General features: G+C 48.0%; 8 protein-coding genes and 1 long non-coding RNA gene across 21 annotated transcripts in view; 4 read left to right on the top strand and 5 right to left on the bottom strand.

Moving 5' to 3' along the window:
* Positions 1-13,882, top strand: part of LMO3 (LIM domain only 3) — a 16,908-nt gene extending 3,026 nt beyond the window's left edge. For 2 of the 4 annotated variants that reach the window (XM_053464933.1, XM_053464932.1), the window contains exons 2-4: positions 1,493-1,706; positions 10,920-11,045; positions 12,768-13,882. In XM_053464933.1, coding sequence (XP_053320908.1) covers positions 1,501-1,706; positions 10,920-11,045; positions 12,768-12,873 — 438 coding nt within the window. In that variant the 5' untranslated portion in view covers positions 1,493-1,500 and the 3' untranslated portion in view covers positions 12,874-13,882. Of the gene's footprint in view, positions 1-102; positions 267-738; positions 824-1,492; positions 1,707-10,919; positions 11,046-12,767 lie in introns of those variants that run through there. The other 2 variants (XM_053464931.1, XM_053464934.1) reach the window with 2 other exon arrangements.
* An 18,197-nt stretch (positions 13,883-32,079) lies between these two features.
* On the bottom strand, positions 32,080-37,645 carry MGST1 (microsomal glutathione S-transferase 1). Its single transcript, XM_053462091.1, has 4 exons — positions 37,549-37,645; positions 36,637-36,772; positions 34,107-34,201; positions 32,080-32,674 (listed from the first exon to the last, which is right to left on the bottom strand). Exons 2-4 carry the CDS (start codon positions 36,760-36,762, stop codon positions 32,428-32,430), a joined length of 468 nt encoding a protein of 155 aa, XP_053318066.1. The 5' UTR covers positions 36,763-36,772; positions 37,549-37,645; the 3' UTR covers positions 32,080-32,427.
* A 4,234-nt stretch (positions 37,646-41,879) lies between these two features.
* SLC15A5 (solute carrier family 15 member 5) lies at positions 41,880-48,202 on the top strand. Its single transcript, XM_053464549.1, has 9 exons — positions 41,880-42,369; positions 42,890-43,112; positions 44,340-44,509; positions 44,856-45,076; positions 45,478-45,664; positions 46,320-46,508; positions 47,112-47,243; positions 47,852-47,960; positions 48,055-48,202. The coding sequence occupies exons 1-9, from the start codon at positions 42,009-42,011 to the stop codon at positions 48,200-48,202; spliced, it is 1,740 nt and encodes a 579-aa protein (XP_053320524.1). The 5' UTR covers positions 41,880-42,008.
* Positions 48,203-54,007: 5,805 nt separating this feature from the next.
* DERA (deoxyribose-phosphate aldolase) lies at positions 54,008-62,647 on the bottom strand. Its single transcript, XM_053462364.1, has 9 exons — positions 62,505-62,647; positions 59,723-59,820; positions 59,126-59,273; positions 58,607-58,702; positions 58,246-58,380; positions 57,892-58,020; positions 55,650-55,762; positions 54,965-55,114; positions 54,008-54,289 (listed from the first exon to the last, which is right to left on the bottom strand). The coding sequence occupies exons 1-9, from the start codon at positions 62,533-62,535 to the stop codon at positions 54,233-54,235; spliced, it is 957 nt and encodes a 318-aa protein (XP_053318339.1). The 5' UTR covers positions 62,536-62,647; the 3' UTR covers positions 54,008-54,232.
* Positions 62,648-64,783: 2,136 nt separating this feature from the next.
* STRAP (serine/threonine kinase receptor associated protein) lies at positions 64,784-69,321 on the bottom strand. 2 transcript variants are annotated; one of them, XM_053462323.1, is made up of 10 exons: positions 69,219-69,321; positions 68,738-68,873; positions 68,405-68,540; positions 67,833-67,914; positions 67,512-67,584; positions 67,092-67,191; positions 66,783-66,920; positions 66,230-66,366; positions 65,875-66,024; positions 64,784-65,261 (listed from the first exon to the last, which is right to left on the bottom strand). In XM_053462323.1, the coding sequence occupies exons 2-10, from the start codon at positions 68,847-68,849 to the stop codon at positions 65,200-65,202; spliced, it is 990 nt and encodes a 329-aa protein (XP_053318298.1). In that variant the 5' UTR covers positions 68,850-68,873; positions 69,219-69,321; the 3' UTR covers positions 64,784-65,199. The 2 variants fall into 2 exon arrangements, with proteins under 2 accessions (XP_053318298.1, XP_053318299.1); XM_053462324.1 differs by having other exon boundaries at positions 69,210-69,282.
* On the top strand, positions 69,296-101,227 carry EPS8 (epidermal growth factor receptor pathway substrate 8). Of its 5 annotated transcripts, XM_053462318.1 has the most exons (23): positions 71,593-71,612; positions 71,732-71,765; positions 79,977-80,083; positions 81,422-81,494; positions 81,706-81,773; positions 82,537-82,604; positions 83,748-83,909; positions 84,355-84,504; positions 87,137-87,219; positions 87,629-87,765; positions 88,095-88,168; positions 88,685-88,805; positions 88,879-88,967; positions 89,538-89,612; positions 89,812-89,960; positions 90,246-90,429; positions 90,825-90,859; positions 95,138-95,249; positions 95,574-95,708; positions 98,614-98,821; positions 99,163-99,343; positions 99,724-99,853; positions 100,648-101,227. In XM_053462318.1, the coding sequence occupies exons 4-23, from the start codon at positions 81,433-81,435 to the stop codon at positions 100,762-100,764; spliced, it is 2,340 nt and encodes a 779-aa protein (XP_053318293.1). In that variant the 5' UTR covers positions 71,593-71,612; positions 71,732-71,765; positions 79,977-80,083; positions 81,422-81,432; the 3' UTR covers positions 100,765-101,227. The 5 variants fall into 5 exon arrangements, with proteins under 5 accessions (XP_053318295.1, XP_053318293.1, XP_053318296.1 ...); XM_053462320.1 differs by lacking the exons at positions 71,593-71,612; positions 71,732-71,765 and adding an exon at positions 69,296-69,310; XM_053462319.1 differs by lacking the exons at positions 71,593-71,612; positions 71,732-71,765 and adding an exon at positions 77,299-77,437.
* Positions 101,228-103,129: 1,902 nt separating this feature from the next.
* On the bottom strand, positions 103,130-126,656 carry PTPRO (protein tyrosine phosphatase receptor type O). 4 transcript variants are annotated; one of them, XM_053464371.1, is made up of 28 exons: positions 126,404-126,656; positions 123,282-123,555; positions 122,322-122,480; positions 121,933-122,085; positions 120,873-121,307; positions 120,184-120,345; positions 119,586-119,782; positions 118,686-118,806; positions 118,049-118,242; positions 116,463-116,574; positions 115,924-116,075; positions 115,169-115,289; positions 114,947-115,080; positions 114,254-114,386; positions 113,726-113,846; positions 112,452-112,520; positions 111,369-111,452; positions 110,959-111,021; positions 109,143-109,178; positions 108,400-108,481; positions 107,815-107,905; positions 107,373-107,449; positions 106,930-107,064; positions 106,470-106,592; positions 105,633-105,787; positions 105,020-105,155; positions 104,333-104,452; positions 103,130-103,372 (listed from the first exon to the last, which is right to left on the bottom strand). In XM_053464371.1, exons 1-27 carry the CDS (start codon positions 126,476-126,478, stop codon positions 104,348-104,350), a joined length of 3,699 nt encoding a protein of 1,232 aa, XP_053320346.1. In that variant the 5' UTR covers positions 126,479-126,656; the 3' UTR covers positions 103,130-103,372; positions 104,333-104,347. The 4 variants fall into 4 exon arrangements, with proteins under 4 accessions (XP_053320346.1, XP_053320347.1, XP_053320348.1 ...); XM_053464372.1 differs by lacking the exon at positions 110,959-111,021; XM_053464373.1 differs by lacking the exon at positions 111,369-111,452.
* Positions 126,657-128,989: 2,333 nt separating this feature from the next.
* On the top strand, positions 128,990-132,507 carry RERG (RAS like estrogen regulated growth inhibitor). 2 transcript variants are annotated; one of them, XM_053464167.1, is made up of 5 exons: positions 128,990-129,074; positions 130,072-130,191; positions 130,466-130,522; positions 130,875-130,948; positions 131,898-132,507. In XM_053464167.1, the coding sequence occupies exons 2-5, from the start codon at positions 130,131-130,133 to the stop codon at positions 132,303-132,305; spliced, it is 600 nt and encodes a 199-aa protein (XP_053320142.1). In that variant the 5' UTR covers positions 128,990-129,074; positions 130,072-130,130; the 3' UTR covers positions 132,306-132,507. The 2 variants fall into 2 exon arrangements, with proteins under 2 accessions (XP_053320142.1, XP_053320141.1); XM_053464166.1 differs by having other exon boundaries at positions 128,993-129,139.
* Positions 132,508-136,166: 3,659 nt separating this feature from the next.
* LOC128492530 (uncharacterized) overlaps positions 136,167-140,294 on the bottom strand; it is an 11,961-nt gene continuing 7,833 nt past the window's right edge. The window contains exons 2-3 of the long non-coding RNA XR_008354107.1: positions 136,596-136,686; positions 136,167-136,242 (exon numbers count right to left, since the gene is read on the bottom strand). This is a non-coding gene — a long non-coding RNA (uncharacterized LOC128492530). The remainder of the gene's footprint in view (positions 136,243-136,595; positions 136,687-140,294) is intronic.

Genomic DNA, 140,294 nt, shown 5'->3' with positions numbered 1-140,294 from the left:
TGCTGAACACTTTCCTCCAGACCATTGGCGAGCTGCAGGATTAGAGGATTACACTGGAGTTAGGGGGGCATGTGGCTTTGTCATTTGCCATCACTTGCAGACTGCCACATGCGCGGGTGACATTGTGCTCGGGCTGTCAGGGCAGACAAAAGGCGTCTTCTCCAGGGTGTGTTCAGCTGCCCCCTCGCCCCGGACTGGGACCTTCAGCTGCTGCTCAATGAGAGGCTCCTCTGGTCAACTCATGCACAAAAGGGAGAAAAGTTTCGGTAGGTGCCTGTCCCCCCGGGGTGCGACGTGACTGTGCCGCTTCCTGCTGCGCCCCCGAAGCCGCACGGAGCCGGGGCAGGTTGTCTTTGTTGTGTGTCTCATGTGGATTTTGATATTTTTGTTTTATTTTTGTGTTACAAGCTGCGTCAAAATTGAGCTCAGTCTTGCAAATCTCTGGTTGGCCTTTGGCGAGCTTCGGCACTTTGCTGCTATGGCAACTGTAATTAAACTGATAAGAGTGGAAAAATGTCAGTATCCGTGCAGCTGGAGACGGGGGGGAATTAAATCGCTTCCCAGCCCCATTGCTCAACGCAGGCGGGGGGGGTGGAGAGGAGTCGGGCAGCGCATTGTTCGGGGGCTGCAGCCTGCAGGGGATGCTCTGGGCCACTGAGCGCTGAGAACAGGCCCAGCGCCGAATGAGTGGGAGACGAGGCAAAGCCTTTTGTGTGTTGCCCCCTTTAAAATGAACGACAGCCTCGGCCAGATTGGACTAATCTGCCCCCGTCTCCCAACCGTGCAACCAAATCCACCGCGCAGGCTGCAGAACTCGGCTCAGGTAGGTTCCGGGGGGTTATGGCTATCCTACCGCCCGGCGATATTAATCAGAACCCCAAATGCCCTCTTAGCCAATGTTTAGTGCGTGTTTTCTGCCTCCAGTGCCTGCACTTTGCCCCCCTCGGGGCTGTTACTTTGTTGTGTTAAGTACCGGAGCCGGAGCGTGTGAATGAGAGGATAATGGAGCCGCTGAAGTGTAACGCTCGCTCCCCGTGCAATCGCCGGAGTTTAAACGCAGCGGCTCCGGCTGCCCGCACTCGGCCCATTGTTTACGTCTCATTTTAATTACGATTTCCCTTAAACTGCGAAGTAATTCTCTGGAAAATTGGGATCGGCGCACGAGGCGGCTTAATCCGCTCCCGGAACCCTGCGAGTATATGAGGAATTCGCTAATTCCGCCCCAAATTTTGGAAGCGTAACCTCAGCGAAAGACATTTTTAATGAATGTTTGAAAAGTCTGTTGTTTGAACCTGAATTTCCTCCGCAGTCTCTCTTCTCGGAAACTTCTTGGGGGGGGGGCGGTCCTTTATATGTATTTCTTTTTACAATTCTGTATTTCCCAATTTGTCATCGATTTGCCGGCTTCGTTCTGTCCGTTATTTGCAAGTGTGTTCCCCCCGCAGCGAGGGGCTGCGCAGGTAGTAATGCCCCCTCCGTGTCTTCCTCCCAGGCATACAAATGCTTTCAGTTCAGCCGGACACCAAGCCGAAGGGTTGTGCTGGCTGCAACCGGAAGATTAAGGACCGCTACCTGCTGAAGGCCCTGGATAAATACTGGCACGAGGACTGCCTGAAATGCGCCTGCTGTGACTGCCGGCTCGGGGAGGTGGGCTCCACGCTCTACACCAAAGCCAATCTCATCCTCTGCCGCCGGGACTACCTCAGGTATGTTTGTGATTTCTTACAAACCGGGAATGTGCTGACTCAGATGCAAGTCGATTGTTTTATGTTTAAATGGAACAGCCTCCCAGCAGAAGTGGTAGAGGGTAATACAGTGAGGGCATTAAACATGCATGGGATAGACATACGGCTCCTGAATCTAAGATGAGACCGACGACTGATTTAAGGTTTGAGTCTCTACAGCAGGAGAAACAGGCAACTAGACGGGGGCCGCCGGGGGCCGATCTGCTGGCAGGTTCTGGGTTTCTGTGTTTGAAGTTGTTGCGCAGTCCTATCACACCCTGGAGAAAGTGAGTGGTACATGCGCGGTGTCACCAGGGGGTAACCATGCCAGCTTGGCCATTCAGGGTTACTATCGGGAGACACAGACAGTGGACAGAGCATTTCTATAAAGTCCCGACGTATCCAATCGCATCCAATTATTGTCCAGTATTCAGGAAATGTGTGCCCTACGAGGGGTTAACCAGACAGTGCCACCTTTGCCCATGTTAAAGCCGGTATTGCGTGATCCAGACATGAGTGTTACACGCAGCAAAAGCCCGGAACCTGGCAGCAAATTCTATTCAAACAAGATAAGTTGGAATGATTTATTTCACCCCAATCACTGGTCGGGGGGGGGGGGTATAAATTCTTGTATTACTCTGGTCTGGTTTTGGAAGCTCTCCGTGTTATTGTGCCTCCAGATCCGAGTTACTCGGCTCGGCTCCCGTATGTCACGCCGGGGCCCCTAGGATATTTCAGCAGACAAATGGAGCTGGGGATTCCCAGGGGGTCGCTGCACGTTGGGGGGGCAGCATTTTCTCATCATGTGATGTCAGTAGAATGCATTCAGTGCAGGGGGGGGGCTGCTCGGGGGTCTCCGCTTCCCTGCTGTATGAGCGGACTGTTGAACGTGATATTTCCGCCCCTGAAGTTCTGTGTGAAGGAGCTACGCCGGGGGTAATAAAACTGCCTGTGAATGGAAAGATATAACGTAGCGGCCGAGGAGTGGGGAGGAATAACACTCACTGCCCTGGGTGGACGGAGTGTGCGGCATTCAGTTGGGTTATTTTCTGGTGCCATCTAGAGGGTACGAGCTGATAACGCCGGCCACAGACGACGCCACATTCCGGGCCCTGCGTCCGTACAGAGCGTCTGTGTGTTCAGCTATCTGTCCGTGTGTCTGTCTGTCCATCTCTGTCTGTCCGCGTGTCTGTCTGTCCATCTCTGTCTGTCCCCGTGTCTGTCTGTGTTTGTTTGAATATCCGCACATCTGTCTGTGTGTGTGTCCGTATGTCTGTTGGTTTCAGTTTTTATGTCTGTGTGTCTGTCTGTGTTGTTGGTTTCTGTGTGTCTGTCTCTGTTTTTATGTTGGCACATTTTTCTGCATCTGTCTGCCCGCGTGTCTGTGTTGGTTTCTGTTTGTATGTCTGTGTGTCTGTCTCTGTTTTTATGTCGGCACATTTGTCTGCCTGTCTGTCTGCCCGCGTGTCTGTGTTGGTTTCTGTCTGTGTGTCTCTGTTTTTCTGTTGGCACATTTGTCTGCGTGTCTGTGTTGGTTTCTGTGTGTCTGTCTGTGTGTCTGTCTCTGTTTTTATGTTTGCACATTTGTCTGCCTGTCTGCCCACGTCTGTGTTGGTTTCTGTTTGTATGTCTGTGTGTCTGTCTCTGTTTTTATGTTTGCACATTTGTCTGCGTGTCTGTTGGTTTCTGTTTGTCTGTCTGTCTCTGTTTTTCTTTTGGCACATTTGTCTGCGTGTCTGTGTTGGTTTCTGTGTGTCTGTCTCTGTTTTTATGTTTGCACATTTGTCTGCGTGTCTGTGTTGGTTTCTGTGTGTCTGTCTGTCTGTGAGTCTGTCTCTGTTTTTATGTCGGCACATTTGTCTGCGTGTCTGTGTTGGTTTCTGTGTGTCTGTGTGTCTGTCTCTGTTTTTATGTCGGCACATTTGTCTGCGTGTCTGTTGGTTTCTGTTTGTCTGTCTGTGTGTCTGTCTCAGTTTTTATGTCGGCACATTTGTCTGCGTGTCTGTTGGTTTCTGTTTGTATGTCTGTGTGTCTGTCTGCCCGCGTGTCGGTCCGTCCGTCCGTCCATGTGTTTGTCTGTGCCTGATAACACTCTGCTTATAGTTATTTTGAGGCATTCTCTCAGGCTGGGGGTATTACAGATGACACTCTGTATGAGGGTCTCGCGGTCAGCGTTATGCGGAGTGACGCGCCCCCCAGAGTGACGCGCCCCCCGAACCCCATCACACAAACTTACCTTCTTTTCTGCGGATTTCACAAACTCCGGGGCCGGCGAGAGAAACGCGTCGGGGTTTGATGCTCTATCCATTGCGGTGTTTCTGGTGAGTTATTGGGGTCACGCTCACAGGAGAGGTACTGCAGGGGAAGTAAGGGGTTAATAAAGTCATATTCAGTATTTCCACACAAATGATAAAGATGGCCACCGGGGGCCTAATGACCGGCATCTCGTGCTCCAGAATCGGCTCTGACTCCTCCCTCGCTTTGGCCCCTGACGCTGGAGATTCGGCGTGAGGCGGTCATGTGACCCTCACAGTATAGAATTCGATTTCTAGACTCGTTTGGTGACATGAAACACGCGTGTCGCCGGGAGCTTCTCCACTAAACACGGAGATCACACGGCACCGGGCGTATAATATCCCAGTCTTGGTCCAATTTGTGTGGCCGCCTATGGGGAATGGCCCCTGGGCCCCTGGCTTTTAGGGCCGTCCTTATTTTTGGTGGACCTCGCATCAGCCAACGAATGGTTAACCGTTCGAATGAAGTGATATTTACAGGCGGACGGATCGGGATCAGAGCGGATTGTGTAATAACTACGCGCACACCCGGCACACAGGCCAATTCCTGAGTTTGTTTCTGATAATCGGGGGTAGGGAACAGCGCAGACGATACAGGCAGCGCACGCACCACGTTATTTACATGAAATCATTAAATAATGGCAAATAAAACCCCCGACATGCAGAGCTGCTTATTCTGTGCCGGCTGCTGTCGGGGGAACCTTCGTTTTGGGGGCGGCTCATTGTTCGCAGAGACGCCCTGTTTTTGCTTGGTTGGGTATATTCGTTGGTTGCGACGTGAGTGTCCGTGGGTCCGAGTAGCGCTGGCGCTTGGCGGCGTCTGTCGCCTGATTATGCCGTTTCTCGGGTTTGTGTTTTTGGTGTTTGGATGCATTATTCACACGTTTTACGGGTAATTTGCTGAAATGTCACTTTCTCGTGAAATATCGCTCAGCCATTATCTGTGATAATGAGAAGCTTAATTGAATATCGTCGTCTCTCTATGAGCCCCGGGCGGTCGTTAATTCATTGGGTGAATGACCCTGTAACCCGTCGCTTTAATATTTCGGGTCCCGCATTATAACGAACCCCGAAATGATCAGGGAACCGCATATACCGCGTGAAATCTGCGCAGGCGCTCGCGCTGAGACGTCCATCACGGGGAAAATGGGGTCCTTATCTGCGCACGAATGTCATACTTTATAAGAAAATGCTTCATTAACCCTTCGAGGCTGATGGATGATGGGGCTCATACCTGGTCCATGAATCATTTAAAGCCTTCAGGGGGTGTTCTGGAATGTTCTGCTTCTAGAAGTTACTTTGTTACGTTGTGTATGGGTTTGTAGGACACGTTATTGAGATGCTCTCAAAGTGTTTTCGTGGTATCTATTCAGACTACGGCCTTTTGGTTGGGCTGGTGCAGCATTGGATAGTAGGAGTCGTGTTGGGTCCTGGGTGATGTGTGGGGTGGTGGGAGTCGTGTTGGGTCCTGGGTGATGTGGGGGGTAGTAGGAGCCGTGTTGGGTCCAGGGTGATGTGGGGGGTAGTAGGAGCCGTGTTGGGTCCAGGGTGATGTGTGGGGTAGTAGGAGCCGTGTTGGGTCCAGGGTGATGTGGGGAGTGGTGGGAGCCGTGTTGGGTCCAGGGTGATGTGGGGAGTGGTGGGAGCCGTGTTGGGTCCAGGGTGTTGGCTGGGTTGCTGGGTGATCTGTGGGCATGGCAGGAGCTGTGTTAGAGTTCTGGGTTATATATGAGGGTGGTAGAAACATTGGTGGGGTGATGGTGGATGGGAGACATAAGACAGGGGCCGCGGAGGGCGCAGTGTGCGAGGGGGGAGTGCAGAGAGTGAGGGCACAGTGCGTGAGGCAGGGAGCACAGAGGGCGAGGTGGAAGGCGCAGTGCGTGAGGCGGGGAGCGCAGAGGGCGAGGTGGAGGGCGCACTGTGTGTGGTGGGGAGCGCAGAGGGCGAGGTGGAGGGCGCAGTGCGTGGGGGTGCAAAGGGCGAGGTGGAGAGCACAGTGCGTAAGTCGGGGAGCGCAGAGGGTGAGGTGGAGGGCGCAGTGTGTGAGGTGGGGAGCGCAGAGGGCGAGGTGGGGAGTGCAGAGGGAGCACGGTGTGGCTGGCAGTTTGACTGATCTCTTGATCTTTGCGCCGCGCGGAGGGAAGGATAACGAATGGATTGGGTTACAGTTCATTACACGAGATTTCCGCATCCTGCGCTCAGCCGCCGCCGCCGACACTTCAGTAAAGTCTTCCCTTGTAAGGTTCTCCCTCCCAGGAAAAGGGGCGATAATTCATCATTAGGACTTCAGAGTCCAGGTGCAGATGAAAACTGATGGGGCCTCCAGCGAGGCTGCGAAACGCGTGGAGGAAGAAAATCTTCTGTGAAGTCCAATTCCCCGGCCGCGGCAGAGAATAATTAAGATAATATTGCTTTGCGGCTCCTTCTAATGATTAGAATCTATAAATCGGAGGGTAACAGATTGGGGGCCCCCGCTTTCGGCGTCTCCTTTTAGGCAGAAAGTCGCGCTGATCGGCAGCCTCGACACCCGCCAGAGGCCAGACCCGATCCAAGGACTCTGTTTAGTGCAACAAATCATTTGTCTGTTATTAACCCGGCGCTTGTAATTATGCAGATTGCCATAGATTTTCCTGGGCCCGGGAGTGAGATTGAGGGCTGCGCATGCCGTAGCAGGCAGCTCAGGGCCGGCCATGCATTACCCAACGTGCCACATTTATCATGTTGAGTGATGGCAGCCGAAGCAGGTCTCGGGTCTCACTGGTTAATGTAGTGGGTAATTAACTGTCATTTGCCTAGTAATAGGCTGATGATCAATGGTTTGTGTGGAAACAAATTCTAATCAGGTGGCTGATAGATGCTGGCGGACGGCGCGCTACAAACCGGGGGACGAGTTACGGGCGGCCATTTATTACGCTCTTCTCTCTGTTTATTTTTTCTTTTGCTGTTTTGTGGCAGCGGAGCACGAATGACGCCCCCAGAAGCCGTTATTAAATATCCCCATTACCTGGCTCGCCGTCCGCGGGGCGGAGCCTCGTGTCTTTTCCTGAATTCTTGACATTATTTGGCGTAAATGAATATTTATTTCTCTGACCCGTCTAGGTTCTAAATTTTCAGAAATTATCCACAATTTCGGGACAATTTCAGGACAAGCAACAAGATTTAAAGTATATAAATCTGGGGCGACTTAAAGGGTCCACGAGCCCCGTGTTCAGGGTGGGTTAAAGAGCCTTCGAGCCCCTGTCTCGGGTAACTTAAAGGGTCCATGAGCCCCTGTCTGGGGTGAGTGAAGTGGTCCATGAGCCCCCTCTGGCCCTTGGCTAACCCCCCTCCCCTTACAGCACGTCCTCCATATGAGTGCAGAACTGAACTTCCCAGGTTTGTCCTCCACATGTTAACATGTAACATACAGAGCGGGATCTTTTCATTGGCTCCTCCCCATGCGCCCAGGTACATTAATGACACAGTGCCAATACACCCATCCGTTCTGTGTGTGCAGCTAATTACATTGTTTTTATTATATTTATTGTATATTACTGTTTACACATGTGCTTTGCATGTAAATGTTATTCTATTATATAATATTTATTATGTGTATTATTTATTACTGTTTATGGGTGCTCTTTTGTATGTTATTCCATTATAAAATATTTATTATTTTTTATGTAAATGTTCTATTATATTATATTAGTTTTATTATATATTACTATTTACACATGTCCTGTATGTAAATGTTATTTCATTATATAATATTTGTTATGTGTATTGTATATTACTGTTTATGGGTGCTCTTTTGTATGTTATTCCATTATAAAATATTTATTATTTGTTATTCTATATTACTGTTTACAGGCGACCATTGTATGTAAGTGTTCTATTATATCATATTTATTACTTTTATTATATATAACTGTTTACAGGCAACCATTGTATGTAAATAATCTATTATATTCGTTTTATTATATAGCACTGTTTACACATGTCCTGTATGTAAATGTTATTCCATTATATAATATTTGTTATGTGTATTGTATATTACTGTTTATGGGTGCTCTTTTGTATGTTATTCCATTATAAAATATTTATTATTTGTTATTCTATATTACTGTTTACAGGCGACCATTGTATGTAAGTGTTCTATTATATCATATTTATTACTTTTATTATATATAACTGTTTACAGGCAACCATTGTATGTAAATAATCTATTATATTAGTTTTATTATATAGCACTGTTTACACATGTCCTGTATGTAAATGTTATTCCATTATATAATATTTAGTATGTGTATTATTTATTACTGTTTATGGGTGCTCTTTTGTATGTTGTTCCATTATAAAATATTTATTAGTTTTATTATATATTACTGTTTACACATGTCCTGTATGTAAATGTTCTATTATTATATTATATTTACTATATATTAATGTTTACACGTGTCTTGTATGTAAATGTTGTTCAATAATAGAATATTTATTATTTTAATTATACATTTTTGTGTACGAGTTTCCTTTGTATGTAAATGTTTCTGTTCTGTTATTATAATAATTATATTATATATTATATATTAGTTTTATGGGTGCTCTTTTTACATAGATGTTATATGTATTTATTGTGTTGTAATAATTACTTTTATTATATATTAGTTTTATGGGTGTTCTTTGTTCATAGATGTTTTTATATTATGTATTTATTGCATTATAATAATTACTTGTATTATATATTAGTTTTATGGGTGCTCTTTTTCCATAGATGTTGTTATATGTATTTATTGCGTTGCAATAATTATATTTATCAAATATTAGTTTTATGGGTATTCTATGTACATAGATTTTGTTATATTATGTACTCATTGCGTTATAATAATTACTTTTATTACATATTAGTTTTATGGGTGTTTGTACATAGGTGTTATTATATTATGTATTTATTGCATTATAATAATTATATTTATTATATATTAGTTTTATGGGTATTCTTTGTACATAGATTTTGTTATATTATGTACTTGTTGCGTTATAATAATTACTTTTATTACATATTAGTTTTATGGGTGTTTGTACATAGGTGTTATTATATTATGTATTTATTGCATTCTAATAATTATATTTATTATATATTAGTTTTATGGGTATTCTTTGTACATAGATGTTGTTATATTATGTACTTATTGCGTTATAATAATTACTTTTATTACATATTAGTTTTATGGGTGTTTGTACATAGGTGTTATTATATTATGTATTTATTGCATTATAATAATTATATTTATTATATATTAGTTTTATGGGTATTCTTTGTACATAGATGTTGTTATATTATGTACTTATTGCGTTATAATAATTACTTTTATTACATATTAGTTTTATGGGTGTTTGTACATAGGTGTTATTATATTATGTATTTATTGCATTATAATAATTATATTTATTATATATTAGTTTTATGGGTATTCTCTGTACATAGATGTTGTTATATTATGTACTTATTGCGTTATAATAATTACTTTTATTACATATTAGTTTTATGGGTGTTTGTACATAGGTGTTATTATATTATGTATTTATTGTGTTATAATAATTTATTATATATTAGTTTTATGGGTATTCTTTGTACATAGATATTATTATATTATGTATTTATTGTGTTATAATAATTAGATTTATTATATTTGTTTTATGGGTGTTTGTACATAGGTGTTATTGTGTATTTATTGCTTTATAATTATATTTATTATATATTAGTTTTATGGGTGTTCTTTTACATAGATGTTATTATATTATGTATTTATTGCGTTATATTTATTATTTATTGGTTTTATGAGTGTTCTTTGTACATAATTGTATCATTTTGTTTTTACGGCGCTCTCGTCCGGATCCAGCGGCCGTTGGTCTCTCTGTGTGGCCCGCGCCCTTTTTGATCCATCCGTTATAGATTATGGCCTCGTTAATGTTCTGTCTGAATAAAGTAATCAGAACTATGGCAGCGACTGGCGAGTGACGTCCGCCTGCGTGAGAAGATTGAAGTGTTTTCTTTTGAAAATGTTTTTTAATCAAGAGAAATCGTTTAGCTCTGGAGCACAAACCTGCGGAGCCTGGCGGCTCATACGTGATGCGATCCCGGGACACGGGGACATTCTCCGTCTCCTCTCAGTAATCTCTATAAATTGGCCGACGGCGAGATCAACAAAGACCCTGTTTGGTGTTTTTTATATATTTTTATAAGTGTTACTATAGGGTCTGGACACCATTACCTGTCTTGGTAGGTGAGATAGGACCATTGGTGGGATCCCTGTGGGTTTTCTATATAGCTTATATGGAATAAGCGAATGAGACATACCGGGATCATTACCCCCATTCCTCAGCGCCTCATAGGTGCTTTAAATTCATAAATGGATTTCACAGGAGGGACGTTTATTTTAATGGATGAGAAAAGTTACAACAAGAGACTGGAATCTAACACTAGAGGCTCGGAGACTGAGATGGAAGGAAGTTTTACTTTACTGAGAGGGTGGTACACAAGTGGAACAGCCTCCCAGCAGAAGTTGTAGAGGGTAATACAGTGAGGGAATTAAACATGCATGGGATAGACATACGGCTCCTGAATCTAAGACGAGACCAACGACTGATTAAGGTTTGAGTCTTTACAGCGGGAGAAACGGGCGACTAGACGGGGGCCGATTTGTCGGCAGGTTTTGAGTTTCTATGAGTCCTCCGCTGACCTTGGACCCGTTTCCAGGGGAAGTGATTGCAGGCTGTGATCCGTCGGTGATATCTGGACCTCTGAACCGCACAGGATCTCAATAATCCTTCATCTAATGATCTGTAGCCCAGGATGCGCCGCTTACGTCGTTCAGATCTTGCTTGTTGCCGATAACTTTGCTTTTTTCCTTTTATTCCGTAGGTTGTTCGGCGTGACGGGAAACTGCGCCGCGTGCAGCAAGCTCATTCCCGCCTTCGAAATGGTCATGCGCGCCAAGGACAATGTTTACCATCTGGATTGTTTTGCTTGTCAGCTTTGTAATCAAAGGTGAGGAGAATAAATCTTATTAAATCCGAAATATTCAGGGAAATCCATGGGCTTTAGGCAACGACTTGTTTTTGCGAAAGGCCGCTTTATTTGAAAGCACCCAGAAGCATTTAATCTTGGAGGGGATCCCGCGGAACTTTACTAAATGCTCTTTATTTTAATTTTATGCTGCCTTTCTGTAAAAAAGAAAATACGAAAAAAAATATAAAAAAAAAACAGAATTAAAAGTAAAATGAAAGCTTGGCTTCTGGTTTGTTTGACTCTTTTTAAACTCATTTCCATCCCTGGTGGATCTGATTCTCCTGCTCTCCAGGTGCGGAAGGTGACAATGGGACCTCTCGTCGGCCGTTAGAATTAGCTCAGAATTCTCATTGTTTAATGTTTTCCTTTTTCAGGGTAAATGTTTCTATAATATTTAGGATTCGGGAACTGCTTATGTTTCCCCTAAGGGTTTTTTTATATATATAACGTGTTTCTTTTTTATTAGTAATTGTTGAATAATACTTTTGGTTTTGCTAACATTAAATTTGCGAGTCTTGAATCCTCCCTGATTCTGGATGCTTTGCGTTGACGGCCAGCGTTCTCCGGAGCCCCAAGGTTTCAGATCGGAGGACAGCGAGATAATGGGGGGCTTCAGGAGCCCCACAAGACGTTCTGATGTTAAACAGGCAGATTTCCCTATAAGAGCCGAGCTCATTCCTTTCAATCCCTTCTCCTTTATGGCCGCATTTTCCTTCCTTCTGTTCTGCGAGCATACGGATGAATTTCCAAAGTTACCCAGTTGGAAAATAAATGGCTCCAGTGTTTGTGTGACGCAGCCGTCTTTACAAATGTAAATCACTCCAACTGCTACTCGTTTAAACCCGCGGCTGCACAAAGCATTAAAGGGCCGCCATTCCTTCCTATACGTTAAAAGGAGGCCCGGCGATCAGGGGCCACGTGGGTCATCCCGTGTAATTATCGGCTCTTAATAGGTCGACCCCGGCCGGCTCCACTATTTCAGGGTTAAATTGTTACAGTGAAACCCGTATCCCCCCATTTGCATAACCGGTGGGTTTAATCTGCCGTAAACAGCGCTATTTATTTGTGACCCTAATTGCGTCCGAAATGTCACCCGTTGGAAGTTCTGCTTGATGGACGATTTTAATCTCGTACCCACTTAACACGGACCCCTTGGCGGAGCAGACTGCTAATTAGCTGCCACTAACTAGTCTCATTATTCAGCGCGCCGTGAAGAGGTTCATTTGGGTTAGTCTTTTGAGTCTAATTGGAATACTTGTGGAAAATACTTTTCAATCTGCCTAATAGCTGTTGAATTTGCTATAAACAGAAGAATATGACCCCGCTGTGAGATCCATTATTACGGGAGCTTTACTCGTCTCCTCGTTCACTAATAGACCGAGGGGTCTAAGCCGGGGAGGAGGAGGATTCCCTTTCCCCCAGCGCCACCACAAGCTAAAGCCCAGAACTTTCTTCTGCATCTTCAATGTAGATAAATGAATTGCAGGCCAAAACCGCGAAAGAAAGAGCCCCATGAGGTTCACTTCCCAAATTGTCTCCCATTGAACCCTTTCGGTGATTGATGGCTTTGTTCCTAATATTATGGAGGGTGGGGGGAAGGGCCAGCTAATTCCGAAAGGGGGCTTTGTGGGTATTGAGAATTTACCAAATGGCTACATTTTAGCACTAAAATCCATGCGTTTTTTTTTTTAATTCTTGCAGGTTTTGCGTGGGAGATAAATTTTTTCTGAAAAACAACATGATTCTCTGCCAGACAGACTACGAAGAGGGTTTAATGAAAGAGGGATATGCCGCGCAGGTTCGCTGAGCCGACGGCTGGCTGGCTGGCTGGGAGAGCAGAAGCACTATGCCCTTTTATCTATTTTACTCAACATGTAAATAAGAGCCGAGGCCGGAATCTTCCGGATAGATTAATTCTAGGGAGACCCTCGGGCCACGTGGTGGACTTCATTGTAACTGTAACCTTGTAAGTTGCTGCAGAATTGAATGTTTCATAAAGATCTGTACAGACGGCGGATTTTTCTTTTTCCCTTTTTCCCCCCGTTTTCTCTCTTTTCTTTTTTTTCCGCTTGCTGCCCTTTTGATTTCTTCTGTCACTTGGCATGAGACTCCTGTATATATTGTACGGTAAATCCCGAAGCACAAATGGAATACAGTTTTATTGTGTTACCATTTGTCTTCTTCGATGATTTCTTTGTATCGTTGCATTTAGTACAATCAGTGTTTAAACATATTTCTGTATATTTCTGCTTCCTGTATTTTTCAGCGATTTGAAATATAAGCTGTAAGTTTCTAGTAAAAAGTATTAAATCGTATAACGTCGTTATACAGAGACAAATGGTGTCACATTTTAGCAGTTTCTTTGAAGCAGTTACTACGTATATTTTCATAGAAGGCCCCGCAATCTGTATTGCGCAGGTTTAGCCTCGGAGGCCGCTGTCATCTCCGGCTGTTTGGGGACCATCTATAGGAGGCACTTATAGAAAATGGGGAGCTGAGCAAAGAAATCTGAAGATTTTAACTAAAAGAGCGAGAAAAAAACCTACTGCAGAGGTAAAAACTTACTGAAATAGCCTTTCCCCCCCAAAAAAAACCTTTTTTATTCTGGAAGCCTCCCGAGCTGGTGTTTGTGCTCCTCGGCTAGGTGGGCTTCGGTGCCGGATTCCTGCCCTCCCTCAGATTATTATTTGGTTTATTTCCGATGCAGATTAAGGGGTTTAAATCTTAGAGATGCAGGCGAGTAAAGTAATAACGTGGCAAAAAGAGCTATTCGTATGTTCGCTTTTTACTTAATAAACTACAATTTGTAACAATGTGTTTTGTTTGCTTGGAAATGTCTGGAGTTGGTTAGGATTCTGTGAGAATATCTGCCCTCGGGATGGGGGTTTAATCTCAGCCCCCCGCGTCCGCCGCCAGCAGATTCCTAAATCGGGGGGACCGGGTGAAGCGTCAGCCGTTTGCACGATTAATCGCTGGGCTTTATCGCTGTCTGGTAACTTTTTGGGTGACGTTCTCTTTTTGCAACAATTCATACAATAATCTTAAAACATTCCGCCAGACGCTTTTACCTTCAGGTTCCTTCTTTCCACTTCTTTGTTCTTAATTTCACCGACAAAAAACCCAAGAATACTCTTATAAATAAGTTTGAAAAATGTGGAAATGGTGAAATCTGGCATCGGAATCGCCCACTTCTTCCCATCATTTATTAACGATTTATGATATCATTTTAACAATCGTTTACGTGCCCCAAAAATGGGTGGCCAATTTGGGGGCTTTATGTCCCTGCGGACAGAGCGGTAAAATCATTTAGCTGAATGTGTTTGGAAGGGAAGTATCGGTGCTCGCCCGATCTCGCAGATCTCGCTGGGTGAAGCCCCTAAACGGACGCAGAATAAAACGTGGAGTAACGCTGTACCGCGAGACGCCGGCTTTCATTGGCGAGTGATTCTTCGCGGAGTTAAATAGGTTCCATCGTAGAGTGAAGTCCAGCGGCTCTTCCCATCCGTTACATGGTCCAGATATTATTGGCAGCTAAACGGCGCGCTTTCTGTTAACGAGCGGCCCGTAGAGTAACAGAATGAAGCCTCGTTCCATGAAGCCTCCGCGCTGAGCTTGCGCTTTTACGAAACGCGGTATTTCCGTCATTTACACGCGGATCGGCCTGAGCGGCTTCTCGCTGCGCAGACCGTGTTTACATTCCATGGCGGCGATCTCTAGAGACGGCTCTTAATGTAATGGCCGAAAGCCAAAATCCTGAGTCCGAATCCTTAGCGGGTCCCGTCATATCCCTATCAATCCTGCGCAGGAGGGGAGCCCGCTAAAACCTTCGGAAAGGTTCAGATCAACGCAAAAGAAATTGCATTTTAAGACTCAGAAAGTCCCCGTAGCTCCGCGAGCGCAGAGACACATGTGGCGGAGGGAGATAAGGCGACGGACTCCGGAGAAAAGCTGGAAATGGCCGTCCGCTAAACAGGTGCTTTCTTACATTTAATAAGACATTGTGGTCATGCAGACGTTTGGGGTTGATTGAGCTCTCGGGAGGGCCCCGGCGGGTGTTTGGGGGACACGCGCTGTCCTGTGATATGTTGGAGAGCGTCTCTCTGCTTGTTATCTGTGTACATATTAAAGCGAGAGGCTGTCACGTGCAGATCCTGCGAGCCTGAAATTCCTGCGTCGCTTCGTACAGGTCTACCGGCGGCCCCCGGGGGCCACGCGCCTCCGAACTCTTATAATACAGAAGATCTCATTTAACAAACAACACTCTCAGCATCCAGGCCATTAACCCGTCGCAACCTGTCTCATGAACGTGCAGTCACCCCAAGAACCCCTCGATTTTCCTGCCCCACAGTTAGCTTTCTGCCCCAGATGAGGTCCATAGCTTTAGCACTGGGGGGACAGAGCGCCCCCATGCATATGAAGGGTGAATCAATAATGGATTCCTGGGTCTAGCCGAGATCCAGGAGATCCAAGAGAGCGCGTCGTGGTGACATTGCTGGAGGAGAAATATCTGCCGTAATCAGCGTGCCCCGCAGATCGCCCATTAACTCGACAGCACATAATAAAACCGCAATCAATTAATGAGTCGCTCGCAAATCACTTTGATTACAACAGAGCAGAAGAAACCAATAAAAGGGTCTCCATATCCGCTGCGTGTTCTGTGGTTTATCTGATGAGAACCTCCGGCGTGTGTTTAATAAATACGGGTAACAAATTAATGGGAATAAAACCAAATTAAATTATTTCTGGGATAATGCTGATAATGATAGTTTCCACTTGCCCCAGCGTATCCGTCTGTCCATCGTCCACCTGTCTAGGCTTGTACCGAGAGGCATATGGCCGGTGCGCTTGGCCGTTCGCTCACTGACATTATTCCATTAAATATTTGGAAGGTATCTGCCTGGCACTTCGTTCCATCGCGTTTCCTATAAGCAAAGCCGGATCTAGGAACCTGCCCAGCGTGGAGACACCATCGGGGTAAAACCTTTTAGGAAATGATTTTAACAATAATCCCCGGGCCAGGGTCTCTTTCCACTGGTCGCTACATTATATCCGGGGGAAACATTTTTTATAGAAATTAAAGTATTTTGATAAAGCCCTTTGTAAATCCCGTCTCTGTTCCTGAATCCGGATCATATATCCGCCGTTTGGCTGTGGAGGCTCTTGGGCAGATTTGGGCTAATTATTAGGAAACTGACGAGATTACCCTGTAAACTTTGGTCCCGGTTCCCGCTTGGTTCCAGTTCACGGGATCTGCTCCCATCACAAAACGTTCTCGCTAGAAATCGACTCAGAAGACAAGAATGGATGAGGAAATTCGCCCTTCTCCAGAAATTATTATTATTATAAGTTATTTATTTATTATGGAGACATCACCTGATCCAGATCACACCTTATGGAGACATCACCCGATCCAGATCACACCTTATGGAGACATCACCTGATTCAGATCACACCATATGGAGACATCACCAGATCCAGATCACACCTTATGGAGATTTCACCTGATCCAGATCACACCATATGGAGACATCACCAGATCCAGATCACACCTTATGGAGACATCACCTGATCCAGATCACACCTTATGGAGACATCACCTGATCCAGATCACACCTTATGGAGACATCACCAGATCCAGATCACACCTTATGGAGACATCACCTGATCCAGATCACACCATATGGAGACATCACCAGATCCAGATCACACCATATGGAGACATCACCAGATCCAGATCACACCTTATGGAGACATCACCTGATCCAGATCACACCTTATGGAGACATCACCTGATCCAGATCACACCTTATGGAGACATCACCAGATCCAGAAAAAATGGACTCAGGCCTCTCCAGCTCTCAATGTCTTTTGGGTCCCTCAACAGCCACCAGGGTCTGAAGATGGACAATGCGTGGCTGTTTCCCGAGGCCCGGCCGAGGCCCTGGCACAGGGACCACCAAGGAGGAATCTCTATTTTGGAGCTCTGTAGCAGTCTAATCTCCACATGCAGGGCCAAAAGACCGTTTCAGACAGCGGATGGAGAGGACATGGTGAAGAGGACATAGATGGTGCCGAGCGTTTCCTGCGTCTCGATGCGTTAATTCGCGGGAGGATTTTTTATTGTAATAGTTACATAGAAGTCGTCATTTCCACCCAGAAACCTGCACGATCCGTGCTGAAGAACAAAATAAGAATCAAATTAGTGAGCGATGTTGGTGAAATGCCACGGCAATAAGCGCCGGGTGTAATTAGAGCGGCTCCCATAGGTGGCTGCAGAACATCTGCCGGTTGCACGGAGCAGGTGTTAGCGATCACGCGCTCCGCAAATTTAGAAAGTAAACGGTAAGATGGCGGCGTCCAGGAGTGAGCCGGCTCTGCAGTCTTTACCGGTTCTCCTACTGAGATGTTCTGCCCGGTATCGCGTGCGGCCCAAAGAACCCTTAGGGTCTCGCCTACTAAACCTGCAGCTAATAATCGATAAAGCTCCAACATATGCCATTGCGATGGGTTATTATTTACACTGACAGCTGTTACCTTACAGGCCTACGGCCATCTGCTTTTCTGGACTAAGACAACCAGTGCGTCATGGGAATTGTAGTCCACAAAAACTCCTGGGGGCCTCGGCTCAGTGTGATAGGAGTGAAGAAAAAGAAGGGGATTAATGAAAAGGGATCAGGAGCCGCTTGGGGTTGAAGCATTCCTGTATGTTTATTTAAATGATAGAATAACACGTTATATATGCCTTTTATTGTCATATGCGTTACACCCCATACCCCCCCCCCCCGATGGCCCTGCAGAGACTTGCTGTGGATACTGACGGGGTAAAAATATAAATACATATTTGCTAATATTTAGCTTTTTTGTCTATTTGTGGTGATTTGCGTTTACACGGCTGCTGATTGCAGGCTTCGCAGCAGGAGACTGGGGGTTACCGAGTGGGGTCAGTATCGGTCTTACCCCCCGGCAACCTCCACTTGCCTCTGAGTGACGAAGCTGGTCTAACGAGGGCTTCCATTAGAGCGACGTCGGAGGATCCCGGGAAGTCGCAGCTGGGAATTTAGTCTATAAATAAAGTAATTAGAAGGTTCGACGCCCCTTAAGGAATTAAGTAATATAAAGTATAAAGTACTGGAAATTATTATTATTAGTTTAGTTTAATTATTATTTTGATTATTATTATTGGTTTGATTATTATTGTTATTATTATTTTATTTATATAGCACCAACAATTCCTGCAGCGCTTCTTTTAACGACAGACTAAGATGACCTAATATATTACCATTTAGCAAATACCCCAAATATCAAATACCCCAAGTCCACTGTTACCCCAAACAGGTATTTATCAGATTGTGGATAGTCTCCCGGACGGGCCGCGTTCTGTATCATTTAGCACGTTCTTTGTGATCCTGGAAGAATCCGAAGACAATTAGATTTACGTTAACCTCTCTAAAGGTGCGGAGACCTCTTCAATCTATGACTCTATTACCCGGGCCGCTCTAATCAGCCTCTCGGTCCGGAGTTTAGCGCTTTGGCAGCTTCGTCAGCGTCTGCTGAATGTCTGCTTAGGACTCGTTAGCACCGACAGCTCTGCAAATATTGACGAGGAGGACAAACGCTGGCGCTCTATTCCACGCGGCTTCATTATCTTCCTGCTCGGCTCGCGGCTCCCGGACCCGCGGCATTAGCGTCTTATCCCGATCCCTGGGCCGCCGGCAGCTGGGAACTTAAACAACGTGGATGATTGCAAGGAAAGTAAGTGGAGGCACAAGTATCAAGCATTAAAATAAAAAAGGAATGAAGCTGAAAAGGAAATGATTCATGGGACTGGTTCTAAATATTCTCTGATTGCTGCGTCCCCCCCGTCACACTCTTTAAAAATGTTTATTCTTCGCACAAAGAATGTTCTTTCTTCCCGGCAGAACCATCAGGAAAAGTCTAACGCAAAGTGATTAGTAAAATACACATTCAGAAGAGAACAAAAAGCCTCCAGTGGAACCTCCATCTCGCCTCTTTCTTCCAAAGGAAAACAAAGTAATCCCGCGTGTTCCAGGCGTGTTTCTGGCGTGTTCCGTGACTCCGCGGGTTCCAGGCTCACGCGACGTCACACACGGAATTCGAGCCACATGAGCCACAAACCTGACAAACCATAAACTGCGTCAAACATCACCTCTACCACAGACGCACGCGGCCTGCCGATCGTCCATAACTTCTGTGGGGTTACAAAAAATCATTCTTATTACAATCCGTTAAATACCCCTGCTAAATATTCTGCCCCTGCTTTATTATGGTGGGGCTTTGGCGTCACAAGTTGGTGTCGTTGCTGTCAGGACGGGCATTGAATTTGTGTCGCATTTTACTGCGCCTTCACTGGTTTTATTCTATTAGGTGAGAGATGCTGAAAGGGTTAAAGTGCCGCTAGCTGGAGATGCTGAAAGGGTTAAAGTGCCGCTAGCTGGAGATGCTGAAAGAGTTAATGTGCCGGCGGCGGAGGAGCGCTAGCTGGAGATGCTGAAAGGGTTAACTTGCTGTAGCTGGAGACAGCCGGGAGGATTTCCCCGGGGAGGATCTGATCTACGGCCAGTAAGCAAAGTCAAGCGGCTGTCAAACATTACCCCGGGGTGCTTCACCGCGTGGGGCAGAAGGGGCTCGGGGTCACCCCCACCCCATCACCCCAAGTGTAGGAGGGGGAAGTAAAACTCCCGCTGAGCGGTGCGATTTAACAATTCTCCAAAGTCAATAATCCGGAGATAAGCAGCGAATGACACGACTCGGCGTCACATCGATCCCCGCGTCAGACATGAATCTTCCCGCGAATGACCTCTGCTCCAGCCCGCCAGCCACCGAAGAACCGGGAGAGAGAGCGACCCGCGTTCCCCGGCTTCACCTACCGGCTGGGTCCTTATTACAAAGTCCTCGGAGACGCCTCAGCGCCGAGCGCCTCTCGCTTCGCTAAATTAAATCGATACTTTCCAAAAATAATTGGGGGAAACGCTGTGAAGTCGGCTGAGAGCTCCGGCCGGCCGTAAACATGGAAAAGTTATTTATTTAGAGCGCCTTCCTGGGGGTGACCCTGAAGGAGACATCCGTTCAAAGGTGTCTCTCGCTAACTCTGCTCAGAACGCTCCAATTACAAAGTCTGAAGCTTTCCGCTACGCTCCAAAATCAGGACTTTTCAAACTTTTTAACCCAACGAGAGCCGAGCCGCGTTCCGTGTGCAGTGCGTGTTCCGGTGCGTGGCCCCCCCCGCGGATTCCCATCGTCTTTCCACATAAATAATGCAGCGGCTCCTGGGGTGGAATAAGCACAAAGCGACACCAATGAATTGGCCAAAAATTCACTGTATTACAGCAGAGGGTATTCTCGGGGGAAAATCCCGGCGATGGTTTATCTCACCCAGCTTCATGCCGGCAGAACCTGTCACCTGTGGTCAAGAAAGGAGTTTAAGATTGAGACAGCAGCATTGTTGCTCGGAGCGGCACTTTCTATGATAATTTCCTCCGCGCGCCTTTAATGTTAATGCCACGAACGGCGTCCAAAGAATTTTAGGGTTATCAGGACTTTATTCAAATGTGGCGGTGTCTGCGAGGCCTCCGTTCAGATAGCGGCTCCGCGGCCGGCCCCGTGACGAATGCGCGCATCTCCTTAGTAAATAAAGGCGCCTTTAACCCCTGCCGCTCAGGACCAGCACAATACGTCTCGTAGGGTCCGGCCATCTGTGGAGAGAGCAGGAATTAGGCCGACGAAGTCACTTAGTGACTGAAATCCAGAAATTGTTTAAAGATCTCGCCCGAGTCGGCTCGGAGCAGCATGTGCCGATTTTGTACATTATGCTAATTTTAGCGAGACAAAAACTTAGCGGGTGTGAAACGTTAACACAAAATCCGCTCCTTCGGGATTTCGAGTCGCAGCCAGATGCTTCTCTAAGGTGTCATTAACTCCCGAGGAGCGGCGCTAAAGCACTCACTTTATTTCCTGCAAATGTAATCTTTATTATGTTCAAAAAGCTATATTATTCCACCCCAGCTGAAGATAGCAATTTATGAAGGGCCCGGACGTTTATAATTTGTTTTGATTTGCAAATGAAAGATAATGGCCTTGATTTTGTTGGATCCCGGAGGATTTCAGGGATTTTTTTTGTTGGTAAAGGTCATTGGGAGCGTTAATAAGATTTGCCGCTCGCCATTCACAGCCGTTAACTTTATACTTAATGGAAGGTGCTTATTGATTTATATGTTTACTTAGTGGCATTTGGGGAGGAAAAATCAAACCCTTTTCATTTTTTGTGCTTTCATTCTATTTTGTCTGATTTTTTTTTTTTTTACACATCAAGTAAAGGAACATCAGGGAAGATAAATGACTGCTTAGGCCTATAGCAGCCATACAGATTTGGTAAAATAACTTTACTCTTCCCCAAGAAGACACCAAACGCGGCTCGGCCGCAGCTTTACTGAACGCATTCCCCGCCAGGACAACCGACTGCCAGCTGACGGCTGATTTAGCAGATCAGGCCGTTACACCCAACGAATGCACCAAGAGCTTCGCACGAGTATCGGCCCACACCAGCTCCGGCTCTCCCAATTTCCGCGGTTCCGGATACCATATAGTCCTCTTAGGCGCTGGCGAGGTGACCACAAACCGCAGCTGTGACTAAACAGAATATTACGGCGTGTTAATCACCAGAGAAATTAAGGAATAAACCACTGCCAGACGACGACCGAGTTATCACGTCAGGCAGATACACCCATCGTATTCACCAAGAGCTTCATACCGGTTGAAATATTAGTCTTCTTAGCGATTCATTCCGGGTGGGAGGAGGGAAAGTTCCAGATCTTCTCCCTGCCCGATCCTGGTTGAGAAGGAAGTAAGAAAGAACTTACCTGACCAATGAATGAGAGCGACACAAGGCCTTCCTGCATTGGCCAGCAGTCATATCCCCCTTCGACATTGGTTCAGGGGGGCCCATTACTGTAATTAGCATATTAGGGTAGCGGACTCTCTGATTTGCATAAAGGGTCATATATAGGGTGACCACATGTCCGGGATTCCCCGCAATGGGACTTTAAGTCCCGGGTAACCTCAATGCATTGTCCCGAAATAGAAACGCCTTCTTTTTTTGACGCGGAGGAGAGAGAGGGGCGCCGAGCGATCGCTCATGAAGTTTTCAGCAACCGCTCGTCACCCCTCAGTCTCCTCCGCGAGGCATCTAGCTCGGTCGCGGTGCTGCCGTGTCATGCTGAGCACCGGAATATGACGTCATATTCCGGCGATCAGCAGTGAAGCAGAGCGCACTGCAGCAGAGCAGGGAGACGGAGGCGTCGCGCTCCCAGGGATGGACAAGATACCCAAACCTGAGGCTCCCAGCACCACCTACTGGGACCCCCACCAAACGCTCTCCCCCAGAGCATTCACACCCCCTAGATGCCGGGTAATCTACCCCCTGGCTGTGACAGCATAAATACCCCAACCTAACACAACAAACAGGGAGAGAGGAACAACACAGGGTAACCCCTTAAGGACAATGGGTTGTCTTTAAACCCATTAAAAACAATGCATTGAGAGCCTGTACATGTATGGGCTTTGTCATGAAGGGGGTAAGGTGACAACAAAATGCCCCTGTCACGTCCTACCCAGGCTGCAGAGCTGCATATCTCACTCTTGTTTCAGTTTCCCTGTTTTGCTTCAATCCATTCATGGATTTCCTTTTGCTCTGTTCTGATCTTCCATTCCTTGTTTCTGCTTCGGCTCTTTGCTTCAGCTCTGTTTCCTTTATAAGGTGCGCCCCACCCGTGTGTTCTGTTTGTCTCAGTCTGCAGTCTAAAGGTTTGTCTCAGTGCTATGTGTTTGGATTACATGTTTGGTTTGTTTCGTACCACTGTCAGCAGGGATTAGCGTTAGGACCCACCGTCATTGGAGTACTTTGGCGTAGTGGTGGGCTAAGCATACTATGGCCATAAGATGTGACGGAATCTCCAATAGTTATCATTCAGTCCTAGGCTAGTCTGTATTTATGTGTGTCAGTCTGATGTAAACCTGTATCCCCGGCAGCGGGGTGTCCTGTCTCGTATCCCCGGCAGCGGGGTGTCCTGTCTCGTATCCCCGGCAGCGGGGTGTCCTGTCTCGTATTCCCGGCAGCGGGGTTTCCTGTCTCGTATTCCCGGCAGCGGGGTGTCCTGTCTTGTTCGCTATTGTGCCCTGTAACATGCATATCTTGTCTGGTTATGTTTCGTACCTGGTCTCCCTATCCCTTGCTTGTTATGTTTCTGCTATATCCTTTGCTTAGCTTCCATACTTCCAGCCTGCAGCATCCTGACATGATTCTAGTGCTATGTCTCATGCCTGCCCCAGGGTGCCTGCAGGATATCTCCAAGTTTAGTTCGGATTTCCGCATCCAGCCAAGTTTAGTTCTGCTCTGTTCTGGATTACATCTGCTGCTATGTCAGGGCGCTCGTATGTGGCTGCTCAACCCTAGATACTCAACACCTGGGTGAGGGTGGTCGCCCTGCAACCAGGCCCTGTCCAACTCCGCTACTGCACTGTGACTCCTGCACACAATCTTTGGGCGCGCTGGGTCCTTTCAGTTATCCGTATGGACCCGGTTCGTGACAGCCCCTCAGCCTCATGTCACAACCTCTTAAATAACTACCCCCTAAACCCCACCCCCAACTGACCCAAACTGGCATCAAAGCCTGGTCCTACTCTAGAACCCAGTCAGGGCCCACTCTGACGTTCCTCAGACACATAGTCCTCGGCTTGAAGGGTCTCCATCTTATGCTGGGTGGAATGGGGGTTGTTTTTTTTGTTGATGTCGGGAATTGATTTGGGGTTTTCCAGATTTCAGCCGGTTTGGGGGCTAAAACCCACCGGCTCATTGGTTCCATGTGCAATTCTATCCTGTTCTACCCCAATGATCTAAGTCTTCAGCCACCCCAGATTTTAACGTCTTCTGATCAGTTCCTATCGATCGTATTTATCCGCGATGTGATATCATCCTATCAGCTCCTTATTCATCTCCGAGGCCTTGGCTGGTCTTGGCAGATGTGGGGATTATTGCGCATGCGCTCTCTCGGCCGACGTTTCCCGCTGTAATGTTTTTTACTTTAAATTGATCCATTTTGCTGCTTAATATGAGCCGGAGCCTCGGCTAAAGATTTATGCCGTGCTGGTGGGAGACCGTTTTATACCTTATTACTTCCCGCTCAGAGGAAGAGATCGCTAGAACTCATTATTCCCAACATTAATCTTCCCCGGATTCATTAGATGCTCTGAGATCTCTTTTAAATGCCCCATTACTTTAATCCCGGTTACCGCATAATTATCAGAATTGATTTCCTTTAATATCCAATCTACTGTATTTATTTCAATTAGACGTCGAAGCTATAATTATCCTTTCCGTAATTACAAAGCTGATTATACAATATTTGGGTCCAAAAGCTGACAATGAAATGAACGCACTTTATTCTCTTACACAAAATCGGCATAAATTAATATCGTTACGGTCTATTAGGAGACGATTAACAAATATAAAAATAAGGAGCGGATGAGGCGGCAGAGATTTTATGTTTAATGGCAGCAGAAACGGGGCATCATCTTCCGGGGTCAGGGCCAAACTTACATCTAAAAATGACCAAAAATAAAGGGGCCTTGTGATTGGTGCATGGGTAGCAGAAGGCGGAGCCACTGTTTAGCAAAAGAAACATAGACCAACAGAACCTGCCAGCAGATCGGCCCCTGTCGGCCCCCGTCTAGTCGCCCATCTCTCCTGCTGTAAAGACTCAAACCATAATCAGTCGTCGGTCTCGTCTTAGATTCAGGAGCCGAATCTGCCGAGAGTTAATAGCATATTATAGGGCAATTATTATTAAAGATCCATGGATTAGGAGCCCAGGAAGCACGAGTCCCCGTCTGACGTTATGAAATAAATGCTGATTTTTCACACTGACTGTAATCTGTTATTTGTAGTAATCGCCTCAGAAAGTTGGTTCTCCTAAAATAAATGTCTGGGGCGCCTAAGTTTGCCGGGAAATGGAAACCTTGCGATAAATTAGCTCCAGGTGACGCCTTTTCTATCTCCTCTCCGTCGTCCGTTTCATCGTGAAGCGACCTGAATTGTTTCCATTACATTTTCCTTAAGTGTCTAAATGAATGAATTTTATCAACATGGATTATTGGCTCAGATCGACGTCTTACCCAACAGCGAAGGCCTTTGTCGCAGTGACCCCTGAAACGGCCTCGTGGAAAAGCATCCGTTAGATAAGGTTCATGGAAGGAGAAGCTGGGTGGAAATCCCTGGCCTTTTACCAGCTGATAGAAGCCAAGGCTTTTCCGCGGCTCGTGTGACTGCAAAGTGCTGAGTATCAGTAAAGCGAAGATCGAGTGTATGTCTGATTCAAAAAAACGTAAACCTTGACAATTGGAGCCTGTGATAAAAGAACATGCGCAGAGGGGGTAATAATATCATAGAGGAGGGCATCTACCCAACTATCGGGTAAAAAGAAATCCCAAGATGGCAAGCTTCAGATATCCTTTGCTTTCTGCAGGATTTCTATTGTCTTCGACACCCCAGGACACGCGCAGCAAACATAATTTTCTTGTAACTATTTTGCTTCCCTCAAGTTCTTTTGTAGGCATTAAATTGTTCTTTTTGATACTAAGATCTGGGATGTCCTGCCGGCGACAATATCAGGACTTTAATGTCTTTCCGCGCTGCCTCCTCGCGAGTCGGTTTCTAATCTGTTTGGGACAAAATGATTTGCAGCTGAAGGAGAAAATCCCTCCGTTCTGCGGATATTTCTGGATGGACGCGCTCCACGTGACGACACTTTCAACCAAAGAGTCTAAAAATAAGAGTACGAAGCATCGAGGAGCCGCACTCTCGGTTTCTAGAGACCCGGTCTGTCACCGGGGCCCAGAACAAGCCGCAAAATTTCTCATTTCAACGCTTTCCTCCAAAAAACATAAACCCCTCACCCATCCGACCATCTCGAGTCGAACAGTAAAAGGCCCCGGAGTTTTCGGACATCGATTTTTTATTTCTGTCGGTGTCAGAATATTTACGCTTCACAAACCGCCGTCTCTTGGCCTCCTCACAACGGGATTAGTTCCGGAGAAATCCATTTATCTATCATCCCAGACGCTCTCCAAAAATCTGATGACCCGGACCAGCGGCCGAGAGACGACGCGAGAGTGACTTCAAGGGTCTCGCCACCAAGTGCAGAGTTTACCCAAAACTTCATATAATCCACTCAAAAATGAAGCAGATCTGACAAAATATAACAAAGAACAGACATATAGAGCGCGTCAGAGAGTCGTGTTATAGAGAGAGATACAATATAACAAATAGGGATTAAAGAGGAGACATATAGAGCGCGTCAGAGAGTCGTGTTATAGAGAGAGAGAGACAATGTAATTAATAACAGGTATTAAAGAGAAGACATATAGAGCGTGTCGGAGAGTCGTGTTCTAGAGAGAGATACAATATAACAAATAGGGATTAAAGAGGAGACGTATAGAGAGCGTCAGAGAGTCGTGTTATAGAGAGAGAGAGACAATGTAATAAATAACAGGTATTAAAGAGAAGACATATAGAGCGTGTCGGAGAGTCGTGTTATAGAGAGAGACAATATAACAAATAACAGGGATTAAAGAGGAGACATACAGAGAGCGTCAGAGAGTCATGTTATAGAGAGAGACAATATAACAAATAACAGGGATTAAAGAGGAGACATACAGAGAGCGTCAGAGAGTCGTGTTATAGAGAGAGAGAGAATGTAATAAATAACAGGGACATACAGAGAGCGTCAGAGAGTCCTGTTATAGAGAGAGACAATGTAATAAATAACAGGGACATATAGAGAGCGTCAGAGAGTCGTGTTATAGAGAGAGAGAGACAATGTAATAAATAACAGGGACATATAGAGCACGTCAGAGAGTCGTGTTATAGAGAGAGAGAGACAATGTAATAAATAACAGGGACATATAGAGAGCGTCAGAGAGTCGTGTTATAGAGAGAGACAATGTAATAAATAACAGGGACATATAGAGAGCGTCAGAGAGTCGTGTTATAGAGAGAGACAATGTAATAAATAACAGGGACATATAGAGAGCGTCAGAGAGTCGTGTTATAGAGAGAGACAATGTAATAAATAACAGGGACATATAGAGAGCGTCAGAGAGTCGTGTTATAGAGAGAGAGAGACAATGTAATAAATAACAGGGACATATAGAGAGTGTCAGAGAGTCGTGTTATAGAGAGAGACAATGTAATAAATAACAGGGACATATAGAGAGCGTCAGAGAGTCGTGTTATAGAGAGAGAGAGACAATGTAATAAATAACAGGGACATATAGAGAGCGTCAGAGAGTCGTGTTATAGAGAGAGAGAGACAATGTAATAAATAACAGGGACATATAGAGAGCGTCAGAGAGTCGTGTTATATAGAGACCCTGAAAATGATATTGTAGATCAGCGAGTAAATACGAGAAGAATGTTTTCTTGTTAATCGCTTTGAATGAATGAAATAATCGCTGCGGATTTAGAACCTTTTGGAATGATTAGAATTCGGCTAAATTCACATATTTCACTTCCAGGTGAGACTCGTTGACGAGACGATGAACTAACGCAGGGTCCTAAAAAACTTTTAGCGCCGGGGCTGCATGTTAATGGGGTCCGCTCGTTGTTAATCTGACCGGCTGCGTATTGATTACCTAAATAACACAGCAGGGTCTCGCAGCACAATTTAGTTTAGAGAGCTACGGGGTCCGACTTCCAGGAGGAAGATCAATAAAATTTAAATTGCTTATGGTAATCGCAGCCCCAATCTTCGGAGATCAGCACCGGCCTCCCCGTCCGCGGCCAACTTACTAACTCGAAACATTTAATGAGTGGCCGCTTACTAATTCGCGTGATTACACCGACAGGCAATTAGCCGCTTCCTCTCCAACGTTCCCACCGCGAGAACCGCGAAACGCGTCGCCGCCGTGTCGAGGGGGTTTGGCTATAATGGGAATTCTGTATGAATAAGCAATTATATTTTCTATTAAACAAGTTTAATGTAATTGAATTAGCTGCCGGGATAATGCTGGGACAAGCAGAAGCTTTGATTAGAAGGAGCCGAATGATATCGGTATTTCAAATGAGTTTATAGATGAAAAATAAAACCAATTAAGGACAACGGTTTTTTTTTATAAGGTCTGTAATTAAGCCGCACGTTGTCTGCGCGAAGATGTTTCATAACGGCTCGTTTCCGATCCTGGAATAAACCAAATCGTCGGGAAGACTCTGAGGATTTGAGCCAAATACGTGCGGTTTTAGCTTTATATAAAAATTGACAAATAACGTTTTGTGATGGGACAGGGAGGTCAGTCCAGTCCGCGCATGATGCCCCCGTATTCTAGACCAAGCTACAGCAGATTGCCCCTGGGGCCAAAAGCTTTCCCAGTTACACAAAGATCTGTGACTTCTATTAAACAACATGAAGGACAAATGACTTCTGTGGATCACAAAATAAGTATAAATGGCTAAAATATTGTTTTTTCTGTAAATGTAACATTTCCATCCCGCACGAAAGTGCATATTATCGGCTTATTTACGGTTTATTCCCCCCCTGAAACCTGTCAGTTCTTCGACGCTAACGCATCGGTTTATGACATCAGTCTTTTAATATATTCGAAGCCGCCCTTCCTTGCCATACAAACGACATAATTACAGGTTCCTGGCCAGCGGGGTCCGGCTGCGGCTGCTCATTTTTTAAATGGAAATTATAGAAAGAATTTCTCCCCGGAGTCTTTAGTGCAGAAAAAAGGGCATTTTTAGACAATGACGGACAGCCTTGCCAAAACGAATGGAAGGAACTGAAAGCGGCCGACAGGACGGGGTGTTGATGAGTTAAAGGAACTCGTTAACTCAGCAGAGATCACTTTGTTTTAATTACACAGAATTGGGGTGAAAATCGAAAGTGGAATCCAATTAACATTTATTTAAAAACCACAGAAACTTCACATCCTCCTAATGATATAATATGGAGGCCTGAGACCATTTTCCTGCTTTTAAGGTGGCCGAGTGTGATCTGGTGATGTCTCCATATGGTGTGATCTGGATCTGGTGATGTCTCCATATGTTGTTATCTGGATCTGGTGATGTCTCCATAAGGTGCGATCTGGATCTGGTGACGTCTCCATACGGTGTGATCTGGATCAGGTGATGTCTCCATAAGGTGCAATCTGGATCAGGTGATGTCTCCATAAGGTGTGATCTGGTGAAGTCTCCATAAGGTGTGATCTGGATCTGGTGATGTCTCCATATGGTGTGATCTGGTAACGTCTCCATAAGGTGCGATCTGGTGATGTCTCCATAAGGTGCGATCTGGTGATGTCTCCATAAGGTGTGATCTGGTGATGTCTCCATATGGTGTGATCTGGATCTGGTGATGTCTCCATATGGTGTGATCTGGTGATGTCTCCATAAGGTGCGATCTGGTGATGTCTCCATAAGGTGTGATCTGGATCTGGTGATGTCTCCATAAGGTGTGATCTGGTGATGTCTCCATATGGTGTGATCTGGATCTGGTGATGTCTCCATATGGCGTGATCTGGTGAGGTCTCTGTAGAGCACGATCTGGATCTGGCTGTAATGTCTTGATATTGTAAGATCTGGTGATTTTGGAAGACATCCGGCCGACCTGGTCTGGCTATTTTTATGTTACCGGATAACAGCCTATTCTGCTGATCAGAACCAAAAGGAAATAAATGTTTTTTTATGTATACATCGGAGAGTAGAGAGAGAGACCGTAGGAGAGAGATATACAGGAGAGAGAGAGAGAGAAGAGGGGTGTAGGAGAGAGGGATGAGGAGACAAGAGAGAGACAGGAAGCATGGAAGAGAGAGACAGGAAGAGAAGAGAGAGGGGATGAGAGAGAAAGACTGGTAGAGAAGATAGAGAAAGAGACGTGGTAGAGAAGAGAGAAAGGAGATGGGAGAGAGACACTTAAATACATAAAGGTGTTTGATAAACCGACCACCATCCCTGTGGCTTCTCCACTGATCGTGTCTCTAATGAGCGCGTGATGATTGCTAGCGATCTCCGCTGTTCCAGAATCCCGTGTAATGTCACAGAGATCCCCTCACAGCGCCGCTTGAGTTCACACAAAGGCTCGGCTCGAGGAGACGCTGCAAACATTAGGATGTCGTGGAAATTGTGTAATAAAACTTGTGATTGACCAGTTTAAGGCTCACCACAGGCTCCATGGATTCCCATCATATCTCCACAGCTCCTTGTGAAAATACGTCGTTGAAACATAAGAACCTCCAACTGTGATCCGGCTGATTGATGAGCGGCCTGCCTGAAGAGCGCCAGAACTTCTGAATGTTTTCCCTAAATCACTCCAACGATGAAGACACTCTTCTTTTTGATCATTAGGGACTGAATTGCAAATTAATGTTGGCTAATGGGTACAGCTCGGCACCAGCTCTTTAGCCGTGGAGGCTTTGGTTACAGGCTGAAGCAGGTAATCATCACCATTTCGGGGTGAATTCACATCAAATCAAATCAAATCAAACTTCAGCACCTGCTGGCACCACCTGGTCAGACCAATTTCCAGGCGTTTGTGTCACCTCCACGTCATTCCTACGAGACCGGAGGGTCTCCAGCGGGGCCCAACACCAAGCGCAGCGGGAGACCTGGAAAAACTCTCCAAAAAATCTATAAACCCCCCAAATACCTGTAAACCAGAAAAAGGTCGGAAGGTGCCGGGGATCTGAGAAGATGGGGAGCGAAGTATGAAGAAGAACGCTTAACAAACCCTCCACCATCGCACCTAATGCTACATTGTTACAAGATACATAAAAACATCTGGAATGTTCCCAAAACCGAACGATTCCAGCCAGACCGTTTCTGGAAGGACTTTATTGAATGGCTACAAACCACAGAAAAAAGTAATTTGTTTAAAAGAATCGGCCACAGGATCTCAAGAGATGGGGGCCAAACAAAAGCTGGAATTTGCTAAATGACTGAAGCCCTTCAAAGCCCTCAACAGAGAAGAAAATCAGCGGCTCTAAGAGAAAAAATTAGACCTGAAATGAAAGGCACTTCACGGAATTCACTTAGGAAACGCTAATTATAATTCGCTATCAGATGTTTATTAAGTGCTTAAAAAAGATTTTCAGATCATCGTTCGTCTCGAGTAATTACAGCCGCGCCAATTGAATTTAAAGTGATCAAAGGTAAACACGGCCCTCGAAGTTCTGGAGCACCTGGCCCTCGGTTCTGGTGTCCACGAGGTCCATGAGTCTCTGCGGCATCGCTAGTCATTTCTATATGAAGCACCCGCATAGTCCGTGGCATTGCTTAACACACCTGTTTTGTCATTTGTTGTTTTTTACCAAACGCATTACTATTATTATTATTATTATTTTATTTTTTTATATAGCGCCAGCAATTTACGCAGCGCTTCAAGTTCATGTAAAGATCCCAACATGTGAAGAGGACCCAGGCACTATTTATTATTATTATTAATTAGTATTATTATTTATTATAATTATAAGTAACCGTAAAAAATATTGATGGAAAAAGAACAATCTGTACACGTATTATACAATTAAGCTATTAACCCTCGTGGAGGGTCTGGGACAAAGACCCTTGAAAGTAAAAATGATTCCAAGGGTTAGTGCCGCTGCCTCTAATATACTCAGCACTGTGCACCGCTATCCATTTAATTCTCTTTCTGCCAATAAATTCCCGCGCACCGGACGCCGCGGCAGCTCTTACGCTAGGATGATGGGTCACATGGAGGGGTTTTTCCCCTCGCCGATTTTATTATTAACCAGTTTCCCCTGGTTTCTCTGGTTTTTCATTTTCATTGTTTGTGCGTCTCGGACAGACCTGCCGAACGCCCACAAACCCTCATCCCAACCCCTTAAAAACAGATCGATCTAAACTAATCCATGGAGGTATTTTCTAGAACAATGATCCAGAAAAAAAATCTCAAACCATTAGGATAAAAGACAAAAAAAGAGCAAATTTGAGAAAAAATTATGCCTTTATTGGTATAATTTAAAAACAATAGATTGTAAGCTTTCAAGACTATCTGGGTCTCTTCTTCAGGCATATTTTATCAACTGCATAGTCTAAGAAGCTTGCAATCTATTCTAGAGATCTTGCATTTGGCCGGTAAAGGCATTATCTTTACTGAATTTGTTCTTTTTCTATGTTTTTATAAAAAGTACGAGTAATATATGAGTTACGTAGAAAATATTTTTAATGATGTTGTTGAATTTTATACGACGTCCACTTCACTAATTCAGAATTATTTTCAGGTAAATTTGTTCCAAAACCATTAACTTGGAATATTTCAGATGAAAAGGCGAGTTACAGATAGAGAAGGCTCTGCAGGACTCTGTACGCCATGGAAACGGTGACTCCGTAGCCAACAAACCAGCCCAGAGCCCGGCTCGGCTGCGGAAGCGGAGTCAGGTAGGCGATGGTGTGGAAGATTCTGGATCCCGCGAATATTCGGAAATGTAACAAAGCCGTGAACAGGTCAGGGTTAGAGAGAGCGTACACCAAGCCGATGCCGACAAACGGAATGATGTTCTCGATGTCGTTCAAGTGGCACCTGCGGACACAGACAGAGCCAATCAGAATACATATCAGTAACGAGGCTCACGTTCAGATTGATGAGCGGCCCGGGCTGGCCATCTGGGACACAAAGCCGAACCGTACTCACCCGAAGCACTCACTCGGGTGCTGCAGCTTGCTGGGTATGATAAGACACATGGTGCGTAGGCATAAAGACATAACGTACGGCCACGCGTATCCAGCCGCACTCAGGTCATCAGACGGCCACCGGCCTTAAAGTGCCAGAGCCGTCCCGTCATCTCCAGTCCGGCTCTGGATAACGGGCCAGCGCAGCAGGCGTGCAGCCGGAGTGCAGCAGGCGTGCAGCCGGAGTGCAGCCGGAGTGCAGGCTCGTTTCAAAGTTTCATGTCCAAACTCCGTTTCCAGGGCCGGGGTTATTCTGCTGGATAAATCTCCGGGGCGTTACAGAAAGCCCCCACCAGCTGGCATTCTTTATGATTTTTTGGCGGCGTTCCGCCGTTGGATGAATCGCTTTTATTTCTTTCTCCTGTTTGCTGTCACATTGAGGGAAGACCTTACGCAACATTTTAATGTCTTTCCAGATAAACGCCGGGACGCGCCATATACCTGCTTAGTACATATAATATTTTCTTACTCTTTACAACAGAGAAACCCCTAAATCTGGCGAGTCGCAGGAAACGCTCTGTGACGATGATTTGCTGAAGGCGAACGGATCTTAAAACTTCGACCCCCTCAGCCTGCGCAGACCCATCAATCCCACGTACGGTTACTTTTATGCCCCGTCCAGAAACATTTTTCTTCTGCGCCAAAACCCCAAGTCCAACCATGAATCTGTTTGTACATTAGGTGCCAGACGAGAAACGCGATCCTTCAGCTTTTTCTTCTATTAGTGTATTAGAGCTCTGCTTTCTATGCAAATGCACAGCTGGGGTAGATCATTTGCATACAAGGACGCAGTATGCTGTCACAAAGGGAGGAGCCAATTACTGTAAACGCTTTATTAACTTGTAATTCTCGCACATTAGAAGCGTCATTCTCATTTCAGCTCTGTTTAGGTGACCGAGTCCCTTCACATTATTAATGATCAGTGTTTAGAGCCAAATCCATGTGACATCATAACCGTATGATCACCGCACCGTTACATGTGTCATCATCTATGTAACATATTACGTTATGACATATTACCTTCTGGAGCAAGTTGTCGATATTTCGCTACTAAAAATCATAAACGATGTCACTTTGTTTTATGGAGCATCCTGTATGAGGCAAAGGGCTGCCCTCTAGTGGCCTATCAGGCACAGCCAGCTGTTTAACCCCTTAAGGCTCAGGGCTATTTCATACATACAGGACCAGAGCAATTTTTGTGTTTTTTGATCAACCCAAGGACCCAGGTCTTCCATCAACCCAAGTCCTGTACCAGAAAATGAGAGGCCACATCAGTCTCTTACCTGCGGACTCGTTCCACGTCAGAATCTGTTCTCAGATATTTCTTGGCATCTGCCCCTTTACCGTGAACCGCAGCGTCCTCAGGATTAGCAAATACCTGTCATCCAAGGACACAGGACAGTTTAGCCACATGACCACGTGTTATTTCTTCATACGCTGAGTGATTTATTTACTAAGCAAGGAGTTTATGCTGAGCTGTGTTCAATTTGGACACTTGCTCTCCAATATATATATATATATATATATATATCCCTATATATTCCTCAAATTATATACTCTCTGGCCGTATAACTAATCCCGTCCTTATAACCCGTTATATCCCTGTATATTCCTCATATTATATATTATATACTCTCCCCCGTATAACTAATCCCGTCCTTATAACCCGTTATATCCTGTATATTCCTCATATTATATATTATATACTCTCCAGCCGTATAACTAATCCCGTCCTTATAACCCGTTATATCCCTGTACATTCCTCATATTATATAATATATAATATATATTATATACTCTCCGGCCGTATAACTAATCCCATCCTTATAACCCGTTATATCCCTGTATATGCCTCATATTATATATTATATACTCTCCGGCAGTATTACTAATCCCGTCCTTATAACCCGTTATATCCTGTATATTCCTCATATTATATATTATATACTCTCCTCCCCGTATAACTAATCCCGTCCTTATAACCCGTTATATCCCTGTATATTCCTCATATTATATATTATATACTCTCCGGCACTATTACTAATCCCGTCCTTATAACCCGTTATATCCTGTATATTCCTCATATTATATATTATATACTCTCCGGCCGTATAACTAATCCCGTCCTTATAACCCGTTATATCCTGTATATTCCTCATATTATATATTATATACTCTCCGGCCGTATAACTAATCCCGTCCTTATAACCCGTTATATCCTGTATATTCCTCATATTATATATTATATACTCTCCGGCCGTATAACTAATCCTGTCCTTATAACCCGTTATATCCCTGTATATTCCTCATATTATATATTATATACTCTCCGGCCGTATAACTAATCCCATCCTTATAACCCGTTATATCCCTGTATATTCCTCATATTATATATTATATACTCTCCGGCAGTATTACTAATCCCATCCTTATAACCCGTTATATCCTGTATATTCCTCATATTATATATTATATACTCTCCCCCCGTATAACTAATCCCGTCCTTATAACCCGTTATATCCCTGTATATTCCTCATATTATAGACTCTCCGGCCGTATAACTAATCCTGTCCTTATAACCCGTTATATCCCTGTATATTCCTCGTATTATATATTATATACTCTCCGGCGGTATAACTAATCCCGCCCTTATAACCCGTTATATCCTGTATATTCCTCATATTATATATTATATACTCCCCCCCGTATAACTAATCCCGTCCTTATAACCCGTTATATCCTGTATATTCCTCATATTATATATTATATACTCTCCGGCCGTATAACTAATCCCGTCCTTATAACCCGTTATATCTCTGTATATTCCTCATATTATATATTATATACTCTCCACCCGTATAACTAATCCCGTCCTTATAACCCGTTATATCCTGTATGTTCCTCATATTATATATTATATACTCTCTGGCCGTATAACTAGTCCCGTCCTTATAACCCGTTATATCCTGTATATTCCTCATATTATATATTCTCTCCTACTGTAATTCCCGTTATATCCCTTATAGCCCCCAGACTTGCACTTTGTAAATATTTAGCTAAAAGACAAAGAAGACACTCACCTTTAGGGGAAGTTGCAGCTCCAGAGTGGCAGCGCACAACGCATTAGGTTGTTTGATTGTGGAGCTGTGGCAGGAAAGAGTCCCCTCTAAAGTCAGTGGGAGCACTTTCTGTGTATGCACGCGGGCAGCGGGGCTCGTTAGTCTCTCTGGAGCTGGCTGCAGCATGCGCACTAACGAGCATGAGATGTGTTTGGAGAAATGCTCTCCTGGAAGTTAATGAGCTGGGGGGGGGGGTTTAATCCCACCCTCTAAATGTGTTTTATTTCCATGTAAATGGAAATGTGTTAACCCCCCAATTCAGCATCCGACATATATGAATTTGGCAACAGATCACCCCCCCTCTAGCCACCCATTTTGGTTAGTTTTCGGGTCGGTTTCTGGTCGGATTGTTCCATCCTGTGTTTCTGTGTTTCTCTCCTTTTATTGTCACCGGAGCCGTGTTGTTCACAGGGGTTCGTGATCCAGGAGTTTGGGGAGGGACGTTCTGAGGACGACTGACGGCGACGGACTAGAACCCATGGTGCATGAGGTACTGGAACCGCCTAGCGGGCTCTTAAAGTTATGCGTTATCGCATGGCGTTATCGTGTGTTAATGAAGCTGCGGCCTACGTCCGACCTGCGCCAATCAAGCTTTTTATTCAGGGTATTGTGTGGATTACTGGTTGGGCTTTAGCAGTTTCTGGAACCTCCTCAGAAAATGAGCGGGAAACAGGTTTTCTCTGCGGATTCTTACCTTCCTTGTGATTCTGAAGAACGCGGTGATTACGCTCATCAGCATCATTTTTAGAAGCACAATCGTCGCGTACGTTGCGAATGCGCGAAACACCTCACTCTGAAAGACCTGAGCGCCGGCCGCCATTTTGTTCTCTCTGTACAAATAAAACAAAGAAAATTATGATAAACGGTGGGAATCGCCTTCGCCCGCCGAGGGATCCATCACAGCGCTTTGCTTCGAGATCGTCCCTAGGTGCAGGATGAGCGTGATCCGCTAAATGGCACAAACGAGAAAAATGCGCCTATCGTGCAGGGGTTAAAAGTCGCGTTTCGGAGCCGGTCGTTTGTGGTGCAGGAGCCACACTTTTCACTCTGAAATCCGAGACACGGAAGGAATTTGAAAAATGTTCTCAGTAAATCCGTTTAATCCGAATCCAGATAAAAGACAGAGGAGAAGCGATTCCTCCCCAACGCGTAACCATTTCTACCGATACTCGCTACTAATATACCTGCGACGGCGCGCGGCCTCCATACTCTGACCGGTGGCCGTGCCAATAAAATAACGTCAGGCGAACATGGCCCAGGGGCCTCCGGAATCCCTGCTACAGGATAAGAGCTCCTGACTGTCTCGTTCTGCCCCGTGACACCCCCGAGTGACCCCAGTCCGACACTAACAGTAGTACAACTCCCATCATGCTGATGGCGTGTGCAGCGTGGACCCCATTGCCGTTGATTTAATTATTTAGTAAAATCTTTAGTTTTCTCCTGATAAACGATGAAGGAAGTGCAGATATTTCTCAATCAAACACAATCTAACATTAAATTCTAACCCGTTAGATTCACTGCGATGATAAATGATATGAGCGGCCACCCAGCAAGGGGGGGGGGGTCTGCAAAGTAACTGGCGACAAATAAATCTTTTTATACCCACCCGGCTCAGAGGGCGATCTCAGCCTAGTCCGTGTGCGAGGAAACCTCTGACTGCTTTGATTGTCAGACACTTCCTGGTCCTGGGAGCTCCCCTCCCCCAATACCCCACCTCCCTATCAACCAGTCACTGTACAGGCACCAGCATCTCGCCCCTCCCCCAGTGGGTACCGGCAGCCTCCTGACCCCACATTGTCCTGAAGGCACCTCGACAGTTTATGGTGACCCCGCCATCCCCTCCATCCACTACTCCTGGCATCTCTATCTCTGCCGACAAATCCACCACCCAGCCGACAGACCAAGTTTGCTGCCGCGGCATCACACCTGCCTCTCCTTCATCCGCACATCCAGTCCCTCCCCTTCACCTGAGAAACATCTCCCAAAGCCCATTCCAAACGCAAGATACCGAAATACTATCCCCTTTCCCTGATGATTTCCCATCGGGACTATTGCAACTCCCTACTAACTGCTCTCCCCGTCTCCCGCCTCTCGCTGCTCCAATCCGGCCGGCAGCTGTCTTTCTGCTCCTCATCTGCCAATCGCTCCATCGCCTCCACAATCAAATTTACACTTCTGACCTACAGAGCCCTCCGCGCCCCCTATATCTCTACCCTACAGCCCAAATACACCCCTAACTGCCCTCTTTGCGTCTCTCTGCCATCATTACCCTTCTCAGTCCTGTATTCAGGATTTGCCCCGCGCTGCACCCCTCCCCCCGGGACTCCCTTCCCCGTTTCGTCAGACTTCTCCCTCATCCGTGACTTTCAAAAATACCTCTGAAAACCCATCTTTTTCCAGAAGTGTCCAACCTTTCCACCCATCACTCTCAGCCATCATCCTAATCAAACCATCTCAGCCGTCTACATTATACAGGGTGCCGGCTCGCTGATTTATCTATACATTACACAGGGGCCGGTCACTGATTTATCTATACATTATACAGGGGGCCGGCTCGCTGATTTATCTATACATTATACAGGGGGCCGGTGACTGATTTATCTATACATTATACAGGGGCCGGTCACTGATTTATCTATACATTATACAGGGGCCGGCTCGCTGATTTATCTATATATTACACAGGGGCGCTGGTCACTGATTTAACTATACATTATACAGAGGGCCGGTCACTGATTTATCTATACATTATACAGGGGGCCGGCTCGCTGATTTATCCATACTTTACACAGGGGCGCCGGTCACTGATTTATCTATACATTATATACATATAACTATACATTATACAGGGCATCTCACTGATTTAAGTGATTGAATAGAGCCCAGGGTCCATGGACTGGTGCGTAGTCTGTACAGACGTGTTCCTGACCCCCCCCCCGTGTCCTTGCACCGCCACATCTCTCATTAATCTGTAACTATTTGTTTTTTCATGACCTGGGATTTTATCGCTGCACAAAGTCCGTGACGCGGAGATCTGCCGAGGTCTCAGGGAGCGGCTGCCGGGCGCCGGCGGACGGATATCTTCACTCATTTCATTAGGTCTGTTACAGTCCAGAGACGCGCATGTTTACATTTCTTATAGAAATATCCCAGATCAGTAATATTTAATATGCCTTCATAATAGATCCATACCCGGCGCGTTTCACGCTTCCCTGAGGGAGACGGATTCCGGTATAAAGCATGATTCCGGGGCAATAATGCAGTTAATTAGCGATCACACAAAGAAAAGCAAAAAAAGGGAAATATTTAACAAAATCAGTAGAATTAAAGAGATAAAAAGAGAGAGGATTTTCTGGAAAATCTGCCATTACAGCGAAACGCGCCCCACGTCCCAGATTTCTCCAAACTAAGAGAAACTTTGGGTTGGGTTCCCTGAAAACCTCCATCAGAAAGGATCCATTCCCAAGTAGAGGAGGCTCTAACTCTGAATTCCAAATCATTATTTACCACTCAATACCTACCCTACAGGGTGTCAGAGCCAGCGGCAGAGGAAAGAAGAAAGAGCCCAATTCTGACCCTAAAAAATGCTCTCGTCGAGATGTCTGTGACGATGCGCGCCCACGAGTAATGCTACATCGTACCGGGAAGGAACCAGGGGGTCGTATCGCCGGTTCATGGCAGATGGAATCAGTCGCTGAGAAGATTACCTTTGCTGATAGGAGCAGCCGGGTTCACAAAGACCAGGACAGAATGGCAAGGAGCGCCGAGCGTTACGGAATGATCCATCACATAGGGTCCTGGGCACATAACGCTTTTGCCCCTGCACTTACCCCTACCCTGCATGGGGGTGATGGCCGCAGACTCTGGTGGCACAGATGAGCCCCTTACAAATCCGTCCCTTTTGCCCCATTGGTAATCTGCCCCTGGTAGTAATCTGGCGGAAATGGGGTCCCTGATCTCTGGGGGTCTGCATGTCTCTCCACATCATTATTTCCCCATTATTAACTCTTTCTGCTGTTTTTACGGGGCTGATAACGAATATTCATGCGCCACCCAGAGACCCCGATGCACCCAGCGCTCCCGATCGAACTCCTGTACCCCCTCTAGTCCTGGATATGAACGGGGAAGCCCTGAATAAGCAGGTATTATTGCGCAGGTGCAAGAAACACCTTAAATACCCCCAAAAATACCAGCCATTTCAGCCATACGAGGATTTCCTCAACGGATTGAAGGCGCGTTCTGGGGAATCAAAGTGTGAAGTTCAGCCAGCAATCGGTTTCTGGGGATTTATAGACCGATTTGCGTTAATTGCGGGACTCGGAGCAGTAAATTCCTGGATGAATCTCGTAACAAAGTGTCTTGGATAGAAACTTCCTGAGTCATCTAAAAACGGAACCTTTTTTCAGTGACCCTTCGAGGCAGAAACCTTGAATCTGTTAAAGTACGTTGTTCCGTGATTTACCGACCCGGAGAAATGATTCCAAATAAAATGTATCAAAGCGTAGAAGCGATCAACTGAGATGGAGGAAATCACCTCGCCCTGAACCTTCGTGCCGATCGCGTTTGTCAAAGAGTTTCATCGGCCTGCGTGGTGAATGGGATCAGAAACGGAGGCCGTGGAGAACGAGCCAACGTCCTGCACCAGGAGGAGAACCTGGAGCTTGAGATGAGGTCCAGCAGATGAGTGACCAGATGAGTGACAACGTTCCCTCCAACATCTCATATCTTCCTTTGGCTTCCAGTACGGCCTATAAGCCGATGGCGCTCTAATCTATATCTCCTCTCCCCACCATCTCTTCAAAGCGTTAGTTCTGTCTGCGCCCTCAGGAGTTTGAGATGAAATGGCAGCCTCTGTGCGGAGTGCCAGCGATTGCGTCTGCCCGCCGAGCGCCAGCGTTTGCGTCTGCCCGCCGAGCGCCAGTGTCTGCCCGCGGAGCACCAGTGTTTGCGTCTGCATGGGGAGCGTTTGTGTCTGCCCGCCGAGCGCCAGTGTTCGCGTCTGCATGGGGAGTGCCAGCGTTTGCGTCTGCTCGCCGAGCGCCAGCGTCTGCCCGCGGAGTGCGCTCTGCTGATTGTAACGTCAGCCGCAGGTGGATCTTCAGGTCGACTTGGTGGAGTTTGCAGAAGTTGATAAAACATCCGGGACTAATTAGAGCCGCGATCTGAAGAGCTCCAGAAAGCGGGAAGAGAAGCTTCCAGAGCGAGCCGGGCACATAGCAGCACAGTGCTAATTGCCCCGTCTCATGCGCTGTCTGCCTCTCACCGTCCTCTGACCTTTTATGTTCACATCGGAGACTTCGCGGAGGTTTCATCAAATTTCTGATGTTGAAAGGATTATTGCTTGTTAGACCAACCTGACAAAAGGACAGACAGATTCGGAAATAATTTGACTCTAAATGATCTCAGAGGGGCCAATTTAGGAATCTCGGACAGGACCTGTTACCGGCAGCCGCGTCGGTTATTCTTAGCGGAGTAACGGGCAGCGATTTAGATATTTAATTCCAATCGACCAATGCGTTGAGCGCGGCGGCCGCGGTACCGACCCCAGCCCGTTGGCTTTGTATCCAAAGCGTTTTATTTCTTTTTTATTTGTCCTCCGGATAACCGACCCACCGGCCCAAGGAGGCTCCAGAGGCCACCATAGATCCGGCCTCTATTGGTGAAGGAGCTTTGCGAGGGTCTCGAGAGGACGGAGGGAAAGGACCTCCTGGTGCGTAACACGCGATGAAAAGAGCAAGTGGTCTGTCTCTCACATGTGTTTTTAGCATTGGGCCAAGTCTTGGGATTTGCCCCCCATGGAGCCCTCTCCCGCCTGTCCCGTGTCGCGTGTTCTTTCTTCACCGCCTATTACACGGCATTTAACGTGTAGTAACCGTGGTTAAGTATCTGTCCCTGCTCCTCCAGGGACTGTTTATTCATCTGGGTCGCGAGCGTGCGATGGACACAGATCCCGAGAAACGACGTGGACGTGTGAGTGGGGGAGAAATAGTATTATCAGCGTGTGGAATTTGAGGCTGACTCCCAGCACTGGTGGAGCCTCCGCCATGGTGCCCACTTCCAGTGAAGATGCCTCTCATTGACCTGAAGTATTTTCCATCACAGCAGCTTTTGGACCATTCTGCTGAAAGCTCCTACGGGGAAGACCCTCGTCCCGAATCTTCCAGACGCCAAACCGGGAAGAACCTGCAGCTGGTTATCTGCGTCCTGCTCGTGGAATTATGTGAGAGGTTCACTTTTTTTGGGACCGTCTGCAATATGATCCTGTTTTGCACCATCAAGCTTGGCTATGGGAACCACGAGGCGGCCATTGTGAATCTGGTCTTTGTTGGGACGTCCACGTTGACGCCTGTGCTGGTCAGCTGGTTCGTCGAATCATGCGCCGGACGCACAAAGGTGATTTACGCCTGCGCGCTCCTGCACTTTGTGGGTAAGTAGCTATTTTCTTCTAGAAACCCAGAACCTGCCAGCAGATCGGCCCCAAACAGGCTGCAGTAAAGACTCAAACCTTAATCAGTTGTTGGTCTCGTCTTAGATTCAGGAGCCGTATGTCTATCCCATGCATGTTTATTACCCTCACTGCATTACCCTCTACCACTTCTGCTGGGAGGCTGCTCCACTTATCCACCACCCTCTCAGTAAAGTAAAACTTCCTTCTGTTCCATCTCAATCCCTGACTCTCTAGTGTTAGATTCCGGTCTCTTGTTGAAACTTTTCTCCTCCTTTGAAATAAACTCCCTCCCGTCCCCTTTACGGATTTACATTTTTCAGCACACTTCGGAGGAAAAAGCAAATATTTGGAAATATATATTTTTTCTGCGCAAATAGAGGCAGAACTAAAAGAGATGGGAAGAGAACTTTTCGGTGTATTTCGTGACTTCCATTTGCACAATTTCTTCCCCTCTTATGTCGCCCGAATAATAATAATCTCCTCATTCCTTCTGCTGCAGGAACGGCGCTGCTGCCGGTGGTCGCCTTCCCGTTTGAAGATTTTTACATCGATACGCGGAATATCGCGCATGGTTTGGGTCACAGGGAGCAGACGGCGCTCTTCTACGCGGGGTTGCTCATGGCCTCTGTAGGAAGTGGAGGGATCCGGGCGATCGTCTGCCCTCTCGGTGCTTATAACCTCCAGGGGTACAAGCGAACGGAGCTAATGTCATTCTTTAACTGGTTAGTATATGGTTAACAGGGTATATATTAGAGGGTTAGATGCCATAACCGCACCGCACGCTCCGTATAAACCGCAGGAACAATCACTGCTTGCCATGGCGACTGCTCCACGAGCACCGTGTTCTGCCACGGAGACGGGTGAAAGGATATTATCCTTAGAATTATTATCATCAGTATTATTATTATCATGATACAAAGTAACCGGGGTGGCATGCAGTCGTCACTCGGCCGCGTTCTGTACCTGATTTTATTCTTTCGCTCCACGTTCAGCGGTCTGTCGTCGGTTCTTTACTCTCCACGTCACTCCACGCTCAGCCGGTCTGTCGTCGGTTCTTTACTCTCCACGTCACTCCTGTTACGCTCAGCCGGTCTGTCGTCGGTTCTTTACTCTCCACGTCACTCCTGTTACGCTCAGCCGGTCAGTCATCGGTTCTTTACTCTCCGCATCGCTCCACGCTCAGCCGGTCAGTCATCGGTTCTTTACTCTCCGCATCGCTCCACGTGCAGCCGGTCTGTCGCCGGTTCTTTACTCTCCACGTCACTCCACGTTCAGCCGGTCTGTCGTCGGTTCTTTACTCTCCACGTCACTCCTGTTACGCTCAGCCGGTCTGTCGTCGGTTCTTTACTCTCCACATCGCTCCACGCTCAGCCGGTCAGTCATCGGTTCTTTACTCTCCGCATCGCTCCACGTGCAGCCGGTCTGTCGCCTGTTCTTTACTCTCCACGTCACTCCACGTTCAGCCGGTCTGTCGTCGGTTCTTTACTCTCCGCATCGCTCCACGCTCAGCCGGTCTGTCGTCGGTTCTTTACTCTCCACGTCACTCCTGTTACGCTCAGCCGGTCTGTCGTCGGTTCTTTACTCTCCGCATCGCTCCACGCTCAGCCGGTCAGTCATCGGTTCTTTACTCTCCACGTCACTCCTGTTACGCTCAGCCGGTCTGTCGTCGGTTCTTTACTCTCCGCATCGCTCCACGCTCAGCCGGTCTGTCGTCGGTTCTTTACTCTCCACGTCACTCCTGTTACGCTCAGCCGGTCTGTCGTCGGTTCTTTACTCTCCGCATCGCTCCACGCTCAGCCGGTCAGTCATCGGTTCTTTACTCTCCGAAGGAGTTTCTTTGTTGTGTTTTGGGTGAATATATGTGTTTTTTGTGTGTTTTGTGCTAGGTGAGCGCGTTTTTGTTGTGTTTTCTACACATTTTTTTAACGCTTCTTTTTGTCTCGTTTCAGGTTCTATTGGCTGGTGAACCTTAACTCTTTGGTAGTGTTTTCCGGGATTGCGTATATTCAGCAGTCAGTGGCGAAAAACCTGGGCTTTCTGATTCCTTTCATGTCCGTCGTTATGTCTTTGATAACAATTCACATGATCCGCGGGGAGCTCCTGAGACGGCCCAAGAAAGGTAAGAGAACCGGGCTAAACCCCAGCCACAGATTACACTGCGAGGGCCAAGATCCAGCCCGGTCCTGGCAGAAAACACAGAAGGAGGAAAGAAAGTAGTTATTTACCGAGACTGGTAGATAAGTGGCACGGCCTCCCAGCAGAAGTGGTAGAGGGTAATACAGTGAGGGGATTAAACATGCATGGGATAGACATACGGCTCCTGAATCTAAGACGACACCAACGACTGATTAAGGTTTGACTCCTTACAGCAGGAGAAGCGGGCGACTAGACGGGGGCCGGATGGGGCCGATCTGCCGTTAACGTGAATAAGAAGTTTTTTGTGATAACGCCCTTTTGTACTGCAGGTGCCGCTCTACCAATAGCGTTTGGCGTGTTCACGAACGCATTACGCATGTGTTGTGTTACGTACCGTCACGTCGGGGGATGTGTGACCACGTGGCTCGATCGGGCCAAAGAGAATAACGGCGGCTGGTACAGCGAGTCACACGTGGAAAGCACTAAAGCTCTCGTGAGACTTTTCCCGCTTTTTACCTCCCAGATCCTGTATCGAACATGCGCGACGCAGGTAAGAATCCCGCGGAAACTATGGCGGCGAGAGGGGCTTCAAAAGTCCCCAAATACAAATAACGTGCGGCTTAGGATTTGTTATTATTACCCTTTTGTACCCCATTATAATATCTACAAAACACTCCAAAAGTTTCCAGGCTTTTTTTTCTGTGAAAAAGAATTTTCTCCGGAAACAGCGAAATCCGGAAAGATAGAAGAAAAGCCAATTAGCGATATAACTATAATGCTTATATAGCGCCAGCAGATTCTGTAGCGCTGTTACAATGGGGACAGTGAAAATAAAATAATATTAACACACGTTAGGGCAAAGTGGGACAGAGGGAGAAGAGGGCCCTGACCCCAGGAGCTTACAATCTATTGAGAGCAGAGATATAACGTATTCACTGTTTTAATGCGCAGATTTCATCCGGATATTTCATCCAAACCATGAACTCGGATTTGAGTTTTAACGGCTTCCTTCTGCCGATCGCCGCCATGAAGATTATCAGTATAATTCCTCTCCTAATTATCGCTCCCTGCCTCGAGTGTTTCAACTCGTATGTATTCTCCAAGACGGGGTATGGATTGTCGCCCTCCGTGTCAATAAGTACGTTTCTGGAGAGCATCACAGTAAATGTTTAACAGGAAAGCCACATCTATGACATCGTAGGATGTCATCAGACTCGTCTATATATTACACAATAAGAAGCCATCAGACTTCCGTGTAGAGGACGTGATGGCAGACAGCGTATCAGACGTACTGCTGGTCGGAGGGAAAGGGGGATGAGGAGTAACCTGGGATCGGAGCACACAGGGATCAGCCACCAAATGAGATCCTACCCCAGAAATCAACACTTTGGGGCATCTGTAGGGCAACTATTTGCCTGTAAAAGCAAAATACCCCCTATGACTCCTGTCTTATATTCCAGACCACCAGGTCTCTGCATGCCCAAACCGGTGTGAAGCAGGAGAATGTGCTCCCTCGTTAAATTAAACAGCAAGGAGTACTTACTGAAGCCCCCATTCCATGTGCATGTAAAAGGGGGTATTTGTGAAAGGCCCCAAAATATTAAGAAACGTGCTCTATCCTGTGCTAAATACTCGGTGGTTCGTCTGCAGAAACTAAGACCATGGCCTCCGACCTCTCGCTTCATTCCGGTGGGTCCATCAGATTGCGTTATTTTGGTGTCTGAGTTGATAAAAATGTGTATTTCCGGCTTTGACTTCTCGATCATTACTAATCATTTGTTTTTTGGATCTAGTCTGTGGTCACCTCGGGGCTGCGCTCTCCTTATTGCTGGCCGGGGTCTATGAGATGCAGAGAAAGAACTTCCCTTTGGTTGAACAGACGCTTTCTGGAAAGGTTCTGCAGGTCTCCTCCATGTCGGCTTTCCAGCTGGCCCCGCAATACGCACTTCTGGGATTCGCCGAAGCGATGGTGACTCCTTCCTGTAAGCGCTCAAAGGTTCTGTGAGCTCCGGATGTCCATTAACAGGAATCTTGGTGGGAAGAGCATGGGACGTCTCTCCTTCTCTGTTATATCGACCATAATATCTTGTCTGTGGTGGCCACCATGTCTTTAGAAACATCGTTAGAGAAACAAACAGTTTAAGCCTCTTATGCTCCCCCACTTCTAGTCTATAATAAGTAAAGAGACGTAGCGGACAGTCGTCCGCCGCGTGGGATGTTTACACGTTGGATTCTCCGTCCTGTTGCTGGTGGCCAGGGTTCTTCCACCATAAGCTCTTTAGTGATTCCTTTCAGGAACTTTATGATGAATCTGTGCCTCTCACCTCTGAGGGACCATTTGGGCCAGCGGGGGCCCCAAGCAGCTGCTTAATGTGCTAACATGGTGGCCTCTCCTTTGCCCATCATTACTTTGATCTGGTTTCTGAAGTTTGAAGAATCTCATGGTTGCTGCTCCTGGAAGCCACAAAAAGGCCACGATTTAAGCTCTTGTGGGGTGTTTCAAAGTGCAGTTAACCCTTTCCTGCCGTTTGTATTTTTGACGGGTCGTTGCAGATTTCAGTGAAATTTATAATTCTGTCCCACAGGCTCTGTGATCACGTTCAGGTTCGCGCCGAGTCGTCTTCGTTCCACCTCAATGCACTTCTTGACGCTTTTCAATGCCGCCGGGTGTTTTACGGGAGCGTTGATGGTCGATGCCGTGTTTTTAGGCTCTGGGGGTAAGTTTTCAGCAGTTTTTATATTATGGATTTCGGGAAGAACGTTTCCTGTAGTCGATATTCCATAAAATGGCGAAACCTATAATGTTTGCATTACTTGGAAGGAATTAGTAGGAAGATTTAACGTTCTGGATCGTGTTACTTAATGCTAATGCTTTTAGACGCATTTGGGGCCCCTAGTTTGGTGTTCATTCTGTGAGGACACCCCGAGATTATTACCCCAAAGTACCACGCGGAGCTCCTCCTGTGTGTCTCGCAACACAAACCATTGGAGCCTCCGAGTCTTATCCGGCTTCTTAACCAAAATACGGAGCATCGGGGCTTATCGGGCCGGCTTTGCTGAGTTGGGGTCAATCACGTCGGGTCATTTGTTTTCCTCCAAATGTCTACAAATAAAAGAAATTCTGCTTTATTACAAGCGCCTTGCGAAGAGACTGATTGGGACAAAGCGTAAACATTCTCCAAAATATCTCCAGGCTTCCTCAAAGTATCGCCCCGAAATCTCAATAGAAAAGTAAATTGCCATATTTCCCCCCCATTGCTGTTATTTTGGGGTCTGCCTTTTATGCCTGATCCGTAATTCACGATGGGCTTTGTGTTGGTTTTAGGCGACTGGTACCCAGACCTCCTGCCCCGTGGCCACTTTGAGAGGTTCTTCTTCTTTCTGGCTTCCGTTATGTTCCTGAACGCCCTGGGTTTCTGGATGATTTCTCGCAGGTGAGCGCATCGAGTTCCCCTAAAGACACTTTTTACTTTGATTACGATGTTTTTTTCGCTCGTTAATTCTCTTTTTTTCTGTTTCTGTTGGAAGATACGATGATCTGGATCAGGAGATGGACCAGGGATTCCGGGGAGATCTTCTCGAGGAAAAATTATTACAGCATGAAAAATCGCTAAAGTTTTATGAAAGTATTTATGAATGGTCCTCGCATTTTTCTCCTATGGAGACAACGGTTTAATCCAAAACTTGGTGAGCTGCGCAGGCATCAGGTTCTGGTGGTCTGAGGAGAACAAGTCCCCGGCTCCTCACACTATTCCAGCCGGCTCGATAACTTACCTTAAAGGTGCATTGTTCCTAGCGCTACCTGAATGGGAAAATGCTTTAAATGGTGTCAAATTTGGCCTCATCCACCATTTTTGCCAGGAACACTTAATTGTCATGTGACACAAACGCAGTCACTGATAAGCGATTCTGTTTTGTTTTTATTACATTAAACCTTTATAGGAGAGAATATAGCGACCCATCTTAATACATAAACCCGTCTGCTAAGGTTTCTTTGCTTGATGAACAGGGAGCGAAATGAACGCTTTAGTTTGGTAGGATAAACACAAGGGGCTTGTCTTCTAAATATATGGGTTTTGGTTTATTTTGTGTATTTATAAATATATTTAAAATACAAATAAATACTGCTTTGGATTCAGAAAGAAACGCCTCCATCTTTGTGTTAAGTGAAGGGGAATCAGAGTACTAACCTCGGGGTTAATATCAGAATGGCCTGTGGCGGCAGGAGCCCGGCGGCAGGTCACAGCTCTGGGATTCTGTCTGGAATTATTATAATATGATGATCTCTCAATATCCAGCTAATAAATTTGTCAGCCAATGGGTTTATTTTTTCAGTCGGTTTAATTCAAATCCAGTAGAGCTTTAAAATAATCCAGCAAATGGAATAAAATGAGGATATATCACCCAACAAGCCTGAAGCCCACTCCTCCATCACGCATGAAGCCCACTCAGTGGCCACCTGTCCCCCCACCCTGGAAGGACAGGGACGTTGATGCACAGCTCTGCTTCTCCAGGGGGCATGTTGGGGGGAAAGCCATGGTTCTGGGGAATTTCCGGGGACATGAGGACTTTCTTCGCCAGAAGAGAGTGTCCGTTCTCTGACTTTGTGTAAATTAGGCTCTGGGACCGAAAGGGTCCGTTTGCTGGGGTTTGTGGTGTCGAGGTGGATGGGACCCATCTCCTCTTAATGCCGATTTTCTGCCCGGGCATTGTATGGTGGGCTGATGGGACCCCTTGGTATTTTCTCCTCTTAATGCCGATTTTCTGCCCGGGCATTGTATGGCGGTCCTTCCTTGATATAGAGATCACCAGATCTGTCTGGCTGCGCGTCTTTTCGGATAGTTTTCGGATAGCCGACAGATGCCCCGGTGGCTGTTTTGTTGAGTAACAAAGTAACTTCTCCTTTCCTTTTATTGAATGAAATTGAGAATCACTTGGCAGCGAAGGCCGTGTTCTCGAGCCGCAAGCTTTAGACTGGAATCCGACAATCAGCTTCACAGGGTCTCTGGGCAAAACAGCACCGGCTGCGAACCTGCCGGTCCACCATGAGTGGCACTGAGCCAGGGGCAATGGTCGCCCAAAGTGCTGCCCAAACTCTACACCGCGTGGGTTGGTGGCATTGAGAGGAAGCCCCTGACATTTATTAGGAATGGTCGGCAGTAAGACCTCACTGCGGGTGTCTCTTTTAAAGGGCTGGTATGAGCTGTCTCTCCAACTCTCTCCTTCACTATACTTAAAAATCCCACGTATGTAAAACCAGGAGCGTTACAGAGCTGCGCATCCTCAAAGAATTCATTCATTTCGGCAATAAATACTAGGACGAGGTTCTGAGCCACGTAACTTTATCGACATGTACTGGGTATGGGCAGCGCCATCCACTGGTCATGTGTATCTAACAGGTGCGTGCAGCGCCATCTACTGGTCATGTGTACCTAAGAGGTGCGTGCAGCGCCATCTACTGGTCATGTGTACCTAAGAGGTGCGTGCAGCGCCATCTACTGGTCATGTGTATCTAACAGGTGCGTGCAGCGCCATCTACTGGTCATGTGTACCTAACAGGTGCGTGCAGCGCCATCTACTGGTCATGTGTACCTAACAGGTGCGTGCAGCGCCATCTACTGGTCATGTGTACCTAACAGGTGCGTGCAGCGCCATCTACTGGTCATGTGTACCTAACAGGTGCGTGCAGCGCCATCTACTGGTCATGTGTACCTAACAGGTGCGTGCAGCGCCATCTACTGGTCATGTGTACCTAACAGGTGCGTGCAGCGCCATCTACTGGTCATGTGTACCTAACAGGTGCGTGCAGCGCCATCTACTGGTCATGTGTATCTAACAGGTGCGTGCAGCGCCATCTACTGGTCATGTGTATCAGTAGATTGTGCCGCTTTCTCAATGCGCCTCCAGAATATCATTTGAATGATAAACCACTCGGCGGCAGAAGAAAGGCTTTGGCGTCTGTTCCCCCTGGCTATCTCTGTTCATGCGCAGCCGACGTTCCTGTAGTTTTAATGTCGGCAGGTGGAACGCTAGCGTCTCGGTACCTATTGGCTATTTGTTGAAATGTAGTTCTGTAAAAACAAGTTTCCCTGAAGATCAGATCGGGCTACAAAAACTAAAATATTTATTAAGTGAAAACCTCGTTTTTTTTGAGAACTGATGATACCGACGGAACCCCTCCCCCACCCGGCAATCAGCCAATCCCGGTTACTCTCTGCGCTGGGAGACTTACACCCGCAAACGCATTTCTTTTCGCGATAAATTATTGAACAAAAGATTTTTCTGGTGCTGCGAGAAAGTTTATACCTCGTTCTACTCACCGCGATCTCAGACGGACGCGCCGTGCAGGAGAATCCAGCGATGTCTCCCGTTTAGTGCTCGCCGTGAGGATGTGGAGCCTTTCGTGTCGAGACAATCGGCAGCTATTACAATTAACGCCGAACAGTGTTTGGAGACGCTGCTTGGTAACAGGAACCACGGCAGATTTTCAACAATGAATCCAGGTGGGAAGCGGCGACCGATCTGAATATGAAACATGAAGAAGTAACATGGCGACTAACTAAGGGATCTCAATATATGTCCGGCTTGGGGGGCAGAACAGAATCATTATCCCCTCTACCACCATATTCTTACACCCTATCATCATATTGGCCCAGCCACCATTTTCCATCCCCTACCACTATCACCCCATATTACACCCCAATCACCCCCCATCTTTATGCTCCCTAGCATAGCTTCACATCATCTCTATACCCATCATCTTAATAGCCTTCCCTTAGCATCCCTCCCCTCACATTCATACACTGATCAACAATCATTTTCATTCATTCATACAATTTAACACAGGAGTGTAACAAGAAACCACAGGACTCCAGAGCAAATTCCCCCAGGGCACCCCGACTTCACATTCAAAGTACCACCTTTTCCCCAAAACACCTTAACGGTGCCATCTTTTCCCCAAACCGCTTGTCTCTGCCATAAACCGCTTATTAGTGCCATCTTTGCCCCAAACACTTACACATCCATGCTAACACAAACACCTACTCAAGTACACTTACTTACACATTCATATTAACACATACTTACGCGCACATTCTCATACATACATACTGTACACTCTCTCTTTCTGCCCCTTTAAAGCCTTCTCACCACCCCCTGGGCCCACAGCTTACATCCCTGACGCTGTGGTTCGCTTTTACTGCTTCTATCGGGCCACTCCAAAATTATTCACAAATCCAACCTGGCCGAACCCGTAATGATGACAGACGACAGTACAGAATGCGCTCTATGCAGCACTGTCCAGTACTTACAAACTGCTTAAAAGAAGCACAGAGAGGGTACAGTCAGGGTGTAAATGCTGCCTGAAGCCCTTGTTACCCTGGGCATCCTGGTGGCTGTAGATGAAACTGCAGGTAAAATGCACAGGTCCCAGGGGGTGACCCAAACTCAAATCAGACGAGCCCAGGAGACGACTGCCCCACTGCCCCCCTACACCAGCCCCCATCACCAAACTGGTGGATCCTTAAAAACTGCTTGATAGACCCCATTACAGAAACAGGACAGCAGAGCTAGGAAATGAGCCAAATGAGACCCTCCACGCAGAGTCACCGCTGCGTTCTCCGCTCTGCCCGCCCTCCCCGCTCCTGCGCGTTCTCTGCTCTGCTCGCTCTCCCCGCTCCTGCTTCCGCAGCCTTCAGATTCTTAATATAAATAAAGGAGACGGCGCCAGACGTTTCAAGGACCGCGTTATGGATGAAAATCGCTCTTTTTCTGCGTATTGGAAGAGTAAGCGTTTTCTTGCAGCAGTCGATATATAAAAGGTCAGGATTGGATGGCCTCAAAAACTCCATCTTTAAAGCGGGACATCAATAATCAGTTGCAAATGTAAAGGGAATGGAGCGCTATGCTGCTCCTTATTGCATTCGTTACAAGAGGGAGATCGAGGCGCAGGAATTCACCGCGGACCCTCATGGTGGGAGATGATAGAAAAGCCTCCTTTTCTACACCCCCCGCAGCCCTTCCTCGCGGAAAAATAGAATATTCACAATATAACTGTTATCTTAACGCAATAAAGAATAAATATGCAATAAAAACGTGGAAATTGTTTTCACCTAATGCGATAAATAATGCGGGTAAGTTGAGAAAAGCGCGTTTCTGCGCTCATCTATAGGGGTATAACGAGAATTCCCGATATTCCGCGCCGTCACGTTCGTTTCCTGATATTTAAAGACAAATCAGAGAAAACGACCGGTAAGCGCCGGATTTCCCCGTTCTCATTGCTTTATAACGCGATAAATAATTCCAAAGACCCGTTTATTATCTTAATGCGATTAATAAGTAACATTTGCAATCTTTATGTAAACTGTTGGAAATTTCGACGCTCATCTGAATGTTCCTGGGAAATGCGACGCGATTCTAACGGCTCCATCTGCATCCAATTAAAAAAGGACCTGCAGAGAAAAGTAGTTGGCGCGGCGCGCGGCCGTAATTAGCGGACAGGAATCAACGCTCCGCGCCTTCTCTCCCGCGTTGTTGTCAAACAGGAACATATAATTTTGTCACAAGTTGGTGGTTTTTGGCACGATTCGTTGGAAAATCACTTGTTTTACCCGTTTCCATTAGGCTTCAAAATTCATACCTTTAAGGCAAGTAAAGCGGCGGCCGCGGCGTTCATTGTGCCGGCCGCAATCAGATCGGCGAGGAGGCGGGTGCATAAAATGCGGATCACGCAGAACTCGGAGACTGAAGCACCCCGTTTAGTCAATTTACCCCTTTTACCCCAAGCGAACGACACCGTAATCCACGGAGCAAATTAATAAACCCCCCCTGTCTGCGGCATAAACGCTGGGGACTCCGTCACACTATTTGGCCAAATATATTGCTTAGCCCAACACTACGTCAAAGTACCCCCAACCCAGCGAGTCCGATCTAACCCCCCGGGAGCCCCTCTCATACAGAAAGACCCCCGAAGAGTTACAGACACCAAAGAATCTGGAAATGTAACCCTTTAAACAACATTCAGAAAAATGGGAAACTTCTGTTTGACCGAAAACGACAGAATTCCCAGGACAGACGTACAGAACAAGCTGATGAAGAAACGCATTGCAAAGTCTAAGAGAGGGTGGCAGATAAGAGGAACAGCCTCCCAGCAGAAGTGGTAGAGGGTAATACAGCGAGGGAATGTACACATGCATGGGATAGACATACGGCTCCTGAATCTAGATAAGTGGAACAGCCTCCCAGCAGAAGTGGTAGAGGGTAATACAGTGAGGGTATTGAACATGCATGGGATAGACATACAGCTCCTGAATCTAAGACGAGCAGATTAAGGTGAAGTGGGCGACTAGATGGGCCGGATGGGGCCGACCTGCTGCCCAGATCAGGGATTCCTTAGAATAAATTGTATTTTTGGAGGAAAGCCTTTCGATTTTTGCGACTCGCGGTTCTTCAGACAGTGACTTCAGAGACAGACACCTGTGTAAAAGTTATTTCAGCTTTTATTGTCTAACAAGCTCGCAGTCTAATCCCGTTTAGAAAGCCAATCACCTTCACCTGCCATGACGAGTCCTTTACTCAGGGGTCTTTATTCCTCCCCGGCTGGGGCATGCACATTCCGGGCTGCATTCCTTATACTGTGGGATGAATGCAGAGAGCTCCGCAGGACCCTCTCGTTCTCGATCGGCGGGTTCGATGTCGGGATCCGGGATCAGGCCATCGGCAGATCGTGATAGGCGGCGTATCTGCCAGTCACGTGGTGATAAATCTGACAACCAATAAAACAATTGAAATCTCGGAGAGCTGCCGGTGAGCAGCTCAGCACTGACACGGTTAATAATGTAACAGATAATTGGAATCTAAATACCCCGCTGTGTGGTTTCCATAGAAACCGAGGATACGCAGCACCCCGGCATTAAGCATGGTGGAAGGAGGTTTGCGATACCCTTTACCACGACCAATTACATCCTAAAATGGGACCGCTGAGATCTTGGAGGGCAACAAGACTCTCCATCTTACTCTCGAAAGGGGCTTTTATTATTTAACCCGTTGGCTCCATCCTACAGGGGATGCGGAACCCCAGAAAATGAGGGGAATGGCAAAGAAATGCTGGAAAATTAAACCGATGAGCCTTTAAACAAATGTACAGTGAGGGAATTAAACATGCGCTGGATCCGCATATGGCTTCTCAATCGAGATACGTGGAACAGCCTCCCAGCAGAGGTGGTAGAGGGTAATACAGTGAGGGGATTAAACATGCATGGGATAGACATACGGCTCCTGAATCTAAGACGAGGTTTGAGTCTTTACAGCAGGAGAAATGGGCGACCAGACGGGGGCCGGATGGGGCCGATCTGCCAGCGGGTTCTGTGTACATTATACGAGTTCTGGAAATATGTATGTTGTGCTTTTACGATGCGTTTCTTAGAACATGCGCCATTACCTGCCTCTCGATGTCCCCCAGCAGAGAACTGGCCCCCAGCCGGAAGAGCTCGGGCTTCAGCCATTCATCCCCCAATTCCTCCTTCATGAGCGAGAGCCAGACCAGAGCTTCCTTGGCACTGCGGATCCCCCCAGCCGGTTTAAAGCCCACCTGAAGTAAAGAAGATGGACATTAAGCAGGGGGCAGTTACCGGGGTGAAAATGCCTCGTCCTTCCCACTGCCCAGAACTTTCTGGTGCATGAAAGGGTTAAAGCCCAGAATGCGGTAACAATGTATACTCCATACTTATCATTTTACTCTAAAGCAAGTAACACGGATCTCCCCTTTACGGTTCCGGGTTTCTGGAGGTTCCGGGTATACGACCCAGTATTGGTTGAGCCTCTTTTTGTCTTTTCCCAGAATGCAGCCGAACCCCCAAGAAACTCCTATCACTCGAGACAAACCCACAGACGCTAAGTCACCAAACAATCGGGTACTACTGGGTCTGACCGGGTCCTATTGGGTTTGATCCGGTCCTACTGGGTCTGACCGGGTACTATTGGGTTTGATCCGGCCCTACTGGATCTGACGGGGTACTATTGGGTCTGACGGGGTACTATTGGGTCTGACGGGGAACTATTGGGTCTGATCCGGTCCTACTGTGTCTGCTTCTTTGTTTTTTTTTGTTTTTTAACCCAGGACTTACCTTTATTCCGGTTTTCCAGTAGAAGTCCCGGATCGCTCGCACCATCACCAGCGCTACCGGATACGTGGCATTAACGGACTCCTTTCCTGTTGAAGTCTTTATAAAATCAGAACCTGGAGACAAATTACAAAAATGTGAAGCCACAACATGTATTAGAAAGGGGCTCAGTATACTAAACACATCGATCAAACCACTCAGTCAGTCATATCAAGAAGACCCCCTGTGTGGTGGGCTGCGTGTGGTGTGTACGGATCGGGGAGACCCCTGTGTGGCGTGTATGGGATCGGGGAGACCCCTGTGTGGCGCATATGGGATCGGGGAGACCCCTGTGTGGCGCATATGGGATCGGGGAGACCCCTGTGTGGAGCGTATGGGATCGGGGAGACCCCTGTGTGGAGCGTATGGGATCGGGGAGACCCCTGTGTGGTGTGTATGGATCGGGGAGACCCCTGTGTGGTGTTTTTACTTCTTAATCAAAATCAGAAATATTCTGGAAAGCAAATGATTTTATTTACTTTCACCTAAAAATGTGCATATCCGCAGCGGGATCACAGATTCTGATCCCAGTTGAGAGCCTTGGGTACAATAAGGCACTTAAAGATCCAAAATATGTGACCCTCACGATCTGCCCCGTCACCCAAAGATTGCACCGTGAACACGCGGAGGACACGGGTCTGTGACGCGGTGACATGGGCCCGAAGCACGCGCCCCCCGCCCCCCTCTAATAATTACACACGTTCCTCCGACGGCAGCTGCCCCTCTATGTGGTCCTAATCAATTTGCTGAAACAGGACGACTTTGAATCAGATGTTGATAAAAATAGAAGATGAAGTTTTAATTCTAATGGATTAACCGCAAACTGCAGACGGCCCTTAAAATCCATCTCGTCCTTTTCTCCAGTGGATTTAATGACTATTCAGCAACTCATTACTAAATGGAACAAGATGAACATTTTCCAGTTCATTAAAGAAAAGTGCGATGTATTTTTGCATTGTCCTCATGATTCGTTACAGGGAGTCTTAATTACACGATAATGGATAATGGTTATTAAATGCAGGCGGCTATAATGAAGCTCTATTCATCTGTGAGCCGCGGAGACCGACGAGAGGGCAAAATAAAATGACTGCCTTCACAAGATTAACGGATCAAATTATTATTCAATTCACAAAACCTTTCTTAGACTTTGCGGTAACGAGGAGATTAAAAGCTTGCATTACGCCCGATTTTAAACAATATCTTCAAAGGCATTCAAAGCTTAAATCAAAATGATCAGAAATATCAGGAAGACGGAACATTACACGCCAGGGATCCGGTGATAAAAAAGTTCCGAGGAAAATAAGGGAACGGGATCAGGGCTGTGGAACTCGTCACTAGTGGGATCTGCACCCGAATGACATGAAGGAGCGATCAGACGACTGATGATCTGCAGCTTAATAAAAGTGGATTAATGACGCGGGGCAGAGAGATTAATAAGGGATCCAGAGGTTCAGGAACAAGCTCTGAAGCATCGAAAGACCGCTGGGCGCCTCTCACGTTAACCCAGGGCCCCCGGGACATAGGCTTTCCACGTCCCTGGCGGCGTGTGTCTGGCCCGATCAGCGTGAGAAACTCTCTACACAGGGAAAAGAGGTCAATCATAAGGCACACGCAGCGACATGTCTCTTCCTTTAAGGAGACTGTCAGCCCTCCGCACCCTCCGTGTGGGTCTGTCTGCGGGTTTGTCTTGCCCCACGCGGCTGGTAGGTCTCTGTGAACTGCCGGCGCGGGGTAAATGAATGGCGGCCGTTAGAACGCATTCTATGATCAGCTAAGGGGGTCCGGATGAGGAACAGCAGAGCCATCTAGTGGGCCAAAGAGGTCACTGCAACAAACGAGGAGTCCATGCTTCTCATCTCCTCCTTACACAAGAACATACAACAACACAAAAACATACAACACGTGGACCCCGCAGAGACGGGCCAGGGGCTGTAAACCAGGATTATTAGGATTAAAAAGCAGTCCACCCAAGTGTCCCACTTTCATCCGACCAGTCTCTCTCTGTCCCTCAAATCCCTGACGCCCCTCTTTCTTCCGTTGATGCCCTTGTTTTCTAGGCGAACGTTCGCCGGGTGAGAGGCTATCACAGTGCTTTGAAATGTTGGGCTGCAGGGTGTCGGATCAGTTGTGATACTTGCTGGGTTTGTTACAGAAACTTTAAATCCATGAAAGGAGGGCTCCTCTATTACTCGCCGAGTCCTCTTACCTGCCATCATGGCCACCAGACTAGCTTTGTAGACATTGGTGAGAGAGCCGAGCTCCCCCGTACCCAGGATGGTCTTCATATGAGCTTCTCCACAAGCTTCTCGACACAAACAGATCTCTTTATAAAGCTCTGGAAAGGAAAGAAAACCATTAACAGCAGAATCAGACAGTTCCAGGCCGGTCTGTGGGGGGTAAAGAGGCTCCAGTCATACGGCGGGCATGGGGCATTTGTTCGAGGTCTGCTAGTAAGAATGAGGTAACAAGGCGAGTGCAGACATGCGCGATCTCCGCGTGTTATATAAGCCCACCTTGGTAGAGAGGCAATGCGTTACGCGAGCGATATCCACAGACTCACCTTCCCACTGACCGGTCAGAGCCAACGTTCTGTTAATCACAACGTCGATCTCCGACGCACCGTCCTCTACGGCCATTTTAATCTCTTCTAAGCGAGTCCTGAGTGGAGTCTGTCCGGCAGGGAATCCCGTGGCCACTGCGTGGAAGCAGATACTTTAGAATGATCCCCCTCCCTCATCACGTAATAAAATGAACATATATAACGCAAGCACCGGCGGCTTCCCACCCACAAGTGCATGTCTGTGCGTAATATCTACACGGAACACGCAGCTCACACGGATGACGTTATCCACAAGCATTCCCAGGAATCTGCCCCGCTGTGGCTGCGCGCGGTCCTGCACTCGGAGGGCAGCCGGTTATACCTGAAGCCACATGGATGTTGCATCCAACATCTTTAAGGGCTTTCACCGTGTCGCGCACGCGTGCCGGATACACACACACTGCTCCGGTGGTCACGTCTGGAAAAGATAAAAATAATGCACACGGTCTCATAACGTGTCCTCGTGAGAATAATTATCACACGTCAGGTGCGTACATTATACCCGCTCCGTATAATAACCCCTGGATCACTACACGCGGAATAAAACTGATCACACGTCAGGCGTGTACATTCTACCCACCCCGTATAATAACCCCTGGATCACAACACGCAGAATAAAACAGATCACACGTCAGGCGTGTACATTCTACCCACCCCATATAATAACCCCTGGATCACTACACGCAGAATAAAACAGATTATCACACGTCTGGCGTGTATTATACCCACCCGGATAATAACCCCTGGATCACTACACGCGGAATAAAACTGATTATCACGCGTATGTGACCGCATGTAACCCTGCAGTTTTATCCACAGATGCCCAGCGAGTCGCGGGTACCTAGATCCTCCATCTTTAGCGTCTTCAGGAGGTCGCCTCTGATCGGATGTTTGGCTTTAAAGCAGAGCCGATGGATATTGGATGGCGTGTCATCACCGGAGAGAGTGGTGAGGTCGATGCAGGTCACGGCTCGCAGCAGCCACGCAGCCTGGGGAGGCGAACAATGTAAATGACATGTCACGTACATCCAATTTAGTACATTACACACCATTAACACGCGGGGAGCCAAGGTGCCACACATATTTAGAAACATTCGGTTACACGGCTGTCTGTGGACATTTTCTGGTGGGTCTAACCTCCGATTTGAGATGGACCTAGGCAGGGCGATCAGCATCATTTCCGGCACGTGTCGCCATACACCCGGCTAGCGGAGTGGAGATGATGGGGCTGTATTGGCAGCTAACATGGCGGGGGGGGGGTATTTTTTTAATAGGAAGGCAGAAAGAGTGTAAAAGTTCTTAATCTTAGAAAGAACCCGGATCCGGTTTAATGACGCCACGCTGAGCTAATAATAAGAAGAATGTGTTAAAAGATTAACGTGTTCCCTGCGTCTGTCGTCACGACGATCAGCGAACGGCCGCGCCGCGGAGGCTTTACCTGCCAGTCCTTTTTAACCGTCCGACGCGTTTGGATCTGTTCTGCCCGTCTCAGGACCGCAGGAAGGTTGACCCGCACTTTGGAGATCCAGCCAAGATCTGGGAAGGAAGACATACATGTGTTTAGAGACTTGTCTGGGGGACACGCAACGGGTGAACCGCTGCAGCCAATAAATGGAAGAAGCAAACGTGAAACAGTGATTTTTGGTGTGAAATCCGTGCAAATCCTGAGACTTTTTAAATGGTGATAGGAGAGGCGTTGCCACCGTGACCAATGCTAGCTCTAAGTGCGCGGCACTTGGCCATGGAGCGCCTGTCGTCCCTCTGCCCCGGGGTACGTGCGGCTCTCGTGTCTTGTCCCGTCACGTCCTTGCACGCTCTACGTGCTGCCGGCTTCTTCTTAGTATGTGCTGAGGAATCCCTGCTGGGTCACGTAATTAAATGACCCGTGATGCCCCATGCAGGAGGGACATTTGTATGGCCCATGGGGCATACTTATTGCGTACGCGTGGCTCTCCGTGTCTTTGTGCTCATCAGCGTCTGTTTGCAGCAATGTCGGCTTTTTAACCGTTACCGGTCCGGGGGGGTGCCACGTCAGGCAGACCTCTCGAGCAGAAGGAGGGGGTATTTCTCAATGCCCCGAAGATCCTGGCGGAGGAGGTCACTGCACTAGAGCGCAACGAACGGCCATCGTCAGAATGAACCGGACCTTTGGACTAAAAGTAAATAGTCTGGAATGCTATATAATCATTAGCCTGGTAAAAGGCACTGGGGTATGCTGGTTCTGCCCCGCGTACAGCGCCGATCCCACAAAGGGCAGTGTCAGGATCCCATCAACCATGAAGGACACTGCAGGAGACGCTTTTGGATTGGTCGAGATGCAGAACTTAATCCGCCAATCTGCATCCAAACTGTTACAAATAACGAGATCCACAACATCTGAGAATTTATTATTATCTTTTATTTATATAGCGCCAGCTATTTACGCAGCGCTTAATACAATACATAAATTCAACGGGTCCGACAAGACGAGAATTAACAGACTAAGACAAACCGATACATTAGGTGGAAAGACTCGGCTCGCAAGCTTACAATCTTGAAATGTTATGATGTAATACACAGCAGAACTCATTAAAGAAATTGTGCATTGCATTTGCCCCTATGGAACATGGCGCTATATATATGGAAACACCATTATTAACGTGTGTGTATATATAATCTATATTTCTGCGCTCGGTGCTTATACAGTCACCACATAACGCATGCAGAGTAATATATAGGGGGGGTGTATATAATATCTATATCTGCGCTCGGTGCATATACAGCCACCACATGACACATGCAGAGTAATATATAGGGGGGTGTATATATAATACATATATCTGCGCTCGGTGCATATACAGCCACCACATGACACATGCAGAGTAATATATATGGGGGGTATATATAATACATATATCTGCGCTCGGTGCATATACAGTCACCATGTAACGCATACAGAGTAATATATAGGGGTGTGTGTTTATATAAAACATATCAGCGCTCTGTGCATATACAGTCCCAGTGTAATGCATACCGAGTAATATATAGGGGTGTGTGTGTGTATATAATATATATCTGCGCTTGGTACATATACAGTCACCATGTAACGCATTCAGAGTAATATATAGGGGTGTGTGTATATATAATATATATATCTGCTCTTGGTACATATACAGTCACCGTGTAACGCATTCAGAGTAATATATAGGGGTGTGTGTGTATATAAAACAAATATCTGCGCTTGGTACATATACAGTCACCACATAACGCATACAGAGTAATATATGGGGGGTATATATAATATATATATCTGCGCTCGGTGCATATACAGTCACCATGTAACGCATACAGAGTAATATATAGGGGTGTGTGTTTATATAAAACATATCAGCGCTCTGTGCATATACAGTCCCAGTGTAATGCATACCGAGTAATATATAGGGGTGTGTGTGTATAATATATATCTGCGCTTGGTACATATACAGTCACCATGTAACGCATTCAGAGTAATATATAGGGGTGTGTGTATATATAATATATATATCTGCGCTTGGTACATATACAGTCACCGTGTAACGCATTCAGAGTAATATATAGGTGTGTGTGTGTATATAAAACAAATATCTGCGCTTGGTACATATACAGTCACCACATAACACATACAGAGTAATATATGGGGGGGTATATATAATATATATATCTGCGTTCGGTGCATATACAGTCACCATGTAACGCATACAGAGTAATATATAAGGGTGTGTGTATATAATATATATATATATATATATATCTGCACTCGGTGTATATACAGTCACCATGTAAGGCATACAGAACAATATATAGGGGGTGTGTATATAAAACATATATCTGCGCTTGGTACATATACAGTCACCGTGCAACGCATACAGAGTAATATATGGGGGGGGTTTATATATAATATCTATATCTGCGTTCGGTGTATATACAGTCACCATGTAACGCATACAGAGTAACATATAGGGGTGTGTGTATATATAATATATATATCTGCCCTTGGTGTATATACAGTCACCACATAACGCATACAGAGTAATATATAGGGGGAGGGTGTGTGTATACATATATATATATATCTATATAATATATATCGGCGCTCGGCACATACGTGACCCGGGCGGGAGAGCAGCGTAGCACGCTGCTTTGAGACCCCCCCTATCACTCATCTCGGGACGCGCACGTTCATGCCACCCCCCCGTTCTTACCGAGCTCGGTGCCCGCGTTCCTGTTCGCCATTCTGACAGCAGCCGGTCAATGTAGCAACTTCCGGACTCCGCCCCCAGAGGACGCTCCACCCTGCCCCCCTATTCAACCAATGAAAGCAGATGAGACCCACGTGGTGTCAGACACGGCGAACTCCGTCTGCCAGATATTACCGTGTAGTCAGCATCGGCGTGTAAAGAGTTAAAGAGTCAGAGGGGTAGCTTCTCACAGGCTCTTTGGTATCAGCCCCATGAAGCAAAACAACTGCCCCAGGCTCATCTGGACCCCCCACACACCTCAATTCCTATTTTTACCTCTGAACACCAGCTAATCACAAACAGGACAGGATTCCGCCAATGGAAGGCAACGCAGGGACCAGACCGCAACGGCCTTTGGGCCAACAAACTCCTGTTAGCGATGTCTGGTTCATGAACGAATCGTTCTTTTTATCTGATTCCTTTCAATGATCGAGATGAATCGGTTCAGTAGACTGAACGATTCATTTGTAACAGTTCAGTCTGTGAATCCTCAACTCGAACGAACGAGTGAGTGAGTCAGTTGCTGAACGAGTCAGTTGCTGAACGAGTCAGTTGCTGAACGAGTCAGTTGCTGAACGAGTCAGTTGCTGAACGAGTCAGTTGCTGAACGAGTCAGTTGCTGAACGAGTCAGTTGCTGAACGAGTCAGTTGCTGAACGAGTCAGTTGCTGAACGAGTCAGTTGCTGAACGAGTCAGTTGCTGAACGAGTCAGTTGCTGAACGAGTCAGTTGCTGAACGAGTCAGTTGCTGAACGAGTCAGTTGCTGAACGAGTCAGTTGCTGAACGAGTCAGTTGCTGAACGAGTCAGTTGCTGAACGAGTCAGTTGCTGAACGAGTCAGTTGCTGAACGAGTCAGTTGCTGAACGAGTCAGTTGCTGAACGAGTCAGTTGCTGAACGAGTCAGTTGCTGAACGAGTCAGTTGCTGAACGAGTCAGTTGCTGAACGAGTCAGTTGCTGAACGAGTCAGTTGCTGAACGAGTCAGTTGCTGAACGAGTCAGTTGCTGAACGAGTCAGTTGCTGAACGAGTCAGTTGCTGAACGAGTCAGTTGCTGAACGAGTCAGTTGCTGAACGAGTCAGTTGCTGAACGAGTCAGTTGCTGAACGAGTCAGTTGCTGAACGAGTCAGTTGCTGAACGAGTCAGTTGCTGAACGAGTCAGTTGCTGAACGAGTCAGTTGCTGAACGAGTCAGTTGCTGAACGAGTCAGTTGCTGAACGAGTCAGTTGCTGAACGAGTCAGTTGCTGAACGAGTCAGTTGCTGAACGAGTCAGTTGCTGAACGAGTCAGTTGCTGAACGAGTCAGTTGCTGAACGAGTCAGTTGCTGAACGAGTCAGTTGCTGAACGAGTCAGTTGCTGAACGAGTCAGTTGCTGAACGAGTCAGTTGCTGAACGAGTCAGTTGCTGAACGAGTCAGTTGCTGAACGAGTCAGTTGCTGAACGAGTCAGTTGCTGAACGAGTCAGTTGCTGAACGAGTCAGTTGCTGAACGAGTCAGTTGCTGAACGAGTCAGTTGCTGAACGAGTCAGTTGCTGAACGAGTCAGTTGCTGAACGAGTCAGTTGCTGAACGAGTCAGTTGCTGAACGAGTCAGTTGCTGAACGAGTCAGTTGCTGAACGAGTCAGTTGCTGAACGAGTCAGTTGCTGAACGAGTCAGTTGCTGAACGAGTCAGTTGCTGAACGAGTCAGTTGCTGAACGAGTCAGTTGCTGAACGAGTCAGTTGCTGAACGAGTCAGTTGCTGAACGAGTCAGTTGCTGAACGAGTCAGTTGCTGAACGAGTCAGTTGCTGAACGAGTCAGTTGCTGAACGAGTCAGTTGCTGAACGAGTCAGTTGCTGAACGAGTCAGTTGCTGAACGAGTCAGTTGCTGAACGAGTCAGTTGCTGAACGAGTCAGTTGCTGAACGAGTCAGTTGCTGAACGAGTCAGTTGCTGAACGAGTCAGTTGCTGAACGAGTCAGTTGCTGAACGAGTCAGTTGCTGAACGAGTCAGTTGCTGAACGAGTCAGTTGCTGAACGAGTCAGTTGCTGAACGAGTCAGTTGCTGAACGAGTCAGTTGCTGAACGAGTCAGTTGCTGAACGAGTCAGTTGCTGAACGAGTCAGTTGCTGAACGAGTCAGTTGCTGAACGAGTCAGTTGCTGAACGAAATGTTATACTTACTTATCAGAGTCCCTTTTAAAGTGCCAGCGCTTGTTCTAACCCACAGCCAGGCCTGCTCCTGACTCACCAGGAGACAAACGTCTTTAAATTCACAGAACTTTTATTTATACGACTGAAAATACGAGCGATGTCGAGAAATAGGGAGGCGATGGAACAAAAGGAAACGCCAAGACCCAATAATTATACCACCACAGCCTCCCACCGAAAACATAATAGAGAATGATCGTCCCTCTCCAAACCATTAGCAAACCCCAGCTTTCTCCTCCCAGACCAGGAAAAGGACAAGTGATGATGACGGCTGACTTCACACATCGCACAGACGGCGTGGCGGGATTCGTGGTACTTCCAGGCGACACGTACTCTTCTCCGTGTCAGATTGCCGGCAGACGCTGCCCGTTTGCCTCATGCAGAGGACACCCTGAAAGGCTTCAGTATCTTGACATTTGCGTAGTTGAAACGTCTGTGGTTTCCATGATGTCAGGAGAAGCGCCGCCGCGCTCAGGCTTTAATCTCAGGGGTGGAACCGTAAATGCCGTCTGAATTCTCGGAAACCAGCTCCTCTGCCGAAGGAACACAAGACACCTTTTACTCGTCTCGCGGGGTGTATTCTCCCTAGGGCAGTAGCGCCTCTACCCTAAACCGGCATCAGAACTCCCAGTGCACAACTTCTCCTTCAGCTGGCTGGGGAGATCTGACCTTGTAATCACCCCTGGTGCACTCTACCTAACCGGCACAGCCTTCATAGTGACAATACTCGGCGCCGCGCATGTACCACACCAGGATAGGACATCCCGGCGCCTAGCATTGTGGACAGCGGCCGTGGAGGTAAGCAGTTGGGGCAGCTGGGATTCGTATCTGCTTCCTTATGAAGACACTACCCCCACCCAAACAGGCCACCCCCCCATTATTCTCCCCACTACTTGTTCACTGATGAGTTATGATGTCACTGCAATTCATAACGAATCTGCAATGACAGCCTACAGCAACCAATCTAATTAATAACGAGAAGCTGCCCTAGGAATGTGCCGTTTACTAAATTATCTAAACTAAATCAAACATTTGCAAATCTGCAGCCTTGTGAATTTCTGCACATGTTCTGTTCCTAAAGTAACTTCCTTTAATGAAGATCTGCGATCCTATCACATATGCTGCACTTCACGCCATCAATCTCACCTGGAAGGACGCACTTCCAGAGGCCATAGGTCTTCCCGACAGCCGTCTGCCAGAGGCGTAGCGTGCCATCCTCCGAGCCGCTGGCGTAAAGCTCTCCATCTGGACTGAAGCGCACGCAGTGGACGGGACCAAAGTGCCCCTTATACGATTCTGCAACGCAAGACATGTTAAAGCTGCAAGACCCGATATAAAGGCAAAACCCCCCCACTCATAATATATGCAGGAAAATGACGCAAGTGTTACTGTACACGCGACATACAGAGGATTCATGTCACAATACTGATCTATAGAGGAGAGTGCCGAATTAATCAATTGGGAGTGAACACACACACACGTCCTTAAGCCGATTCCTTACCAAGCTCCTCTCCAGTGCTGTAGTCGTATTTATACAGCTTGAAGTCGTCTCCTCCGGCCACGATGCATTCTTTATCTGGATGCAGTGAGGCTGAGTTAATCGGAGCAGGGGCTTCGAACGATTTCACGAGTTCCAGACTGAAGAAAACATTTTTTATTTATTTTTTTACTAATGATTTCCTCGCAGCTAAAACAAAAGGCCGCTTCTCACCAGTTATTCTCTCGGACCTCTCTGCAGCCTTTGACACAGTTGGCGCCCCCTCCTCCAAACCCTCCATGACAGTTCTCTCCCACCTCTCCGACTACTTTTATTGTTTCCTTCACTGGTGTCCCACAGGGCTCAGTACTTGGGCCTCTCCTCTTCTCCATCCCCACATCTTCCCTCCGACATCTCATATCTTCCTTTGGCTTCCAGTACGGCCTATAAACCGATGGCGCTCTAATCTATATCGCCTCTCTTTCTGGGATTGTGTCATGGACGGCGTCTCACTACCTAACGCTCAACATCCCCCCTCTGCAGAGGTGAAAGGTCGATACCTGGTAGAAAGTATTACCTGGTGGCATTATAGACAGCAATGGTTCTCCCATAGGTGATGAGCAGGGTCTCTCCGTCAGGAATGTACTCCATGCTGCTGACAGACAGCCCAAACTGCAGCATGTTCACCTCCGTCTTACTCACGCGGTCCCAAAGGCTGGAAACAAAAAAACAAAATTAAAAGCACAAATTCCACCAGTAAGTCTCGAGTATGAGCTTAACAGAGAAAAATGAGGGGCGTCATACACGTCCTTAGAAATGCCACATGTCTGCTAGGAGCGGGCATGTACCTGGGGGGGGGGTTAGGGGGGGGGAGAACTTTGCTCACCGAACAGTTTTATCGTCTGCTGCTGAGATAATCTGCCTGTCGTTATTGTACCACAGAGCCTTCTTGATGGCAGAAGTATGGCCGCCGATCTCTTCAGGATCTACAGAGGACGACGCAGGAAATGAAGACATTAAAGCAATAGATGCAGAAGATATCCTGGGGTCTGTTTATTAAAGGGGGAGATGTGGTTTCAGCTCCTTCACTTCACTGGCCATGATGAAGGGCTGAGCTGGCCCTGTATAGTGTATACTCAACAGGCGAGAGAAAGAAAAGCTCACTGGTTTAACTATACATTACACAGGGCCAGCCACGATAGCCTGTAGCAGGAGGTCACTGGTGCTACACGTCAATTTCAAACCCCCCCAGGAGACACAGAAACATAAAGTTTGTGGCGATCGCATCAAGAAAGCACCCGGGTACCTGCTTCGGGTTTGTTCATGTCGTAAATGCGCAGCAGTTTATCCTGGCCGCCGGTCAGTAAGTTATTGCTGTCCTGCGGAGTGAGGAGGAAAAACGCACATTAAACATTGCGGGTAAAAAGAAAAAAAAAATACATTTCTCCCAGGAGAGACGGCGGGCGGAGGGGGAGAGACGGCGGGCGGAGGGGGAGAGACGGCGGGCGGAGGGGGAGAGACGGCGGGCGGAGGGGGAGAGACGGCGGGCGGAGGGGGAGAGACGGCGGGCGGAGGGGGAGAGACGTGTTTACGGTGTGAGCGGTTTCCACGTGTTGGAAGATCTCACCTCTGTGAAGTCCACGCTTTTCACGATGTGTTTATGCGCCAGAGTCAGGAGCTCATCGCCCGTCACGGCGTCCCAGACTTTGCTGAAAGACGCACAATGTTTACATTTTATTCAATCAAACTCCGGTTAACGAGAAGCAGCCATCCTCAACGCACCCGACAAACAGCTACCCCGCGTTTCTTAATGATTTAAAGAACAAGCAAACACCAGCAGCTGCCGGCACTCTGAATATCCGACTATTTAGAAACCTTAAACCTGCCGGCAGATCGGCCCCCGTCTAGTCGCCCGTTTCGCCTGCTCAAACCTTTATCAGTCATTGGTCTCGTCTTAGATTCAGAAGCCATATGCGATGCATGTTTGATACCCTCGCTGTATTACCCTCTACCATTTCTGCTGGGAGGCTGTTTCACTTACTACCACCCTCTCAGTAAAGAAAAACTTCCTTATATTCCATCTTAGTCTCTGGCCCTCTAGATACACATGGGGACTGTGCATTATTACAGCCACAATGTCTGAGAGCCCATAGGCCTCTTGCTGAAGAGAGAAGCCGTTACTAAGATCCCATTACTTACGCTGTGAAGTCAGCGGCGGCCGTTGCTGCTTTCGTGGCATTGTTGTTCAGCGTGGCTCCCCAGACAGCCCCTTTGTGACCCAGAAACGTACCGATCCAGTCCCCAGTGTCTCCCTGACGAAGCATCGGCTTCCCATCTGCCAGGAAAAAAGGTTAGGGCGGACACTGCCGGGAAGGTTGGGTGCGCGATCGCTGCCGGGAAGGTTGGGTGCGCGATCGCTGCCGGGAAGGTTGGGTGCGCGATCGCTGCCGGGAAGGTTGGGTGCGCGATCGCTGCCGGGAAGGAATGCAGGTGCCACAAGCCCCGTGGGGTGACGCAGGGTACCAGTCTCACCTTTGCAGGCACTTATGAGGAAGTAGCCATAGGGCGTAATGCGGCTAAACGCCAAATCCACCACGGGCCTTGTGTGTCCAGAACAGGTGAGAGGAGTCTGTCGCATCGCCATGACTACTGCTCCAGCAAAGCACGTCTGGAAGAGATCAGAGAATGAACATAAGTCCTGACATGGGTAGAGGCCACACACACATTATATATATATATATATATATATATATATATATATATACACACACACACACGGCGGGTGGTATTCCACACGGGCCAAGACGGGTATTAGAATAACACGGAGGGCCCGTGGAGAAGCCATGCACGAGGGGGTCGCGCGTGTGAAGGGAGGTCAGTACACGCAAGAGACCCCGGAAGGTAATATTATAGCCACGCAGGCGCCCCGGGAGAGGACGTTATACGCACAGGGGCAGGAAGACAAAACACAAACGCACACGAAAGGGCCCCGGAACCGCCTCACTTCGCTCACCACAGCAGAATCAGCAGCAGCAGGACCACACAGCCGGCCGGAAAACGAGCAGCACGTGACCGGAATTTACGCCACACACAGTTGAAACACACGTGAGCCCGAGTACAGTCACATGATGCAATCTGAGTGCGCCGCCGCCGCCATCTTTCTTCATGGTACAATGTTGTGTGCTTCATCGCCATAGCAACCACGAACTGAGCCTGCTGATTGGCCTATTTTGTCGGTTTACTACCTCTGTATAAGAAAATCAGATGTCAGACTATGTGTTGTTATACAGGCTGTGTGGTGTGTTGTTATACAGACGTCTGGCTGTGTGGTGTGTTGTTATACAGACGTCTGGCTGTGTGTTGTGTTGTTATACAGGGGTCTGGTTGTGTGTTGTGTTGTTATACAGGGGTCTGGTTGTGTGTTGTGTTGTTATACAGGGGTCTGGTTGTGTGTTGTGTTGTTATACAGGGGTCAGGTTGTGTTGTTATACACGGTCTGGCTGTGTGTTGTGTTGTTATACAGGGCACAGAATGTGTGTTGTGTTGTTATACAGGGTCTGGCTGTGTGTTGTGTTATACAGGGCACAGAATGTGTGTTGTGTTATGTTGTGTTGCTATACAGGGGTCTGGGTGTATGTTGTTTTCTTATACAGGGATCTCATCTGGGTGTATGTTGTGTTGTTATACAGGGATCTGTGTGTGTGTTATGTTGTTATACAGGGGTAGGCTGTGTGTTGTGTTGTTATACAGGGGTCAGGTTGTATGTTGTGTTATACAGGGGTCATGTTGTGTTGTTATACAGGGTCTGGCTGTGTGTTGTGTTTGTATACAGGGATCTGGCTGTGTTTTGTTATACAAGGACTGGCTGTGTGTTGTGTTATACAGGGGTCAGGCTGTATGTTGTGTTATACAGGGGTCTGGTTGTGTGTGGTGTTTTTATACAGGCGTCTGGCTGTGTGTTGTGTTGTTATACAGGGTCTGGTTGTGTGTTGTGTTGTTATACAGGGTCTGGTTGTGTGTTGTGTTGGTATACATGGATCTGGCTGTGTGTTGTGTTGGTATACAGGGGACTGGCTGTGTGGTGCGTTGTTATACAGGGGTCTGGCTGTGTGTTGTGTTGGTATACAGGGGACTGGCTGTGTGGTGCGTTGTTATACAGGGGTCTGGCTGTGTGGTGTGTTGTTATACAGGGGTCTGGCTCCGTTCAGTTTAATTCTGCGCTCCCAGCTCATGTTTATGTAGTTAGTATATCAGTTAAGGTAGGCGGTGCTGAGTGATGTAATTAGTACCTGCGTTTTATTGGGTCACTGGGATGTCACTTAAATTCAAAGCGGTCGCCGATTGGCTAAGCTTGTGCTCTGGGCTTTGTGCTGTATTCAGAGTCTGGGAGAGAAAGAGATCGCAGTCAGGAGTGTGAGGTGCAACCGGTGGGGCAATAGGGGAGTGTGAGGTGCAACCGGTGGGGGCCAATAGGGGATTGTGAGGTGTAACAGGTGGGGGCCGGGGGGGCAATAGGGGATTGTGAGGTGTAACAGGTGGGGGCCGGGGGGGGGCAATAGGGGATTGTGAGGTGTAACAGGTGGGGGCCGGGGGGGGGCAATAGGGGATTGTGAGGTGTAACAGGTGGGGGCCGGGGGGGGCAATAGGGGATTGTGAGGTGTAACAGGTGGGGGCCGGGGGGGCAATAGGGGAGTGTGAGGTGCAACCGGTGGGGGCCGAGGGGCAACCGGTGGGGGCCGAGGGGCAATAGGGGAGTGTGAGGTGCAACAGGTGGGGGCCGGGGGGGCAATAGGGGAGTGTGAGGTGCAACAGGTGGGGGCCGGGGGGGCAATAGGGGAGTGTGAGGTGCAACAGGTGGGGGCCGGGGGGGGCAATAGGGGAGTGTGAGGTGCAACAGGTGGGGGCCGAGGGGGGAATAGGGGAGTGTGAGGTGCAACAGGTGGGGGCCGGGGGGGCAATAGGGGAGTGTGAGGTGCAACAGGTGGGGGTCGGGGGGACAATAGGGGAGTGTGAGGCGCAACAGGTGGGGGTCGGGGGGACAATAGGGGAGTGTGAGGCGCAACAGGTGGGGGCCGGGGGTCAATGGGGGAGTGTGAGGTGCAACAGGTGGGGGCCGGGGGGGCAATGGGGGAGTGTGAGGTGCAACAGGGGGGGGCAATGGGGGAGTGTGAGGTGCAAAAGGTGGGGGTCGGGGGACAATGGGGATGCTTGAAGTGCAACAGGTGGGGGACAAGGGGGGAGTGTGAGGGGGTTGGGGGGCAATGGGTGAGTGTGAGGCACAACAGGTGGGGGCCGGGGGGTAACGGGGGAGTGTGAGGCGCAACAGGTGGGGGCCGGGGGGTAACGGGGGAGTGTGAGGCGCAACAGGTGGGGCTGGGGGGCAATGGTGGAGTGTGAGGTGCAACAGGTGGGGTCTGGAAAGCTCTGGGGGCTTAACAGGGTTGTACATGCTCAGGGTTGAGGGGTTCTTCGCTGTGAATGACCTTCTAGAGAACTGACAGGATTTCTTTCCTCCTCTTTACTCAGCGAGTCAAGTTCCGAAGTGTTCCGTCCACCCTCGGTGAGTACCCACTCTTACCTCCCCCCTCCAGGTGATTGGCTCGACTCCTGACATCATTTCTATTGCAGTAGCTTTAGATTGGTTTTTAATTCCTGGTATTATCCTCTGTTTTAATGTAAACATCTTGACTTGGTCTTAATCACCCAGTTGGAATCTCTGACTAATGAAAGTCTATGGAGGGACGGACTTCATTAGCATTGCAGTAAAGTATCAGCTCAGTGTGGTGTTTGAGCCAGGAAAGTCACCCAAAATATCACATGACCGATGGCGGCTCCGGGTCTTATTGGAACAAAATGATATAAACCCACTTGTGTTCCTCGCTGCACGTGCGCCTCAAAAAACATTTCTTTTAAGGTTATTTGCCCCAGAAAGTGTCCACTTTAGATGCAGAGTGCATGTGCCCTAGTAGACAGTAGGGTCAGATTGGGGGGGGGGGTAGGATCCTTGTTGCAAACATTAAGTTCAAAGATTGACTGGGTGGTCCCGTGTGCCCCCCCCCCCGTGTATCTCCTGGTGCGGGGCTCTATAGTGTTCTAGAGTAGTGGATGCTGTAACAGGTGAACCTGTCTCTCTGGCGGTCTCATTGTACCTGCGCGTTTGCCATTGTGTGTGAAGCAGATGCTATTTACATAGATCCTGTAACCGGATCTGGCCGGCTGTCTCGTGCCGTCGGGGGCTGCGGCCGCCCCGAGCAGCTTTGGGCTTCTCTGTACTAACTCTGCTTGGGTGGAATCATGGAAAGTGGTTAGTTTGAGAAAGAGTCTCGTCACTATAGCAACCAGTGTGATGGTCCAATCAGGTGAGCCCTTCACTGGTTGCTATGGCAATAAGGCCCTTTACTTTTCATATACAAGCCCCTCATACCTCCTGGGTTTTGTGGCATTTTCCAAGAAGCCTTCATAATGCACGGGGCTGATGCCGTACAGCTAAATGAATATTGTGGTCTGGCTCAACACAGACAAGTTAAAGTCAGACATTATTGGTGCATACGGAGCATTAGTTAAAAAGATTACCACCAACCTAGAGGCTGCCCACACAAAAAGAACTACTTCTGAAGAGTATGCAGCATGGAATTTCTGGTAATAATTAAAACTTTTACTACTACTTTTCATTCTTATTTCTTTAGCAACAAATAAACTGTTATATATAATAATAAAATAGCTTTTTGGGGATTTTTTTCAGGCCGGGGGGGCTTTGCCCGAGCGCTTTCCGCAGGCTTGGGGGGGGGGCAATAGAATAATATAGAGCCATTAAGTGACGGGCATCATGGGAAATGGAGACATGCAACGGAAAGGAAGATTTTATGTTTTTTTTTTTTTTCTAGAAAACACTAGAGTATGGGATGGAAGGGAGTTCTGCTTTGTTGAGAGGGTGGTAGGTAAGTGGAACAGCCTCCCGGTAGAAGTGGTAGAGGGTAGTACAGTGAGGGGATTTAAACATGCATGGGATCGGCATATGGCTCCTGATGAGTCCAATGACCAAGTAAGGTTTGAGCAGCTGGAATAACAGGCAGGCAAAATGAGGCGAATGGTTCTGCCGGCAGGTTGTTCCGTGCATCCACTGCCATAGTTTGCACTATTCTTTCTTGCTGTCATTTAGCATCCAGTTTAACCCCGGATGAGCTCTTTGGTAGCTACCACCTTCCCTGCTTCTTTCTTGGGGCCCTAAAGCTATTGCAACGATTGGCGGGCGGTGTTGGCCGAGGGACGCTGTCGCTGTCGGCTTTCTTTCTTTAGGGTTGGTATTTTTAGTGCCGGTGACTTTATAGCCGACGAGCTGTTACGTGGCCCCTGGCTGTAAATACCTGTTACTGTTCCACCATCGTAAGTCATTAAACGCTCCCTTTATCTCGGAGTCGCCGCTCAGTAGAGGCGTTATTGGCAGACGCTGATCGAGACTCTAACCTCCCAAGGACATTTCTGGAGCTGCGCAAGAAACTTTTATCGCTCGGCTTCTTGGTCCGGTCTGGTCTTATCAAAGACTTCAAGGTGGGTGAGAAGCACAGAGGGGGCACAGAGAAGAGGGGGCCAGGATACTGTGGGGGCACAGAGAAGAGGGGGCCAGGATACTGTGGGGGCACAGAGAAGAGGGGGCCAGGATACTGTGGGGGCACAGAGAAGAGGGGGCCAGGATACCGTGGGGGCAAAGAGAGGAGGGGGCCAGGATACCGTGGGGGCACAGAGAAGAAGGGGGCCAGGATACAGTAGGGGCACAGAGAAGAGGGGCAAGGATACAGTAGGGGCACAGAGAAGAGGGGGGCCAGGATACCGAGGGGGCCAGGATACCGAGGGGGCCAGGATACCGGGGGGGGGCACAGAGAAGAGGGTGCCAGGATACTGGGGGGCACAGAGAAGAGGGTAAGGGGGTGTCGGGGTATTGGGGGGGGCAGCAGGGTGAGGGGGCAGGATACTGGGGAGAGGCACAGAGAAAGGGGCAGGAAGGATAGGAGAAGCCTAAGTGGAGGGGAAAGGCAGAGAGAGAGAGAGAGAGAGAGAGAAAGAAAGAAAGGGGTAGCTGGATACTGGGGAGAAGCTCTGGGGGGTGGATGGAGGGAAGAGGAATGGGGAGAAGCAGAGAGAAGGTTAACCCCGTATCCCATTATGTGTGGATCACATCCTGGTGCTTGACAGAAGTTATTCAACCCCATAAATGTGCGCTGCTTGCGCTGGGCCGTGCCCAGGTACCCTGCTTGCGCTGGGCCGTGCCCGGGTACCCTGCCTGCGCTGGGCCAGCCCCTTGCCCGGGTACCCTGCCTGTGCTGGGCCGTGCGCTTGTCTCCGGTGACGGTTAGATCGGTAGGAGCCCTGACCCAGCTGCGGGCGGATCGGCTGCTCTGGCCAGAGATTGCCAAGCGCCAAAAAGAGAAACGGGCGATGGGAGTCTTTCAGATGCCGCCTGTAAAAGAGTCCCCTCACAGCTTACAATCTATCGGGTCTTTGGTGGGAGAGGAGCTGCTGGGGTGAGGCGTATGCAGAGAACTGCGTGTTAATCTGGCAAGCAGGCATGACGGGCGGTTTCTTTGTGATGCTGGCTGAGGGTATTAGGAGTGAAGGTGCCTGCTTCCCGGAATAGGTAGGTTTTTCAGGAAGCATGTTGGAGAAAGTGTTTGGTTCTTTGCGCATGGTCTGAAAGGACCGTCCAGATCAGACGGGTCCAGAGTCCGGCCTATGCCTGGCTCTGCTGCGCTAAATACACAAAAATGTGACTTTTAACCCGTTGTGTAACAGGGACGTGCCCAGGGGCACCTTTTACTCTGTGTAAGCAGGATTAACCGGCTGATCATTAGACTGTAATTAATTCTTTCAGGTTGTACTGAAGGCAAGCAGCAGACATCTTTGTTTCCACTGGTTTCCATGGCAACATGCCGTACTGTACTTTGCAGGGGAGGACATGTCACATGCGTGTAATGCGTTGGAAGTTACCGGGGAGCAGGCTCCCTGGAGTTGCATTTATGCAGCAGATCTGAGCAGAGATCGCAGGAAGGTAAATCGCCCCGAGAAGCGGCCTGAATGGTGTTTGTCTCGTATGTAAAACGCGTGGGAATATTTGAATGCATGCAAACCCTGTACTCTCCTAGTCGAGGCCTTCATGTCATGTTAATGTTTGCATTCTGTGGGCAACAGTGGCCTGTCGGGGGGGCCTGGGGTGTTCAGAGACTTGGTGGCCTGGGTGGAGAATTCAAACTGAGGTGCAGAAGTTTCTCAGGGGTGCAGTTTCCTGCTTGGGGGTGCACAGCGGGGCCACAGCGGCCTGTCCAAGGTTGGGTGCTCAGGGACTCCGAGGCTTGCCCTGGGGTGGTCTGTCCAAGGGGTTGTGCTTGTTGATACGATGGTCTGCTCTGTAGGGGGTGGCTCAGAGGCTCGATGGTCTGCTCAGTAGGGGGTGGCTCAGAGGCTCGATGGTCTGCCCAGGAGAGGGTGGCTCGGAGGCTCAGTGGTCTGCCCAGGAGTGGGTGGCTCAGAGGCTCAGTGGTCTTCCCAGGAGAAGGTGGCTCAGAGGCTCAGTGGTCTGCCCAGGAGAAGGTGGCTTGGTTATGCTCAGGGGCTTATGATCTGCCCAAGAGGGATGCACCCGAGGGGGGTGCTCAGTGGCTCAGGGATGCACCCGAGGGGGGTGCTCAGTGGCTCAGGGGTGCTGCTGCCTCTGAAAGACACGGCTCCAAATATTGCTTCTTCGTAGCAGACGCACGGATTATCTTCTGATCCAGTGAGATCTTTATTATAAATGTTATTCACAATTTGTTAAGAAGCTTTCGATAAGACGGGGCAGGACCGGGTCATCAGCTGAGCTGGCAGGACACGGATCTTGGGCACCTTTAGGTGAACTCCAGTCTACTTAGCGGGCATCTCGATGGTCTCTGTAGATCCCACCTGAAGTCACCATGCGTGCCGTGTCAGGGCTGGGTTAACAGGCTTATCTGTAGCTTCCGGCTCTTTTATTTATTCATTTTTGGAGTATTTTGTAGCCGTGTTCTACACACAGCTGTTGGTCTTCTGATGTTGCCCTTTTTCAGATTTTCATTGGATATTGAGGTCGTATGACATCATTGTCTTTCCCTGAGCTGTGCCTGAGCATTGTTCTTGCTCCATACGGTCACATTGTAATAGCAGGTATGTCAGTCACCGGACTGTGCCCAGGCACCGGGTTGGGGTTTAGCCCGCGTCAGCCTGGGCGCCGGGTTGGGGGCCTGGGCGCACGTTGCTCGCGTCAAGACAACTGGGAACATGAATTACGCATGATTTGCCTCACCGATCCCTGGAAACTTGTGCTACTACTCCTTTAGAGACATTGGTTAACAGGGGCAAAGAGTCACATGGCAGGGAAATGGTTTTTCCTCCCCAGATCTCGTCTCTCTCCTCTGATCATGACCTTCCGAAAGGTCCTTTTGCTCGCTCTGGTATTTTGAATGTGAAGAATTTGTTCAAATATTGACTTTTGTGAAGTAAATAAAGCTTTGGTGAACGCCTTAAACAACTCGCTGAGGACCTTTAACCTTCAGATAGGAGACGCTTGTGACGTCTGCAGGGATATCGCCGTCGTACCTTACTGCAGACGTGACCTCTCGTGGTATGTCACGCGGAGACATGGGGCTTACGCTGGGCTGATACCCGTGTAAACAGGTGCAGTTAAGGGCAGGATACGTGCGGTATATGGACTGGGAGCGATGTAGGCAGTAAACGTACATGATAATCGCTCGCGTCCACATACCTCCCCAGTGTCCTGGTGTTCACGGGGCAGTTCTGCTTTTTGGGCATCGTGCTGCTTCGGCAGGTGGTTGGGGTCGTGGGCCGGTTGGGGATCCTCTGATCTCAATGGAAAGTTGATGGAGGCCTCGGAGGCTTTTGTGTCTCTCGTGTTACGTCTCGACCCTCTGAAGCTGCGCACCACTAGATGTGTTTTCAGGTAGGGTGGTTCCACCTTTAACCACACCCCCTCTAGTCTGGCCATGCACCTTACTGGTCAGACCACGCCCTCTAGCAGGTGACCCGTTTAGTTCACCTGAAATGTTGGGCAGGACGCGTTTGCTGTGTGTTCCTTCATAACGTTCCGCGTTGGGATTATGGGACGAGGATACCTGTCCAGACGGGCTTCACCGGGGCGGCCCTGGGAATAGGAGGCAAGTCCGGGACTTAACTCTTTATTACCCAGGTGGGGTGATGTGACCCGGCGCTGTGAGTGTTCCTGAGACATGCGCACACGTTTGTTATTTGATGGACATGCGGTGTGTGTTTGTTATAATACTTTTATATTATTTCTATAGTATTGTATTAACAGTATATTATATATTTATGTTAATATCGTAAATTATTATACTGTTTGTATATATATATATATATATATGACACACATTACATATATAATAAACTGTGTTTAATTTGATGTTCTTTGTTCCATTGTTGGGTATTTTAGATGGTTTTTGTTGGCAGTGTTTGCTCTGTAGAAGGGCATAAAGCCTTCCTTTCTGAGTGGATTGCTGAGATCTGGGGGGAGAGAGGATGGGGAGATATGGGGGGGAGAGGGGGGGGAGAGAGGATGGGGAGATATGGGGGGGGAGAGAGGATGGGGAGATATGGGGGGGGAGAGAGGATGGGGAGATATGGGGGGGAGAGAGGATGGGGAGATATGGGGCAGATATGGGGGGGAGAGAGAGGATGGGGAGATATGGGGGGGAGAGAGAGGATGGGGGAGATATGGGGGGGGGAGAGGATGGGGGGGAGAGGATGGGGAGATATGGGGGGGAGAGAGAGGATGGGGGAGATATGGGGGGGGAGAGAGGATGGGGGGAGAGGATGGGGAGATATGGGGGGGGAGAGAGAGGATGGGGGGGAGAGGATGGGGAGATATGGGGGGGAGAGAGGATGGGGAGATATGGGGGGGAGAGAGGATGGGGGAGATATGGGGGGGAGAGAGAGGATGGGGGAGATATGGGGGGAGAGAGAGGATGGGGGAGATATGGGGGGAGGGAGAGAGGATGGGGGAGATATGGGGGGAGGGAGAGAGGATGGGGGAGATATGGGGGGAGGGAGAGAGGATGGGGGAGATATGGGGGGAGGGAGAGAGGATGGGGGAGATATGGGGGGGAGAGAGGATGGGGGAGATATGGGGGGGGAGAGAGAGGATGGGGGAGATATGGGGGGGGGAGAGAGAGAGGATGGGGGAGATATGGGGGGGAGAGAGAGGATGGGGGAGAGAGAGGATGGGGGAGATATGGGGGGGAGAGAGAGGATGGGGGAGATATGGGGGGGAGAGAGAGGATGGGGGAGATATGGGGGGGAGAGAGAGGATGGGGGAGATATGGGGGGGAGAGAGAGGATGGCGGAGATATGGGGGAGATATGGGGGGGAGAGAGAGGATGGGGAGATATGGGGGAGAGAGAGGATGGGGGAGATATGGGGGGGAGAGAGAGGATGGGGGAGATATGGGGGGGAGAGAGAGGATGGGGGAGATATGGGGGGGGAGAGAGAGGATGGGGGAGATATGGGGGGGACTTAAATACATAAAGAGATTTAAAAAAAGAGAAGAGGAACGTTTATTTCAATGAAAGTTACAAGAAGAGGCCGGAAGGAATAATCGGTCGGATTGGATGGAGGAGACGGCTTTTATCTGCTGAAAGATTCTGTTTCCACGAGGTGGACGTTGTATTTATTTTCTTCTCTTTATGGTTCTGCTCTGGCTTCGCTCTGGAGTTATTTGTGTCTTCGCTCTCGCCTCTTCTCTGGCTGAGAGGGGGCGATGCCTTTCCATGTGTGAAGATCTGTTCCATTTGCTGGATACGCACGTGGGCGATCCATCTGGTTACATGCGGACAGCGTGTTTATAGCATGTTGTGTGACTAAAAAAAAATAAAACGTGAAACCCTCTTAACATTTATACATCCTCCTCTCCGACAACACGTTAACAGCCGTCGGATTGTGTGTTTCTGCGTTAACATGTTACCGGGCGAGGGATGCATCCAGGGGCCCGGGCCGAAAAGAACACTCTTTAAATCCCTTTATTCGCAGGCGGATTTAACGCGTTTCTGGTCTGACGTGCGGAATTGCAGCGGCGTTTCTGGTCCGACGTGCGGAATTGACGCGGTTTCCGGTCCGACGTGCGGAATTGACCCGTTTGCGGTGATTCACGCGCCGTGGGTGGAATGAAGCAGATGGCACAGATTTCAGCTTCCCACCGTTTGCCAGCCGCGTCAGAGCGCAGAGTGCTGTCGTTCCACGCGGGCGCAGCTCGTCGCATTGCCTTCTTTTGGGTTAATATTAAAACCGTGTAAAGGTGGAACCTGTCGAGATGTTGAAGTCCACATTCCCCGAAGTGACTCTTTCCACATAGTGACGCACTCCCCGGAGCGATGCATTCCACATAGTGACGCACTCCCTGGAGCGATGCATTCCGCATAGTGACACACTCCCCGGAGTGACGCACTACCCGAAGTGACACATTGTTAGACTCTTCGGCGCTTCTTTCAAGTTCTGTTTTCAATTAGCGTCTTTGTCCCAGGACTCGGCCACGCGTTTCGCTGAGCGTCACAGGGGTTCCCATCGGCTCCTCCCGCAGCTACTGACTTTCTTGTGACGGCGGAAATACTATACAGCGATTTGTGTCCAGCCTTAGATTACTCATGTAGGTGGGGCCCCCTGTGCTGCGGGCCCCCCTGTGCGCGCTGTCCCTGAGCTGATACCGCTGGCATCTAACGTGTGCTTCCTTTAACTCACGCAGACCTCCGCATCGGGCCGTTCTGTCTATTGTTTGGAAGGACATGGAAACCTCTTGACAAAGGGACCAACGAGACGCCGCACTTTCCTGGATCACGTTACACGGTAATGGTTTGGGGAGACATGAGCCAGGTCCTAATACACTGGAGTGATCCGCAGGTTTGGTGACCTCTTTACAGCGCCTGAAGCTTTTGGGTGAAGGATGGTTGCCATCAGTGTGGAGCGCAAGAAGCAGAAACTCATTCAGTGCCTGTGGGTCTTGTGAGCGATACTCGAGTGTGCGTGAGCGATACTCGAGTGTGCCTGAGCGTCTAATAAAATGTTGGTTGATCTGTATGGGGAGGTTTGATGTTCCTATACGTGACCCTGACAGCTTCTCCAGTACATTGCAGAACTTCTCAGAGAGCAATTTACCCTAACCTCATGAAACGGTAACCCCCCGGGCGCAAGTTATGGCTCCGGCCGCTAATACCGGCTCCTCCCCTTAGGTACAGATGATAGCGCCGGCTGCTAATACCGGCTCCTCCCCTTAGGTACAGATGATAGCGCCGGCTGCTAATACCGGCTCCTCCCCTCAGGTACAGATTAACGCGCCGGACGCTAATACCGGCTCCTCCCCTTAGGTACAGAATATAGCGCTGGCCGCTAATACCGGCTCCTCCCCTTAGGTACAGATTAAAGTGCCGGACGCTAATACCGGCTCCTCCCCTTAGGTACAGATTAAAGCGCCGGACGCTAATACCGGCTCCTCCCCTTAGGTACAGATGATAGCGCCGGCTGCTAATACCGGCTCCTCCCCTCAGGTACAGATTAACGCGCCGGACGCTAATACCGGCTCCTCCCCTTAGGTACAGAATATAGCGCTGGCCGCTAATACCGGCTCCTCCCCTTAGGTACAGAATATAGCGCTGGCCGCTAATACCGGCTCCTCCCCTTAGGTACAGATTAAAGCGCCGGACGCTAATACCGGCTCCTCCCCTTAGGTACAGATTATAGCGCTGGCCGCTAATACCGGCTCCTCCCCTTAGGTACAGATTAAAGCGCCGGACGCTAATACCGGCTCCTCCCCTTAGGTACAGATGATAGCGCCGGCTGCTAATACCGGCTCCTCCCCTCAGGTACAGATTAACGCGCCGGACGCTAATACCGGCTCCTCCCCTTAGGTACAGAATATAGCGCTGGCCGCTAATACCAGCTCCTCCCCTTAGGTACAGAATATAGCGCTGGCCGCTAATACCGGCTCCTCCCCTTAGGTACAGATTAAAGCGCCGGACGCTAATACCGGCTCCTCCCCTTAGGTACAGATTATAGCGCTGGCCGCTAATACCGGCTCCTCCCCTTGGGGGGGCTGGGAGTATTACGCGGGATATTAATGTCTTTATATAATATAAGACATTAAGAATTGATTGAAAATAACCGAATGTTTCTCTGTTTTTTTTCAGATTTAAGAGACATCAAAAATGAATGGCCACTTCTCAAAGTACCCCCAAGGAGGGATTAGAAGTCCCTCTCCGCAGTCAAGGTGCGATTTATTTTCTTCTTAAAAAGCCTAATTTGGTTTCCTGCCCATTTGTCATTAACGTGTAACTTTTAACCCTTTCAGCTGCTCCTGCTGCTTCACACGGTAGTTTGCTTTCCTTATCTCTTCCGTGTCTCTGTGCAGCCGTGTCTGTGCGTCTGTGGCTTTTGTTAAAATTATATACGTTCATAGAGTATGTTTTATTTTTTCACAGCACCTATGAGTTTGCGCCCTCCGTAAAATCGGATAAACCTGCCAAAATCAGTGCAAAGAGCCTTTATGGTAAGTGGAATACTTTGCCGTCATTGGCTGTTGCCTTTTCGGTTCCTGTCGGGGGTCGTTAGGGTCAGGTCCTAGCTGGTATTTTGCCTGTGAGTGCGGGATTTGGTGTGAAATATTGCGACCCTAGGGGCCCTCAGGCTGAGAGTGATGGGATTGTTACCCTTTGAGTGTGGGTCACCACGTGAGCTGCTAATGTATCGCATCATTTATGACCCATGTTTTTAATAGGAGATGGAATTTATTTCTTCCGATCTTCATCCAAGCACAAAAAGAAAGGTGGACGTGGGCTTCCAGGTGTGGTGAAGGGTGTGCGTGATTGTGCATGCGCGAGCTGCATGGACCTGCCATGCTTTAGTTTCACCTGTTTCACCTGGAGCTGTGTGCCTTATTGCTGGCTATTTACATAACTGACGGAGGCATTTAGAACAAGAATAAAGGGTTTTATTTGCCCCGTTTCCTGCTGATTCTATATACGTTATTGGGGCTTCTAGGGCTATAGAACCCTGTGATACCAGTCGGGGGGGGGGCATTCAGGGGAGGGGAGAGAGAAAGGGAGGGGAGAGAGGGGGGCAGGGAGGGGAGAGAGGGGGGCAGGGAGGGGAGAGAGGGGGGCAGTCAGGGGAGGAGAGGGGCACGAGTGTCAGGCTGATCCAGTCCCTGAGCTTTTCCTTTAGATCTCCTGGATCTCTGAGGGTTCCTCACTTTTCCCGCGTGTCTTGACTCACGTCTTTATCGTTCGTGTAACAAATACTTTTACCTACAGAGCAAAGGAAAAGTTACGCGCGGGACAGCGCCAGCAGCGTGTCAGAGACGTCCCGCTACCACGTCGAGGTAATGCCTTCATCTTGGCGTATTTTAATGATACTTTACGTGTTTGATAGACGTCGTCGTTCTTTTCTCTAAAATAGAATGATGTAAAGTCACAAAAGCTTTTGGTGCCTCGAAGGTCCCTTCCTCAGACGGGGGTGCGGGTGCAAGCGAGGCGAGGCCGTGGGCTATTACCCTACGTATTGCATACATTAAATTGCTGATGAGGGGAGTCTGAACATGGCAGGCGTCTGGGGATGGGGTGGTAGCGGGACAGTATGAGGGACTTTAGGGGTCAGTGTGTAGCGAAATTAAGATTTTCCGCAAATTGGTTAATAATTTATACAGTTTCAAGGCCTTTAGATTCATAGAAACGGGAGCGGAGCACGTTATATGATTAGCGGCATTAATTATCAGGATTATTGTTATCATATAGTTATTATAAACGATGGGGCGCAGCGGTGATTACATGCGCGGGTTACCGTATTCTTTGGTCCCTTTCAGCAGCTTTAAACGTTAAAACGCAGTATTTTGGTTGAACTTCAAGACAAAAAATATTTTCTGCTTTTATGATATTTAATTTGACGAAGTTGCTGCAAATAAGACGAGGGAGAAATGAGTAGAAATGGCTGGGAATGGGTTTGGGTTCTTTCATCTTCTTCATTCTTGGAACGTAACGTTCGAGGTGCGGTTCCAGTGACTCTCGCTTTCTTTTCCTGGTGTTCGCTGCTCTAAGGTTTGCGCTATTTGGGTAAACGCTCCATTTTTGCTCGGTAAGAGGGAGAAATGCATTTTATTTTAAGGCTATTTGGGGGGACAGTGTCCAGTTGAACAGTCCACATGGTTTGTCTTCATGCGGCCCCCCTGGTTTTGTTTTGATGGAAGTTCTACCAGCCCTCGAGGGGGCATTCGGCCCTGGGGCAACAACAGCAGAGGGGCCGGTAACCAAGCCGCCTTCACACATTAGACAGTAAACCTCCGGCATCCAGGCCTTTAAGTCTGCGGGAAACGGTAATGGCCGGGGGGGACATAGGCGACACGAGTGACCCGCTGCAGGGGCTCCTTATCAGAGGAAAGCGGCAAATCGCCGGCTGCAGACGGGGAGGCTTACGGCACAAACGTAATGTCGCTAAAGCTAAACCTGTTGACCTTTAACACCCGTCGCAGCACCTGACCACGTTTGTGATGGATCGCAGAGATGCCGTGTTAACGGTAGACGATGGAATCCGGAAACTGAGGTTACTGGACGCCAAAGGAAAGGTCTGGACCCAGGACATGTGTCTTCAAGTTGATGACAAAGGTGTTAGTCTTTATGACATAGAAACCAAGGTAACCCACGGCTTTCACGCAGCAACCGCTTTCCTTTTTAATGCAAACCCCCTTCCCCTGCCGCCGGTTATTTATCTGTTATTCCGTTACCCTGTTCATGAATGCTTTGTAAACATAAGAAAAACGTTGGACATTTTTCCAAAATTGATGAAATTTGGCCATGCCATCTGATTATATTCACAGCGACCCATTAGTATATGGCGTCTCTCCCTATGACGGTGTTTTTGATAATTCCTCCCCGTTCATGGGATTAGTTGTACCCGCTGTGCTTATAATGTCGTTTAGTGATATGCATGGAATCCTTGCTTGCGCCGGGGACGTGCATGTCTGCTTGCCTGTTTGCTCTGCGCATGTTACCTGCACTCCCGCCGGGGGCTTCAGAAATGTTACCCCTTTAAAGGGCCAGTTCCACAGACGCAATGAGTGTCGTTTCATTTCCGTGCAGAACGAACTAGAGAGCTTCCCGGTCAGTGCCGTCCAGCACTGCCAGGCTGTGATGAATGTTTGCCGCTATCACTCCATTCTTGCGCTTGTTTGTAAAGAGCCGTCGCAAAGCAGAGCCGATCTCCACATCTTCCACTGTGATGAGGTCAAGGTAAGAAGTGTCGCAGGAACGGGTGCATCGTGTTGGGTCACGCGTGTGCTGGTTGCATGTCGGATCACGTGTCTTATCCCTGTCTGAGCACAAGTCTCTGCCTTCTGACACAAGGACGCCCGTCGTGGCCGAACGCAGACCTTTCTCCGACCGCAGCTAGAACTACCGGAGGGAAAAGGTTTTACGTCTTTCGAGCAAAAACCCACGGAAAGTGCAGGTTTCGCCGTGAACCGGTGGATGTCCGATCCGGGGCTTTCTCCCTAGCAAAACATACACCGGAGTTCGAAAAATATATTTTCATAATAAATGTATGTACATTTATTCTATGGATATAGTGGGAATGGAGCTCCCTGCCCCACAGAGGAGGGCAGACCCTGACTGGCTATCTGGCAAGTGAACAATAGGCCCTTATACTTCTCCATACTGTGCTGAACCAGGCGTATCGAGGCCGTAAAGGGCTAATTTTGTGCGGGGACCCAGAAAGCACCGCAGGCTGAGCCCTTTCCCCCGAATCCAGGCAGCGGCGGCAGCTTCCTGATGTTTGCTGCACGTCTGGAGCAGCGGCTCTCGGAGACTCGCAGAGGACGCTCGATTCAAGAACTTGATAAAATAGCTGCTTTCAGGGAAACGATGAAGTCGTCTCGGCAGGAAGATTCTGCAGATTGAGATGCTACAGAAACGGGGAAGAATAAAGCGATGGACAGTGGGAAGTTTTCACTCCAACCTTAATCATTCTGTCTCCCTCCTCAATAATCGTAAAAACCTCCACTAATCCCATTCACTGCCCACCGACCCCGGAGCGAGAGACCCGTGCGTGCCGCACCATGGGAGGTTACAAACTTTATTCATATATAATAAATTACATATATCACACACACCCATACACTCACTGGACACTTTATTAGGTACATCTGTTCAATTACTTGTTATCACACGGCAGCAACTCGATGCATTTAGGCAGGTAGACGCGGTCAAGATAACTTGCTGAAGTTCAAACCGAGCATCGGAATGGGGCAGAAAATGGATTTTTGTGACTTTGAACGTGGCATGTTGGTGCCGGACGGGCTGGTCGGAGTATTTCAGAAACTGCTGATCTACTGGGATTTTCACCCAAACTCTAGGATTTCCAGAGAATGTTCTGAAAAAGAGAAAATATCCAGTGAGCGGCGGCTGTGTGACGGAAATGCCTCCTTGATCTCAGAGGAGAGAACGGGCAGACTGGTTGGAGATGACAGAAAGGCGACAGTAACTCAAATAACCCCTCGTTACACCCAAGGCCTGCAGAATCCCATCTCTGAACGCACAACACGTCCAACCTCCAGCAGCAGAAGACCCCGCCGGGTGCCGCTCCTGTCAGCTGAGAACTGGAAACCGAGGCTACGATTCCCACCGAATCACCAAAATCGGACAACGCTGCCGGGTCTGATGAGTCTCGATTCTGGCTGCGACGTTCAGATGGCCGGGTCAACGACATGAAAGCCGGGCTGCCTCGGATCAGCGGGTCAGGCTGCTGGGGGTGTAATAATGTGTGTGGGGGGGGCATTTTCTTGGCACACTTTGAGCCCCTGGGTACCTATTGAGCATCGTTTAAACATTATGACAGCCGACCTGAGTATTGTTGCTGACCGCAGTGACCATCGCTTTATGACCGCAGCGTCCCCATCTAATGATGGCCGCTTCCAGCAGGATCACGCACCGCGTCACAAATCACATCATCTCCAACTGGTTTCTATGACATGACGATGAGGTCACTGGATTTCAACACAATAGAGCACCTTTGGGATGTGGGGCGCGGGAGATTTGCATCATGGATGAACGGTGTGATGTCATCATGTCCATACGGACCAAAATCTCTGAGGAATGTTTCCAGCACCTTCTAGAAAATCTGCCACAAATAATGAAGGCAAAAGGAGGACCGACCCGGGACTAGCGAGGCCACCTAATAAAGTGGCCAATGAGCGTAATATATATAACAGAGAACGGCTCGGGACCTACCAGCGGCATTACGCGGATGGGCATTGGAGGCAGTTTCTCATCGGGATGTTATCTGGGCAGGAAAGGGTGCGGAACGATCGGCTCCTGGGGGCTTCTCGGAGCGGCCGAGTCTTTGCATGGAAGCTGCCAAACCTTCAAACCGTTATGTAAAGGATTGGAAACCGTTGCGAATGCCATGGAAACCGGCGTTAAGCGCTGAAAGCTTGCCGCAAGTCTGAACTGTTTCATCGGCATGAAAGTAAAGAAAATGTTGTCCCCGTTTTATAAATTATTTGCTTTCTTTGCAATTTAGTCTTATTAAAAAAAAAAAATGATTGGCAATGAAAAACTCCTAAAACTCCCGGCTGTGTTTTCTCGTTAAACGTTGTTTTTGAGGATCTCGTTAATTTGTGTAAAACGTTGGTTATTCCATAAATATAAGAAGCGCGGCAGAGCAGCGATCGGCCTCCTGCGACTCCGTCTTTTAGGTATTGAAAATGATTCCCGTGCTGTTTAGAAATAACCCCAGAGTTTTGTTTCTGTGGCCGCGCCGGCGCTTTTGTGTTTGCGTCCCGTAGAATTTCATTTCTAAATCCTTTATATACATTGCAAAGTTTGTGCATTTTCATTGATTTTAATTTTGCGCATTTTTCTCCAGGCGTCTGTAATTCAACAAGACATCGAAAGCGCGATCAACGACAGCAAAGGCGGCAAAGCCAAGAAACGGCCCGAAACGCTGAGGTCTGTCCGGGGTGGGGGGCTTTTCCCTGGCGGATTGTCCCACGTCTTGTATCGTCTGACACTTTCTCTTTAATGTGTTGAGCTGCGTGCGATGCTGATGATTGAGCGCTGCGGGCGGGATAAACGAACGTGTTCTACATGCGCAATACAGCAGCTCCCAGACGGACGTCGATAGTCTCTGGTTCATCTCATGTATACCCAGACATGCAGCCATTTTCCCATTTTTGCCGAGACCCCTCGAAATAACGGTTGAGGTTCAGGGCCCGAGCTTTGGGGCGTCCTTTCTTTAGTGAATAAACCAGGGACCGCAGGCATTTGGCTGATCTTCCAGCTCTTTGGAAAGTTCCTCGCCAGAGATCGGATTTTAGTCGGGCGTCGTGGTTCTAATGTTCTGATTCTTTGGTTTTAGGGCCATCTCTAGCAGTGACAGTAAAATACCACCTCCTCCTGTGGCTCTTGCCCCCGTGCCGCCTGGGTCCGTCACACAAGTGGATGTGCGCAGCAGGGTGGCCGCCTGGTCCGCTTGGTCATCAGAATACGGAGACTGTAAGTGAAAGGATAGGGGGACGTGCCTTAAAGTGTTAATTTGCTGCTGAGAGTACTAGGATTTATCGTTTTAGAGGGTTTCGAGCTGCATGGGCAGCCGCTTTTCTCCTCGTCGGGGATGATCGTGACACCCGGTGGTCTCGTAGACTGACTGTCGCAGGACTTTCTGTAATTACCTTGGCAAACTTTTCTCCAATTCTCCGTTTTTTGTCTCCTGGTTTCTCTGTCGCCCGACAGATGATTTTTTGGACTTCGATAACAGATTTAGAATCGGACCTCTGACTTTTTTTAGTGCTATTTTTTCAACAGTTATTTCTTTCCGTTTCTAGACGACAAAACAAGGCAGAATGTGGCCGGCGAAGAAACCCCGGAGATGGCGGAAGCCAGGATCGACAGAGATGTCGTGAGTCATTTTCTGGGGCTGCCTTTTGTCTGATGAAACCTCTTCCCAAATCTCTCGTAACGGATTATTTTGCATGAAAGAGTGGCGTTTTTATTACGAGGGGTTATTTATGCCGAGCAGCCCCCACGCGCAGACTCGTTGTGGGTAGGAAATGATGTTTAGCGCATGGTGAGATTTTGCTTGCAGTTGCACTCGGAGTCACACGCGGGATTTGGTGATGGCGGTGGCAGCGGCATCCCTTTTGGGTTCTTTCTCTTGTTCTTTATACAAATCTTTATTATTAAGCTATATAAATGTCACTTCTCCCTCCGGCACGTTGCACGCAGGACTGGGTAGCGCAGGTTTAGTGGCGCCTCCCGAATGCTTTTGATCTGTTCGTTAATGTAAATGAAGGTGGAACGCAGGCAAATTGCTTTTCCGCGGCCAGCGATTTCTTTCCACTTGTGTTTAAAGGTCTTTCGCGTGCGTTGAACGTGACGTCGTCGTCTGAAACCCTGATATCCTGTTTTCTTTCAGCAAATTCTAAACCACGTTTTAGATGACATCGAATTCTTCATTCTGAAACTCCAAAAAGCTGCGGAAGCGTTTTCTGAGCTGTCCAAACGGAAGAAATCCAAGAAGAAGAAGGGCCCGGGCGGTAAGTGATCAGCTTCTTCGGCGGCAGAAAGAAAATAGAATGTGGATTTAACTTTATCTCCCCTTTTGTGTAGAGGGTCTCCTGACGCTCCGCGCACAGCCGCCTCCGCACGAAGAATTTGTAGATTGCTTTCAGAAGTTCAAGCATGCCTTCAACCTCCTGGTACGTGACAACCGAGAACCGCGCCGGGTATCGGAATTCTGCTGTCTGCGCTTGTGGGGATTGCTGCTCTCTTTATCTCTGCATCTACATGCCTTTGGCAAATGTGAACGCTCAGAAGCTTGCCGATTTAACTGTCCAGTATACAGGGCCGGCTCGCTGATTTAAATGTCCAGTATACAGGGCCGGCTCGCTGATTGAAATGTCCAGTATACAGGGCCGGCTCGCTGATTGAAATGTCCGTTATACAGGGCCGGCTCGCTGATTGAAATGTCCGTTATACAGGGCCGGCTCGCTGATTGAAATGTCCAGTATACAGGGCCGGCTCGCTGATTGAAATGTCCAGTATACAGGGCCGGCTCTTTGATTGAAATGTTCGTTATACAGGGCCGGCTCGCTGATTGAAATGTCCAGGATACAGGGCCGGCTCAGCCCTTCTTGCAGGAGAATCTCTTGGGGTCGTCCCCTCTGTAACGCGCAGTCCTTTAAACTTGGTGAATTTGCTCTAGAATGCGTTTATTAACCCCATACAATATTCCAAAGTGACCTGATACATGCGCGTTGGTCTTTCAGGCCAAAGTGAAGAGTCACATACAGAGCCCCAGCGCTTCTGAACTCCTCCATTTTCTTTTTACTCCTCTGAATATGGTGAGTGTGAATTATATTATTTTTAACAGCGTTCATTTAGTGATTTTTTTTTGGGGGGGGGGTTTGCAAAAAGCATTTTAATCGTTACGTTGCCTTTTCCCTTAATGGAGTAGCCATGTTTTCAGCGGCTATGAAACGGCCACATGGACGTTTTCATCTGAAATACCGGAATAATCTGAGATTTATTGCTCGTTTATAGATGGTCGATGCCACCGGAGGCCCGGAACTCGCCAGAACCATCTTAAGCCCGCTGCTAACCAAGGACGCCATTGATTTCTTCAACCACGTTCTCAACGCCGAAGAGAAACGGCTGTGGACGTCTCTGGGCGAAACGTGGAATAAGTGGCGGTAAAACGGGGGCTCTGACTTTCACCGCAGAGGAGTCCGTATTACGTTTTCGTGGATTTAACAGTTTGAAGAACTAACACTCGCCATGCATGCTGTGCCTGTTGACCTTTTAGGGGGAGGGAGCGAGAGGGGGGGGGAGAGTGGATGGTTGGGAGGGGGAGAGATATTACATATTATATATATATTTATTATTACATATTGTGTGTGTATATATAATTATTATATTATGACATATTGCATAAACGCCGATATATAAACTGCTCTGCATTCAAATCTTTCTTATAGGGCAGATTGGCCAAAGGATCAGTTTATTCCCCCGTATGTCCCGCGCTTCCGCAACGGCTGGGAGCCCCCTCTATTAGGTTTTGCCGGAGTCCCGAAGGAACAAGCTCACAATCACTTGGCTGAGTCGGTGGCGAACGTCGCGCAGGTGCAGCTCGTACCGGATTTTAAAGGCTTTTCCACTGAGGTGAGACGTAATTCCCTGTAATGTGTCGGCCGCCTATGGGCCCTGGGTGCTGGTTGTGTGTGCGCTGGTGGGATGATGCGTGTTCTACTGTTTCCTAAATACACAAAAAGACCCCAAACCTACTAAGTTAGACGTTGCCCTGGGCCTTCTGAAGGCAAATTTGCCAAAACTGCTGAGATTTCACCATAATATGGAGATTTAATGCGTTTCAGGCTCTTAACAGCGCTGGACCTCTGTGTCGATTATCCGTGACACGGCACGCGAGGCGACCTTTACTGAGAAACCTCCTCGGGTCTCTCGTCTGCCGGCGGGCGGTGGGGCGCGGATCGCTGAATAGCTGTGAATGTCTGCCTTTAATACGGCTTCATTAATGACTCATTTTATACGTTTTTCAGTATTCTACGGCTCCAGATTACCCGGCGTCTGAAGGGTAAGCATTTAGAGACACCGTTTATGTGGCGGGGTTTTGTATTGGGGGGAGCTGTGTAAATGCGCCGGGGGGAGGCTGTAGCTGCAGTCAGTAATGCTGTGTACATGCGCCGGGGGGAGGCTGTAGCTGCAGTTAGTAATGCTGGGGGGGAGGCTGTAGCTGCAGTCAGTAATGCTGTGTAAATGCGCCGGGGGGGGAGGCTGTAGCTGCAGTCAGTAATGCTGTGTACATGCGCTGGGGGGGAGGCTGTAGCTGCAGTCAGTAATGCTGTGTAAATGCGCCGGGGGGGAGGCTGTAGCTGCAGTCAGTAATGCTGTGTAAATGCGCCGGGGGGAAGGCTGTAGCTGCAGTCAGTAATGCTGTGTAAATGCGCCGGGGGGGAGGCTGCAGCTGCAGTCAGTAATGCTGTGTACATGCGCTGGGGGGGAGGCTGTAGCTGCAGTCGGTAATGCTGTGTAAAAGCGGCTGGAGCGTCAGCTCTTCAGAGCCGTTTAGATGTAAACAGCAACTGCCTGTTTGTGAGAATCAGATGAGCGTCCCGGCAGCCAACGCCCCCCCTGCGATTGCATTAACTGCAGCAGGGATTGCATCTGCGCGGATCTCCAGCTTCTCTTTCAAACACCCGCCTGTCTAACGCCCGCCCGCCTGTCTGTCTGCCTGTCTGTCTAACGCCTGCCTGCCTGTCTAACGCCTGCCTGCCTGTCTAACGCCTGCCTGCCTGTCTAACGCCTGCCTGCCTGTCTGTCTAACGCCCGCCCGCCTGTCTGTCTAACGCCCGCCCGCCTGTCTGTCTAACGCCCGCCCGCCCGCCTGTCTGTCTAACGCCCGCCCACCTGTCTGTCTAACGCCCGCCCGCCTGTCTGTCTGCCTGTCTGTCTAACGCCTGCCTGCCTGTCTGTCTAACGCCTGCCTGCCTGTCTAACGCCCGACCGCCTGTCTGTCTAACGCCCGCCCGCCTGTCTGTCTAACGCCTGCCCGCCTGTCTGTCTAACGCCCGCCCGCCTGTCTGTCTAACGCCCGCCCGCCTGTCTGTCTAACGCCCGCCCGCCTGTCTGTCTAACGCCCGCCCGCCTGTCTGTCTAACGCCCGCCCGCCTGTCTGTCTAACGCCCGCCCGCCTGTCTGTCTAACGCCCGCCCGCCTGTCTGTCTAACGCCCGCCCGCCTGTCTGTCTAACGCCCGCCCGCCTGTCTGTCTAACGCCCGCCTGTCTGTCTAACGCCCGCCTGTCTGTCTAACGCCCGCCTGTCTGTCTAACGCCCGCCCGCCTGTCTGTCTAACGCCCGCCCGCCTGTCTGTCTAACGCCCGCCCGCCTGTCTGTCTAACGCCCGCCCGCCTGTCTGTCTAACGCCCGCCCGCCTGTCTGTCTAACGCCCGCCCGCCTGTCTGTCTAACGCCCGCCCGCCTGTCTGTCTAACGCCCGCCCGCCTGTCTGTCTAACGCCCGCCCGCCTGTCTGTCTAACGCCCGCCCGCCTGTCTGTCTAACGCCCGCCCGCCTGTCTGTCTAACGCCCGCCCGCCTGTCTGTCTAACGCCCGCCCGCCTGTCTGTCTGTCTAACGCCCGCCCGCCTGTCTGTCTGTCTAACGCCCGCCCGCCTGTCTGTCTGTCTAACGCCCGCCCGCCTGTCTGTCTGTCTAACGCCCGCCCGCCTGTCTGTCTGTCTAACGCCCGCCCGCCTGTCTGTCTGTCTAACGCCCGCCCGCCTGTCTGTCTGTCTAACGCCCGCCCGCCTGTCTGTCTGTCTAACGCCCGCCCGCCTGTCTGTCTGTCTAACGCCCGCCCGCCTGTCTGTCTGTCTAACGCCCGCCCGCCTGTCTGTCTGTCTAACGCCCGCCCGCCTGTCTGTCTGTCTAACGCCCGCCTGCCTGTCTGTCTGTCTAACGCCCGCCTGCCTGTCTGTCTTGCGCCCGCCCGCCCGTCTGTCTGTCTAACGCCCGCCCGCCCGTCTGTCTGTCTAACGCCCGCCCGCCCGTCTGTCTGTCTAACGCCCGCCCGCCCGTCTGTCTGTCTAACGCCCGCCCGTCTGTCTGTCTAACGCCCGGCCGCCCGTCTGTCTGTCTAACGCCCGGCCGCCCGTCTGTCTGTCTAACGCCCGGCCGCCCGTCTGTCTGTCTAACGCCCGGCCGCCCGTCTGTCTGTCTAACGCCCGGCCGCCCGTCTGTCTGTCTAGCGCCCGCCCGCCCGTCTGTCTAACGCCCGCCCGTCTGTCTAACGCCCGCCCGTCTGTCTAACGCCCGCCCGTCTGTCTAACGCCCGCCCGTCTGTCTAACGCCCGCCCGCCCGTCTGTCTGTCTAACGCCCGCCCGTCTGTCTGTCTGTCTAACGCCCGCCCGCCCGTCTGTCTGTCTAACGCCCGCCCGCCCGTCTGTCTGTCTAACGCCCGCCCGCCCGTCTGTCTGTCTAACGCCCGCCCGTCTGTCTGTCTAACGCCCGCCCGTCTGTCTGTCTAACGCCAGCCCGCCCGTCTGTCTGTCTAACGCCCGCCCGCCCGTCTGTCTGTCTAACGCCCGTCTGTCTGTCTAACGCCCGCCCGTCTGTCTAACGCCCGCCCGTCTGTCTAACGCCCGCCCGTCTGTCTAACGCCCGCCCGTCTGTCTAACGCCCGCCCGTCTGTCTGTGATGCCAACTGATTTTCCTCTGTTTTTGCCGCAGGGAGTATTATTTCTATAAGAGATAAGTTGGTTGCCCGCAGCCTCCGGGTGTTGAGCGTTTAGTTGCCCCGTTGTTGTCACCTGCAGAAGAACTTACGAGAGTCACCGAGTCGCCTGTCTATTCCCAATCATAAAATCTATGTCCAGATCGCTGTGTGCATGCGCGCCATTTAATCCTGTCTCAGGCTGTGTATCCCAAACACAATAGTCCCTGTGATTAACGCCGTTTCATGCGCTATATGACCAAAAGCACGTGCCCCCCCATTACTCTGCAGAGACTCGAGGGGCCGCCCTGATCTGAACCCCACTGACCCATTTCGGCTGAATGGGCACAAATTCCCACAGATCCCCACATTAATGCCTGCGATTGGGGCACGGGGGTCCAACGAGCTGGCGTAGGTGTGATGGTCTGGGGGTCCGTGCTTCGGCTCACATAGTGTATACTCTGTATATAGTGAGAGATTGCTGGGAACCTTATTCTGATTAATCAGGGCAAATCTAATTCCCCCCTTCTTATAAATGGCGGAATTTGTGTATTTAACCCGTATATATTTTTTCTACTTTTCCGCGTAAGTTATAAGAACGGACGAGGCTTCCAAATTCTACATAAAAGCACTAAGTGATTCCATTGTTTTATAGCCTGTAATGTATATAAAATGCAATAAAATATTTCAAGCTGGTTTTTTTGTTTGGGGTTATTTGGTTTTTAATGCCCCGCGGGGACAAGCGCACAGCTTAGCGACCCGGTGTTTGGGTCTAGAATAAGGCATTCTGCGCATGGTTCTGCCCCTAGGCCCTGCCGCTTATGGCTCGTTCTTTAGGTGTGCTGGATGCGCATGTGCCGGGGCGGGGGGGCACTGCCTGCGGGATATGAAGGCTCTATTTTGATTTAACCCCTCGAGCTCTTTGCTGAAGCTCTTGAATTTCATCCGTATTGCTGCCTGCGAACACTTGGCATGCGCGAGGCGGGCCCAGCTCTGCGTGATTGTGTCTGCATGGAAAGCGTGATTTTATGTGTTGGATGAATGGCGTCGCGCCGTTAAGTTAATCGCACCCTAGCTGCGGTTTCAGGGATGGGATCTGTTCTTACTGCTAAAATTGAGCGAAACGGATGAATTTGCAGGAAAGGGAAATGATCGAACGAGAGAAGCGCTTAGAACCGGTAAAGGGTTAACGGGGTAACGGAACGCTAAGCAGTGCGCAGAACATAACACGTTCCAAGCATGGATGAAAAGCTGAAAGACGCTGCCGGCACATCGCCAGTGCCCCCCCGGCATCCAAAGATTGCCCCCAATACACAAACCCGGCACTTAGAGGGGCGATCAGTCCGTGTAAGTTTCGGACGCCGTGAAGCCCCCCGTGCTGCGGACGAGTTACCTTTTCCGATAAACACGGTAATCGGCGCTTCATCTTACTTTCTCTCCTTCTCGTAAAAATGGTGGTAAAAGCGGCTCTTTACGCCCCGTCTGGGGGGGTCCGGCACTCTCGGGTGGGATTATTTCTCAGTTTAAGAAGATTTTCATAATAATGAAACTGTATATATTTTGTGTTGATTAAATCTCTTTCTCCGTATCGTTAACTCTTCGCACCCAGCCGCTTTTAGTGATCTTGTCCGTGTTGCTGTAGGACCCACGGAGCCGGCGGCAGGAGGCAGAGCGTGAAGCATGCGCTGTGCAGATACGACTTTGTGGCCAGAAACGCCAACGAACTTTCCGTCCTGAAAGACGATGTCGTGGAGGTAATTTCAGACGGAGAAAGTGAATCCGGCGCATGTATCCGGCAGGCAGCCTTGTGAACGTCCTGTGATGGCCCGCTTTCCTTAAAGGGCCGGAGCAAATTCTAATCCTCAGTCCAGCTCGGCCCTACTGAAGGTCATACTCCTAGAGAAGAGACTGCGGCCCCAGGCGGCGCGCAGTTCCTACTCATCCGGTCCGGTGACGAGCGCTGCGTTAAGCGAATAATCTCAGCTCACGCAGTTTGTCTTGTTTTTTAGTTTGGTTATCTCGGGATAAATGATGGCCCCCCTTACATTATTCCCGCATCAAATGACTCCTGTGTTTAGGTCCTGGATGATAGGAAGCAGTGGTGGAAAGTTCGAACGTCCGCTGGGACAACTGGTTTTGTGCCAAACAATATCTTGGGCCCTGTGAAGCCGCCGGATCAGGGATCGGATGCCGTGTACAGTCAAACTATCCAGGTAAAATCCTTAACACCTTAACGGGGCGACGCAAATGCTTGCGCGGTTAGCAGGCTGATGGCTTCACCACTCCAAGATTGATCCTAGCGTGTCCTCCGAAGAGGCCGTTTATTGCCCCCGGGGAGGGGCATCTTATCAAGCGTCCTCGGCGGGTTCTTATATAGGACGCTTCATCTATTTATTGTATATACAAATGGACCAAATTATTACATGGAAAAGGTTTCTATTATTTAATACTAAGAGATGAATTATAATAACAGCAATTATCAAAATGCATAGAATGTGGCGCTTTGTGACCCAACTCAGAGTCCCGAGCGGGGCTTGCGATCTTTTCTTGCGCCGCGTCCCTGCGGGGCTTGCGATCTTTTCTTGCGCCGCGTCCCGAGCGGGGCTTGCGAACTTTTCTTGCGCCGCGTCCCGAGCGGGGCTTGTGATCTTTTCTTGCGTCACGGGGCTTGCGATCTTTTCTTGCGCCGCGTCCCGAGCGGGGCTTGCGATCTTTTCTTGCGCCGCGCCCCGAGCGGGGCTTGCGATCTTTCCTTGCGCCGCGTCCCGAGCGGGGCTTGCGATCTTTCCTTGCGCCGCATCCTTGGCAGGGGTTGCGATCTTTTCTTGCGCCGCGGGGCTTGCGGTCGTTCTGCGCTGGATGCCATGCAGCGGCTGCACTGTTTACGTGCTTTGCTTTTTGTTCTGTCGATAGCTTTTGATGCCAAGGAAGGAGTTTGAGGCGTTCAAGGTACGGTCTTTTCGTTCTGTCCCCGCTGCTGTGCATGCGTCTCTCGTAGATATTAGGGCTTCCCCTATTTCCGTGTGGCTTTGTGTCCATTAGACTACATTCCCCGTATTCTTGGTCAGCTGGCTGACAGTGATGGGAATTGCAGCACAGTTTTAACTCCTTCCCTGGGCAGACCTTCTTGTGGGTGTCCATGGAGCTCACGCTCAGTTTACTGGGGGGCGCGTGCTGTGAATTATTGCATTTTCTGCATATTTCTTGCGCATGGAGATTTTTGCACGTGTTTGGATCTGTTTTAATCGGAATCATATGATTTGAAAATATTAAAACTAGTATCTGAGGTAAATATCCGGGGCGTTTTGCCTAAAATGTCAGGAATGGCAGTGAGAACAGTCTGCGCCTCTCCGGGGAGGACTGGGGTATTTAGCGTTAGTGGAATCTCTGAATCCAAACTTGGGTAATAATATTAGACTCCTAGAGCATCTGCCATATAACAGGTATCCAGAAAACCGTTGCTTATCTGCCCCAGTCCATGATTAACCCCTTAACCGAAGGAGGACGTATTGTGAACACCCTGAACCTGATGGATTATGGGGCATATTAATGGCATATTCTAATATAAATGATCCCCCCCACGTGATGCAGACGCTCTCATTCTCCGATTACAGCGTCTTTTAGCCAATGTGGCTCATTGCCCGCAAGTACCCCGCTGCCCCTGATTCTCCATTACTAAATGGATCGTGGGGCAATTATCTGACAGTTTGTGACGTTTACTCCTTTTGCATGAAATCTGTGAAATTAGATGAAACTTTTTTTTCCCTTTTGCTTTCTTGGCAGCAATTACTGGGAGAGCTGTCCGAGGTAACGAGTTATTGTGCGGATTGTAACGGGGGCTTGCGGCTCCCAGTGGACCCCAAGCTATATAATTATTATTGCGCTCCGGCCACCATGTGCATTTTAAAACATATGTGACAGCTGCGTCCTCTTTAAAGGGGCATTTAATGTTCCTGACACCCCTAATATAGAAGAATGCAGAACTTTAATGCACATTCTTCAGAAGCGAAAACCTAATAAGTAAAAGGTCTTCCCCGCAGCAGCCGCCTCTCCCTCCGTGGCCCGATAAGCAACACCATGAACGTTCAAAGGGACCCTGGAGCTGTCGTATGCATCGCGGTGAATATGATGGCTGGACTGTCCCTTTAAATTATAGTTATCTTCCTCTTGTCGATTTATTCGGCAGAAGCCCCACTGTGCATATTTGCCCCTCTCCTATCCCTCCGGCTCCATTGCTTGCAGGAGATGCTTTTGGCCAAACACATGTCCTGCCTGCAGGTTTGCCTGTGGGCTATACTGGTTCCCGAGAAAGCGTTCCAGGGGGTCTAACAAGACCCCCCCCCACCACCACATGCTTCAAGGGTTCAGAAGTGCTTTGCTGGTGGTGTTATCTCTTTCCGAGGACGTTTCTCGGGTATCTTGTAATCTGTTTGCCTTTAGTTGGTCGGATTTACTCCTTAAGGAATCTGGCTTTGCGGTTACCGGCTGCATCCTGCGAGGGCTCTGTCTGCCCCGCGATACCGACGGCTTAAGAAAGCCAGAGACTAGAAGTGCTTCTAGTGAATCGTGTTCCCCTTTAATGCGGTTCCTTGAGGCCCTCGCTGCTAGGGATCTGCAACTGGGGATAGACTGGGTACTGGGCCGGTGATTCATTGGTTACTGGGCCACTAAATGGTTGGGAACTGGACCAGTGATTGGTTACTGGGCCACTAAATGACTGGGTACTGGGCCGGTGATTCATTGGTTACTGGGCCACTAAATGGTTGGGAACTGGACCAGTGATTAATTGGTTACTGGGCCACTAAATGATTGGGTACTGGGGCAGTTGGGGCAGTTATTCGTTGTAGTATTGGTAGATCTGGTATTGGGTGCTGGATCACTTACATGGGGTTGGTTATTGATTGGGTTCGGGGTTAGGTATGGGTCACTTGACAGTGGAGACACACATACGATTGCAACCCTCATGGCCCAGGGCCACTGTGGGCTGTATCTCTTATACGGGGGTGGAAATTCTTTGCCCCACATGGATGGAAGTGTCTTAAAGAAGAAAAGGCATTTCTTGTTATAGTTACTCCATGTCTTTGCCACTAATTTTCTTGAATGTTTTGCTGTTTTTAGAAACAAAAGTTGGATAATTTCCCAAAGCAAACTGGCCCAGTTCCTGCTGCCCCCTCCCCTCCCCCAAATCATGCGCCAACGCCTCTCCCCGCAATCTTCTCAATGCCTGCGTCCAAGCCAAGCTTCACCCGTCAGAGCAGCGAGTCCAGTGAGAGTGCTGGGAGTGGAGTCCGGGACCAGCAGGGAAACCGGCAGATGCCTCCTGACAGTATGTGGCTTTCCTTTGGGATTGAAATGAAATACTAGACCCCGGTGCAGATTTTAACAAATCGAGAATCTTTCAAATGCAAATTTCTGTGTTTATTAACAGCCGTCAGGCTCGGGTGTCTGCCGGTGGAATACGGTGGGACAGCGGGTTTAGATGGATAATGTGTCTGTGATAAGCTGCCGGAGACTTCTATGCCATCACATTGTTTGCATTTATTATATATATATATATATATATTTCTCAGAAAGCTAGTGTCTGTGGGCCGGTCCTGATCCACGCTGTCCGGATTGTGGGGTATTTGGATCGTCGTAAGGCTTTGACCTTTGCTCTGTGACTTTTAGGGAGGAAATCTCAGATGGAGGAAGTTCAGGACGAGCTCATCCATCGTCTCACTATCGGCCGCAGTGCGGCCCAGAAGAAGTTCACGGTGCCACGTCAAAACACGCCAACCATTAATATAACCTACGGCTCTTCGTCTGAGGATGTCAAAGCATGGCTGGAAGCGAAGGGATTCAGCCCTGTGTAAGTGACATAACCCCGGGTCCGAGGGTCTCTGATTATCCCCCTCCAGGTACCTATTGGACCCGTCTTTCGCACGACTCGTAGGAATCACCGTTTCCAGACAATAGAAAGAGAATGATGACTGCACTTTTAGTTCTATCGTTACGTTTTATATCAGGTTTCTTTGGAAGGAATTAAAGGAATAAAAGAAATGTAATCATTGCTGTAATTATTATCGTCTCGTTTGGCCGTCGGCCGCGCTGCAGAGATACAGAAGACGTGATTGAGTCCCTCCTTTTGCGTGTTAACAGTTTAGGGTTAAACGCTGTCATTTGACGATAGCCCCCATTGATCCTTTTCCTCCAAGTACTGAAATGAAGTCTGTTTCTTTGGATTATTAGAACTATCAGCAGTCTGGGGGTCCTGACCGGCGCACAGCTCTTCTCTCTCACAAAAGATGAATTGAAGACGGTTTGCCCTGAGGGGCCAAGAGTGTACAACCAGGTGACGGTTCAGAAAGCTGCTCTAGAGGTAGGCTGGTTTCACCATAAACTTCTTTAGCATTTCAGGTTGTTTTATTCTTTTATAAACCAGTACCGAATATCAGAGGCGGTTCTGCTGTCCGGCCGTTGTCACGCAGACCACCGGCATCCCGATGCTTTCCGATACTTAAAACAACAATCCTAAAATACTTAGTATCAGCGATTTCTGACTGGTCCGGGCAGGTGGCAGGATCTTTTGGGCTAGGTTTGTACAATAGGCCTAATTGCCTTTGGACTGTGTTTTCAATTTCTGTATTTTACCAAATAGAAGAGAAAAATGAAACTGATATCCGTGTGTTGATGTGATCTCCAAAAGCTCCAGCCCGCCCATCGGGTAGAGCTAAACCATGATGGAAGGATAAAATGCCTGCCGGCTCCTCCTAGCAAAAAATCTGAATTGAAAACCCCTTTGCGGGTCTCTGGGGGGGGGGGAACTTGCGGTCTTTTCCCACTTTTTATATTCCAGTGTTCATTAGCGTTATTTGTATGGATAAGATTTATAAAAAAAAAAATCTTGTGGAAAAGGGGGATTGTGTTCTAAGAAACTGGCCGAAATGTTGTCCCTACCTCTGCCTTCTCGGCTGCGCACGGTGAGCGATATGTAGGAAATTGTGGGCTTTTCTGCAGAGTAACCAGCAAAACGTCCGAGTAGGGAGCGGCGGCCACCGGGTGACGCTGTTTCTGTCTCTCCGCGCTTTTCAGGGAGAAGCCGAGACCTCGTTCGTTAAGTCGGTGTCACTTTAGATAATTATCTCCTATGTGAAAGTTTTTCTTCTTCTTCAGGATCGTGACGGTAATTCAGAGCTGCAGGAAATTATGAGAAAGAGACAGGAAAAAATCAACGCAGCGGCTGCCAGCGACTCGGGGGTCGAATCATTCGATGAAGGGAACAGCCATTAATTCCTGCTGAAGCCCTGGTTAACTTCACCCACATTTTGTTTGGGATGTTTTGAACATTTTTCCCGGGTAATGTGACTGCTCTCCGGTTATAAAAGAAGCAAACCCAGGAAGGGTCTCCGCTCTGCTTCCCGGAGGAGCCCAGCACTAAAGCCATATTATATAGGACGGGAGTGAGATTCCTGCCGGTTTTCTTTACTCGTCTTTTAATCCGCGCTCGTTACTTGTTTCCGGACGCCGAGGTCTGCATCTCTAAGGAGCTTATGACATTTGTGCGTCTGTCGGTTTTCACTCCCTCAGGTCTCTGTTTCGTGGCCAGGAATAATTACCCGTCCCAGTATTTCATATTCTGCGTTTGTGAGTCTGCGCCGAGTTCAGTATTTCTTTACGTCTCTTCCTCTGATTGTAAAATACAAAAAAAAAGAGTCCAGAAAATGTTCAGATATAAATAAAAGTTTATTAAATGTATCTTTAGAATAAGTTATTTCTGTCAGAAACATTTGGAAAATCGCCAGTAAAATGGTTTTTACTACATCAAAGTGCTTTTTTTTTTTCTTCTTGTTATCTGTATAAAGTGGTAAAGACGCACCCGAGGGGCATTCATCGGGACTCATTATTACCGGAATGTGTTTGGATGATCTCAGGACTGGTGAGAAAAGGTAGTCTTGTTGTTGTTGGCCCCCTGACTCTGTTATATGGGAATAACTGATAATCTCGTTATCATGGCGCCTGTCAGTGGGGGGGGGGTATATCAGGCAGCATTGTCCTCTATGTTGATGATAGAAGCAGGAATAATGGGCAGCATGAGGATCCAAGCGACTCTGGCGAGGGCCAAATTGTGACGGTGAGACGACTGGGTCAGAACATCTCCAAAACTGCAGCTCCTGTGGGGGGTCCCGGTCTGCAGGAGTCGGTATCTATCAAAAGGGGTCCAAGGAAGGAAAAGCAGTGACCGGGTTATGGGCGGCAGAGGCTCATTGATGCACGTGGGGAAGCGAAGGCCGGCCCGTGGTGCCAAATCCAAGAGACGAGCAACTGCAGCTCATACTGCTAAAAAAGTGACTGATGGAAAGGAGTCAGAATGTTAGAGCTGATCGGCGTAAGTACGTTTTTCTTTTGGCTGGGTTTGTGATTTTTTAGAGCTTCTGTTGGAAAGGGTCTTTCGGGATGGAAGAAACGTCCCCGGGACCCCAGACTAGCAGATTGAGCCGCCGTCCCTGAGGGGTTTTGCTGGATAGAATTGCTGTCGGGATCCTAACTTTTATCGGTCTGCTTATACAAAAAAGTGACTTGTTTCTTGAACAAAAAAGAGGGATGTCATCGCTGCTTAAACCAAACCTTTTAAAAGAAATTTCAGAGTAAAGGGTTTATGAATGGGTTTCAAAGTTTATTTGATTAACGAACAGCTTCCATTTTATGGGCCTTTCACACAAACAATTTTATACAACAAGGTGTTCTAAAGAACATTAAAGGTGATTGTAACACTTCTGTGGTATTAGACTTTCTGCATATACATTTATAAATCAATCAGAAGAACCGTTAAATATTTCTAGAATCGTGCAATTTATTTCACGTCCTCTGCAGCGTTCCCTGTGATGACCGAACAGTCACCACGATCCATGGGCTGCATATTTGTACAACTATGCGATTGTAGTGAGAGGTACGTGAGAGAGTGGCCTACAAGAGGTTAACGGCGCAAGTGTCCTTAGTCCGTCGGGGAGCTGCTGCCTTAAGAGCCCTCATCGGGACAAACGGAACTCGTCTTCTTCTGAAAATCTGGGGACCGTAACAATGACCGGTTCTTATACCGCGTGTGATTCTCAGGTGGTAACAATATCCGGTTCTTATACCGCGTGTGATTCTCAGGTGGTAACGATATCCGGTTCTTATACCGCGTGGGGTTCTTATGCGGTAACAATGTCCGGTTTGTTATACCGCGTGGGGTTCTCAGGCGGTAACGATGTCCGGTTCTTATACCGCGTGGGGTTCTAAGGCGGTAACGATGTCCGGTTCTTATACCGCGTGGGGTTCTCAGGCGGTAACGATGTCCAGTTCTTATACCGCGTGGGGTTCTCAGGCGGTAACGATGTCCGGTTCTTATACCGCGTGGGGTTCTCAGGCGGTAACGATGTCCGGTTCTTATACCGCGTGGGGTTCTCAGGCGGTAACAATGTCCGGTTTCTTATACCGCGTGGGGTTCTCAGGCGGTAACGATGTCCGGTTCTTATACCGCGTGGGGTTCTAAGGCGGTAACGATGTCCGGTTCTTATACCGCGTGGGGTTCTCAGGCGGTAACGATGTCCAGTTCTTATACCGCGTGGGGTTCTCAGGCGGTAACGATGTCCGGTTCTTTTACTTATATACTTGCTTATTACACTCAAACCTTAATGGACGCCACCAGCTCTGCGCTTTTGTTTTGGGCTTGAAGATGCTTCTTCAGTTATTTGGTCCAGTTTATAAAAGGAAAATAAGTTTGTAAAGGAAACAGTCCAGAAGACACGTGAGGCTCCTTAAGGCTTTTGTCGTCTTCCCGATTCTTCTCCAGCTGAGGTGGGATTCTGCGGCCCAGGGGCCTGGCTGCTCGGGAAGATGATTGTACTTTTATCCTCATCTGGAAGACAAGTGGAAATCATATATATATTTCTGATGAGGATTCTGTCCCTTAAAGGTTGCAGGTCACATGGCTTTTAGTTTGTGTTTCAAATTCTTATGAAATTAGGACTTTATTTCAGACCCTTGAATTATTGATACTTCGCTTTTATCTTTCTTTACAGAACTCCCAGCGCAAAATGTACTTCAACACAATCAGGAACATAAATGGTTAACAATCTGTCACGGTAAACCCCCCCGAAGGACACATAGGGGTAAGATTTGTGGGCACTGATGGATTCGTGGGGAGACTCCTTGACTGACTGGCTAGCCCCCTCTTTGGTCTAAGTCACCCTGTGCTCATTGGGGGGGCAACGAGTGACCGGAAAACCCCGTCTGGTCTGCCCTAACCAGACTCCGACAATTGGAACCGTGTCGCTCTTTTGAGGTTACATTAAGATTGTGGTGGGGGTAACCGAGAAGGAGATTGTTCAGGTCCGGCCGCATCCGACAGCTGAAAGGTCTCTGGTGGGATCTGGATCTCATTTCCATTCAATGGCCATCAGACAAAGGATTCTGGACCCCGGCCGTCGTAAGCACTGTGATTGGTGGGTGATGAGATGTACTTTTGTTAACCGTTTATGTTCCTGAAAAAAAATTTAGTTTTTCTTTGTTGCTGGGAGATCTGTAAAGGAAGATTAAGCACGATATTCACCTCCTTTCTTTCATAGGATTTCACAAGGGCTTCTTCTACTGACATCATGTTCTGTAAGGGGGAGGAAGAGTCTCAGTTACACCTCATAGAGCGAATTTCAACTCAAGCATCTTTCTTTTATGTGGACTCCAAGAGAGTGTAGCTGAAAACAGGGATATCATGTCATAAACCAAGCGTGAAACCACAATTATTAATGATTTCATCCCCTTCTGAGCCAAAAATCAGGCACAGGAAACACGCGTGATCTTCACCATATCCTGTACTTACACCGTGAAATGTGGCTTATGACTTGCTGACGTTTTCGTAAATGACGTCACTGATGCAAAACTGTTGCTTTTTCTTTTTCCACATCAACTGGACGCACCGGTGGATAAAAATAAATTGTTCCTGGGAAATGATGAGATATTAACATTATTTTATGCTGCAGATTTCTGGTACAAACACTGAGCAGCCTCTAACCATTACTCTTTGTTACGTTCCTTCATGGAAAATTGTTCATTTCAGGATTATATATATACACCTACCTATAATCTATCCAGTACTTATACTGTGTGTGTATACATATATACGTGTGTGTATGTATATACACACACACACATATATATATATATACACACACATATATATACACATATTAAAAGGTGGCCCAGAGGCAGAGGAGGCCATTAACATTGAACACTTTCTAAATAGATTTGGTGCCTTCGTCGAGAATGTTAAGCGGCCCAAATCATTCACCTGAAAAGTTCTTCCATTGAAACTCCAAAACATAACCGTTTCCACGCCAGTCTGGGTTTTATGGTTAATTTGCCTGCGGGAAGCAGGAACGAGCCTTCTACAAACAGCAGCCATGACATCGACCTCATGAATTACACCACGGCTCCCCACATGCTCGGCCCCCGTATGTCTGTATTTTGGGTGATTTGCTTTATTTTTGGGGTCCCGTGTCTGCTTTACCTCTGTCTGGACCATGGACATCCTGAAGGAGCGGAGCTCAGCCACCAGTCCTAAAACATCCACAAACTCGTGGTCCCTGATGTGCTGCATGAGCCGATCGAGGGATATGAAGGTTCCTGTCCGTCCGACTCCGGCGCTGGAATAAATGTCATCGGCTTATATTACAGATTTTCCGCACATTTATTACAGGAATCGTTGGCTTTTGGCCAACGATTTAAATTTACTGAGGAGAATTTTACTCTTAACTCTATTCCTCTCGCCGTGTTTTTTTGTGTCCTCCATTGCCTGTTTGTGGTCTTTTCCCGTTATAACATCTCCCACGGGGCTGTGTATCCAGTTAATACAAAGGAAGAATAATCATTTTCCTGCAATGAGCAACGTCCTTTGTGTTATTCCTCCTCGGTTCAGTTGTGTGTGAAATACGTTGCTGTCTCTTTGTGCCAAACCGTATCCTACAAAAGGGGCCAAATGCTATGAGGTACCCAAAGCCCCACCAGGCATCAGCACGAAATGATTAAATCCAAAGGTTGGGGCCAGCCCTGTAATATCTCTTATTATTATTATTATTACTGGTTAATAAACGCTATAAAGCCTGCCCGAAGGAGCTGCTCACCTGCAGTGGACAGTGATGGGCCACTTGGTCTTTGCCGCTTTATGTCGCACCATCTGCACAAACTGAAGAAGGCTCTCGGCCGCGTTGGCGCTCGGGACGCCGTGATCAGGCCAAGCGGTGAAGTTGTAATGCTTGACGTGGTGAGTCTCGTCAGCCTAGTTGGATGTATGAAGACAACATTCATTACCGAGGGTTACCGGATGAAAAACGTGGTGATTATTATTAATTCTGGTGTGATTGACTAAATCCTGGGAATGTATTCATTGGTCTCGGCTTTTGTGTGTTTATGTCATTTTAGCATTTTGGCACAAAGAAGCCATCAGCCATACTTCTTGTATCCCTTTCTTAATAAACTTTGACATGGGTTTTTTTGCTGGTTTTCTAGGCCTGTTCGATGATATTTTCTGACTTCTTTACTACCTCTTTGGGATTTGTAGCTCTGGTCACGTCCTAGGTTCAGCTAGTGGGAAGAAGCCCACATTTACAGTCGCCACTGACTGGTGGGCTTAGTTCCCAGGTACAGGATCACGCGGCAGAACAAGTGAATTTGGGTAATTTGCACAATTTTAATGACGAAATTCGGAGGGGAATTTATTTCAAAGGAGGAGAAAAGTTACAATAAGAGGCTGGAATCTAACAATCTAGAGGGTCAGAGGCCGAGATGGAACGGAAGGGAGTTAAACGTTACTGAGAGGGGGAGATAAGAGGAACGAGGACGACCGCTTAAGTCTTTACAGCAGGAAAACAGGCAGACCGTACGGGGCAAAGAAGAGAACATGTTAAGACTTTTTCCAATTTGTCCTGAAAATATACGTCGTAACCCATAGTAACACCTACGTATGAGATCCTAAATACTCGGTACGCCCAGTCCGGCTGCTCCTCTTCTGACACCATCTCCACCGTAACGTCTCCATATCTGACCGGATCTGCGGTGAACGGCCAATAATGGTCACATTTAATCTGGAAAGGACGGAGGTGAGAGATTATTTCTTCCCCCAACCTGGCGGACATTGAAGCATATGGGGTGGGTAGGGTTAAATGTTACCTCCGCCATCACACACGACAGAGATGGAGGGAAGGGCATGGGATGGGTCAAAGTTTTCATGGCACTTCAACCTCATCCCAACGTGCTGGGGATGGAAGATGCAAAGTGAGTATTTATGCCCTCTGGGGCATTTTGTGTAACCGCCCCGTCCAGCACTGAATGGGAGGTGAAACGCTACAGTCCTCGAGGCTTATTTATCACATACGTCGAGGATATGGGGCTGATCGTTGGTCTTTTGCACCCTTTACGTACCCGTCTCTTCTCGTTACACTGAGTCAGCATCACAACCACTTGGCATTTCTGCTGCAGGATCATCGTCCAGAAGTCGTTACGCGTCTCCGGCAAGGGTCCTTGGGTCGCAATATATTCTTGTAAGGAGCTGTAACCCTTAAAGGAATTTTTCAAACAAAAATGAACGTCACAGGGATGTGTTTTCCACAGACTGAAACTTGGAAACCTTTGGATTTGATCTTTTCTCCGGCTCGGAGTTATAGGGATGGAGAGAAATGGATTAACGGTGAAATTAAAGACGAGTTCCTGGGGTGAAGCTCGGCAGAAACGTCTCGGGGCAGAAAGCTTTAGCGGGTTGATTGAGAAGAAATGTCTTCCTGGGACGTAAAGTGTCCCAGGTGGAGCGTCGCTCCTGTACACAGCGAGAGTTCATGTCCGCACGTTTAACCCTTCCTTCTACTCACCGGAATATAATTTGCGTTGATATAATCTGCACCTTCCTCTTCGTGGCTAGAAATCAGCTTCACGCGGCTGAAGTCATCTGGAGATAAGAAACGCAAAATCCAATCAATAATCGTTATGTATAAATCATTCATTATATCTTACATATTATATCTCTCTCCATCTATCTCTCTTTATATCTATCTCTCTCTCTCTCTCTCTATATATCTCTCTCTCTCTCTCTCTCTCTCTATCTCTCTCTCTCTCTCTCTCTCTCTCTCTCTATATATCTCTCTCTCTATATATATCTCTCTCTCTCTCTCTCTCTCTCTCTGGCGATGTTGCTTCAAGCCCGGCACAGGTGAAGTGCTTTTCCGGGGCCTCTTATATGCAGGAGACAGAAAACCAGGTTTTTTTTTTTCTTTCGGAACCTTCTAGGCTGACGCTCCACGGAAAATTACTTACAAGGCAAGATGTTGGTGTAACGATTTTTAGTTTTGTTTGCGGGAAGGTCTGCGGCGACATGCGGCAAATCCACGCCGACCATTTTCAGCTCCTGAGAAAGAAATACTTTTACTGACACTGACACGTTGGAGACAACGACGACGGGGGGGGGGGGCGACGTTGGAGACGACGACGACCGGGGGGGGGACGTTGGAGACGACGACGGGGGGACGGGACATTGGAGAGGAGGATGGATTCCGGGCCGTATCGCTCCTTCGCACTGCCCCGCTACCCCCCTGGGGCAATCTGATCTGAAGAAAACTTTTCATGAAGACGATTTGAAGGATGTCATCTCCAGTTTAAGATTTATCTGGAAAAGTTTTCCTGCATCCCACCGAGTCCACACAATTTCAAAAATTATCTAATTGATCGACTCTCACCGAAAATTAACCACTTAAATTCCACGTCTGAAAAGGTAAGAAGGAGAGTATCTCTCGTCTTTGGCCCCACAGGATTTCCCCCTCACAATAAAAAGCCATTTACTGGCCTGCAGCTCGGCCCGCGGGCACTAGAATAATCTTTTCATCATCATTATTGTCACTTTACCTCAAATTGGAGAGAAAACTTGTAGTCGGTATCCTTCGCCATGTCCTTTATGTAGCCATCAAAGTCATCTAACTGGACAGGACTTTCCACAGAGAAAAATAGGGGGCGGAAAAATAGGGAGGAAGAGCGTGGAGAGCGCGCAACGGGGGAGGAAGAGCGCAGAAAGAGCAGCGGGGGAGGAAGAGCGCGGAGGAAGAGACAGCGGTGGAGGAAGAGCGCGGAGGAAGAGCGGGCATCGGGGGAGGAGGGGAGAAGAAGAAGAAATGTGAGGAATGGGAATTATAGAAACACAAAGGGAAAATAAGAGAGCACAAGATGTGAACATGTTAACAGAAAGCGCGCGAGAAAAGGGGGGTCCCGAGACCCCAACAGAGCAGAAAAGGAGGAAATGAGAGAGACACCCAGAGACAGAGAATAAAATGGGGGGGGGCAGAGAGTGTAGAAAAAAGAAAAAGGGTAGAAAGTGCGTTAATGCGGTTACAGGATACGCGGAATTCAGTGCAAGAAAAGACAAAAACACTGAATAAAATTGTCAGAGAATCGGCCTGGGGCCACGAGGGGGAGATCAATCATTAAATGTCTTAAAGGGACAGTGATGTAGAGGGATCAGTGAAGGATCACATTCCGTGTAGCTCGGGATTTACCGGGTCCGATTTGGTAGCAAATGAATGTTTCTTAAAAACCAAAAAAGATGCTGAATTTAAAAACATTTCAAACAAATCCAGCATCAAAATAATACTTACTTCGTCAACTTCCTCTTCTTTATTCCATTTTTACTCCTAAAACAAACAAGCAGAGAAGTAAAGTGCATTCTGTCAATCAGTGAGCTGGCCCTGTATAATGTATAGATAAATCAGCAAGATGTCCTGTATAGGCAGGTATAGTTATAGGCATGGCTGTGGGGGGGTGACCAGAGGCGTGGCTGGGGTGTGATCGGAGGTGTGGCTGAGGTGTGACCCGGGGCGTGGCCAGAGGCATGACCCAAGGCGTGGCCAGAGGCCTCAAGTATCCAAAAGGTGTGGTTTGGGTGGGGCTTTTGTGGGGATTTAACGTTTAATTACGGGATTCGACCTGACGTCTCCTGGGCTGCTCGGTTTTAATATTTTATACGTGTTTTTGTTTTTTGTTTTTATAAAGATTGAAGCTTTTTGTATTTTTGGTTTTTTTAATAAAAATGGAAGCTTTTTGTGTTTTTGGTTATGGTTTTTTTTATGCATCGTCTTTCTACGAATGTGTTTTGGACATTCGCATGAAGCCCGCCGTCCCCCAAATGTTTTTTTGGAGTCTGGGGGGTCCACGAACTCCAGGTCTGTCGACCCCCCCCAAAAAAAAGCCTATCAGGATGCCAAGAGTTTTCTAGATTTAGCCTTAAAAACAGGTTAAAATCTGCAAGAACAGCAGATTCTGGAAATCCATGCGCATCCGCACACAGCGCCGCTGCAACCAACTCCGGAGACGCCGCTCGGACCCGACACCGCGGGCCGTAAAGCGAAGCTGTTTCCACAGGCGGAAGATCCACCTTTTAGGCGGGAAAATCGGCTTGCGCATGCCTGACTCACTAAACGGTATGTTTCGTGGTGCAGGCTGCTGTTAGTGAATAAAGCCCACACCTTCAGGCTCATTGCATGCGCATGCGGGCGCCACAAAGTATTCTGCTGGTTTAAAGCAAAAAATACAAAATATAGAATTCTCCAATTAAATAATAAAATATATCCAGCTTTTTAAATATAAAAAATATTTGAAATTGAATTAAAATCAAATGATTTTCTGACACTGGGTCGTTGTTTTCTTGTTCTCTGCCCACGGGACGATATTTATTATATGAATAAACGACTATTTGGAGATAGCGAGTAACGTCCTGGTTCGCCGCTCACGCGTTTTCTTTCTTTCGCGGTTTGCTAAGACGTGGCTCCGCGTGACGATTCGGGTGACCGGCAGATCTCTGAGTGCATTTTATGTGCAATAAAGTAAATTTTTAGTGTACATTGACGGGTTGCCGTGCTGTGACCCTCCCTTACATGTTTACATGTATAACCAAATGTCACGGATACAAGACCCCCGCAGGGTCCTCGGGAACGTTAGTAAAATCTACCCTGCTGGGACGTGAAGCCGCGGGGCCCTGAAATGTATAAAATACCATGAAAAGAGACCCGCAATTCCAAAGAACGGCGAGCCCAATGGGTCAGAGAGTGGCACCCGGGGGCAGGCGTGAACGGCGGGCAGCAAATGGGTTACCGGGGGCATCGGACGACAGGATGAGGAAATCAAACATTCAGGAGACACAAAGAAAGTATTTCTGATTTAGGGCTTTTCAGACTAAGGCCAGAAAATAGTCCCTGCAGCTCGGCCGGCGGGGAGGATAATCCTGCATCGTTATTATTATTAATAATAAATATTATTATTATTAATACGTATTATTATTATTATTATTATCATCATCATCATCATCATCATTAACGGGGGTGTCTTAACAAGTGAATACATTACAAAAATACTTTCTTTCCAAAGTGCGACCGCCAACTATCGGGAGGATGAAAACAGTAACGTGGGAGGACTGACCGAGGTGCGCATGGCTGCTCCAAACACACACCGCTACCCCTCTGGTAAAAGATTCGGGTAACACTAAGAGAGAGAGACAAAATGAATGCCGGGACCCCGCTCACCGAGATACCGCCGCGCTCTGCCGAAAGCTTCCATTCACACCCAGATCACCATCCAAAATAAACATCTAGTGGGCCCGGCGCGCAGACATCGAGTCATTATCCTCAGCCCTACACAGACCGTCTCGGCCCGTCTGAGATTCACGGACATTAAACGCAGCGGAGCGCCGATCGCTGGCACTGCGAGATATACCGACCGGAGTATCGCGTCTCACACCTCTGATACCCAAACTCTCTGATTATTATATAAGAACTTTAAGCACACGTTAAGCACACGCTACTAACACACATAAAAGAAGGGCTACTTACCAGGGGTTAATATAAAAAGCCAACAGATAGTCAGTCCAGAGGCAAGAGGGTAGTAGGGTTAGGAAAGTGAAGACGCTTCTACGCCTGTGAGTATTAATGCGACAAGAGATGGGAGGATTAGCAACGCCGGCCGGTAGTGATAGGAGTAGAGAAAAATAATCCGAAAAACACCAACAAAGCGAAACAGCAATAGTTTGAGTTTAAATGAACAGAGAGCACGGACCGCGCAGAGCTGATTGGGAGTGACCCGGGGGTAATTGTCCCCGGCCTCCCCCTGCCGGAGCTCGGCCTCACTCGGTGCCGGCAGAGGACCGGCAACTTCTCCCAGATCAGAGTCTAAAGTCCTATTTCTCCCATCTGAACCCTACAGAGACCATTATATACAAATATAGCACCAGCAGAGTCCAGAGCGCTGTTACGATAGGGAAAGAATAAATATGACCTAAAACATGTTAGCTCTGCTCCCAGGAGATTACCCTCTAGATTGTAAGCTCCCGGGAGCAGGGCCCTCCTCACCTGTTGTTTCTAGTCAAATTTTTATGTTACACACTACTTGTTTTGTCCTGTCTACCCATTATACAGCGCTACAGAATATGATGGCGCTATATAGAACACTAAATATCAATCTATTAGGAGGCTGAAGGAAAGAGATGGAGGTAGAGGGGCTGATTGGGAGAGGGCCAACAGTGTGGAGCACTGGCGTCACTACAGGGGCCACAGCTGCAACAGGACCTGTGCCTCTAGGGGGCCCGGTGCGACCCCTGAACCCCTTCTTCCCGTCTCCTCGTACCGGTTCAAGTTTGTTTAGAATAGTTGCTTCCGACCTGGACCGAACCGGAACATTTCGGTGGAACCCAGGCTCCTCGCACGCTGTTCGCTGGGCAATTTTGGCACCAGGGCCCTGTGGTTTCTAGATACGCCCGGGGTGTGGAGGTCCCGCATTAACAGAAAATCGCCAACATTTTCACAATCAAATTGAATGAACCAAAAAAATTAAAAAAGACGTGATTTTCCCAACTTCCCTGTAAACTGTATATAAAGAGCGTCAGCTCTTCGGGTGAACGAAGAGCAGAAAGCACTCACCAGTTATAAGGCAGTTTTCCATCTCTTTCCAGGGTGGCAAAATTGACAAAAGTTCCGGCTCCGCACTCCCTGTTCAGAAAGGATCGATAGTTTAGTGGATACGGGATTGGGTTCTGCTGATGAGGGAAGAAGAATCAGACGTTCCTCGCGTTTTTACCTGATCTGCTAATATTTTTCAGAAATAGACACCTGTGCACCATATTTATCAACGTATCGCTCGAACAATCCCCGGCGTAGCCATCCCAGGCCTGCGGAGTTCAGCGACCGGCTAAAAAGATGCCCTACGGCTGCGGATCTCACCCTAACCCACAAGGAAGGGGGGCAATGGAACGTTTCAAAAAGATCAAAAGCCCAGCGCGGCCGTGGAAAACGACTCTACGGATTAAGAGGTTTCTAAAGGCAAAGTAAATGTTTTTTTATCTGATTCCGCGAGGTTTATCCTCACATTTCCAGATATCCTCAGTCGCTGGCACATGCACTCTACTGCACTCTACTATATGAATATTTATGGGCCGAACACACTCCCGATCTGGATGACATTAATGGGGGTTTCCGACGGTAAAATTGCCCCAATCTCCCCTCCTTTAAGAAACCAGATGCCTCGGGGGTACCTGCAGCCCGAGAGGGAAAACGGGGTCATTCTGGGTGAGGCTGAGATATTACACGGACCCTCGGTGCTCTGATTACAGGGCTTTCCCTTCTCACAGTCTCTTTTATCCTTAGACTCTCAAGATGCTTAAAGAGACTGCCGGCCGGCAGCAGGAATCTCACATCATTAAGTGTCAAATTCCAACAATAAAATAACACATCTGCAATTAAACACTAATATTTTGTAATTCAGAAATGAAACTTTTCCTGTATAATATTCTTACATAAACACTGAAAAGCAAAAAACAGAAGCTATAAATGGGATTACAATCAACAAATCTTCTCCCGAATCGCGACGGAAGAACCGCTACCAGTTTGGGAATCATTTTTCTGCTTTAAGGATGTAAGGAAACATGCGGCCTCGCTCCGTCTTATCGCATGAAATGTTTTCTCCCTGCCGCTGAATACTGCAAAAGGTTCTGGATTTGTACATAATGAAAAGTTAACTTCTTGTTGGCTGCTCAGATCGGTGAATACATCGATTTACCAAATGAATAAAATAAACATCTAAAGCAAAGCAAATGGGGCTTATTCACCAAGGGTCACGTTAACATGAGATTTTCATGAGGTAAGCATCACGGGCGCGCGTCTTCATAAAGTCCTCTGCATTTTGGGCTTTTCTTTACCTGGCCATCTGCAGGTGCTTTCGACGCAACACGAGCAGCGTTATTAGAAGCAGTCCGATCAGCACGATGCTCAGAAGGGCGAGGACCGAGATCACCACCACGTTCGGATTCACCTCGACATCTACGAGACAGACAGAGGATCTCAGCACCCTCTCTACGGCTTCAATACAGACATGAGACGGGAAAAGGAGACTTTAAGCAGCGAGGCTTTTCTCTCTTGTTTTCTAATGTCCCATTTTTACGTTTCCACGTTTTCCAGGTGTTCTGGAAATAAAAAAGTCCAAAAGCAGCGTGTGCTCATTTCACGTTAATGGCATGCGCGAAAGAACGAGGTATGTTGGTGCGCGACTTGGGGGCCACATGAAAGCGAGATGCTGAGGCCCTAGGAGTTCATCAGCTGCGAATGCCCACATCCCAAGCCAATACGTAGCCGCGCATGTAACCGCGCAGACAAAGCAAACCATCAAACCAAAAGATGAAATGCTCCCAAATGAAAGTTATTAAAAAGATATTCCATAAAAACTGTACCAAGTGTAGACACGGCGATGAAGGCAGGAACGCTCGGAGAGTGATGGCTGACACTGGTCACGCTGCAGTTATAGGACCTGGCCGGCTGGAGACTGCCTATCGTCACCACGTGGGAGAAAACCCTGAGAGGTTCCTTTAAAAAGCATCGGAATTAACACACATTTAATATATTATCTATATAATATAGGTAGATCTACCACACGAATCTTATGGGTCAGACAATTTACCAATAACTACTTTCTAAGTTCTAATACAAAAGGACTATTCTCCCCAAATCAAAGTCTCTGTTTTATTGTAAAGCTGCATTATTTTCCTTTCTCCTCGTTCTTCGCCATTATCATTATATTTGTCACTGCGGCAAACAATTAGCACAAAGTGAGCAATTTGGGAAATATCTACAGATCGAGCGAAAGATATTTCTTAATTAAAGCTCAATGCAGAAAAGCAGGTTCCAGGAGCAATCCGTCTGTCACTGAAACCATTACCGCCAGGGGGTCCGAACCCTCTTACCGTTCGCTAGCAGTGATAAGCGTGCCATTCGAGCTGATATCAAACATTAAAGTATATACAGGTGCCGAAAGCATGTTTCTTCGGACTTGTTGGCATTGACATTATTAATAAAAAGAGGTTACACTTGAAAACGCTGTCAGGGTCCGTAGCTTAGTCATTAGGGGCAGATAAAGTCTTCCTCACCTGTTCATTTTGAGCGGAGTCCAAGTGCCAGCAAAACACTTCGAAGTAATCAGAGACTCCTTCCTCTACCCACAGCAAGGTCACCGAGGTTTGGGTCTTGTTGACGGCAAACAGAGATTTTGGTGGTGCGGGTTCTGAGGATACCAAATATTTAGCGTATTCTATAAAATAACATGAAATCTAAGGTGCAAGGAATGCGGAGAAGCTGCCTGGAACTCTTACCGAGTTTAATGGTATACGGCTTGGAAGTGTTGCTGCTCCTCTCCGTGCACGCGGTAACCGTAATGTTATAAATGTCGCCAGGGGGCAAGTGAATTGCGGCTGTCATCGCTTTGCGGGTCACCTGGAAGCAAGAAGATAAACGTCACATCCTTCCATGTCACGTGTCATGTGTCCTGCCCCAGCGTGCTTCGTTTGTAAGCTTGAGGACCGGGTCCTCTTTATCTAATGTGCGGGGTCATCTTAGTCTGTCAGACCCTTTGGATGTCGGGACTGTAAGACGGGCTGCGGGAATTGATAAAAGATAATAATAATAATAATAATAAACCCCCCACTGCGGTGCTGCAGCCCACCTCTGCTTTGCCCCCGTTGTTGTTCTTAACAGGGAGAGGACACCAGGGCAGGAAACTGTTTATATTAAACTAATTCCGCCCCAGACACAGATCCCAGGGGTAACCTTTCAATGGGTTACACGGATTGGCAAAGACATTAAAGGCCATCTGTATTTTTAAGGAATAAATTGATTTATTTTTTTTAGGGTTGGCATCATTTCTTGCATTACACTGCGGCGCAGCCCATGCGCCGTTCCCTCGTCACACGCAGCATTCGCTCAGTGTAACGATTCTTTAATCGTAATCCGGATGGTTTTATACCTGAGCATTCTTTATATGCCCCAATAAACGTCACCAGGAAGGAAGGTATAAATACATTACAATTTATAAAGAATTGCTTTTATTCTAGAAATTGCTGAAACATACACTTTTTTTAATTCTTTTCTTCCCATCTGCTACAATTTGCCAATGCAGCAATCGCGAATGCGAGAGATCCACGGTGTCTTCGCCGTACGTCCACGAGATGTACACGACCATGCTGATATATTCCACGCTAACATTGCGAGGGGCAACCGGGGCTGGGAGGGCAGAAGAAGCTGCGGTTGGACACGGTCTATATCCATACATATACTTAACATATTCCCGCGCTGACAGGGGATATATATATACACATACACACGGTATATATATATATAATCTATCGCAAATGCCTCTGTGAAACTGCAATGGGCCAAAATCTTGCAATTAAGAAGCCCAGGGGGTAACTCCTTCCCTGACCACCTTGCCGGCCCCCCTCCCCTGACAGATAACTGCCCCAAGTGCTTATATATAAATTATGGAAATACAAATGTAACGCGGGCTCTGCCACTCATACGTGTCTACATACGTGTTACGCTATCCTATGAGAAAGACGGCGAAGCCAAAGGGAACTTTATTCCCTACAGACAGAGATGGGATTCACTCGCCTGTTATGAAGCTCACAACGGACGTGTCGCAGCAGCTCCGTTCAGGGTCGCCCCACGTTACCATGGTTACCCGGAAGTTATAGTACCAGGCTGGCAGCAAGCCGCTGATTCTCTGCAAAAAGAAAAACGGGGTTTTAGATTTCTTTTGCGGTAAATTCTTTTCATTTATGTGAACAATAAAGAAAATAATAAGAAATTCCATGCAATTATTTCCTCATTATTTGCTGATTAAAAGTTGGTTTATTATAAAAGTATCAAAAGAATCTACACGTATTTATATCTATACACATATACGCTATATCTATACACATATACATATCTATACACATATACGGTATATCTATACACATATACGCTATATCTATACACATATACACTATATCTATACACGTATACGTTATATCTATACACATATACGCTATATCTATACACATATACACTATATCTATACACGTATATGCTATATCTATACACATATACGCTATATCTATACACATATATGCTATATCTATACACGTATACGCTATATCTATATACATATACGGTATATCTATACACATATACACTATATCTATACACGTATACGTTATATTTATACACATATACGCTATATCTATACACATATACACTATATCTATACACGTATATGCTATATCTATACACATATACGCTATATCTATACACGTATATGCTATATCTATATACATATACGGTATATCTATACACATATACACTATATCTATACACGTATATGCTAGATCTATATACATATAGTGTATATGTGTATAGATATACCGTATATCTATACACATTGTAACGGGTTCACCAAGAGAGCTGTAGTAACTCCCAGAGATCACCCAGATGTATCCTCCCGGAATCACTTACAGCACCAGCCAGCATGCGCGCTTTGGAACCCTGCTATGTGTACCCAATAAGTAGACGCAACTACCTTGAACCGAGTAGAGCAGGAATGAACAGTTTATTGTAGTAAAACATAGACTGATATAGCCACAGATCTTCATTAACATAAATTAACAGATACATGTATTCAACCCAACCTTTAATCCCCCGGCAGTAATCCTATTGATGGGATTAATTACACAATGGAGTTCCTGCCTGTGCTATCTGTGTTTGGCAGCCAGGCTGGAGCCATCTCTGACTACCTTGGGGCCTTGTATGACAGGTCATTCTGTCACACATATATATCTATACACATATACGCTATATCTATACACATATATCTATACACACATACAGTATATTTATACACATATCTATACACATATACAGTATATTTATACATATATATATCTATTCACATACGGTATATTTATACACATATCTATACACATATACAGTATATTTATACATATATATATCTATACACATACTGTATATTTATATATATAAGAAACGGGTGGATTGTTGCAGTTGTAATATAACTGGTGAGATAAAAATCTCTGCGAATCAGAACTCTACAGATATTTTATGAAATTTTTTGCACTTCTAGTCTGCGTTAGGGTTAAATTGTTAAATTACGGTAAACGGATCTTTCTATAGAAAAACATCACGGAAGAGACTCTTACCACCGAAGCTGTTAAAGACACCGTGGCTGCTATTTCATAGTAAGGCGTCCATTCTGACGTCATGGTCGCGGGGTTAAAGTAAAACATTTCCACAATATATTTCCGGAACACGCTATGGTACGGCCTGGTCCAGCTCAGCACCAGCGCAGACGGCCCCAGAGGGTACAGCACCAGGTCTTTCACCCCGGTGGGTTCTAGAAGATAGTAAAACATCTCATCGTCGGGATTTGAAGGCATTTCCAGAACACGTCACACTTTACAATATCTGGGATTATTAACGATATGTTTACGGCGTGTATTCACACGTTTACACTGTACAGCTCACGTGGAACAGGTTACTCGGTATACTGACGTCCGTACAGCCCATGCAGCACAATCCACACCGCAGCTTCGACTTTACCGATAGATCTGCCTGCAAATACTAGGTTACTATGCTTCACGCGGTACGTCTCACACGGATCAGGCGCGGAGCACGCCACAATGTAAAGCCGGCGCGGAGCACGCCACAATGTAAAGCCGGCGCGGAGCACGCCCAGAACACGCCACAATATAAAGACTACACGGTACTGCGGTTCCACTGACGATCTCTAAGGTTTGCACCATCAAGCTCACGGTGGGATCCAGTAAAGGGTTGTACCTATCGCAAAGATGACTGGGTCTGACGGGGGTCCGATAAGCGGGGGTTTCTGCAGGTAAACCACTACTTTGTACTGTGCGCCAGGCACCAGGCTTCCGATGATACCGCTGGTAGAGTTAACCTAAAAAAGAAAATGTTTGTGACGTTATAGAAGGAGCAGCCCCTATACCGTCAGAAGCTTAAACTGCCATCAATCCACCTACCGCCCGGCAAACTCATCGACTACTCTGATGCAGCATGTGAACCCCCCAGAGGAACTCTTATAAAAATATATAAATATACCAAGAAGAGAACCGATGGAAGCGAAATGATGGAATCCATCCGAAAGCATGCAAGACCGACCCCGATGGGTATAAAAAAAAACTGCGACCATTGGTAGCGCATCGCGGGAAATCAAACATGACTACAGAGGAGTTCACAGCTGGGCCGGACTGAAGATAAAGAAGCAGCCGGTGGCCACTAAATTATGTGCATGCAGCCTCTTTCACACTGTCCGAGTATCCAGGTGGCTGCAGCATATCGCAGGATGCAATCTCCTGCTACAGCAAGGGTGACTACGTGCGGCTATTAGCCAGCGGCCAACCAGATATTTGTCTGGTGTGCCAGATGGCCAGTTTAGGCCTGGTTCACGGGTTCTGTACCAAGTAGGATCTGGAGAGACTTATTTGCATGGACTGGAGAGGGTTCTAGGTCTAAACAGTCCCTTTTCATCAGATGCTCTAACCCACGAATGAATTCATTAATAAGCAGGCTAGTGTGGGATAAATGTCAGCTGCCTTCCAGGGCTACTTATTCCTCTCGCAGATCCCTGTTAGCCCTAGAACATTTTCCAGGCAATGTCCCCATGTCCAGGCTGATAATCCCCTGTAATGACAAATCATCCGAACAAATCGGAATTACCTCTTTGCAATAATGTTTCTCGAGCCTTTGGCTTTCCTTTGGTTTTGCGCATGTTTGTGAAACCACGGATATTATTGTCCCATTATTCTCCGAGTAGGAAGATGTCCATGACACCAGGGCAGCCGTGGAATTTAAAAGCTTCACTTTCACTTCTTTTGGTTTCTCTGTGAGCTCTTCGAACCATTCGCCGGTGGGGCCTTTAAACAGAGGAAATCGGAATAGAAACGGCTGCAGGAGACGTCACAGACCCCCAGTTATCCCCCAAGATCCCTAACCTGTGCAGGGGAAGAGGGGTAGCTTCCCTAAGGGGCCGCAAGGCAACGCGCACACAGGGTAAACTCAGGTAATTGCCCCCACTGCTAGGTATGTACCCTGTGCCTAAGGACAGGAGGCCCTGACTGTCTGGACCGTAACAAGGACCAAGGTCTGACCCTGGGGAAGATTTGGGACGTTCTATGGAACAGTGTGTTTATAGGTGGGCTTTTTTTTTATCTTTAATAACCTATATCCAGGCATTCTTGCATTTAAAAATGAATGCCATTACAAACCAGGAAAATGCCAGCTTTCCCGCAAGAAACGTAACCAAAAGCACACTTACTGATGTAAAAGTTTATGGCTTTGGCTTTGTTGCTCTCTCGAATATCGCAGGGACCCGAGGAGCTGAAAGATGTTACCGTCAGCTTGTACTTTCCTGGCTCTTTCAATAGAATGGCAAATCCATGAGTGTTTTCATCCACTGTGGAAATGTTTGTGGCGTCACCTCAAATAAAGAAAGAAAGAAAAACACTCATTTCAGGTTACAGAGCAGAAGGGACCAGCTCAGCTCGTAACATATTGTTCGTAGAATCAGATGAAATGTAACACGGCGTTACACGCTACAACATGCTTCTACACGCTTGCAGCGTGCAGTCGTCATATGTATACATGTACACTACAGCGTATGTAAGGAAGCGTGCAGCTCAAACGGCCACCAGCTAGCGAGGACATCAGGATAGCCACCAATGGAATGGTCCAGTCATGGACCATCCAAATGGCAAAAAGTACCCAAACTCTGTGCATGCGCATTCAGCACAACAAACGTGCACCAAAGTAAAACCCCATTTATTTCACTAAAAGATGCATCAGTCAAGAAAAAAGTATCATTATCGTTTTTTCTCCCTTCATCTTGCCTGTAACTCACAGTTTAGTGAATAAACTTCTAGTTTTCATCGCATAATAATGAAAATGATTAATCCAGGTCACAAAGACTAAAAATGTGTGTCGGCAGCATTATGTTTCCATACGTACCATCTCTGTGGATGTATATATTAAAGCCATCAAAGGAAGTGGCAGCTTTTGGAGGAAGCCAACTTATGGAGACCTTGAAATGGGGCGAAGAAGAGCGATTCGTGAAATGGTCAGTTAATAGGCTTGAAACCGTAGGATTTTCATCATCTGAAGGAAGTTCATTCACAAAACCTTCATTATCCAGTGTGACGGTTTCATTGGCCAGCCAGTCAGACGACGGTGTTGTTTCCAGCCCAGAATCGTTTGTCGAATGATATTTCCAGTTATAAGACGTGTTCCCTATCACCCTATTATCAGACATGGGCCCGGCGGAGCTCTCAATGACAGCGAGCTGATCGGGTCGGATTTCTTCTGAATTATTGCCACTGGGTTCATCGGCGCTGCTCTCATTCACGGTTACGATATGTATTGAGATATTTCTGGGTGGATACGGAACTGAAAGAAAAGGAGAAAATAAGTTGTAGGGTAGCTAGAAAAAAAGGTAAATCTAATAAAAATAAATTGTGTGAACTAAGTCGCCTGGGGCTCCATCGCCTCTTAGTTTAGAGGCGACTACAGCTAAAATATGGATGAAATTCCAATCTTTAAAGCCTAATGTGAATCATCAGGCTGAACATTTACTGAGAAAAAAACATGAATTCACTTTTCCGGTAGTCAAATGTGAAATGAGTCTAAAAGGAAGCAAATACGGTCAAAAGTAAAAAATGATCTGAACACTAATAATACTACTTCTTGAGGTTTAGGGTATTAGGGTGCAGATACGAGAACTAACAAAGGGTAGGATAATGCGTTACGTTTGGGGTGCAGCAAGAAAAGGCAGGTGGCCGTCAGGGCATTGGGGTTCAGATATCGGGATGAGGACATAATGTGCCGAGGGAGCTACAGATCAGGGTTATGGACATAAAGGGCAGACGGATTGCTCCATGGTTTTGGCTACAGTTTGTGAAGCCACCGGTGGGATCGAGAGATTTTATTGCCCGACCCCCGGGCTGGGGCTACTGTGAAGCTCGAGGTTTGTTTAATGACATGGCAATCCTGTAACAGCGTGCCATCCTCTTACCTGTCCTGTGCCGCTGCGGCTCATGGCCAATGCCGCTGTATTCCACTAAGGTGCTCTTATTAAACGCGGCTTCCGACAGCAGCTGGAGAGTGACGTTACTGTAACACACGCCGGGCAGCCAGTGATTGAACACCGTTTTACCTTTCAGGAAATCTGTAAAGTAGACTTTAACATCAACATGGCTCCCAACAAATACTCATAATATATATTAATAATATACCGTTTCAAAATAAGACTCCAAAGAACATATCTACAGTGCAGCCATTATCGCGCTGTGTAATAGACAGTATACTACATAAGACAACATGCTTCATATTGCATTCAAACTGATAACGGGGGGGGGTTACAGGAGTCACTCATCCTTTAATAGCGGTATATGAGGATCGTACCTTTATATAACATCGCACGGAAAGTTTGACCTTCCCAGTAACTTATATTTACTCTTGTAAAGACATTGTATTTTTCGGGATATTGCACTTCGAATACGACTCCTGTTTCTGGGGAAGGTTTATAATCATGAATGGAAACTTTGTTGACCGGAAGAGGTTCTGTGAAGCAGAAAAAGGAAAGAAACTGGATTAACATGTGAACACGGGACGAGGAATTAGCTGAATCAGACATCCCAAGCTGCTCGTATGTAGTTTGGTAGACATTAGCAAGGAACGGATGGCGCGCGCTATGATTAGAAAAAAGTGGGAACATTTCCAATCATTTTCCCACCGTGAAACACATCTGGCACGAAAGCAGGTCTGGGGGGCATCCTGCCGTCTCTATGTTTTACTGAGAAGCTCAGGCCCGGGAATAGTCATATTGTTCCAAAAGGTCAGGGCAGGCGGCAAACATAAGCAGAATCCATGGAAGTAGCTGAGGGTCCGGCTCACAGGCAGCGCATGCCAAAATGTCCCAAGTCCAAAATAAATCAGGAACCCCAAGCACAGGGAGTAGAATCTGTAAGCACCGACTGAATGAGGCTACGGTGCCAAGCCTGGAGACGCCAGTGACGTGTGGGGCCACACGGGCCGCAACGACACATGCATGACATGCGAGCGGCCAAAGCATGACGCATTTCAAGGACGCTCCGTTTGCAGATGGACACCAAAGGAAAAGCTCGAGGCCAGAGGAATCGCGTGCAGCCACCACCGAATACGGGTGACCCAACACGCCGAGGCTGTTACCCCGGTTCAACCGCACCCCCAAACTAAAGAGCTTTACAGCTTGGCCCTGTATATAGTGGGACCAACTTAATTCCACTGGAATACACTAAGTAACGCGACTTCTCCGACCTCCAGCAGGGCACCGAATGTGCACAGAGTGGGTAACTACAGGAGACGGGGCAGAAAGGCACTTACTCGTCAGCACGGTTAGCGATTTCACAGGCCTGGACGCCATGTTGGAATTGATTGCCATCAGCGTGATGATGTAATAAAGGCCATGGTACGTCGCATTAAAAACCAAAGGCGCAGGTAACGAGCTGCTGAATTCTTCAAACTGGAAAAAATAATTCTTGGATTCCCCGGTTATTTTGACGACGTATACGGACGAGGAGTTGGTTACATCAGATTGTTCCAAGGAAATGATGATACGGTTGTTATCGGTAACGGCCACGTGAAACATGGACACATCCTACAGAGAACAAGCAACAGTCAGCAGAAGGAAAAAGCAGCGATACACTGTACAGCGCAGAGTAACACATCAGCAGAGGGGCATGGGGGCAGATTAAGGTCCCCATCGTGTCTGCGAAAAGCATCAAATCAAAAGGCTGCTGAGTGCCAGACAGCAGTGTGAGGCCCAGTTGCCTAGCAACAGAATAACAGGTGGATTTTATGTGTTCCATTTCCAGAACTGACTTGATTTCTCCCCGTTCTGGAGGCAGCGCCGGGGGGGGGGGGATTGGGGTCTCTCCGATTCCAGGCGGCTTTTAAAGCTCCGTAACACGAATATCGCTGAGATTACAAACCCGGCTCGGCTGCCATATCCGAGAACGCCTGACCTACTTACAAAACTGGGAATTTACTCTGTAAAGCGCCGGAGCGTCTCCACCACCTTCACACCGCAAATATATCAGCTTAGGAGATATCTTAAGCGTTCAGCAGATCGGCCCCATCCGGCCCCCGCTAGTCGCCTGTTTCTCCTGCTGTAGAAACTCAAACCTTACTCAGTCTCGTCTTAGATTCAGGAGCCGTATGTCTATACCGTCACGGTATTACCCTCTACCACCCTCTCAGCCTCAGACGTGGACAATAACACACAGTATGTGATGATATCACTGTTATGGAGGCGATAGTAATTTGCCCTCCGTCGAGGCAGTTATTACAATGTATGAACACTAAACTATAAGACTTTTAGAAATGGAAAATCAGCGTTCGGCATCTTTTGAGAAGAAGTCTTTTTTGGGAACCCTGTTAATGCCATTGTTTGGCCACCATCGGCCCCACGCAAGGATACCAGACAAAGCCCTACACAAGTAGAGCATCAATGGCAGTCCTGCCTCCGGCCCCGCAGGAACACAGATGTTCCAGGTCACACACATATTAGCCTGTTTATGCCCTTGGATCCGGCTACTTACCCTGGGGGGGTTACAAGATTACACCTGAAGGGTACAAATCATCTGTTAGAATTATCTGGCTATAATAAATGCCCCCACTCTTCGCTCGGTGACCCCTCCACGGGGGCAGCTTCTTTCCCTGTAACAGCCCTGCTGAACCTTATTAAATGTAAACAGTTAAAGCTGCCGACTGGCACGTTCTTTTGGGAATGTCCGTGGGCTCTGAGAAGCCACCGAGGCTGGGGGGGGGTTGTTTTTTGACTCCTCTTCTAATTAGAAAATAGTTTGAAGTTCAGAGATATTTCACGGCTCGGAGGCTTAGAAATAGGATCAGATTTTAAAAGTAATGTTCATAGTAAGCGAAAACCGTAGATTTTATTTTAAAAAATAACACATTTTCAGAATGATGATTATCTTAGTTATTATTTTTGTTATTTAGATGAATAATGATGTGCGTCGTGACCCACAATAAACGGCTCCTTTGGGTTTCTGTTTTTTTTTTAGCATAAATCAGCACTAATTTAAAATAAACCCAATTTTTGGTTGTTTAGAATACGTCTTAATTAAAAAGTGAAGGGCGACCCCTCCGCTCCCACATCCCGAGTCCCGAGCCTTACGGTCACTCAGAAAGCGCTTGGCTCGGCACATGTGCCGGTCCTTGGGGTTAGAGGCCCAGATATTTACCCAAAACACATTAATTCAGAGACCGGAATCTCACGGAACGGAAGGGGAGATAAAAGTATTTTTTTTCTGGGAAACCTTGTAGAGCAAGTGCTGAAAGACAGCTCCCTGGATCAGTGTACGGGGGGTTAAGCAGGGGGTACAGGTGTGAGGCTTGGTGGGGGGTACAGGTGTGAGGTTTGGTGGGGGGTACAGGCATGGGGTACAGGTGTGAGGTTTGGTGGGGGGTACAGGCATGGGGTACAGGTGCGAGGTTTGGTGTGGGGTACAGGCACAGGGTATAGGTGTGAGGTTTGGTGGGGGTACAGGCATGGGGTATAGGTGTCAGGTTTGGTGTGGGGTACAGGCACAGGGTATAGGTGCAGGGTACAGGTGTCAGGTTTGGTGTGGGGTACAGGCACAGGGTATAGGTGCGGGGTACAGGTGTGAGGTTTGGTGGGTGGTACAGGCACGGGTTATAGGTTCGGGGTTTGGCATGGGGTACAGGTGTGAGATTTGGGTTACAGGCACGGGGTTTGGTGGGGGTACAGGCACGGGTTATAGGTTCGGGGTTTGGCGTGGGGTACAGGTGTGAGATTTGGGTTACAGGCACGGGGTTTGGTGGGGGTACAGGCACGGGTTATAGGTTCGGGGTTTGGCGTGGGGTACAGGTGTGAGATTTGGGTTACAGGCACGGGGTTTGGTGGGGGTACAGGTGCGGGGTTTGCACAGGCATTATTTGTACAGCCCTTTCAAAAAGATGACTTGAGGCTAAGGAAGAGAGAGTAGATTTCTATGTTCCTTCTAAGTAATCCAGCTGGGCTTCCTTATGATAAACACCCCATTGGTGGGCTGCATATACCCCCCCGGTGCAACAGGGAGAGTAATACAAATAACAAAGAAATCTGGAATAATAAGGATATACATAGAAATCTACAAGTCTATTATAGACGGTACCGGCTCAGCCTGATCATTTATGGAAAGACAGATCTTATTCTAAAGAAGCAGATTAACCGGCACCGCCGATAACCCGGCCGGGAAATAGCGAATAGTTACCGAATCCACATGCCATACATTATTTCTGTGCATTGGATGACAGATAAATGAAGATGCAGACAGCGATCCAATGAAAGCTGTCCACACGCCGGCCCCTGGGCTACACCCCACAGCATCCTCATTGTCCTTCATCATCCTGCATCATAAAAGGGGCATCTTTATCTCAGACCCCGACAGACATTACTGTGCAGGGGGGGGGGGATCTCTTACCTGGATGGAGAAGAGCAGACAGAGCAGCAGGAGGATCATGGAGCTGCCAGCCCCAGGCTGCACGCTCACCACCATTGAAGTCAAGAACCAGCACAAAAGGCTCCTCTCCAGATGCGTGATGGGAAGAAGCCTGCGGGGATCACATGAGCCGGAGACAGGGACGGGCAGCCTGAGGATCAGCCGTGATGGATGGAGACAGACAGGGACATCAGAGCCTGCGCCCCATCCTGCAGCTCAACCAAATCACAGAGTGCACAAGGGAGGGAATCATCCCTCCCCACAGTGACATCACTCCATGTCAGGCATTACACAGTCCCACATTATCCCTCCCCACAGTGACATCACTCCATGTCAGGCATTACACAGTCCCACATTATCCCTCCCCATAGTGACATCACTCCATGTCAGGCTTTACACAGTCCAACATTATCCCTCCCCACAGTGACATCACTCCATGTCAGGCATTACACAGTCCCACATTATCATCACTCCATGTCAGGCATTACACAGTCCCACATTATCCCTCCCCACAGTGATGTCACTCCATGTCAGGCTTTACACAGTCCCACATTATCCCTCCCCACAGTGACGTCGCTCCATGTCAGGCATTACACAGTCCCACATTATCCCTCCCCGTAGTGACGTCACTCCATGTCAGGCTTTACACAGTCCCACATTATCCCTCCCCGTAGTGACGTCACTCCATGTCAGGCTTTACACAGTCCCGCATTATCCCTCCCCATAGTGACGTCGCTCCATGTCAGGCTTTACACAGTCCAACATTATCCCTCCCCACAGTGACGTCGCTCCATGTCAGGCATTACACAGCCTTGCATTATCCCTCCCCACAGTGACGTCACTCCATGTCAGGCATTACATAGCCCCGCATTATCCCTCCCCACAGTGACGTCACTCCATGTCAGGCATTACACAGCCCCGCATTATCCCTCCCCACAGTGACGTCACTCCATGTCAGGCATTACACAGTCCCACATTTACCCCTTTTAATGTATAAAGCCGTTTCCTGCTGTTTCTATACACATTATGGGGGCTTTTAGGGCTGTAGAACCCTGCGGTACCCTCATACCCAGCAAACATTCTGACCTCCTAGAAAAGAGGGGCATGGGGGGGGATTGGTTGGGCATCAAATCTGAATAATCAATAAAGGGATTACAGACACTGGCATTTGGGAAAGGGACTGGCCAAACTAAACAGGGACACCTGGCAGGTATATGGGCAGCTCTATGGTAAAACGTCAGGCTGGAGGCCAGTGAGTGACAGAGCGTCGGAGGAATCCTCACATCCTGCGCTAATTAACCCTATAATAATAACTTACCGGTAATAACCCCTTACTGGTTTAACCCTTTGGTGGGTGACGAGTGATTGGGCAATGTCACTGTCCAATATAATAATCACTTACCGGTTTAACCCTTTGGCGGGTGACGAGTGATTATATAACAATGAGGCAAAATTGCTCTTTTCCACGATGCCCGCACTCCAGTGGAATGGTGCTTAGGATCTGTCGCCCAAGGGCCCTGCAGGAAGAATAACGTTCCACCCGAGCCCCTCGCACCCTGGGGTATCACCTCAGCTGAGCCCCTCGCACCCTGGGGTATCACCTCAGCCCAGCCCCTTGCACCCTGGGGTATCACCTCAGCCCAGCCCCTTGCACCCTGGGGTATCACCTCAGCCCAGCCCCTTGCACCCTGGGGTATCACCTCAGCCCAGCCCCCCGCACCCTGGGGTATCACCTCAGCTCAGCCCCCCGCACCCTGGAGTATCACCTCAGCTCAGCCCCCCACACCCTGGGGTATCACCTCAGCTCAGCCCCCACACCCTGGGGTATCAGCCCCCCGCACCCTGGGGTATCAGCCCCCCGCACCCTGGGGTATCACCTCAGCTCAGCCCCCCGCACCCTGGGGTATCACCTCAGCCCCTTGCACCCTGAGGTATCAGCTCAGCCCCCCGCACCCTGGGGTATCACCTCAGCTCAGCCCCCCGCACCCTGGGGTATCACCTCAGCTCAGCCCCCCGCACCCTGGGGTATCACCTCAGCCCCTTGCACCCTGAGGTATCAGCTCAGCCCCCCGCACCCTGGGGTATCACCTCAGCTCAGCCCCTCGCACCCTAGGGTATCACCTCAGCCCCTCGCACCCTAGGGTATCACCTCAGCTCAGCCCCTCGCACCCTAGGGTATCGCCTCAGCTCAGCCCCTCGCACCCTAGGGTATCGCCTCAGCTCAGCCCCTCGCTCCCTAGGGTATCGCCTCAGCTCAGCCCCTCGCTCCCTAGGGTATCACCTCAGCTCAGCTCAGCCCCTCGCACCCTAGGGTATCACCTCAGCTCAGCCCCTCGCACCCTGGGGTATCATCTGCTTGTATGAAGCTTCCCATCGGTAACCGATACAACCCTTTTTCATGGAGGTTTTGGGGTTTTTACTTCCCTCCTCGGAAGGATTTGGTTTGCGCTCCCCGCTTACGCATCACGTGATCCAGGTTCAGGTCTAGCGCGAAGTCCGGTCCGGGTTTTCCCCGCAGTCTCCGGCAGGAGGCGCCTGACTCCGGGATCCGAGCAGCGGCCGCAGCAGTCACCGGAGCCCGTGGGCAGCGAGTCAGTCACCGGAGCCCGTGGGCAGTGGGTTCTTTGCAGTGGCTGCACACGGTGTATTACAGGTTCGTGGAGGAGACAATCGCAGGTTTATTATCGGATCCACGCGTACAGACCCTGGTATCAGCAGGTGTGTGCACGGGGGGTTATTCTTTGACAGGGTGGGCATAAACTATAAAGGTCTGCCCTGCATAATGCATAGATAAATCAGCGAGCCTGCCCCCTGTATAATGTATAGATAGATCAATGACCGTCCCCTGTATAATGTATAGATAAATTAGTGACCCGGCCCCTGTATAATGTATAGATAAATCAGTGACCCGGCCCCTGTATAATGTATAGATAAATCTGTGACCAGCCCACTGTATAATGTATAAATAAATCCTTTGACCGGCCCCCTGTATAATGTATTGATAAATCAGTGACCCGGCCCCTGTATAATGTATAGATAAATAAGTGACCCGGCCCCTGTATAATGTATAGATAAATCAGTGACCCGGCCCCCTGTATAATGTATAAATAAATCAGTGACCCGGCCCCCTGTATAATGTATAGATAAATCTGTGACCAGCCCACTGTATAATGTATAAATAAATCAGTGACCGGCCCCCTGTATAATGTATAGATAAATCAGTGACCGGCCCCTTGTATAATGTATAGATAAATCAGCGAGCCGGCCCTGTGTGATGTATGGTTATATCAGTGAGCCGGCCCCCTGTGTGATGTATAGTTATATCAGCGAGCCGGCCCTGTGTGATGTATGGTTATATCAGCTAGCCGGCCCCCTGTGTGATGTATGGTTATATCAGCTAGCCGGCCCCCTGTGTGATGTATAGTTATATCAGCGAGCCGGCCCTGTGTGATGTATGGTTATATCAACTAGCCGGCCCTGTGTGATGTATGGTTATATCAGCGAGCCGGCCCTGTGTGATGTATGGTTATATCAACGAGCCGGCCCTGTGTGATGTATGGTTATATCAACAAGCCGCCCCTGTGTGATGTATAGTTATATCAGCGAGCCGGCCCTGTGTGATGTATACAGTATGTCTCTCTGTGATGCAGGATGGGAGAGGATCGCTGAGCAGCTCGAAATCCGTCAAGAAATCGTTTCCTTCGGCGAAATGGCGAAAAGCGCAGAAGTGAAAGTGGCCGTGTTTGGGAGAGCGGGGGTGGGGAAGTCTGGTGAGTCTTATTGTTACCCCGGGGGGTCCATGTGGCGGTGCCCCCCCTTAACCCCTACTTGGCCGGAAGTGGTCGGAGAAGGTGAGGAGACATTGAGAGAGAGAATTACTGGGAGACTTGGGTTCCTCTGTGTGGCAATGTGGCCCCGACCCCCGATGAGTGCCCCCGCCCCCCGATGAGTGCCCCCGCCCCCCGATGAGTGCCCCCCCAAGAGCACCACCAGTCCATGACTCCATCAGTAAATATCTGCCGGACTTTCTTTCTCTTTTCGTAGCTCTCGTGGTGAGATTTCTAACCAAACGCTTCATTTGGGAATACGATCCAACCTTAGGTGAGATTTATTCATTTTTCTCTAAATATTCTCATTCTGAGAGTAAGTCTGGCTCGTTAAGTGCGGGTCCGTTCCAGTCGCCTCTCTTTCGTCATTATGGTTGATGATTAGTTTTACAGAGATAGACGGGAATGTGTTTTATGATGTGAGATTAAAGGGCAGGAAGATACATTGAACATCTTTCTGGTGTAGGTGGCAGGCTGCAGTTTGACGCTGTGGTGATGATGAATAATGAATGCGTTATGAATGAAATGTATAGAAATGCGAATGGCGAATCCCTGAGCCGGTTTCTAATCTGAAATGATTTTTAAAACTCTGCGTGTTTCTAATCGATTCTTTTTTCTATCTTTAGAGTCGACGTATCGGCATCAGGCCACTATTGACGATGAAGTTGTTTCCATGGAGCTGCTTGATACGGCCGGGCAGGTGAATGTTTCCGTGTCGATGGCTCGGCGATTCATTCGTAGAAGCGCTGGGGTCAGGGGACGGGGTGGGAATCGCTTCGTTACCTGCATGGAAAGGGCAGAACCGCGGCTGGCGGTAGGCGGCCCGGCCTTTGTAGCCCCCAGCAGCTCGATGGTCAGGGTTTGTGCAGCACAAACGCACCAGATATTGTTCATTTTCTAACGAACGTCGTGTTTCTGCAGAACAATCATCCCACGCCAGCAGCCGCTCTGAAAAGAAAAGCTGTCCTTGGCTGTCAGCTCGTCGCTCTCTGCTGAAGCACGAATGCGATTTTTCTGTAATGTGCTTTAGCTTATTAGCGCTAAAGCTTTAGGAATGGCTATTATTCCATTTTAGTACACGAACAATCTGTTACTGGCTAGTTGGGCACAGGCCCCAGGGTGACTTCCCAGCGGCCGGGGTGGAAAGCAGGGCCACTTGTACCATAGGCACTGTGTTAATGACTATGTTGGGCCCCTGGGGAGCCATTATCTAGGAGCAGGACAGTTAGGAGTGAGAGGCCCTAAGTGTGGGTCTTGGGGCAAGTTCCCCTTTTTGCCCTACACAAAGCACAGCGCTGACTGCCTGGCACGCTTAACTCTTAATGCCTCTTTTCCAAACTTCCTTGCCAGGGCCACTTAGTCATTCCCTGGGTTTACTAGCCGTAGCTCTCCCTCTTCTCGCCCAGGCGGTTTTAAGTGGAAGGGAGTGCGGCCAAACACCGCTCCCCTGCCTGGAAAAAGAGAGAAATGTGCCAGAGACCCAGAGTGTCGGGATGCTGTCTGGAGGGGTCCCAGGCGTGTGCAGGTTTCAGGCTTTCCTTGAGTGTTACAGAACTTATTATCAGAGCTCATTAGTAATATATTGCGCTAATAAAGACACAGCCATCCAGCCAATGATTCCATTCATTTCCCTGCGTCTTCTTCTACAGGAAGATCCTATCCAGAGAGAGGGCCATGTGCGCTGGGGAGAAGGCTTCATCGTTGTCTATGATATCACCGACAGAGGGAGCTTCGAGGAAGTATTACCTTTTAAGAATCTACTAGATGACGTTAAAAAGCCGAAGAATGTTACGCTGATCTTGGTTGGGAATAAAGCTGATCTGGATCATTCTAGACAAGTTACCACTGAAGAGGGAGAAAAACTGGCTGCGGAGCTCGCGTGTGCCTTCTACGAGTGCTCGGCCTGCACGGGCGAAGGAAACATCACCGAGGCCTTTTACGAGCTGTGCCGAGAAGTAAGACGTCGGAAAATGGTCCAGGGAAAGACCAGGAGGAGAAGCTCTACCACCCACGTGAAACAAGCGATTAACAAAATGCTAACTAAAATCAGCAGCTGAAGATCTGGTGAAGCCGCCGGCGCGGCACCCGCTGCTGCGGAAACCTTTCCTTGCACCCCGCAGAAATGATATGTTTTAATGGTAATGCTTTTCAAGTTGTTCAGTGAGAATAACCTCATTATTTATTTCCTGGCACAGTTGGGCTTTTGCTAATCATGGAACAGCTTTGTGTTCTAAATGTTAAAAATAACAAGATGTTCCGCACCCGCCGCAAAATGATTTCCAAACCAAATATCTCCGTTACTAAAGAGGAACTAAAATAAGAAAGAGAATAGAATGCATGACTCGTGGTGTTGGGAAAGTATACATTTCTGTATAACCTCCGAAGGCAGTTATTGCCCTTAAAATATGGTTATCTGGAACCTTCTTCCTACGGCAGATGTGATATCCGTAGTTAAGTGAGATCTGGCACACATTCGCCATATTAACGCATCCGTTATTGGAGAGCGGATTTCATTTTCCATGAACTCCGGTACATTTTACTACATGCGAATCCGTGCAAACATTGCAGCCTTTTCTCAGTCGATTCGCTCCTCCCCTTCCTGCTCTACTTAAAACAGGAAGCACCCCCCCCCCCGAGTGCACAGGAAACGCCCCCCGAGTACACCCTGCATGTTTTCGGAGCATCCATGCGAAATGAGAACCATGCATGCTTCAGTTTATGTGCAGTAAAGATGGAAGCAAATCAAGCGCGGCTTTACGCAAATTCCGCCCCTACGCCATGCGTGTGCCGCGGCTCGGCCAATTTCTTCCTATTTATTTCATGTATGGGGTATGTGTATCATGGTCGTGCTAAGGGGGTCAACCAGGAGCCCACGGGTTGTAGAAGTAAATGTCCTAGTAATGTGCAATGCATGCCGATGAAGAAATGTAATGAGATTTCCTACTGAAAAACTGTATTCTTTGTACATATATAAAAATACATAACTAAGAATGTAAAGTTACATTTCATGCGTAACAATAAAAATACATTTACGAATGAAATGTGTCTTCCTACTTTATTGAAAACCCTACATTATTGAGTTGTTCACCATCTAGGTGCGTGCATGATTTAACCTCTTCAGCGCCGATGTTTTTTAGTACCTTACATTTTTACCACATGTTGGTTTAAGGCTAGGTTTCCACTTGGGTTTTTGTCCTGCGTTATTTTCTTAATGAAAAACGCCAGGAAAAACGCCAAGAAAACTGCCACTGCATTTACCTGCGTTTTGGAGTTTTTTCTGGCGTTTTAGCCTTTCTGTGGAAATTGCTTTTTTTGACCTTAGGCAGTTTTTCCAGCCTTTACACGTTAGAATTGTCACCCAGCTAAAAGGGATTCGGATAAATGGCAAGTATCTGCCCCCTCCTGATGTCATTTCCTTGGTAGAGTTCTACTTAAACGCCCCGGCGGACCCTTTTGTCTCTTTTCTGTGGTTTGTAAGGCATGCTTTATTCCGAATGTCTGCTCCTCGAGGAAGATTGGCCCCAAATGATGGTGCAAATTGTTTGCTGTTGCTTTTGGCACGCAGGATCCAGTTGGTTTGTTTGTAATGGCATGTTTGGTCCCAATGGTGTAAAAATTCAATATGAACTTTGTTTTGTGTGAAACTGTTTGTTTCCAGCCTATTTCTCGTAGGATACACAGATACTGGGTCCATCCTCTGCATTGTAACTGTGGAAAAAAACGCCATAAAAAACACCAAGGCAAAACCCACATGGCTTTTTCATGGCGTTTTTTTTCTCTCCTATAGACTTCTATTGGAGAAAAAACGCCAAGATTTCCTTGCAAAAAACGCCAGAGTGTCAACATGCTGTGATTCTGAAAAACTGCCACAGAGCCCAAAAAGCAGAAAAACGCCAGAGGACTGAAAAAACGCCAGGTGGATATGGCATTGTGCAATCTCCTATTGAAGAACAGCTAACATCTGGCCGCAGCGTTTTTTCACTGTGGCTGAATTGGCGTTATTATGGGCGTTTTTAGCAAAAAAAAAATACCCAAGTGGAAACCTAGCCTAACCAAGATTCCCCTATTCTGTATTTAGTGAACCAACACAAATTGACACAAATAAGGCTGTCTTTTGAAACCATAGAAATATTTTATTAGACCGGAGGCTTCTATTATGCAATATATCTTTCTTTATTAAATTCCCAACAGCAAAGAAAAAAAACCAAAACAAATATATATTTAAATCAGGGCTTGACAAATTTTTTTAAATCTAGGAGCCAGCTAAAAAAGTTAGGAGCCAGGACTTTTTTTTGCCCTACACTCACACTTTGCCCCAGCACTCACCCCTGCACCCACACTTTGCCCCAGCACTCACAGTCTCACACTTTACCCCGGAACTTTGCCCCAGCACTCACACTTTGCCCCAGCACTCACACTTTGCCCCAGCACTTTGCCCACACTAAAAAGCACCAGTGCATACTTTTAATTACTATTAATTAATCCCATTAATTATGTCCCCAGTTTCCCATAGGCATCTTTGTAACTAAATAGCTTCCCATAGTCCCATGTTTAGTGACAAAGATGCCTATGGGAAACTGGGGACAGAATTTGCCTTAGCTTCCCATAATCTCATGTTTAGTGACAGATGCCTATGGGAGACTGGGGGCAAAGGCAAACTCTGTCCCCAATTTCCTATAGGCATCTTTGTCACTAAATAGCTTCCCATAGGCCCATGTTTAGTGACAAAGATGCCTATAGGAAATTGGGGACAGAGTTTGCCTTTGCCCCCAGTCTCCCATAGCCATCTTTGTCCCAGCCTCCCACTGCCAAGCATGCCCCCAGTTACTTCCACTTACCTGACCCCGATTCCCGCTGCTGCTGCCGGCGGCTCCACCCTCCTCACTGAACAGGGCTGGCACCGCCCACAAAGGTCACTGAGCAGCGCTGGTGCTGCCCCACGAAAGTTATTGAGTGGCGCCGGCTGACTCACTTCTATTTCGAATCGACAGGGGCAGCATTTTAATAAGCCGTCCCCGTTGATCCGAAATAGAATTGAGTCAGCTGGCCAGCGCGACTCAGTGACCCTCGTGGGCGGTGACAGCCCCGTTCAGTGAGGGGGGTGGGCGGAGCCGCCTGCAGCAGCGGGGTTGTCTGCATTGCACAGACGCCCGCTGCTGCCGGAAAGGAGGATCCAAGTCCCCTGCAACGCCGCGGGGGACCTGGATCCTAAACCCAATTATAGGTTTGGCTCACAAACACCTAGCGCCAGGAAAAAATTATCAGTCGCCATGGCGACCTGGCGCCTGGGATTTGTCGAGCCCTGATTTAAATAGTAAATGTAGTTTTCCTCTCCCTCCAATCAATGTGTGCCCAGGTCTTTTAATACCCAGTTCCTCCATTTGCATTGATACCCATAGTCTTAATGACAATCCGCTTCCACAAGGCAACTGTGGTCGTAATTAACCCTCTGTGGCCGACTCCACCTCGGAATACAACTTTACTCGAATTGAGCATCGATTTTTCCATGACTAATCCAACCCTTTCCAGATCTCTTTAGGGATCCATCGTGCAATCAACACACGTTAAGTCTTTCTAAAGAGGAAGCTGTGACGTGGCCCTTGGCGAGGGCTCCCTTTCTACTCCTCTCTAACGTGAAGTAGTGCCCAGGATCTGATCTTTTCTCACCTCTCCTCTTTCTCACTCCCCTGGCTTATACGGTTCATAGTAAGATCACTAGAGCATATGACCCACATTTACATCACAGACGTACGCTCATATATCGCTACTTTGTATAATAGTTTGCGTAAACATCAACAAGTTGTGACATTGTACACAATATGAAGCCTCCTGTCTTGCAATAAAATAAGAAATCGATAGGTGCTCATACTTTGTTATTCTACAGTGCGTGTGTTTGTATGATGATGTGATTTTGCAATCAATCGCAGTCCATGCAGTGTCAACATAGGAGGAAAAGGGTCTGGTAGGTGCAGGAACTGGTTCGGGATAAAAATCCTGCATGGGGCAGAAAGGTCAGGGTTAGGTTAAGGTGCATGTGGATGCAGATGGGTGTCTGCTGTAGGTTTAGGCTTCATCCTTGATGGCACCAGAGACTGGGAGACAACAGCAGAGTCTGGGGACACTGACAGAAGGCAGCGGAGTGCGGGGAGACTAGCAGGTGGCAGCGGAGTGTGGGAGACTGGCAGACGCCAGCGGTGAATGGAAAACAGCAGTGGAATCAGGCAGATGGCAGCAGAGTTTTGGAAGACTGGCAAATGGCAGCATTTGTGTGTGTGGGGGGGACTCTCAGAGTGCAGCGGAGATGGGCAAAAGCACCCGCTCGGTTTATCCAGGGATTTTCTACTCACACAGCAATGCACGCGATCAGGAGCCATAACAGTTTTGTCTTCAAAGGTCTAGCACGGTGTCTGGCTCAGGGAGACCACGCGATGAAAAAGGCTGAGAACACAGAAATAATACACAATGCAATGGTTAAACAAATTAACACTTCCCTCTCTGGGTTGACTTTAAAGGAACACTTTGGGCCCCCACCAATAAAAATGCACATCAAAATACTTTGGGTAAGAGAATACATTTTAAATTACTTTCAAAGGAAGAAGAGAAAAAAGCTGTGCTTGCCTACTGATCAAACTATACATCATACAGGGTTGACTCAAAAATTGAACTATACACCCTACCGAGCTGGCTCCTTAATTAAAATACACATTATAGAGGGCTGGCTCCCTGATTAAACTATGTATCAGACAGGGTTGGCTGACAAATTCAAATATACATCATACAGGGTACAATTTGTGGGAAAACAAAAAATTCCTCTATAATTTTATATTTACTGATAGATATCGCCCTCAGTCGGTTCTGCTCTTTGTCCACAGGGTGGCAGCATATCCCACATACAGCCTGTAGTGCCAACTTTCCGCTAGCAGGTGGCGCACGTTTTTTGAGCGATACCTTGAATACTGCGCCTGCGTGTGATTTTCAGTTGATCTGTACCTCCAATGCTGTGTTTCCTTGGGTTATTTATTTACTTTATACCTGCAAATACACGGTGGAGGAAAAGAGAGGTGCATCACTGTGATGGAGGGGACAGAAGGACTCAGGGTAGCCTGAACACTTATAAGCCAGTTCTGGTGACACCTGAAGCTGCCGTTCTCTGGTGACCTGACCAGCACTGACTGCGTGCATGCATGACGATGTGATTTTGCGGAATCACAGTCCATGCGGTGTCACGGTAGCGGGAAAAAGGTCTGGCAGGACTCAGTGCAGGAATGGATTCGGGATGAGGCAGAAAGGTCAGGGTTAGGTTAAGGTGTATGTGGATGCAGATCCACATCTGTGCTGCAGCCTAAGGCTTCTTCCTTGACAGCAGAAGATACTGGGAGACAGCAGAGCATGAGAGTAGAGAAATAGCTCTTAGTTTACAAGACCCCGGGAAAGCAAACATGCCATGTCTGCCCAATAAAGAGCTCACCTGCTTAGTTTAACCAGGAATTTTCTAGTTATGCAGCAACGCACGCGATCAGGAGCGATAACAGTTCTGTCTCCAATGGTCCAGCACGGTGTCTGGATCAGGAAGTCCCCACGATGACAAAGGCTGAGAACACAGAAATAATACACAATGCAATGGTTAAACGCATTAACACTTCCCTCTCTGGCAAACTACTTTGGAATTAATATGCATTCTCGTACCAAAAGGAAGAAGGAAAAAGCTCTGCAGGCTTCTGATTAACTATACATCTTACAGGGCTGACTCCTATGAAAGTATACAACATACAGGGTAGGCTCCTTAATTGAAATATAAATTTATAGTTAGGTTAGAGGTTTAAATGCAATTTAAGAAAGTTTTACCTCACTGCCTAAGTGGTAGGTAAATGGAACCGCCTCCCAGCAGAAGAGGTAGAGGCTAAGTTACACATGCATGCGAATATGTATACCGCTCCTGTATCCTGTTTCATTATTTAAGCGGTTCTGGTGCCGCCGGTATTTATCCTGCAGCCCCTTCATGCGACCATAGCTTGTAATAATATTTGGCATTCGTTTTATTAGTAAAGCTGCTATGGCGTTGTCATTTCTTATCCTATAGCGCCCTCGTGTGGACATACTCTGTGATTGCACCCCGTTTTTAAAGCGCTGCTGCACAGGGTGTAGATTTAGTGTAATCTGTGTCTAGGATGGCTTTTGTGACATTTAATGAGCAGCAATGTCCTGCATAAGTTTATTTAGCTGTTATATTATTACCTCACAGACCTGACAAGCGAAAGAAAATGAATAAACCACATATCATCTTGGAACGCTGATCCCGTCAGCCATCTTGGAACACCTAGTTGCGATCCGCCATCTTAGAACACCCTGATGCCGTCGGCCATCTTGGAACACCCTGATCCCATCGGCCATCTTGGAACACCTAGTTGCGATCCGCCATCTTAGAACACCCTGATGCCGTCGGCCATCTTGGAACACCCTGATCCCATCGGCCATCTTGGAACACCTAGTTGCGATCCGCCATCTTAGAACACCCTGATGCTGTCGGTAGCTGTTATGTTATTATTACCTCACAGACCCGACAAGCGAAAGAAAATGAATAAACCACATATCATCTTGGAACGCAGATCTCGTCGGCCATCTTGGAACACCTAGTTGCGATCCGCCATCTTAGAACACCCTGATGCCGTCGGCCATTTTGGAACACCCTGATCCCGTCGGTCATCTTGGAACACCCTGATCCTGTCGGGCATCTTGGAACACCTAGTTCCTGTCAACCATCTTGGAACACCTAGTTGCGAACCGCCATCTTAGAACACCCTGTTCCTGTCGGCCATCTTAGAACACCTAGTTGCGATCCGCCATCTTGGAACACCTATTTGCACTCTGCCGTCTTAAAGCACCAGTTTTCCGTCGGTCATCTTGGAACACCTAGTTGCAGTCCACCATCTTGGAACACCTAGTTGCTGTCCACCATCTTGGAACACCTAGTTGCAGTCCACCATCTTGGAACACCTAGTTGCAGTCCACCATCTTGGAACACCTAGTTGCAGTCCACCATCTTGGAACACCTATAGGTTATTTATAGGGTTAATTAGGTTATTCCGTGTTTGTGTATTTTATTAGCTCGCACATTCAAAGTGTTTAGGATATTAAATAAAACACATAGGCCACAGTAGATTAATATTAAAGCCCTTGTGTAGCATTAATTTGTGGGAAAACAATGAGAATTTCTTCTATATTTTTTTATATATTGATTTCTATCACGCTCTTTGTGTGGGGAGACTGGCAGAAGGCAGCGAAGATGGACAAATGTCAGTGGAGTCTGGGGAGACAGGAAGATGGCATCTGAGAGCGGGGAGACAGCAGCTAAGACTGACAAATGGCAGCGGAGTCTGGGGATAAAGGCAGAAGGCAGCAGAGAATGGAAAATGACAGAGGAGACTGGCAGACGGCAGCAGAGTATGGGGAGACTGGCAGTGGACGGCAGAGACGGGCAAATGGCACCTGCTTGGTGGGATTTTATACTCACGCAGCAACGCAAGCGATCAGGAATGATAACAGTTCTGTCTCCAAAGGTGGTGGAAGCACGGAGTCCAGCTCAAGGAGATCACACGATGCCAAATACTGATAACACAGAAATAATACACAATGCAATGGTTAAACACATTAACACTTCCTTCTCTGGCAAAATGCTTGGGAATCCATTTAATATGCATTCTCGTACTCAAAGGAAGAAGGAAAAAAACTCTGCAGGCTTCTGATTAACTATACATCTTACAGGACTGACTCCTATTAAAGTATACAACATACAGGGCAGGCTCCTTAATTGAACTCTAAACTTATAGTTAGGTTAAAGGTTTAAATGCAATTTAAGAAAGTTTTACCTCACTGCCTGAGTGGTAGATAAATGGAACAGCCTCCCAGCAGAAGTGGTAGAGGCTAATTTACACATGCATGCGAATATGTATACCGCTCCTGAAGCCTGCTTCATTATTTAAGCGGTTCTGGTGCCGCCGGTATTTATCCTGCAGCCCCTTCATGCGGCCATAGCCTGTAATAATATT

The sequence above is a fragment of the Spea bombifrons genome, chromosome 4 (assembly GCF_027358695.1).
Source record: "Spea bombifrons isolate aSpeBom1 chromosome 4, aSpeBom1.2.pri, whole genome shotgun sequence".
Lineage (NCBI taxonomy): Eukaryota > Metazoa > Chordata > Amphibia > Anura > Pelobatidae > Spea > Spea bombifrons.
The sequence above is the reverse complement of the archived record's forward strand: the minus strand, read 5'-3'. Positions and strand labels throughout refer to the sequence as shown.

Coding starts and splice junctions, on each gene's coding strand:
- MGST1 (XM_053462091.1), bottom strand. CDS start 36,762: ATGGCGGCCGGCGCTCAGGTCTTTCAGAGTGAGGTGTTTCGCGCATTC. Junction 34,202..36,636: donor TCTTCAGAATCACAAGGAAG/GTAAGAATCCGC, acceptor CTTGGATGACAG/GTATTTGCTAATCCTGAGGA. Junction 32,675..34,106: donor GACGTGGAACGAGTCCGCAG/GTAAGAGACTGA, acceptor CTGTGTCCGCAG/GTGCCACTTGAACGACATCG.
- SLC15A5 (XM_053464549.1), top strand. CDS start 42,009: ATGCCTCTCATTGACCTGAAGTATTTTCCATCACAGCAGCTTTTGGAC. Junction 43,113..44,339: donor CTAATGTCATTCTTTAACTG/GTTAGTATATGG, acceptor GTCTCGTTTCAG/GTTCTATTGGCTGGTGAACC. Junction 47,961..48,054: donor TTCTGGATGATTTCTCGCAG/GTGAGCGCATCG, acceptor TTCTGTTGGAAG/ATACGATGATCTGGATCAGG.
- DERA (XM_053462364.1), bottom strand. CDS start 62,535: ATGGCGAACAGGAACGCGGGCACCGAGCTCG. Junction 59,821..62,504: donor GAACGCGGGCACCGAGCTCG/GTAAGAACGGGG, acceptor CTTCCTTCCCAG/ATCTTGGCTGGATCTCCAAA. Junction 54,290..54,964: donor TGGGGGACATCGAGAGGCAG/GTAATGGCGCAT, acceptor ATTGGTTGTCAG/ATTTATCACCACGTGACTGG.
- STRAP (XM_053462323.1), bottom strand. CDS start 68,849: ATGGCGATGCGACAGACTCCTCTCACCTGTTCTGGACACACAAGGCCC. Junction 67,585..67,832: donor AAAGCGTGGACTTCACAGAG/GTGAGATCTTCC, acceptor CTCACTCCGCAG/GACAGCAATAACTTACTGAC. Junction 67,192..67,511: donor CATGAACAAACCCGAAGCAG/GTACCCGGGTGC, acceptor CGTCCTCTGTAG/ATCCTGAAGAGATCGGCGGC.
- EPS8 (XM_053462320.1), top strand. CDS start 81,433: ATGAATGGCCACTTCTCAAAGTACCCCCAAGGAGGGATTAGAAGTCCC. Junction 89,613..89,811: donor TTTTTACTCCTCTGAATATG/GTGAGTGTGAAT, acceptor GCTCGTTTATAG/ATGGTCGATGCCACCGGAGG. Junction 89,961..90,245: donor GAAACGTGGAATAAGTGGCG/GTAAAACGGGGG, acceptor TCTTTCTTATAG/GGCAGATTGGCCAAAGGATC.
- PTPRO (XM_053464371.1), bottom strand. CDS start 126,478: ATGGTGGTGAGCGTGCAGCCTGGGGCTGGCAGCTCCATGATCCTCCTG. Junction 109,179..110,958: donor GAGCAGCCATGCGCACCTCG/GTCAGTCCTCCC, acceptor TGTTTGTTTTAG/GAGTAAAAATGGAATAAAGA. Junction 107,906..108,399: donor AGTTTTCTCTCCAATTTGAG/GTAAAGTGACAA, acceptor TTTCTTTCTCAG/GAGCTGAAAATGGTCGGCGT.
- RERG (XM_053464167.1), top strand. CDS start 130,131: ATGGCGAAAAGCGCAGAAGTGAAAGTGGCCGTGTTTGGGAGAGCGGGG. Junction 130,192..130,465: donor AGCGGGGGTGGGGAAGTCTG/GTGAGTCTTATT, acceptor CTCTTTTCGTAG/CTCTCGTGGTGAGATTTCTA. Junction 130,949..131,897: donor TGCTTGATACGGCCGGGCAG/GTGAATGTTTCC, acceptor CTTCTTCTACAG/GAAGATCCTATCCAGAGAGA.